At 33.7% G+C, this 140,947-nt stretch overlaps 14 protein-coding genes, 1 long non-coding RNA gene and 1 other non-coding gene across 45 annotated transcripts; 7 read left to right on the top strand and 9 right to left on the bottom strand.

Moving 5' to 3' along the window:
- Positions 1-822: 822 nt before the first annotated feature.
- On the bottom strand, positions 823-23,314 carry LOC103498835 (protein LATE ELONGATED HYPOCOTYL-like). Of its 17 annotated transcripts, none has more exons than XR_007824936.1 (10): positions 22,725-23,314; positions 22,373-22,398; positions 21,950-22,177; positions 21,730-21,841; positions 21,145-21,206; positions 4,378-4,590; positions 2,845-4,302; positions 2,293-2,752; positions 1,737-1,852; positions 823-1,309 (listed from the first exon to the last, which is right to left on the bottom strand). XR_007824936.1 is itself a non-coding variant. In XM_051092037.1 (10 exons), exons 3-9 carry the CDS (start codon positions 21,986-21,988, stop codon positions 2,342-2,344), a joined length of 2,202 nt encoding a protein of 733 aa, XP_050947994.1. In that variant the 5' UTR covers positions 21,989-22,177; positions 22,373-22,398; positions 22,725-23,314; the 3' UTR covers positions 823-1,852; positions 2,293-2,341. The 17 variants fall into 17 exon arrangements, 15 of the variants coding, with proteins under 15 accessions (XP_050947994.1, XP_050947985.1, XP_050947993.1 ...); XR_007824937.1 differs by having other exon boundaries at positions 823-1,403; XM_051092037.1 differs by having other exon boundaries at positions 823-1,852; positions 2,845-4,026; positions 4,120-4,302.
- Positions 23,315-30,017: 6,703 nt separating this feature from the next.
- On the bottom strand, positions 30,018-31,839 carry LOC103498834 (protein CURVATURE THYLAKOID 1B, chloroplastic). Its single transcript, XM_008461599.3, has 6 exons — positions 31,342-31,839; positions 31,141-31,253; positions 30,941-31,027; positions 30,616-30,678; positions 30,346-30,383; positions 30,018-30,239 (listed from the first exon to the last, which is right to left on the bottom strand). The coding sequence occupies exons 1-6, from the start codon at positions 31,511-31,513 to the stop codon at positions 30,182-30,184; spliced, it is 531 nt and encodes a 176-aa protein (XP_008459821.1). The 5' UTR covers positions 31,514-31,839; the 3' UTR covers positions 30,018-30,181.
- A 2,121-nt stretch (positions 31,840-33,960) lies between these two features.
- Positions 33,961-37,127, top strand: LOC103498833 (28 kDa ribonucleoprotein, chloroplastic). 3 transcript variants are annotated; one of them, XM_008461597.3, is made up of 5 exons: positions 33,975-34,508; positions 35,561-35,662; positions 35,744-36,049; positions 36,135-36,214; positions 36,600-37,127. In XM_008461597.3, exons 1-4 carry the CDS (start codon positions 34,119-34,121, stop codon positions 36,189-36,191), a joined length of 855 nt encoding a protein of 284 aa, XP_008459819.2. In that variant the 5' UTR covers positions 33,975-34,118; the 3' UTR covers positions 36,192-36,214; positions 36,600-37,127. The 3 variants fall into 3 exon arrangements, with proteins under 3 accessions (XP_008459818.2, XP_008459819.2, XP_008459820.2); XM_008461598.3 differs by having other exon boundaries at positions 36,135-36,196; XM_008461596.3 differs by lacking the exon at positions 36,600-37,127 and having other exon boundaries at positions 33,961-34,508; positions 36,135-36,475.
- Positions 36,801-42,340, top strand: LOC103498836 (conserved oligomeric Golgi complex subunit 4). Of its 2 annotated transcripts, XM_051092040.1 has the most exons (3): positions 36,801-36,942; positions 37,941-39,757; positions 41,630-42,340. In XM_051092040.1, the coding sequence occupies exons 2-3, from the start codon at positions 38,132-38,134 to the stop codon at positions 42,257-42,259; spliced, it is 2,256 nt and encodes a 751-aa protein (XP_050947997.1). In that variant the 5' UTR covers positions 36,801-36,942; positions 37,941-38,131; the 3' UTR covers positions 42,260-42,340. The 2 variants fall into 2 exon arrangements, with proteins under 2 accessions (XP_050947997.1, XP_008459829.2); XM_008461607.3 differs by lacking the exon at positions 36,801-36,942 and having other exon boundaries at positions 37,927-39,757.
- Positions 42,341-43,273: 933 nt separating this feature from the next.
- On the bottom strand, positions 43,274-46,209 carry LOC103498837 (pyruvate dehydrogenase E1 component subunit alpha-3, chloroplastic). Its single transcript, XM_008461608.2, has 3 exons — positions 45,716-46,209; positions 44,549-45,329; positions 43,274-43,845 (listed from the first exon to the last, which is right to left on the bottom strand). Exons 1-3 carry the CDS (start codon positions 45,941-45,943, stop codon positions 43,568-43,570), a joined length of 1,287 nt encoding a protein of 428 aa, XP_008459830.1. The 5' UTR covers positions 45,944-46,209; the 3' UTR covers positions 43,274-43,567.
- Positions 46,210-48,064: 1,855 nt separating this feature from the next.
- Positions 48,065-50,618, bottom strand: LOC103498838 (pentatricopeptide repeat-containing protein At1g05600). Of its 3 annotated transcripts, none has more exons than XM_017047009.2 (2): positions 48,740-50,618; positions 48,065-48,317 (listed from the first exon to the last, which is right to left on the bottom strand). In XM_017047009.2, exon 1 carries the CDS (start codon positions 50,282-50,284, stop codon positions 48,791-48,793), a length of 1,494 nt encoding a protein of 497 aa, XP_016902498.1. In that variant the 5' UTR covers positions 50,285-50,618; the 3' UTR covers positions 48,065-48,317; positions 48,740-48,790. The 3 variants fall into 3 exon arrangements, with proteins under 3 accessions (XP_016902498.1, XP_008459832.1, XP_050947998.1); XM_008461610.3 differs by lacking the exon at positions 48,065-48,317 and having other exon boundaries at positions 48,477-50,236; positions 50,453-50,618; XM_051092041.1 differs by lacking the exon at positions 48,065-48,317 and having other exon boundaries at positions 48,477-50,236; positions 50,347-50,618.
- TRNAC-GCA (transfer RNA cysteine (anticodon GCA)) lies at positions 48,116-48,187 on the top strand. Its single transcript has one exon. It is a non-coding gene; the product is annotated as a tRNA-Cys (tRNA).
- Positions 50,619-51,366: 748 nt separating the features above from the next.
- Positions 51,367-58,607, top strand: LOC103498839 (beclin-1-like protein). Of its 2 annotated transcripts, none has more exons than XM_008461611.3 (10): positions 51,367-51,758; positions 52,208-52,533; positions 52,644-52,814; positions 53,250-53,374; positions 54,454-54,502; positions 55,089-55,247; positions 55,348-55,433; positions 55,967-56,035; positions 57,121-57,270; positions 58,063-58,607. In XM_008461611.3, exons 1-10 carry the CDS (start codon positions 51,614-51,616, stop codon positions 58,310-58,312), a joined length of 1,530 nt encoding a protein of 509 aa, XP_008459833.1. In that variant the 5' UTR covers positions 51,367-51,613; the 3' UTR covers positions 58,313-58,607. The 2 variants fall into 2 exon arrangements, with proteins under 2 accessions (XP_008459833.1, XP_008459834.1); XM_008461612.3 differs by having other exon boundaries at positions 51,568-51,758; positions 52,216-52,533.
- Positions 58,608-60,762: 2,155 nt separating this feature from the next.
- LOC103498841 (uncharacterized) lies at positions 60,763-66,133 on the bottom strand. 4 transcript variants are annotated; one of them, XM_051092042.1, is made up of 10 exons: positions 65,766-65,942; positions 65,552-65,626; positions 64,660-64,831; positions 64,007-64,171; positions 63,786-63,891; positions 62,898-63,080; positions 62,536-62,707; positions 61,927-62,198; positions 61,746-61,835; positions 60,763-61,088 (listed from the first exon to the last, which is right to left on the bottom strand). In XM_051092042.1, exons 3-10 carry the CDS (start codon positions 64,672-64,674, stop codon positions 61,021-61,023), a joined length of 1,071 nt encoding a protein of 356 aa, XP_050947999.1. In that variant the 5' UTR covers positions 64,675-64,831; positions 65,552-65,626; positions 65,766-65,942; the 3' UTR covers positions 60,763-61,020. The 4 variants fall into 4 exon arrangements, with proteins under 4 accessions (XP_050947999.1, XP_008459836.1, XP_008459839.1 ...); XM_008461614.3 differs by having other exon boundaries at positions 65,548-65,626; XM_008461617.3 differs by lacking the exons at positions 65,552-65,626; positions 65,766-65,942 and adding an exon at positions 65,977-66,133.
- Positions 66,134-80,103: 13,970 nt separating this feature from the next.
- Positions 80,104-87,523, top strand: LOC103498842 (histidine kinase 3). 3 transcript variants are annotated; one of them, XR_007824938.1, is made up of 11 exons: positions 80,104-81,863; positions 82,211-82,492; positions 82,789-82,958; positions 83,175-83,387; positions 83,770-83,956; positions 84,044-84,095; positions 84,197-84,426; positions 84,551-84,649; positions 85,022-86,154; positions 86,365-86,720; positions 86,840-87,523. XR_007824938.1 is itself a non-coding variant. In XM_008461620.3 (10 exons), the coding sequence occupies exons 1-10, from the start codon at positions 81,465-81,467 to the stop codon at positions 86,627-86,629; spliced, it is 3,030 nt and encodes a 1,009-aa protein (XP_008459842.2). In that variant the 5' UTR covers positions 80,432-81,464; the 3' UTR covers positions 86,630-87,523. The 3 variants fall into 3 exon arrangements, 1 of the variants encoding a protein (XP_008459842.2); XR_007824939.1 differs by having other exon boundaries at positions 80,432-81,863; positions 86,365-86,724; XM_008461620.3 differs by having other exon boundaries at positions 80,432-81,863; positions 86,365-87,523.
- A 1,819-nt stretch (positions 87,524-89,342) lies between these two features.
- Positions 89,343-90,774, bottom strand: LOC103498843 (uncharacterized). The gene is made up of 2 exons (XM_008461621.3): positions 90,396-90,774; positions 89,343-90,063 (listed from the first exon to the last, which is right to left on the bottom strand). The coding sequence occupies exons 1-2, from the start codon at positions 90,543-90,545 to the stop codon at positions 89,644-89,646; spliced, it is 570 nt and encodes a 189-aa protein (XP_008459843.1). The 5' UTR covers positions 90,546-90,774; the 3' UTR covers positions 89,343-89,643.
- A 670-nt stretch (positions 90,775-91,444) lies between these two features.
- Positions 91,445-104,720, bottom strand: LOC103498844 (calmodulin-binding transcription activator 4). 3 transcript variants are annotated; one of them, XM_051092043.1, is made up of 13 exons: positions 104,398-104,720; positions 102,920-102,968; positions 102,683-102,798; positions 101,953-102,041; positions 100,551-100,596; positions 97,550-97,976; positions 97,125-97,273; positions 96,959-97,025; positions 96,644-96,852; positions 93,670-94,343; positions 92,424-93,003; positions 91,930-92,223; positions 91,445-91,738 (listed from the first exon to the last, which is right to left on the bottom strand). In XM_051092043.1, the coding sequence occupies exons 4-13, from the start codon at positions 101,961-101,963 to the stop codon at positions 91,640-91,642; spliced, it is 2,556 nt and encodes an 851-aa protein (XP_050948000.1). In that variant the 5' UTR covers positions 101,964-102,041; positions 102,683-102,798; positions 102,920-102,968; positions 104,398-104,720; the 3' UTR covers positions 91,445-91,639. The 3 variants fall into 3 exon arrangements, with proteins under 3 accessions (XP_050948000.1, XP_008459844.1, XP_050948001.1); XM_008461622.3 differs by having other exon boundaries at positions 102,920-103,045; XM_051092044.1 differs by lacking the exon at positions 104,398-104,720 and having other exon boundaries at positions 102,683-102,749; positions 102,920-103,040.
- A 5,295-nt stretch (positions 104,721-110,015) lies between these two features.
- Positions 110,016-110,550, top strand: LOC103498846 (uncharacterized). Its single transcript, XM_008461624.3, has one exon. The coding sequence runs from the start codon at positions 110,082-110,084 to the stop codon at positions 110,292-110,294; it is 213 nt and encodes a 70-aa protein (XP_008459846.1). The 5' UTR covers positions 110,016-110,081; the 3' UTR covers positions 110,295-110,550.
- Positions 110,551-111,038: 488 nt separating this feature from the next.
- LOC103498845 (uncharacterized) lies at positions 111,039-113,357 on the bottom strand. Its single transcript, XM_008461623.3, has 2 exons — positions 112,497-113,357; positions 111,039-111,403 (listed from the first exon to the last, which is right to left on the bottom strand). Exons 1-2 carry the CDS (start codon positions 112,879-112,881, stop codon positions 111,387-111,389), a joined length of 402 nt encoding a protein of 133 aa, XP_008459845.1. The 5' UTR covers positions 112,882-113,357; the 3' UTR covers positions 111,039-111,386.
- A 2,178-nt stretch (positions 113,358-115,535) lies between these two features.
- LOC103498848 (uncharacterized) lies at positions 115,536-117,613 on the top strand. Its single transcript, XR_007824940.1, has 2 exons — positions 115,536-116,099; positions 117,243-117,613. It is a non-coding gene; the product is annotated as an uncharacterized LOC103498848 (long non-coding RNA).
- On the bottom strand, positions 117,129-139,845 carry LOC103498847 (MADS-box transcription factor 8-like). Its single transcript, XM_008461625.3, has 5 exons — positions 139,555-139,845; positions 120,003-120,114; positions 119,570-119,655; positions 119,394-119,493; positions 117,129-117,421 (listed from the first exon to the last, which is right to left on the bottom strand). The coding sequence occupies exons 1-5, from the start codon at positions 139,737-139,739 to the stop codon at positions 117,335-117,337; spliced, it is 570 nt and encodes a 189-aa protein (XP_008459847.1). The 5' UTR covers positions 139,740-139,845; the 3' UTR covers positions 117,129-117,334.
- Positions 139,846-140,947: the final 1,102 nt, after the last annotated feature.

The raw sequence follows: 140,947 nt of genomic DNA on the forward strand, positions 1-140,947 counted from the left end.
AAATCTAATTTAGCTCTAAGATTGGATTTTGAAATTAGTTAATTCAAAATTTTCTAAATTAGACTTTAATCAGGTTAATTAAAAATTTGAACTTGCTCATATGAATTTAGTTTAAATTTCTTTCTAGTTTAATTTAAAGCTGAAATTCCTAAATAACATCAAATTCAACAAATCTTAATCCAAAGATATTGATGGAAATTTCTAATTTATTTAGTTTTAATGACATTTTGTAAAAGATTTCAAATTTACTTGAAGTTAAATATTCTCGAAGTTTGAAAAATACATGAAACATTTCAAAATAAACTTGTTTTTCAATAAGATATGGTTTGTCATAGTGCTTTCTTTTTCAAAATCAAAGTAAAATATGGTAACTATTTCTTCGAATAGGCGTGATAGAGGTGCTAACACCTTCTCCACTTATAGAATTTTTATTTTAATTAATTGAAACAAGCAAATCCTACTTCAAAAAAAAAAAATCTTAGAAAACAACAGTCTCATCATGTGGACATTACGACATTTTATAATCACTAAAACTAAAAGGTATTACTTGTCCATAGTTACCCTGCATATGCAATTCAAGAACAACTAGTTTTAGATATTTAACTAAAGAAATAGCTAATCACATTTGATTTTGGAAACTATCTAAAAATGTTTTTTTATTGGATCTTCAAATCGGGATCGGAAAAAACCACGTAGATTTTTCACTTTTTAAAGGCTAACAAAATAGAGTACATTAGGGAGAGCAGTGAAGCTAACAAATCAGTGAAATGATGCTCTAGATAATTTTTGGTATGCGTATATACTTGTAGTTACACCGAGGAATAAAATGTGATGTATATGTGCATATATATTTGTATATATATCCTCATTTAAAATTACATATTAGTCACTCATATTACAAGTTTGAAGGATGTAATAATCAGGCAACCTAGTGGGTTTACTAAGAGAAAATCTAGCATGAAATTTCTGTAAAAGTTCTAATAAGATAAAACCCTAACGACCTTAATTGAACCCTAACAACCTTAATTGAACGGGATCTGTTCCATGGGTCCTCTTCTTCGGAATCTCTTACAACTCTCTCTACCCACCCTATACCCTACCTCTCATGAAGTATGTACATACATTTACCACACTTTATTACCTCCAATGTACACATTTTTTAACTTTGCATTCTAGAAATTGGGACTTTCGAATATAGTTTTCTGTGGACGAACAACACCACCTCGCATCTTCGATTTGAAACAAATTCCATCAGATTTGATTACCATAAAAGTAAACACTATCAATGGATTTCTGATTACGATTCAACCTATTCGATTACACAGAGAGCAACTTGATTACCATTGCAACCCATTCCCTTTAAGATCCAATAAAATTACAATTGCACGCTGCACCCAAAATTCCTAACAAATACGTAAACACACCCTAATTTCATTCGACTTTCCAATTCCTAATAAGTAAACTGGAGATTGTAAAACGGTCCAGATCTGCTTCAACCATCAGAATATTAAAAAACAGAACGAAAAGTTTAATTACCAAGAATATCGAAATATATGGAGATGATCGTATTCATATTTTCTCAATTAAACAGCCAAAACGACCTAAAACTAGGATTCAGGTTCTTCCCCAATATTTATTGTCTTCTGTTAGCTACTCAGGATAATTTAAAAGAAAAAAAACGAAAAAAAGAAAAAGATCTAATAATAGCTTAAGCATGAGAGGATTAAGAAACTTACAGCCAGTAGTGCTCCTCCCAAAGAATACTTCCTGATAGAGATAAGAGATGGGACTCTGTTCAAATAATCAACTTTGACTCAAATCACAAGAGTCTTCTAGAGTTCTGTTCTTGGAACTGGAAAAACATCCAACCAGTAAATCAGTAATCAAAATAAGATTTATAAACATAAACTGAGAGAGCCATATAGCAAGAAAATGAATGGTAGGGGAATATTATTATCGTCAGCAGCCACACCAAAGAAATGTCTTCATTGCTTTAATAGTTTCTACACGATTAACAGATTTGACTTTTGGGTTCCTAAATACTGGAACATGCATTAGGAAACATGCTAAATTCGTACCATCTTCATAAAGAGACTAAAGTCTTTAGAAGAGGTAGCAAGATAATGGCTACTGGGGGTACTGAACAATTCTTACAAAAAGGCTAATTTAGGGTAATCTTCAGTTCAGTTGTATAAGTTCGAATGTACCAATCACATAATGTAAGCATTTTATAGTACACACTTGAAGAATTAAAAGTAGGAAAGATAGATTGACGAGGAAGGTTAGATATACATGCAGCAGACAAAGGTTTCCTTTGCTAGTTTGCATGCGAATCAAACTGTCAATTTGTGGCTTTCTGCTCCAAGCGTAGTCTTTTTTGACCTCCCTCCTCACAGTGGTTGCTGGATGTTGTCATTCTCTTTTCTTTTGCTTCCACTGAACATCTTTTATAGGGTTTGAATCCGGTTCGACAACCCTTGGGGGTTCCATTTCCTAGTCCAATTGTGAGAAGTTCTCCCTCTCCATTGTTGATACCTATTGCTGATGTATCTCTCTCTGTACTTTGATGACTAGAAGATCCACAAGTCTTGCCGTTAAGGTCCAAAACTGATGCACCACTATCTTTATCTACAACATGACTATCTTTCTCAACGTTCTCACTTGCCTTGTTCTCAATTTCTACATCATAGGGAGGTGAAAAGCTTTGAGGCAATACATCACGAGTGAAGAGCGCTTGAAAAGCCAGCCGCCCCTGTATTAATATATACATTACGAGAAAATGTAAGCATTATAAGAAGAAAACTGCTACAGAATACATAAAATAAAATAACATACCCTTTTTACCTCATCAGAAACCTCCTTCCAAGATTCACTTGTGTTACTGATACTTCTACTGCGACGATTGCTAGACTCGACAGCTGGACGATTCATCTCAAGATCTTTTTCTTCCTCCTTTTCTTCTTTATCATTATTTTCTGTTGCATCTATCTCTTGATCACTTCCAGATGGTGTATTTGAACCACACGAGGAACGATCTACTTGTTTTCCCCTCTTCCCTTTGTTTGAATCATGAAACTCAACCTCAGCAGGTGTCTTCTCGTCATGGGCAGGTTTCACCGTAGCATTTGCATTTGCACCTCCACTACCCTCAGAATCAGAAGATGAATGAGTAGGTAACTTGGAACCTGAATGTTGAGCAGTTAAAGCTTCTGATTGTTCTGCATCCAGTTGTTGATTTTGCAAAGCAACAATTTGTTGGGAACTTTCTACTTTGTCCCTGGACTCAACATTTTGACAGGTATCTGATGATTGTACTACAGGAGCTGATACACCGGCACTGGGAAAGGCAGAATGAAAAGGAGCACACAAAGGTAGCAGTCCATGGGCCGCCCACCATGCAGTTGCAGCTGCTACAGTAGCTGCAGCAATGGCTTCAATACTTGGGGTGGGGTTCATTTGCTTGGTTCCAGAACCTTCTTTATCACAAACGGGAGAATCTACAGAAGTTTCAGGATTCACATAGGGCCAACACGTTGCTGTCAAACTAGCTATTGCATGGGCTGCAGGGTTTTGTTGAAGGGTAGACACAACAAGATTTGAAAATGAGGAGGACATGTGCAGAAGTGACTTGTAATGTTCTTGGTTAGGGCGAAATAAGGTAAATGGAGTAGGATGAATAGTTGGATATGATTGATAAATGCACCTAGGTGCATTATTTTGATGTTCAAAGGTAACAGAATCAGATGGATTCCCAATTATATTATGCTCTCCTCGAACCTCCATTGCTGGATGAAAAGTGGATTCCTGCAGCGGAGTATTGGTTACTGACCCTTGAACATTTGCTCCCAAGCTTCCATCTACCACATGCACAGGCACATGCCTTGGATAATTATGAGCAGCTTGCATTTCATCTCCAGATAGTACGCAGCTTAAAGCTTCTTTCTTTTCAGCAGGCATAGATTTTTCTTGTGAAGTGCTTGAAATCTCCAATTCTAAAACTTTGCCCGGGCCTTTATCCTGGAGTGGCTGTTTGGCATCAACGTAATGTAGAATAATATTACAATGCAGTATAAGTTGAGAGAACATATAAGATTCATTTGTTTTATATTGCCCAGTTACCTCTTTAAGTGAAGGCACAAACTCCCTGAAAGCACACGAGTCATTTAGTTTAACTTGCGAAGGTACACAATTTGTGTTTTTCCAAGAAATGGAGTTGGCCTCTCGTGATAGGGTAAATACTTCCGAGTAATTGTCGTCATGGGTATCCTTTTCATTTGTTGCTTGTTCTTCTCCACTAGTGCCCTAATAATATAATTAGAAAAGTGAAATATCAATAAACATTAACTCATTGGAAGAAGATAGAAGAGTGCAACACACCTCATTCAGTGGCTCTTTCTCCAAATCTAAGATTTGTTTCCTCTGTGAAGAAGACACCAAAGTCAATACCTTCCCGTCATTTGCACCCAACTTTGATATAGGAGTTTTCCTTGGATATGGATTACTTGGTTTCCTCTTAGGCCGAGGTGGTGGAATATCTATATCCAGAGTTTGTCCTACAGGAATTCCCTTGACAAGTGCTTCTTTTTCCAACTGGGGAAAAAAATAGAAGAAAAAAAAAAAAATCAGACTCTCAGAGGGAATAAAAAACATGCACAATATCTACGCTGCAAGATTTCATTCAAGGGATATCCAAATAATATTGAGCTAGGAACTTTGTAAATGGCCTAGCACATTAGAATCTTGGAAACAGGTACAGTGGCCTGATTTTTTCTAAGAAAATGACACGAAACTTTCCATTAAAAGAATGCACAGACACTGGTGCCTTGAGATACAAGAAGGATATAATGAACAAACCATAAACAATCTAAAAGAAGAGACTAAAAAAAGAACCAGAACTAATATACAAGAATAGAAACTATTTAAAGCATAGATGCAGAATAAACACAACCCAAATTTACGTGAGAACTCTAGTACGGGGAGAAAATCCACGATGCTGATATTTCTTATTATTTTCTTATGATAATTAAAGTATAAAGGAAAAAAATATTTATAGACAACACGAGCCTAATTAAAATAATAAAAAAGTTAGGGCAAAGTAAATCTCAACTATTCCTAGGCTTTCAACATGACCCAAACCCACTATTTCTAAAATTCTCCCTCAAGTTGGGACGTAAATGTTGGAAAGACCCAACTTGCTAACACACGAATCACAGTTGTTTGAGGAGCCCTTTTGTGAGTATATCAGAAATCTGTTGGCTCGAGGGTATGTAAAGGATGCATATGTATATGCTACCACTGTCTAGTCTCTCCTTCATAAAGTGTTTGTCAATCTCCACATGTTTGGCTCTGTCATGTTAGACCGGGCTATTAGCAATACTAATAGCTGCCTTTGTTATAACAAAATAGTTTCATAGGCACCTCATAGTTCTGACGAAAATCAAACAACACCTTCTAGCGTCAAGTTTCCTCACAAATTCCCAAACTCATAGCCCTGTATTCAGCTTTAGCGTTGTTTCGAGTCACAACTCCTTGCTCCTTACTTCTTCAAGTAACAAGATTGCCCCACACAAAGATGTAGTATCTCGAGGTGGATTTTCTATCAACAATAGATTGTGCCCTTTACCGAGAATTGTTTTAAATACCTCAAAATTCTGTTAACTACCTCCATGTAGTCTACACAAGGAACCTGCATGAACTGACTGACAGTACTCACAACATAAGAAATGTCAAGCCTAGTGTGAGACAAGTAAATCAGCTTTCCCACAAGGCACTAATATTTCTCTTTCAATAGGAATCCTGTCACCTGAATTTCCGAGTTTGGCATTGAACTCAATGGGCATATCAGCAGGACGACATCCCACATACCTGTTTCAGCTAATAAATCAAGGGTGTACTTTCTCTGGGACTCGAAGATGCCCTCTCTGGACCTAGCAACCTCCATCCCAAGGAAGTACTTCAAATTCCCCAACTCTTCAATTTCAAACTCATCCTCCACCTTCTTTTTTAGTTGGATGATCTCAACGGTGTCATCTCCAAATAGCACAATGTCATCAACATAGACAAAGTATTTACGTAAGGATGGGCGAAAGCATTTATAGCCTCGTTGGTGTAGAGAGTATCCAAAAAACACGCAAGCCTGAGCCCGAGGGGTGAATTTAGTTTGGTTAGGACCATGGCTAAGAACATAGGTTGTGCACCCTATTGAAAGCAATTAACAACAACCCGAGACTTACGTGGAAACCCGAGAACCGGGAGAAAAACCACGATACTTTAGTTTTTATTATTTTTCTTATGAACAAAAACAATAGGTACAAAGGGAGTATAAATAGAGTACAATAGGAATAAGAAAGGAAAAGATTTAGGAAATATTTAGGAAATAAAATCTTATATTTTATTTTTTCCAAAAGTACTAATTCTAACACTCCCCCTCAAGTTGGGAGGTAAATATCAATGAGTCCCAACTTGCTAACGCAAAGGTCGAAGTGTGGTCGGAGAAGCCCCTTGGTAAGAACATCAGCAATCTGTTGGCTTGAAGGAATGTACGGAATGCATATGCTTCCACTGTCAAGTCTTTCTTTGATGAAATGCCGATCAATCTCAACATGTTTAGTTCTATCATGTTGCACTGGGTTGTTAGCAATACTAATAGCGGCTTTATTATCACAAAAAAGCTTCAATGGTGTCTCACATTCCTGATGAAGATCTGACAAGACTTTCTGGAGCCAAATTTCCTCACATATTCCCAGACTCATAGCTCTGTATTCAGCCTCAGCACTGCTCCTGGCCACAACACTTTGCTTCTTACTCCTCCAAGTTACAAGATTGCCCCAAACAAAGGTACAATAACCGGATGTAGACTTTCTATCAATAACAGATCCTGCCCAATCTGAGTCAGTATATGCCTCAATGGTCTTTCTATTTGTTTTTCTAAACATCAACCCTTTACCAGGTGTATTTTTCAAGTATCTCAGGATTCTGTTAACAGCTTCCATATGTTTCTCATAGGGAGCCTGCATAAACTGGCTGACAACACTCACAGCAAAGGAAATATCCGGACGAGTATGGGATAAGTAAATTAATTTACCTACAAGGCGCTGATATTGTTCTTTATCAACTGGAACTTGATCATCAGAGTTTCCTAGTTTACAGTTGAATTCAATAGGAGTATCAGCAGGACGACATCCCAACATACCTGTCTCGGTTAGCAAATCAAGGGTGTATTTTCTCTGAGATACGGAAATACCTTCTTTTGATCTAGCCACCTCCATTCCAAGGAAATATTTCAGATTTCCCAAGTCTTTGATTTCAAATTCATCACCCATTCTCTGCTTTAGTTGACTGATTTCTGTTTGATCATCTCCAGTCAAAACAATGTCATCCACATAAACAATTAGAATAGCTATCTTTCCTGTTTTGGAAGCCTTTGTAAATAAAGTATGGTCAGAGTGCCCTTGACTGTACCCTTGGGACTTGACAAAGGTAGTGAATCTGTCAAACCATGCTCTCGGAGACTGTTTCAGACCATATAGAGATTTTTGGAGTTTACACACCTCCTGACCAAATTGGGCTTCAAATCCTGGTGGGGGGCTCATGTAGACTTCCTCCACAAGGTCTCCATTCAAAAAAGCATTCTTAACATCCAGCTGGTATAGAGGCCAATCTTTGTTCACAGCAACAGATAGCAGGACTCTAACAGTATTCAATTTAGCAACTGGAGAAAAAGTTTCCGAATAGTCAATACCATAGGTTTGAGTGAACCCCTTTGCAACTAACCTTGCCTTGTGTCTATCAAGCGTACCATCTGCTTTGTATTTGAGAGAGAATACCCATTTGCATCCTACAGTTTTATGTCCCTTGGGTAGAGCACAGATCTCCCAAGTTCTATTCTTTTCGAGAGCCTTCATCTCTTCCATAACAGCATTCTTCCATTCAGGACACTCTAGAGCAGTGTAGATATTTTTCGGTATTATGGTAGAGTCAAGGTTTGCTGTAAATGCTCTAAACTGTGGAGAGAGATTATCATAGGAAACATAGTTGCAAATGGGATGTTTAGTGCATGATCTGGTACCTTTTCTCAATGCAATTGGAATGTCAAGAGAGGGATCATACTCATCAAGTTTTCTTGTATGACCCTGTTCAGCTTCATCGTTACTGGTTTCTATTCTCACCTCAGTCTCATCATCACGGTTCTTTTCTTCCATATTTTCAAGAACAGCAACATCAGACTTGTCATTCTCACTCATTGTATTATTAGTACAAGGTTTTGTAGGGTTTTCCATACCTTGGTCTCGAGGAGGTTCGAAATTTTGGACTGGAGCCGGCGGTTGACTAGTAGGGGACCCAACTTCCTTTCTGAGATTCCTCCTGTAATATGTTTTCCAGGGAACTTGGTTTGTGGGTAAGATTATGGGATGAGGATCAATGTCAGACACGGTAATAAGAGTAGGTTCAATAAATTCAAAGGTGTTGTTAGACTCTTCACTCACATTCTCCCCCTGAAGATGGCTAACAGGAAAGTATGGTCGGTTTTCACAGAAAGTAACGTCCATAGTGACAAAATATTTCCTAGACGGCGGGTGAAAACATTTATAACCGTGTTGGTGAAGGGGATACCCAACAAACACACAGGCCTGAGCCCGAGGGGTAAATTTGGTCTGATTAGGGCCGAAATTATGGACATAGGCGGTGCACCCAAACACACGAAGAGGAACCTCAGAAACAAGACGAGTAGAGGGGTAAGACTCCTTAAGACAATCTAAGGGAGTCTGAAGGTGGAGGATACGAGAAGGCATTCTATTGATTAAGTGAGCAGCTGTAAGAATAGCATCTCCCCACAGATATGATGGAAGGGAAGTGGAAAGCATAAGTGAGCGGGCTACTTCCACAAGGTGTCGGTTTTTTCGTTCGGCCACTCCATTTTGTTGAGGAGTGTAGGCACATGAGGTTTGGTGAACAATCCCCTTGGAGGCTAGAAATTCACTAAGGTTATGGTTTTGGAATTCCCGACCATTATCACTTCGAAGAATTGCAATTTTTGTATGAAATTGTGTTTTGATAGTATGATAGAAGTTTTGGAAAATGGATGGAACCTCGGATTTATCTGAGATAAGGTAGACCCAGGTGAGACGGGTATGGTCATCAATGAAAGTTACAAACCACCGCTTTCCCGAGGAGGTGGTGACCTTGGAAGGACCCCAAACGTCACTATGGATGAGGTTAAATGGTTGTGTAGGTTTATATGGTTGTGAGGGAAAAGAGACTCGATGTTGTTTTGCCCGGATACACACATCACAAGATAGAGAAGAGACATCAACTTTAGAAAAAAGGTGGGGAAATAAATGTTGCATATATGTAAAGTTTGGGTGGCCCAGTCGAAAATGCCACAACATACAGTCTTGTTCAGAAGTGCTAAAGTAGGATGACAGTAAACTAACCCTAGACAAACTACTACATGAGGTATCATCATCAAGGATGTAAAGTCCCCTGCTATGCCGGGCAGTGCCAATCGTCCTCCCCGAGCTCATGTCCTGAAAATAAACCGATTCAGGTAAGAAGATAGCTTTACAATGCAACTCACGAGTGATCTTGCTTATAGATAACAAATTGTAAGACAGTTTAGGGACATGCAAAACATTCTGGAGAGCAAAACCGTCAAAGGGAACTATTTGTCCTTTGCCAGCGATCGGAGCTAGAGAGCCATCGGCTATTCGGATTTTTTCATTACCGGCACACGGGGCATATGAGATAAAGTGTTCTGAAGAACCTGTCAAGTGATCTGTAGCCCCCGAGTCTAAGATCCAGGGATTCTTCCCATCAACGCTAATAAGCCCAAGGGACTGAGGCATACCTGACTGAGCAATGGCACCCAGAGTAGGAGTCTTGGTCTGGCTCACAGTAGGATCAGTTGATTGAGAAGTGCTAGCAGGTGTAGTCTCACTAATGTAGGCACGTCCTGAGTTCTGTTTCTCGTTGGAGGACCGTTTCTTACCTCCTGGGGGACGACCGTGGAGTTTCCAACACTGATCCTTGGTGTGCCATTGTTTCTTGCAGTGCTCACACACAGGAATTGACTTCCCATTATTCTTGTCACTGTCATGATTTGAGGACCGAGCGCTAAAGGCTGCGGAGTCAATGGTAGGGGTAGTCAATACACCCATGGCATTAGTGCGATCCTCTTCCAGGCGGACTTCAAAACAAACTTCCATTAGGGAGGGAAGAGGTCTTTGTCCGAGTATACGACCACAAACATTATCAAATTTGGGATTAAGTCCTGCAAGGAAGTCATAAACACGGTCAGCCTCTTCAAGTTTAGCATATTGTGTACTGTCATTTGGTGTGTCCCAAACTGTCTCTCTGCACAAATCCATCTCTTGCCAGAGGAGAGAGAGCTTGTTAAAATAGGTAGTTACGTCCAAGGTCCCTTGTTTGCAATTATGGACCTGTTTTCGCAGTGTATATAACCGAGAGGCATTCTGTCGTTTCGAGTAAAGGGTCTGAGTTGTATCCCACAAATCTTTTGCTGTGGCTGCATATAGTAAAGGCTTGCCGATCTGTGGTTCCATACTATTAATCAGCATGGACCGAATAAATGAGTCCTCTCCTTTCCAGAGTCGTTCCAAGGCGTCTCCCGGTGGAGGACGTACAGTCTCTCCAGTTAAGAATCCGAACTGGTATCGACCTTCGAGGAACATCTTTATTGATTGGGACCAAGAAAAATAATTTTGACCATTTAATTTTTCGCCTGAAAAATTCCCTGTAGACGAACCCAAAGAGCCAGTTATATAATTTGACTGTGAATTAGGGAACGAAGTTACCGGGTTCTTGGAATACATCGGCAACTCGGTTGGTTTGGAATGCGTTGAAGATTCGCTCGCTTCAATGTCCGATCTGTTTTGGGGTTGATCAATTCCGTTACCAGAAAACAGCGGTTGCTGTAAAGGGTCAACGTACAGCTGCTGCTTACTGTACTGATTTGACAAATTTACGGTTGAGGGATGCTGTCCGGAGCTCGTAGACGGCGCATGAGGATGCGGATGGCCGGAAGGGTTTGACGGCTGGACATCCGACGGTGCGTAGAAGGGAACGGGATGGGCGGTGACGTGAAACGGCGGCGGCGCGTGGGCCCACGCGCCGGACACGAGCGGCGCGTGAATCAACTTCTGGTCAGACGGCGGCGCGTACGGCTGCGGAACCACTCCCGTTGGGTAGATCGGCGGTTTCTGTAGGTTCTGGAGCAGTTTCTCCATGGCGGCGGCGACGGCGGCGTCCACGGCGGCGGCGATTCCGGCGGCGGCGGCGGCGGCGGCGGCGACGGGTTCAGTTTCGATCTGGGTTTCTCCTAGGTTATTTTCTAGGGTTTCGTTATTGCTTTGCTCTGATACCATATTGAAAGCAATTAACAACAACCCGAGACTTACGTGGAAACCCGAGAACCGGGAGAAAAACCACGATACTTTAGTTTTTATTATTTTTCTTATGAACAAAAACAATAGGTACAAAGGGAGTATAAATAGAGTACAATAGGAATAAGAAAGGAAAAGATTTAGGAAATATTTAGGAAATAAAATCTTATATTTTATTTTTTCCAAAAGTACTAATTCTAACACACCCAAACACCCAAAGGAGGACATCATAAATGAGACGAGTGGAGGGATAGAATTCTTTGAGACATTCTAAGAGGGTTTAGAGGTGTAGGATATGGGAAGACATTAAGTTGATAAGATGAGTTGCAGTGAGAATAGCATCGTCCCATAGATAAGAAGGAAGGAAAGTAGACTGTAACATAAGTGAACGACCAACTTCCAAAAGGTGACAGTTCTTTCTCTCAGCAACCCCATTTTGTTGAGCGGTGTAAGCACAAGAACTCTGGTGGACAATTCCCTTAGAGGACAAAAACTCGTTAAGGGTGTTGTTTTGAAACTCTCAACTATTATCACTGCGTAGAATTGCAATCTTGGAATTGAATTGCGTTTCTACGGTATGATAGAAGGTTCAGAATGTGGATGTGACTTTTCATTTGTCGGGGATAAGGGAAATTCAAGTAAAGTGGGTGTGGTCATCAATGAAGGTAACAAACCACCTGTTTGCCAAAGGAGGTAGTGATCTTGGATGGTCCTCATCACTATGGACAACATACAATCTTTTTCTGAATTAGTAAAATATGAAGATAAAAGACTGGTCCTAGAAATGCTACTATAGGAGGCATCATCATCAAGCAGGTAAAGTCCCCTACTGTGTTGGGCAATGCCAATCATCCTGCCCGAGCTCAAGTAAGGTGTAGGCGTGCTTGCAGTATAAAATAAGGTGTAGGCGTAGGGGGCAATGCATGAGGGCCAAGCGGAGCGTATGAGGGAATCCAGACTGGTGGCGCGTGAGGGACCTATGCGGCTGAAGGCTACTGGTTGTCGGACGGTTGCGGTTGGGGAGGAAGGCTAGCTGGTAGGCTCTGAAAATGTTGGAACCACTCATCCATGGTGGCATTGATATAGGCATCAACTAAAGCAGCAATAGCGACGGTTGCACTGATGTCAAAGGCTGTTTCTTTTGCTTGGGTTCCATCAAGTGTTTGGTTGCCTAGATTTTCTTCAATATCCCGCTCTGATACCATATTGAAAGTAGAGATGTAGAACAAACATAAATTTACTTGAAAACCCTAGTACAGGGAGAAAAATCACAATGCTGATACTTTTTTTTTTCCTTATGACAATAAAGGTACAAAGGGGAAAATATTATAGACAACACAAACCTAATTAAAATAATAGAAAATTAGGGCAAAGTAAATCTCAACTATCCTTGGGCTTTCAACAAGAGCTGAGCCCACTATTTCAAACTGAAACTAAATAAGAATAAAAGATTAAAGACTTAGAAAGGTTTGATAACAGCAAGCCAATTGCAATATATATCCTTAACGGAATGCCCTTCAAACTTCTAGGAGAGAAAACACCATGATAAAGATTTTAGCCGAGCCAATTGCAATATAAATATCCTGAATGGAATGCCCTTCAAACTTCTTGGAAAGGAAACACCCTGATGAAGACTTTAGCCGAGCTGAGTCAAGGATGGAAGAATAATGTTTAGACGACTGCTGAAAAATGCAATGATTCCTTTCCATCCAAAGCTCAGAAAGCAATACTTTGACCACATTAATCCATATAAATCAGCTGGAGAGTTCCAACGGACAGGACAAAGAAGCTGATGTACATTCTCCTTCCATGTGTTGGAGAAAACCTATTGAATATTAAAAGAGGCTGAGAATAACAAGAACTAGAAAACACACTCAAATAGGATGTGTCCTAAGAGATTCCCTTGCCTTGTAACACAATGGACTAACGGATGGCACGAGAGACTGAGATGGAAGTTTTTTATGAAGGACATCAGCTGAATTGAGGCTTTCATTAAGCATGATCCACACCAAAATATTTTTTTCTTGGAATCTTAGTCTTCCCAATTGCATTAAAGATGTTGCTGTCCAAGTTAGAAGAAGAAGCCAAATGCACTGTCAAGAATCCAATCGAAAAACTACCTGAAGGTCCTAGTGACCATAGACTAATATCTAACATCTTCACTATCATTTAGAGAAATTGTAGATAAAGAATACAGCAGATTTTGAAAGTCTAAAATCCCATCCTTCAAAAACCTTCGTCAAGCAACATTCCAAGACAAAGTCGAGGAATCCCAATAAGAACTAACCAGTCCCTTTCAATCAGAAGGGATAGTGGATAGGCATCCTTTGAAATAGATCCATTGAGCCAATGATCCTTCAAGAAAAGGGATTCTCCTTCCATTTCCTATTTTGGAATGTGCAAAGCCTTCAATTCCAAGAGCTTCTAAGGCTTGAATGGCATTTTCCAAGTGTATGCCAAGCAGAATCATCAGACCGTGGATACTAAGGACTAGCTTCCTCCAAAGAGAGTCATGCTCCTGAAAAAAATTCCACCCATTTATCTAGCAAAGCCAAGTTGCTGTGAGTGAAGTCCCCAATTACGAGGCAAATCCTTTGCCTTATAAACTATGCTCCATCTCACAAGGTGATTTAGTTGCTGCCTTCGAATCGTTCTCAAAAAAAAAAAAAGAGATTCAAGTCATACAGTCCAAACTCCAGAAAGCTCTTCTTTTGGGATAAGCAACAAGAGGAAGACCAAGGTAAAGAAAAGAAGAGATTGCACCCTGAAAAAGCAAGCTCAAAGAATAGCCAACCAAGCCATTTTCTCTGTGCCAATAAACGGATGTCCTAAGAAGAAAGATGCAAGGATGACAAATATATTATTAGACCAGTTGGAGAACTAGCTAAAAAGCATCCAGCATAATATGCTAGAAATGGTAGGCAAAAGAACAGTGCACAAACAGATGAGTAGGGGATTCAACACGGTCTTGACACACAATGATCCAGAGATGTACATATATGGCATACAATGTTGGAAATGATCAGCAATATAAACAGCACCAATGGTAAGCTCCCAGAAGAAATTTTTTATTTTCTTAGGATAATATGATCCAACCAAATGTCAGAATATAAACCCCTCGCAAGAAGTTCAACAGCACCCACCAAGTCATACATGAGAGTTTTCACAGAAAACAATGAAGAAAAGTTAATAGTTCACATCCAAGAATCAGGAACAAGACAAAATCTCACAAAGAACAACTGTGATAAGGAAGCCCATTAAGTAGTTTCCGGCTCATTAAGCTTAAAATGAAGATGTAGATCCCATGCCTCAGAATCCACAGATCATAACTCAACCACTCTAAGGAAAATGAGCGAGCTGAAGATGTTTGGAAGGCAAATTTCTTCTACGCTTTACAACATATTATGATGTCAAAGATGTCTGTTTTTCTATATATATAACATTCACTTGCATTTTAAAATGTTAAAAGCGGTAAAGTAAAGTAGACACCGAGTTACATGAAAACCTAAGTACTGGAAGAAAAACCACGATTGAATTTCTTATTAATTTCTCATATTAACAAATGATACAAGAGAGAAGACAAATAGGTTACAGCTTATGATAAAAAAGGAAAGGATATTAAGGTAAATCCTTCCTTGGACCAAGCCCACTAATTCTAACATAAAACTCAAGGACAATTTTTTGAAGGGTAGGATGATGTAGTAAGGTTAGGGTAAATTAGGCTATCTTAGTCAAATCTTTAGTTGATTAGGATATAAGATTAATGTCCTTGATCGATTAGGAAAAGGATTAGTTTCTTTGATTAGTTAAGATTAAGATTAGGATTAGTTTTCTTTCCAATTCTCCATAAATAAAATGATTGTCTTTGATAACTATCAATTTTAGTGTATACCAAATAAGAGAATTTTATTGATTACCAAAAGTTGTGAATACAAGAAGACAAGTACTTTATTTATAGCAACAACAAACTAATCCTAATTAATAAAAGAAATTCAATCCTAATCCTAATTAACAAAAAACCTAATCTTATTCCTAAATAATATCCTAATCCTAATAAACCAAAGAGACTAATCTCAATCCTAATAAATTAAGGATTTGACCATAATACCCTATTCCTACTACATCAGATTAACAACAAAGGCTCTTTAGCATAGGCTATTTTTTAGGAGATTACTCAAAGATGATGAAATTTTAAAGTCCCAGCAGGTGCTCCTTGAATTAACAACAAGCATCTCTCCGAGGATTTTACCTGATGCTAAATTTTGGAACTTGGAGGCTTTTTGTAATTTCTTGGTAAATTGATGTAGTAGGAATAGGGTATTATGGTCAAATCCTTAACTAATAAGGATTAGGATTAGTTACTTTGGTTTTTTAGGATTAGTTACTTTGGTTTTTTAGGATTATAATTAGTTTATTTGGTTTATTAGGATTTAGGATTAGGTTTTAGTTTACTTTTCAGTACTTGTATTCTTGTATTGACAACTTTTGAACATTAATAACATTCTCTCATTTGGTATATATTTGGTACCAGAGCATCAAGTCTGGGAAATGCTGACAACCGCCAGTGGAAGCCCGGGAAACTCTTGTCGATGCAAATCGCAAGAGGGAGCTTTGTGCGTTGTGCTCGTTGCCAAACAACACACGTCTAACTAGGGGAATCATTTAGATTCAAGAAGATAGAGAAAAAGTTTGAGGATTTGTCCAAGAATGGAATTTTATAAAAATACTACAATTTAGGACAAAAATTATTACTTTTGTTTTGGAAAACTACCGAGAAAGACTAGAAATATGCAAAAGAAATTCAAGAATCGATCTTACAACAATTATGATATTCAAGAACGCCAGATTTGTACATCAAAAGTGAAGTTTTTGAAGAAATGAAGAAAGAAGTCAAGAAAATCCAACGTTTGTTGGGAGAGATGCCTCAAAACCCATAGCAACTTTTAGACAATGAACAGAAATTGGGGAGCCCACACAAAATTTCAAAAAAAAGAAGAAAATAAGATCAAAATTCTTGGCACTAAAGCAAAAATCACCAGTGAAGACAAGCCAATTGGAGTTCAAATTGAAGAATATGAAAAGTTGATTAAAGAATGAAATATCTTGTGAGAACAAAATCGACAAAAATACTTTCAAATTGGAGATTGTGCGACTCAAATCGAAAAGAAAATCGATTTCGTTGGAGATCTCTACACAACACAAGAGATGTTGAAATTGAAGTCGTTGGAGAGGTAGAAGAAGAGAATACCCACAGGCAAACTTATTTGAAGAAACTTGAAAACCTAATTCAAGTTGATTGCAAAGCAATGTGGGAGATGACATGTTTGGAATTAAGAAAATGCAGGTAGTCAGGCAAAATCGCCAGCAAGGCTGAGATGGATGAACTGATAGACCCGGCGAAGAAAGAAGGAAATGATGTTGAAGCAATGCGAAACTTGGTTATGATGGCAATGTTCAAAAATATGTTCTAAATTTTAGAACTTAAAAAATGTGTGCTAAAATAACTTTTAAAAGAAATGATAACTATTTTGTAAAAAAGGAAAGGGTCTCTTTATTAAGATACTGAAATGAGACAAAAGCTGAAAATACAATATGGAACGAAGAGAAACACAACCTAAGAATCAGCAAGTGCACTTGAGCATCTAAAGAAAATAGTAACTATTAAGGTATATGAAATAAAATCCAAGCAAAATTTCTGAAAGGGCTATAAAATCCTGCTGATAAAATGAAGAATCTTGGGAACCAGGGGATTCCTTTATCCCTTTTTTTTTTTTTCCTTTAACGGAGACTGTGGGTGATGTGTTAGGTAAATTGGTCACTCATGGAGAGAACAATGAAGAGACCTTTGGAAGAGATTAAGTGCACTTGGCTTATATTTAATGTGCAGAGTAAGCCTGGGTTCAATTTGTCGTTCACTTCCAACAAGTGCAGCTAGCCAGTTAACTTTTTCAAACATTACAGTTGCACAAGCTTGTATATCTTCTCATGCTGTGTGGGACCCACATCTCTGCTGAAATTTGAATGACTTGGAGGTGATTGAATGGCCTAGTTTATCCCTTCTTCTTTTGTGAGTTTTACAAAGTTCAATGAATAACTTTGGCTATGGCCTCTTAGTTCCACCCAAGTATTCATAGTTGAATCTCTCATGAGTGATTAATTGATAATATTGTCCCTAACTCGAGCAACCTTTATTCAGTGGTTTGAAAGGACTCTTATCCTGAGAAAATAAAGATCTTTTTACGGTAGCTTAGAAAAGTGGAATTAATACAGCTCGTTGACTGCAAAGGAGAATGATACCTCTCAACATCACGTCATCATGCTGTGTGATTTGTTTTTCAGACTCATTATCCTTACACAACTCAATTTGGGAGCTTTTTCTTAGGCCTACTACTTACTACAGATTTGTCTTCTCAGAAGTGAGACAAGGGGCATGGAGAGACATCTGCCCCCAGCCCCCAGAAAAGAAGAAGAGAGAGTTGAGTGAGATGATAGAGAGAGGGAGAGATGAGGGGAAGGTATAGTTTTTTAGAGGGAGAAGGAAAAAAGCCACGAAAGAGAAAAGTGATAAAGTTATTAAAACTTTCCACATCTAAAATTGACCACATAGGCATTCCAATATAAGCATTTAATATCTCTAGCATTAACACGTCAATATTTAATATATCTGGAGACTTTCTGTTAGTATCACCAATAGTGCAGCGATTTCAATTTTCAAGGACCAACTCAGGCACTAAGCTTCAAATGTTACAACTTAAAGGATCAAATGGAATCCTAATACTTAGCCTAAACTATTGGATTAGAAATAACTATGGGAAAGCTTCCACTAATTTATGGACATAGCAGCTCCAATAGTCGGAGTTTACGTACAAGAAAGCAGAAAAACCATTATTTTCACCTAACTGATGAATTGGAGAGCCTTAATGTAACTCATAATGTGGAACAGTTTCTTGTCAGTATATATAAGTATATATGTGTGCGTGTATGTGTGTAATTTGAAAAGATAAATAAATTTCATTGATGAATGATTATTGTCTATGTGTGCGTGTATATTCTCAGTTATGTTAAGGTTCAAAAGAAAGAAATGAAGGATTTTCAATGGAAAGGAGTTGAAGATGAAGAAAGAAGCCAACTCATAAGCTTCAAAAAAAAATCTCAGAATAAGCATGGTAAAGTGTAAGGATTGGCCTAGGAAGCTGAAAGAAGAGTGTCACGACCCTTGTATCTAAATTGGGTCAGAAACTCTTGAAGGCAATCAAACCAATGACACATACAATGAGATATTGTTTCATACACAATATAGAGCAAATGCAGAAAACAGAATCAACAAGGCAGTAACTGCAAAATCAAAGCCTATGGAAGCACATGTCCACATGTAGTCCAGAAAGCTGAAAGGTGGAACTTTTTCGGATTAGACAACAGAAAAACGATCATGTTTGAAAAAAATATCTGAATGGGTAATTAGTCATTAAAATTTATTTTTTCCTAGACTATATTAGAATGGCTAGCTATAAAGGATGTTTTCCCTAGTAATTGCTGGCCCGGGGACCAAAGAGATAACCATCTTAATTTAGAAGACATCCTTCTGGGTTAGGACCAAGGGCTGCTCTGCCAAGTATGCTTCATACTATTTGGCAAACTCAGCATTCCAAACATAATGTAAGTAGGTGCTTGTGCTTCACTTGCAGGTCTTTGTAAAATCAGTACTTTGCCTCAAATGTATTTTGGATAATACTCTCACTAGGGCCATCTGGAAGGAGTCGCTAGGGAGCAGATGACTCCTTATCACTTCCTATGTACATGGGTGGTAGAGTTGATTTACCTTAAAATGCAGAACATGGTGTTCAACTCTCCTCCACCCATGGCAGAAGTTGAGCACCATAGTTTGCTTGCCACACATGAACCAAGAAAATGCCAAACTCAACTGAAGAAGATGAATCATTAGAAAAACCAAAGTTGGGTTGACAAGTAAAATCAAGGCAATATAGGAGGAGAAGGGCATTCATGAGTGTATTAGCATGAATGTATCATCCAGTTCTTGTCGAATTAGGCATATGACCTCATGAGATTAGTCAAGGTGCATCAGCTAGCCTAGATACTCACATAGAAAAGAGGAAGAAAAAAAGAAAAAAAAAAGTACTAAAGGTATCTTCAAAATAATAAGGGGAAAGTAGGTACAGTGAGTTTCAGTATGTGTAAGGTTGGAGACCCATCAATCGCACATGAACCGTTTAAGCAAGCCAAGCATTGGGATCATGTGGTTAAGTATGCAGGTTTTGCAAAATCAACTGACTCTTCCCCAGTTCCTATGTATATTGATGCCAAAGTGGATTTACCTAAGAATATATTGTTGGGAGGGGAACACGGTGTTAACCATCTGACCATTTTATATGTGGGATAGGTTTATGCTTACAAGCATTGTTCTCCTGCTTACTGAATGAAGGCTTCTATTACAGGGAATATTCCCAAGATGGTTTATCCAATAAGGGGTTGAATGAGCATAAGTGATACTACATCACAAGGATCCAAATGGAGAGATGTTCAGATAAAGCACATAAAAATCCCCAAATTTCTTAAAAAATCTTTCCTTCTTCCTTTTTTTTTTCTTTTCTTTCTTTTCTTTCTTTCTTTCTTTCTTTCTTTCTTTCTTTCTTTCTTTCTTTCTTTTTTTTTTTTGATAGAATAAAATTATAAAACAAATTGTTGTGGAAACAAATTTTGAATAAACAAGAAAAAGGTGGGAAGCCCGAATGTTACAACAAGAGCAAGGTCATGAATGTGTTGGGAAGATATGTTCAATCTCATCGCTAATGTAGGGGCACTGAAAATGGTCATCTTTCATTTATGAATTTATCATATGTACTACAGGTCCTAAAGGAAACAAATTTCTAACAAATAGATAACAAAATCTGGCAAATCTACATACGCAAACAAAGGTTTGACAAAAAGGACCCTCAATCATATTCCATTCATTGGAGTCCTACTAAAGAAGGTAAGATTACAAAAAAGAACCAACTAGTGGACTTTTGTAACTAAGTGATTTAGAGTTCAATAGACTAATGTACATGAGGTAGCACGCCTAAACTGGTTTTTCTTTAAACTATTTGAATTGTTCTTATTTCTGGTTAACTTGAAGTTTCAGTTAGCGTTTGATAATATCAGCAATCCAAAAAAACTTCAGAACTACTTCAGAACTGTAGCATCCTAAGCAGAAGGATTTCGTACAAACGAAGCCTTCAAGCCTGAGAAAGAGAAGTCATGAGATAATTTTAGATTTGAATATTTTGGGGAAAAAGGTCTTCTCGCTCTTCCATTATTTGCTTACCTCAAAGGTCAGATGTAAAAGCCTCGAAGAGACAAATCATTTTGATCATTGTTGTGTCATCAATGTTGTCAAACAAATTTTGGTCTAATACCAAGATGTTTTTAGATATATCAACATTTATAATCGACATATTTAAAAACAAGCATACAGAATAAATGCAACTAGGCCATGATGCCAATGAATATACCTTCTACCTTAAAAGATGGAAGACTACCTGTAAGAAACAGTCAAACATTCTACTGATGAGCAAGCAAGATAATAAATCAAACAACTGGACCAAAAAAAAGAATACAAAAAGAAAATCAAGTTCACTAGAATACAATATTCAATAAAAATGAAAGCAATGAAATCAAGAACAATTAACCTAGAAGAAGCAAAAACCAACAAAATAAGAACAAGTAGGGAAGGGTACCCATTGACCTTTGAAAAGAACTTTTGTGCATGACTTCGTATCTGGACTGCAGTTTTAGTTCCAATATGTTCTGCATACAAAACACACAATGAAGAATCAGGAACCATTTTAAAGGACAATATAAGCTTGATAGCACTCGTTAAAGGTTCCAGATCAAATTAGCACAACAATAAGATTAAAATTCTTCCCTAATATATGATGGAGCTTTTGGAATTCTACTCCACCATCTGTCGTGGCTCGACATTAGTTTTCTTGATTCATTTTGATGTATTAGTTCTTGATATGTTTTTAAATATATCATTTCAGTTCGGGGCAGCAGATTTATTGCATCTTTTTATTTTTTCTTTTCACTACTTTTGGAGTTCATATCCTTAGAGCAATAATCTATTTTCATCTTTTGAATGAAAAGTTCTCTTGTTCAAAAATATCGCCTATCAAAAAAATTATAATTAAAGCAAACTTTGATTGATATCTGCATGGTAATTAAATTTTGTATCATATGTCACAGAGTATATAATTCATCCAAACAAGGTTACAAGCTAAGAAATGAACAAAAGTCAAAAAAGAATGCTGACATTTGACCAAAATACAACCTTCAATTCTTTGCCATGCTCGCCCATAGAGCTTTAGTGCCTCAAGAAATCTATTGTGCTCCTCCTCCGTCCAACGCTCTCGTTGTTTTGTAATAGTATATGGCTTCCTGGTCTATCATATTCAGACCTCAGTTATAAACAGTTTTCAATTTCCTTTTCTTCACTTCTTCTGATTAAAGTTTTTTTTCCCTTTTCGTAAGGAAGGGGAATGGATTATCACCTTAAAAACCAAGTCTTCTCCCGAGGAGTTGGGATCCATCAACGGACCTGAGCAGCTACCGCTGCTTCAAATCCTCTCTAACGAGCAACGGGTAAAATGAAAACCTCCTTTCATTGTTAGGGATATAATAAATTCTAAATGGTGAAGCCGTTGTTGCTTTTGTTACCTGGCTCCTAGATGCTACTGCAAGACAGAAAAAAAGCGACAGCAATCGGTAGCGATCCGTCTCTTTTTCATGTAAACAAAATTAAGAGTTTCATATTTAATTGCATCAGGAGACTTGTAAGGGGGAAAAAAATCAAATATTAAAGAAAACAACAAAACGAAACTTCAAAGAAAATATTTTCAGTGGGTAACAACAAAGATAGAGATACTTCGCCGAAAAAGAAGTTAAAATGAAAATTCCTTATTCAGAATCCTCACCAAAACGAACTGGAAGACGCCAAAACCTTAGAATGTAGAAAAAGAGAGAAAAATTCTAATCAGTAATCAACAATCTCCTTTCTCCACCTCACAGTAATGCATCTTTACAATACTGATCTGGTAAAGTCAAGTTAAACTATCCATTTAGCTGCCGAGAAAACATTAGAAATCGAATAAATTAAATTTTAAAAAAATAAATAAACTAACTCAAGCAGCATCAAGTAATTCAATCTACAAATACAAATCTCTACAAATTAACACAACTCCATCCGTTTCTACGTATTTTCTCGGCAACCAAACTGAGAGTAATAATTAACAACAAGCCCTAACAAAACAGAAAGAACAAAAGTACCTTCGATGGTAGTCATGGTTAGATGTAATTCGGAAAGGAACAGTAGCTACTCCGATCATGCATGAGAGTGAAATCACCAAAAAGTCACCAGAAAACTCATGGTTTCCGGCAATTAAGAACGTGAATCAAGATGAGGAATCTAAAGATGAGGAATCAAGATTTTCGAAGAAGAGAGAATGAAGTAGTAGCAACACAACACAGAGTATTTTCTTCTTCCTTCCTTCTTCTTCTTCTTCTTCTTCTTTTTTTTTTTTTTTTTTTTTTTTTGTTCCTTCTAATTTGTTTCTTTCATTTTTCTTTCTCAAAGAGACCTAACGCACCGGAAGTTACAATTTTGGGCGTCGGAGCAATCTCAGCCACTATAATTTCTTCTGGATTTTGCAACAATTAAAAATTAAAATTAAAAAAAGAAAAAAAAAACGAGTGAGTTTTTATTATTTTTGAGGCTACAAACAAGTGAAGAAGGCAATAGAGAAAGGTCGTTGCATTGGATGATGACAAGTGGCAGAAAACTAGTGGCTACAAGTGATAAAGCCCACCGATGCGCTTTTTCGTTTTTTTTTTTTATTTTTTATTTTCATTTTGAAATTTGGTTATTTGGGTCCTCCAATCTTGTCCACAAATTCTAAGCTGAGGCTTTGAGTGCGTAAAAGCGTCTCGTCCAGCTGTATTCGGTGGGCCCGTGACACACGTGGCGACGATTTTAACCGGAAGTTGCCGGTCACGTGCGGAATGGGAGTGGGGAGTATGACTTTTTGGCTGACGTGGCTATGTGAAACCGCTACGTGGCCTTTTTTCTAGAAAAGACTGAGACGGAAGATAACGTTTCTTTTTTTCCTTCTTTCCATAGAATATTGGGAGAGAGCTTAACACCGTGTATTTCTACTGTTAGGCTTTCTGACGTACGGTGGTGATACGACCATATGTTAGATTTCTTTTCTTTTGTCTTTTTGTTTTGGTTTGGTTTTCCTTTTTTAACCCATGTAGAAGTGGATAGTAGAAGTGTTCGAATTATGGAGGAATTCGAACGATTTGGATTATTCTATCTAATTCAAATCGTAAGGTTGGATTGAGTTGGTTTTGTTATTGAGTCTCCAATTAAATAAATTTATATTTTAGTTGACCTTACTCGATTTGAATTACATATATATTGAAATATACGTAAATGTAATTTTAGTTTTTTGAAAGATTGTAATAGATATCATTAATATTTTTTGTATCTGATGTTTGAATCTTACAAAGTTCTAGTTATTTGTGTTGTGGATAGATTTAGGTATTGTAAATTAATGAAATAATAATAACAAGAATCGACAATCCTACCAACTCAATTGTAAGGACTAGGTTGAAGACCTTGTTAATTCGAGTCTTTTGAGTAACTAACCTGACCAACTCAAATTGTCGTGTTGGTCCATTTTCAACCTAAGTTAATTCACCTACACTTGTAATGGAAATGACTAAATGAACATTTGGTAGAAGTTTTAAAAAATTGCTTTAAATAGTTAATGATTGCGAAATAGCTTTGAATGGTCTTTGACTTGACTTTACGTTAATAGCATGTTAATTGAATTGTTATGTCAGTTATCATTCCACGTTGTACTATATCGTCTCTTTTTATCATAGTTCGTTGATTGTTCTAGTTAACGGTGCAGTGTTATATTTATTTGCAAATTCATCAAAGTTGCAAGTTGATTTTTACTAGTTTTTATTGAATCGCTAAGTTACCCAAAAGCTTAAGTTAGTGGGTGAAGACAATTTTAATACGATACCTTAACACTCTCTTTCACTTGTGGTTTGAAATGTCAAAAAATACCCAACAAGTAGAAATCAATATTAAATATGGAAAAGATAAGTTGCAAAGGCTTGAACGTATAACCTCTCTAGATCATCTTCTTTAATATCATCTTAGCTAGTGAATGAAGACAAATTTAACATAATATCTAATAGTTTCTTCTAACCTAACCTGCCTGTGATTGCGAAGATGGGTAAGAAAACCCCTAACATATATTTTTTAACATACATAGAACAAGGTATTTAATATTTGGGACAACCATTGACAATCACTACTTTTATTAAAAAAAATGACTTGGATCTCATTAACACCCAAGAAACTTGAAAGTTTGCCTTGTGGAATTGTAGTTCCAAGTCATTTTCATAACAATGCACAGTTTTTGCCAAAGGTCTAGCATAAGACTTTTGCGGTGTATAGTTCCAATTCAAAATTTTGAGATGACGAGTATAATTGTGAAGAATTAAGATATATTATGATAGACTGATAGACATAAATAGTAATCTATTGTGGTCTATCATAGATAAATTATGATATTTTTCTATATTTATAAATAGAAAAATTTTCAATTTATATTTATAAGCTTTGGAATTTGTGTCCATTTAAACCAACTTTGGGAGTTATATCATTTTAATTCTAACTAATAGTTGTATCAATTTAAACCTCGAATTTATATAAGTTTATTAATTTAAACCCTCTATTATATTTTATTTGGCACACTTATGAAAGTTGAACGTTTAAATTGATACATATATATATAAGTTAAAAGTTAAATTGATGCGTTTATGAAAAATTGAAGGTTTAAATTGATATAATTATTAATTTAGAATTTTAATTGATACAACCTCTAAAGTTCATGGTTTAAATTGATACAATTATTATTTAGGATTTAAATTGTTATAATATATTCAAAGTTTATGAATATAAATTGATATTTGTCCTTATAAATATTTTTAGAAATTTTTTTTTATTTAAAATAAGTTTCCTTCTAAAAATGGGTTTTTTTTCTTTTTCAAGATACCTTAACATTTTTAAAAAGGTAGAGAATATAGAATTGAAATTTAAAAGGAGTGAAATAATCAAACACTTACTAAACCAAAAAAAAAAAGTAAGTTTTAAAAACTTATCATTCTTATAAGGAATTTAGTTGAGAATTCAAACATGTTTTATAATAGAAAGAAAAAATGAATTATTATAAATGATAAAATTGTTGAAAATTAATATTTAAAATATAATAAAATTTTACATTCTATATCAATAGATATAGTTAGATTCTATGGATATGAAATAATAGCAAAATATATCAATATATATCATTGATATAATATAAAATTTTACTATCTTTTATAAATATTTGGACTCATTTGATAATATTAATAAGATATTCGATATAAAAAAGAAAGTTTGGAGAACTTAATTTTTTTCTTTAGTCTATAAGTTTAAATGAATATGTGCGTTTGGTTCCTGAATTAGACATTTTTAATAGTCATGTTTATAAGAATAAACTCATTTGGTCTATAAATTTTTAAAATATATATTTTTAGTCACTGAGTTTTAAAAATAAGTTCCAAAATTCTAACAAATAACTTTATACTTTTCTTTTAAATAATTATATGATATTTTAAATTAGAAAAATAACTTCTAAAGTTGTACCTCTCTAAAACTTTTTTTCTAATTTTAAAAATAATATAATTATTTTAAAAAATAAAACATAAAATAATATAAGATCTTATAAAACTATTTTTTAAAACTCAAACTAAAAAAATACAATTTGAAAATTCAAAGTCTAAATGGATCTGTTGTTATAAACGAGACTAAAAGATCTATTTCAAAAAGTAACCGAAAGTTATGAACCACAATTTTATTGGTTCCGATTTAAGAATTTTCAATTAGGTTTTCTATTTTTCTCGCTTTATCATTATCATTATTTGAGAAGGAATTAGGTGAATTAGGTCTCTAGAATTAGAGGTTATTATTTAATCGTATTGTATTGGACTGAAAATTATGAAATAATTTTGCAAAAGGATGTAAGATTTGTAATGCTTTTCCTTTTTCTGTCTTAGTTGACCGTTATTTACGCCACGTGTCGCTTTGTTTTCGGGCCTTCTAAATTAGAGTTTGTGCAAAAGACGATCAAAATTTTTAGTAATTATAGAAATAAATTATTACTACTACATTTTTTTTTCTCGCAAAAGACTTTGTTTCCATTGTCTAAAAAAATATATTTTTCAAAAAATCATTTTTATTTAAACACTTATAAAAATAATTTGAAATAAAAGAAAAATACTAAATCTGTTTGATTACATTTCTTCTTATGTACGAGTTCGTTTGATTTATTATATTCTGGAAGTATGTTTCAACTCGGTTAAAATATTGTATTTAATTATAATGATCTAATGATTTCATAATTGCATTCTAAAATATGCTTTCAATTGTTAAGTTTTTCTGATGTTTACCTTTAGCATATAATCAATTAAGTTGGATGTTAGAATTAGTGATCGAAGATAACCAACAAAAGAAAATGATCATTGGAGTGGTAGTCGGGTGAACGATGGAAGTGAATTAATTGTAAAATTAGTGAGAGTATTTTGGCAATTTTTTATATTATATAAATTAGAGAAAATTTAACCATACATTTAAAAACATTTTTCTAATATCTTTAATAGTAAATATTAAAATTAGTGGTCAACGTGAACTTAACTCAACTAACAACTGTATATACCTGAAAAATTCAAGGTCTTATATTCAAATCTCCATCCCAAGTTTTACTAAAAATTATATATTAAAACTAAAGTTCAATTGAGTTTAATTTCATTCACATGCCAACAGTGTTGAAATGAGAAGAACGATCCACCACACTAGCTATGGCGAGTAGCTTAGATATGACACATTGTATTAATTGGTTACTAGTATTTAAGGAAATTTGACTTTTATATAATGTTAACTATAATTGATCTAAATTAAAAATTAACTCCTCACACTTTGATTGGTATGTTTATTTTTGTGTAACTTACACCATATAATATTTAATGGATTGAAGAAATAAAAAGAATGAAAGAAAAAAAATGATCTAATTGATGGAAGTTTCTAAATTTCCTCTCTATACTTATAGGAAATTGATAGTAATGTTAAGAGTTTTGTGCAACATCTCAACCATGCATGGTTGAAATAAGAAAAAGCCAACCCCAAATCTAACTTCATGCATACATGTCAAGTTGCTCGGTATTAATTACGACACCTTAATGGTTATAGTTATTCAATATATATCAAGGTTAATGTCTTTGGTTCAAGTTCAAGATATCGAAAGAAGGGTAGAAAATGTTTCAATATGGAATAGGGTACATAAACAAGGTCGTTTTATTGAGAATTCTAGCAACAATGCCGTTGATATGACTTTAATTGACTACAAAGAGATCGTGTGTGTGGTTGGACTTCCTTTCTTTATAGTGTATATGCCTTCCAAAGTCAAAAGATTAAAGTAATCGTATGTGGCTCTTCCATCATCTGCACTATTTCATATCTATGGGTTGTATTTATTTATTGTACGATTGTTTTTTTAAAATTGGTCGAATTACGTGTATTAAGTCTATTAGTTTTCTAGCATTTTTGAAATGCAATTATTTGTGAAAATGAAACAATCTTTTGTCTTTAGGATGAAATGTCATGTCAATTACTGTTGAGCTTATTTTATATTTACAATTTTAATTAATCATGCTAAATAAATTTTGTTTTATTGGGGTTTGAGGTTAGATTTACAATAAAAGAAACTAATCTATTTTAAAAGATAATCATTAGTCAATGTTAGATTATTTTGAACAAATAAAGTGAATTTTCTAGCTTCCATTTTCTTATTCCTACAACATATATATACCTTGTTTACCATTTATAAATTGCAATTGTATTTTCCTTATTTGTGAGATATACAAAATAGGTCTTCGGTTTAAACTCAATACTTAAATGTTAACTTAATGCTTTGATTGGGCAATCAATATGGCCATCTCACTGTCAAATTAAATCTTTATCTTGAAAACTAATCGCATAATATCTTAAGCAAAAATCATTTAAAACAAAAGTAATCGAAGAATTTATAGATCATATGTGCATAGTGTGAAAATAACTGCGATAGAAAATCATGTAACTAAAGTTTCACGTTGGTTAGATAATTAAAAAGAATATCGTGTATATATAGGTCATGAGAACAATCTTTTTTAGTATGAAGTTTTATGGGTGTAAAACCAAAAACAAATCAACAAAGGTTTATGTCATTGTAGAGAACCAAATCCAAAGATGGGCCTAAGACCATGCCATTTTAAACCTTGCATAGTTCAATAAAGCAAACCTAAAATGTTATACATTAAATTAGAAAGACGTATTTAGATAAATTATTTTAAACGAAAAATTGCTATAAATATGTTCAAGCATAGAAAAATAGAAAAAGTATATCAAAAATATATTTTTTAAAACTATATAGTAAGTGGATCATTTTAATTATATATATAAAAGAGTCCTCTTCTTTATTTATATATAATAATTTATTAGTTTACAAATAAAAATGTTTAAATAAGCAATAATTTTTTTTTATTAAATTTAATATTGTTAAAAAAATACGAAAAATAGATGGTATGATATAATATGAAAAATAATTATATAAGAAGAAAAAACCACCCTATTCTCTTAAATAAATTAAAAACCACTCTTTATTTTCTCAATTAATTTGAAGCAATCTGGTTTTTATTATATTGGGCCAAAGTCTCCGATCAAGGCCCATCAATGCTTTAGCTTTTAAGGCAACTACATAAAGAACCAAAAAAAAAAAAAAAAAAACCAGTTTACTTAGAACTTGTTGATATTGTATAAATTTCAATAGTGAAAATTATACAAATTGAGTTATTTACCACCAACTTATAAAGTAAGCGAGCTAAATACCCCTAAACGTGTTATTTGCATGTCAAGAAGAAAATATCCAGAGAGATAATTTTTCTCGAATTTTGAATGTTTGTTTTCTTTCGTTGCTTATGATACAAAATATCAAATTGTGATATACAGAAAATTTTATAGGTTCAGATGTTTGTAATTTTATTTTTTTAAAATCTTTCTACTAACTTATTTACAACATAATATCTTTAAGAAAAGGAACAAACACATTGTTTCCTCAAAGAAAAAAACGTTCAAAAGGAAAACATCACCGAACGACCAATCATATACCTAGTTTTCTTTTTTTTATCTTCTCGTGGTTAAATCACTAATCAACTCATAAATTTATTATCGATGTATCAATACACACTAAAACGTCGTACTCCCTAGCTAGCTTCAAAAAGTGTTGTAAAATTGCAATAATTGGACAGAAATTTAAGAGCTAGTAAAATGAAAGCATGCACATCTAAAGTAGACAAAGATTGGGATTGAGTTAGGGCAATTACATAAGAAATATAACAAAAAAGGTGGGTAAAAGGAAGTACTTACAATTTTTCATGCAAATATACTTGCAATGCAATGCAAAACAGCAATTAATTATAAAGATCATTATTTATTATTATTTTTTTTTATTTTTTTGGCTTGAAATTAAAAAAAAAAAAAAAAGAAGACCAGAATTTAGACTCTTAATTATAATTATTAGCCATAGAGAATAATTAAATCCCCCTCTTTGAACACACATCAATATTAATCTTCTTTAGCTGCTCCCTATTATCTCACTGTAGGTTTCCTTTAGTTTCTGCAACAATGCTTCCCTATAAAAATTTATCAAAATGTAAAATAAATTAAACAATAATAGTAATAAATAAATAAATATCTTTCATGGTGTTTATAAAAAAATGTGTTGGAACTTATAATTACCTATCTGGTCTGAAAATCAGATTCTTGTATGCAAACCACTGCACATAATTATAGTAAATATCATGATTAGATTTAAAGTAAGTATTAGTTATAACAACATTTTAAATTATTTTAAGTTTAGGAAAGCTTTTTTTAATTAAACCATTACAAATTTGGAATCAAATCGACTAGATTATATTATAAAATTAAAGTATAAGACATTATGATTAAATTGTTATAAGTTTAGAAGTAAAGGATAGAATCTTTGAAAATCAAAATTTAGAAGCTTACCCCGGTGTAGCCAATTCCCACAAGCTCAAGCAGGCCAGGAACTAGAGGAAGCCTATCAATCGCCTGAAAATATCAAAATAAATTAACCTCCAAAAACTTAATATCAAATCCTTATCTTATCTTCGTATATAAATATTGTATTCGTTGGACTATACTCATTTATCCTCTCAACTTTAACATTTAGGGATAAGGAATCAAAATGTTTAGAATAAAATTTTATATTTTTTTTTGAAGGATAGATTGTGAAATTATATTTTGTTAATATTTTCTAAAGTTTTTAACTTTTACAATAATTTTTTAAAAATGACAATAAAAGAATTCTTACGGAGACGACGCCAGCGGAGGCCCAAAGGGCGACGAAACCGGAGACAGCAAGTGAGCTCACAGCATACTTATCTTCAACCTTATCCCACTGACCAAAACAAAATCCAACCCAATAATAATGTAAATGAATTTGATAAATTTTCAAATCTTAACTTTTCTTTTCTTTTCTTTTGGTCTTTGAAACAAAAATTTGGCTCATACAGCTTCTTGAACTTTTTTGATAATTTCAGGCATCTCCGCCAGCTCCCCCGCCGCCACTTCAGCTGGGACTTCTCCGGTTGCCATCGCCATCACATTGCGAGCAATCTTCCGACCTATAATCCGTACAAAATCATCGAAGATCAAATCTATCATGACCCATATATATATATTACGTGTACATGTATATAATATAATTCTCACAATAGGCAGTGGACTTCCAAGGGCGGATCTGAGCCGATGGAGTAGGCGGCGACGGGAGAGTGGGGAGCGGCACGGTCGATGACGGCGAACCGGATTGTCGAGGGGCCTTAGAATCGAGGAGGGTGGAGGCCGAGGAAGAGAGAGCAAATGTGGAGGAGGAAGAAGAAGCCATTGATTGCCGTCTCACACTCAAAATATTCACAAGCAGCTAATTAAAGATAGTTTCTCCAGGAAAGGAAAGAAAGTGAAGATTTTGTTGTTGGGTTTTTTCTTTTGTTTTGTAGACAGGTGTTTGTGTGTTTGTGTTTTCTTTCTTTCTTCCCCTTTTTGGAGATGTTTTTTCTTTTTTTTTTTTTTTTGGTTGGGTTATATTTATATTTTATATATAATAATATAAAGATATATGGGATTTGGGTGTTAAAGTTATGAAGATGGAGAGCCACTCATTTCACAATCAATTTGGGATAATGTTTTGTGAGTGAGGAAATGAGAGAGGATTGAAATGGATAGTGTTTGATTGGATAAAAGGGTTTTAGGGTTAGCCTATAATGAGTGTCTTTTGTAATAACACCTAATACACTTGGATAAATATCTGTCTCTTTTCTCTCTCTCTCTTAATTTTCTTATTGAAGAGAAAAAAAAAAAATACCTTGAGCTTTCATTCCATTATGTTTATTGTTTTTTATTTATTTATACCTTTTTTGCAATCTTAACAATGAAATGAGTAACAAAACAAGTGTTTTTTTTAAATAAAATAATATTTACAAATATTAAAATATAATCTAACTTGTTGGTTAAAATAGGTAAAAAAAAAAAAGTATTAGTGTTAGAATATGTTATGAGTCTGATTTTAGCTCTTTAAAAAAAACCTAAAGGGAAAAAATATAACACCAAAGATAAATTTGAGTTACCATCAAAATTTGAAACGAACAAATGATGGCCTAAGAACTTTGGTCGAGGATCGTTCAAGTTAAATGGTGAAAGGAGGTGCAACTAAGTTATTCCTCGACATATTAGTCTCTGAGACTAAGGTCAACCTATTCTTCCATGTTGTTTACTCCTTGCAAGTCTTTGACTCATTCTCTCCTCTAAGCTCATATGAATTCTGACTTTGTGAATGTCCGATCCAAAAGAGCTCCCCTATGTTTAATTTCTTAATCTTAAATACATAATTATATCGTTATACAAGTTAGTTCACCTCCTTCTATTAAAGATTGTTGAGCAGTCCTGTTGTGCTATTTGACTGGACTTACGTATCAAATTGCTTGCAACCACCACCATACTAATGCATAACTCTTTCTCTTTTGTAGATCATCTCTTCCTCGAATACATAATTCAATGTTAATAACAGATGAAGGTCAAGTGATTTTCTCTTAGAATGATGTTTCTGTCAATAATCTTTATATTTGGGACCGAAGTAATGAACAATCTAGTCCTTGTTATTGTTTTGGGGAAGAATATAACTATTTTTTTCGATGTTCGATTTAAGTGACACTATAGTTTCTTCGTTTTCAAACTCGACTAAACAATTTAGTCGTAGGATTTGCTTGCGATAGCACTTGCTATTCAACTACATCTTTATTAGAAAATAGAAAAGACTTAGGAAGAAGAGAGGACGAGGGGGATGGGAAGGAGGAATGGAGAGAAGGGGCAGTAAGCGGTGGTCGCCTCCATGGGAAGGAGAATGTTCGGAGAAAGAAGAGATCGAAAAAATTAAAAAATAATTATAAAAAAAAAACAGTGTGATGCCAACTTTTTGTAAGTAATTAACACAAACAAAACTAAACTTTTTTTTTTTACTGATATGTGCGATGGCAATTCTAAATTGACATCAAAACTGATGTTATGACAGTAATACGATGACGGTTTGGGTATTATGTCAGTTCAGAACCGATGTAATACATATGTTATTATACATGTAACATGTAACATATTGACATGATGTTAGTCTCCCACTAATATTGTATACACAATTGCTAACATCGTTTCTAGTTCAACCTGTAAAAGAAATTATTAGAATAAGTGGAACAAAATTTTGAGTAACATTCATTCTTACAAACAATATTATTTCAAATTTACCATTTTTTTAATGTCTACCATCTACCAAAATTTCAGAAAAAGCTAACACATGGATTAAGGAACACTCAAAACGTGCTTGAAAAGAGCTTATAATTAATTTAACTAAATCTTATAACTAAACACAAATTATGGCAAAAATACAAATCGGTTGTTGGTCGGACGATCAATTGGTTTGGGTCGGTTTAAGTCTTTGAAAATTTTTAAATATATTGTCGATTTGGATTTTCTCCAAATCAACACTGATCAAATCTTTTCCTTATTTTGATCGACCACCTTCATTCGGTTGGCTTGGTTTTCTAGTTTTTCATGTTTGTCTTTTCTTCCAATACTAGGAGAAAGAACTCTGTACAAGTTTCAAAGGATCCTCAATGTCGAAGTTGATTGGAGAAGGTTGGAGGGTCAATTCTACTTCAGAAAAAAGATCAAGACGTCGGTTAACATCTTTCTCCTCTTTTAAATCTAATTTGATTCTTCTTTGTATGTTTGCATTGTAATGTTAGTCTATATATAGTCACGTTCGACCGAGTGTATCATTGTTGTAGCATAGTCATTACTAACATTTCAAACCTTGAATGGATTATGTTTCTTCCGGTTTATGACCCGACCCGGCTTTTTCCGTCAATGGCGCTATCCAAAGCTAATCCATACGCCCACAGTGGGAGAGAAAGAGGGAACGAAGCTTCTTCTTCATCTCAGCCATGGCTAACCTTGCGACCTCCTTAACCTTCTCTTCTTCTTCTTCTCCTTCTCTATGGATCCTCAAACATAAATCTCCAAATTACTGTACATTCAAACAACTGCACTCTTTCCCTTCATCCTTTCACTTCGACTACACGAAGCTCGTTTCTCTAAGGCATAACCATGGGGAAAGGTTTCCAGTGCTTTTCACTGTTCTTGACAATGAATCTGCGCTTACGGAGGAGGCCATTGTGGAAGGTGATGTTAAGAGCGAAGGTAGCGTTTCAAATCAGGAAGTGAAAAAGCTAGCACGTCCTTGTGAGCTGTACGTTTGTAATTTGCCGAGGAGTTGCGACATTGCGGAGCTGGTCGAGATGTTTAAACCTTATGGCACAGTCTTGGCTGCTGAGGTAGATGCGATTTTTTGTTTTTTTGTTTTTTCCTTCCGCATCTTTATGGTTTGCTCATTCGTTTTAGTTTTCCAGAACAATCTATTTACTTCTATTTCTGTGTGGAATTTCCTTAAATGATTAATTTGAATGTTAGGGTAAATTGAACTGGAATTCAGAAAGCATTTCCCTGATTTTGGAATTTTGAATGCTGTTATAATCATTATTCTTAAAATGCAGTCCTCAATTTGCTTATCTGCCTTGGTTGACAATTGTTTTTTTTTTCCCTTTTCCTTCTTGGATTGTACATTGTTCTTGGAGATTGAAGTCAATACACAATGAAATCAAATAACCCACTTATTGTTGATAAAAACTGTTGACCAAATTAGTTAACTACACTAAACCACAAAATTGAATTTAAATTCAGGAAGCATTATCCGAAATTGGAAGTTTGAATGTTGTTATGGAGTTGGCAAACAAAAAACAGAAAAACATAAACAATAGAGTCGACAGACTTACATGGTTCACCAGAGAGAATAATTCAAAAGAATAGAAAAGAGATGACTCTAGGATTAGAAAGTTTATACTAGTGCAATCTCTAAACTCTAGGGTCAAAAGCGTAAATAACCCAAAAATGACTAATATATAAATAACTTAGCTTTCGAGGGGGTTTGCCCCGAACTCTCACTAGGCCATGCTGCCCATGGACCTTGATTCTATCATGTCTGCGAGATTTTGTAGTTGGTCATTCGAAGCACTAGATAAACAATTTTAGGACATTCCAACTGCTATTATAATTGTTATTCTTGAAAGGCAAGCCTCAATTTGCATATCTGCCTGAGTAAGAATGTGTTTGAGCATTGGTTTTCTCTCTTCTTCCCTCTTGGACTGTACACTGTTCTTGAAGATGGAAGTTAATACACAACAAAATAAAAAATACCGTCTTTTTGTTGATAAAAACAGTAAACCAAATTAGTTAACTACATTAAACAACAGAATGATCTCTAATAGTTTTTATATTTCTTTTCATGTTTTGAATGGTATTGATTTGTTTCTCCGTAACTTGGACTCAGGTTTCTCGGAATCCAGAGACAGGCATAAGCAAGGGATGTGGCTATGTCACAATGGGTTCAATAAACTCGGCTAAAGTTTCAATTGCAGCATTAGATGGTTCTGTTAGTGTCAAATTAAGTATAAGTTAGTTTTAATCTTAGCTTATTCGGTATTATTCAAAGATAAAATTTATTATTTTGAAGGATGTTGGCGGACGTGAAATGCGCGTTAGATTTGCTGTTGATATGAATCCCAAAAATAGGAACCTTAATAACTTGAATTCATCACCCAAGAAGAATATAGTATATGAAAGTCCTTACAAAGTATATGTCGGAAATCTTTCGTGGGATGTCCAACCTGGAGACCTGAGGAACCTTTTTAGCAGATTTGGAACTGTGGTCAGTGCAAAAGTTTTGAACGATCGTAGAGCTGGAAAAAGCCGCGTTTATGGGTTTCTATCGTTTTCTTCAGCTGCGGAGCGTGATGCATCGATTTCTTTGGATGGAACAGTAAAGTTCTCTCTCTATATCCTCCCGAGTTTGACTTCAGAATTCCATTTTTGTTGTTTTGACCCTTTTCTCTCTTTCATTGTAGGAGTTCAACAAAAGGAAGCTTGTTGTTAGAGAAGGTTTCGAAAGGAGCGAATCTTGAATGCAGTTAGTCTTCTTGCACAAGTTAGAAAGAAATCTCATCTTGTTTAATTGTTTTTAATCAATTATGAGTTTGATCTTTAGCTAAACTATTAGAAGGAGATCTATATTAGAATCTTGCAAAGTTTTGTTTTGAGGGTGTTAAAATCTATCATAAGGAATATTCAATCATGAATAGCAGTTATTCTTAGATTCATTGCATAGAAGTCTCAAATTTAGATTTACTTGGTCGGTAGTTTTGTATTAAAATCGATTATTGTTTAATAAGAGTGAGCTTGTAGTTAATCGGTTTCTGCTACTTGTAATTCTCTTGAGCAGCCATCTCTCTATAAATTGACTGATTCTTTTGATCATTTGTATATGAATAAAAGCCACTCTTTGAGATCATTTCTTTATTTTAACCTTGAAGGCCAACTAAAGTCATGAACACTATGGAAGAATTGTTCCGAAACTTCCTCTGGATAGGTAACAATGACGGTAAGAGTCTTCATCTTGTCAAGTAGGAAAATCTCTCCTTCATCCCAAGGAGAAAGAGAAGGGCTCGGCCGAAAGGATCGGAATAGAGCCCTCCTAGCAAAATGAATTTGGCATTATCAATGTGAGAAAATAACTATGGTACCACGCCTCTCGACAACTAACTGGGCAGCAACTCGCAAGCGTTCATGGAAAGCCATTACGGAACGTTGCTCTCTGATTCATGATAGAAGATCCTATGCTTTTGATGATGAACCCCCTCTGGCAGGACTTTATGGGTTGGATATGAATCTCTTGCGAGAAATATCCCTTTTTTTTTTTTATATATATATATATATGTTAATCTTTTACCTTTTTCTCGGCGAAGAGAGTGTGACCGTGCGTCTAGATTGAATTTTTAAATATCTATAAACATTTTTTAAACATTTAGAAAGTTAATTTAAGCATACCGTAGGAACCAAAAGGTAAGAATTCAGAGTGTTCTTGCATGGCTTCTTTGTTGTGTCCTAATGGTTTCTTTACCAATAGCTCTTTCTCCCATAGAAACTGATTTTACTTTACGATTTGATTCGGAAAAAGTCACTGTCCAAAAAAATGCAGTTTTTTTTATTGACAATTTTTAAGAGTCTTATCAAACAAACGATGAGACACAAATTATGTAGACTAAATAAATTCTAATTTTCTTTGAACCAAAATTTCAATATAATCCTTATCGGGTTGTTGAATCTAGAAAATATTATTTGACTCTAAATTTGGATTCAGATTGCAAATTTTGATTTGCGGTGCTTAATTAAGAGAAGAGTGAAGAAGATACAAGTCAGACAGAGAAAAATAATGTTGTGGAAAGATTGAAAAAAAGAAGTGGAACGATTTTTTTTTTTTTTTTTTTGGAAAATTAATATTTTTATTTTAAAAAATTGTGATTTATTTTGATTGCGATTCATGATTTTGAAATTCATAAAGTCCGTCGATCTTAATCAAGTTTTCACGAATTTTGGTTAGAACTTATAATTTTCTTGAGAAGTGATCAAGGTAAAATAGGAGAGAAAAGATTGTAATGGTAGATATGTCGAGTGGTTGACCATTAACACCAAATTGTCTACAAAAATTGACAAAATGTTTATACACCTTATGTGCAAATCATTTTCAAGCTGGAGTATTGTTTTTGTCAATATTTTGTGATTTTTCTTTTTTATATTTGAAAAGACGCCTTTAATTTATTATGTTAAAATAGTAAAGTTAAAGTAATGTAAAAGTTCAATTTTTCTTCAAATAGGTCCATTAATCCAAAACAGAAACTTGAGCTATTCTTCATCAAACTGCCGGTAAGAAGAAATTTGATTTCTGTATGTCTATGTTCTTGTTCATGGTTGCAAATGGAAATGGAAGTAGATTAGTTAAAGAAGCAGCTTGAGTTCATTTTGTGAAGAAGAAGGCTTTCCACCTTTAAACCCAGATCTCCAGGATATGGCTTCCACTCCCACCGGCTCTACTACCGCCATCGATGATGACCATCACCTCGATCATCAAGACTCCATCAAATTCGGCTCAACGGAAGCGCTCGAACACATTCGAACCCTCACCGACGTCGGAGCCATGACTCGTCTCCTTCATGAATGTATTGCTTACCAGCGTGCCCTAGACCTCAATCTCGACAATCTTCTCTCTCAACGCTCCGACCTCGACAAGCAGCTTGTCCAGCTTCAACGCTCTGCTGAAGTTATCGGCATTGTTGAAGCCGATGCCGACTATATGCTCTCCAATGTCACATCCACTTGTGACCTCGCTGACCAGGTTAGTGCCAAGGTTCGCGATCTTGATCTCGCCCAGTCGCGGGTTAATTCCACCTTGCTTCGTATCGATGCAATTGTTGAGAGAGGGAATTGTATTGAAGGAGTTAAGAAAGCGCTTGATTCTGAGGATTATGAATCTGCGGCTAAGTATGTGCAGACGTTTCTTCAAATTGATGATAAGTACAAGGATTCTGGGTCGGATCAGAGGGAACAATTGTTGGAATCGAAGAAACTGTTGGAGGGAATTGTTAGGAAGAGGCTCTCGGCGGCTGTGGATCAGCGGGATCATGCAATGATCTTGCGATTCATACGGCTTTACTCTCCGTTAGGTTTGGAGGAGGAAGGGTTGCAGGTTTATGTTGGGTACTTGAAGAAGGTGATTGGAATGAGGTCTAGGCTTGAGTTTGAGAATTTGGTGGAGCTGATGGAGCAGCAGTACCAAAATCACAATGTGGGAAGCAATCAAAACCAAATTAATTTTGTTGGGGGTTTGACGAATTTGTTCAAGGATATTGTTTTGGCTATAGAAGAAAATGATGAGATTTTGAGGAGTCTCTGTGGTGAGGATGGGATTGTATATGCAATATGTGAACTTCAGGAGGAGTGTGATTCGCGTGGATCTTTACTCTTGAAGAAGTATATGGAAGATAGGAAATTGGCTCAGTTGTCGTCTGAGATCAATGCTCAAAATAAGAATTTGCTAGCTGTTGGTGGACCAGAAGGACCTGATCCTAGGGAGGTCGAATTATACTTGGAAGAATTGTTGATGTTGATGCAGTTAGGTGAGGATTACACTGAATTCATGGTCTCCAAAATCAAGGGATTGAGTTCTATAGATCCAGAGTTGGTTCCCCGAGCTACAAAGGCTTTCAGAAGTGGAAGTTTTAGCAAAGCAATTCAAGATATCACAGGATTTTATGTGATTCTGGAGGGATTTTTCATGGTTGAAAATGTGAGAAAAGCTATCAAGATAGATGAGCCGGTGCCTGATAGTCTTACCACTTCTATGGTGGACGACGTGTTCTATGTCCTACAGAGTTGCTTAAGACGTGCAATTTCCACTTCGAATATCAGCTCATTGATTGCAGTTCTGAGTGGTGCTAGTAGTCTATTGAGCAATGAGTACCAAGAGGCATTACAACAAAAAATGCGAGAACCAAACTTAGGCGCAAAACTATTTTTAGGGGGTGTTGGTGTACAAAAGACAGGGACAGAGATTGCAACAGCCTTGAATAACATGGACGTGAGTAGTGAATATGTTTTGAAACTCAAACATGAGATTGAGGAGCAATGTGCGGAGGTATTATGCTTCACCTTAACATTTACTTCAAAGATAACTACTGCTGTTGGTCTTACACTTTTAGTTTTCATTTTTCACGTTTTATGGCTTCTTTGCTTAGTGTTTAAAAGGTCCGTGGAGATTACAAACCCATTTTGTTAACTTCGTAATCTGTTGTGTGAATTATACTCTTGGCCAATGAGTATTGCTTTTAAAATTACGTAGCTCATCATACGGCTGTACGTCTGTTGTGTGAATTTATTGAACTGCAGTTTCCACGACTGATGTTTTGTTTTAGTTTCACTAGTTGAGTTAGATATATCCTCCGTTCTTGTTTAAAAGTAGTTAAACTATCAAGTGTGTAACCTCACCATAGAAGTCATTAATTCCCTCCTCTTCCGCCAAGTGTAGTCTCAACCCAAGACTAGGAATGAGCTGAGAGAAAGAGGCCCATTCGTCAATCTTCTCATCTTTGAGGTTCCCTCTGAAGTTCAAAGCCCAAAATTCATTCCGTATTTGCGACTTCAGAAATCAATCCTTCTTTTGATTCGGCAATATTAAAAACTCTCGAAATCTATGGCTTGGGGGGTGTTTCCAGTTCATACATTTTTCCAAAAAGCTGTGGATGTGCCATCACAGCAGATTTCCAATCCAACTATATTATTCAAGACGTATTTGATAATATAGTTTCAAAATATAACACATTTTGAATAGTTGTTTAAATTGGGAGTTTCTAAATCTGCTGCCAAACACCTCAAGAAACACTTAAAACATGATATAAAGCCTTATTTTTCATTAAATCTCTAGTTTCCGATTATATGTTATTAGATTGAATAGCGCCCTTAGTTATTTTGTTTCTAGGAAGGGACCATTTTGTGCCTAGGAGCCTTTAGAAAAATCATACTCCCATAAAACAAATGAAGAACAACTCGTCACAGAAGGGAGCCAAAACCAAAGCAGCTATGACAAAAGCCAAAAAAGAATGAAACTGTTACAAAAAAGGGTTCAATTAAACAGCCCTAAATATTATAGTTTTTTTTCTTTGTTTTTCAATTGACGTCTTTATTGCCTTTTGGTGTTGGGAGCCCAACGAAATATTTTTATCTCATTCATTAATGAAATTATTCCTCTCCTAAAAAAATGTGTTCAATTGTTCAAATTATTTAGCTTATAGACAAAAGGTAAGTACAGAACTCTTTGATCGCTGACACCTAGAGAGAGGAATTACCTTGCCATAATCCTGAAATCAATAATGTGAGGCTGAATTCTGTAGTAGCATGCAAGTTAGCATTCTGTTACAGGAGTTTATGGAATTTTGGGGAGGATAGGGAGCTAAGGGGATTTGGAGAATTTTGGTGTAGAGAATTCTGGGCGTATAGTTCAGACCTCTTCAAGAGCTTACATCAATTGATAACAGTGCGATGAGAGATGGAATGTTTTGGGAAAGGTTTGAGGGCTCAGGGGTTCTTGTCAGTTTTTTACCTTCAGAAGATGGAACGAACTTGTTGTCCCTGAATTTGGTCCTCGCTAATTTTTTAGTCTGTTTCCCTGTTCTTGACTTCATAATTCGGTAATGCTATACAATGCATAAACTAAGAGCCACTTTCAGCCATAGAAATGTGTAAGTCTTATGTCGACACTTATGAAGTAGCTCTGGGTGAATAGTCGCAATGAAGGAATGACAGTCATGCATTGATGACATCGACATGTAGACAGACTTTTATTCTATCACATTTCGTCTCTCCCTGAAATTAATTACGTCTCGATTGGGATACTTCAATTGCTGCTCTTTGTTCCATCTGAACCTGCCCGGTCCCATAATTTGTTCTGATTTTGCAGTGTTCTCTCAATATATGTTAATTAAAACAAATTGTCTGGAACCATTTTTGCCAGGTATTTCCTGCGCCTGCAGAAAGAGAAAAAGTGAAATCTTGTTTATCTGAATTGGGTGACATGAGCAACACTTTCAAGCAAGCTTTGAATGCTGGCCTGGAACAATTAGTTGGAACTATAGCACCACGGATTCGCCCAGTTTTAGATACCGTTGCAACAATTAGCTATGAATTGTCCGAGGCTGAGTATGCCGATAACGAAGTGAATGACCCATGGGTCCAAAGACTTCTCCATGCCGTGGAAACAAATGTGGCATGGCTTCAGCCTCTAATGACTGCCAACAATTACGACTCGTTCGTGCATTTGGTCATCGACTTTATTGTCAAAAGGCTTGAAGTGATTATGGTGCAGAAAAGGTTTAGTCAGCTTGGAGGGCTTCAACTTGACAGAGATGCAAGAGCATTGGTAAGCCACTTTTCCAGCATGACTCAAAGAACGGTTCGAGATAAGTTTGCTCGTCTCACTCAAATGGCCACGATTCTCAACTTAGAGAAGGTTTCAGAGATTCTAGACTTCTGGGGAGAGAACTCAGGACCTATGACATGGAGACTTACTCCAGCAGAGGTTAGGCGTGTATTGGGTCTCCGAGTTGATTTTAAACCTGAAGCTATAGCTGCTCTTAAATTGTAAGCCTATTTTTCAATACTCACAATATTACCTTATATTCTTTGGTTATTTCACGTTAAGAAATAGCTCTCTTGGTTTTTTCTTTTTCTTTTTCTTTTTTCAACTTTTTGTTACTTGAAATTTTAATCACAGATTCTTAAGGCAATAAGATGTGCTTTGGACGTTTAATGCTAAAAATTTTGTTGTCTTTTTTCCTTGTGAAAAGAACTGTGAAATCAACTTCTGGTCCAAATCCATTCCTCATTTTATCTAAATAAATAATGCATTCTCAAATATACAGTTTTGCAGAAAAACTGATAATTCTTTCCTTTATGGAAGTATAGACTACTTATTTTATAAAGGAATTCAAAGGACTGTAAAATTAGTTAAGCTCATTTTTTCTATTTTCAAAATCTCGCTTTTAATCTTTTAAAATAAATTTTAATCATTTAAAACATTAAACCTTGAGTCCTTCAGACTCATTAAAGACATGCAAAATTGATTCTAATTATTTCAAAACCACGTAGGGATGATGTTAAATTACTTTTTTTTTTTTAATTTCTTTTGGATAATAACTGAAAAGGGCTGAAAGAATCTCAAATCTTATCTAAAAAATGAAAGGCTCTAAAAAATCAGTCAGATGTACCATCGTAAAGGAGAGAATGCAGCTAGCAACGGTGAATGCATGCATTGAGCAACTCCATTCGCTAACGGAGAAAATTCTCCCTTGAATCCAAATCCAAACATTATTTATAGATTTGTTTCAACTTTCATGATTGAAAAAATGCTAGAGAAGACAAAGCACAGCGATCGGTCTAAGGAATTCGAGTTAAGGACAATCGAAAAGCATAAATTTCATGCTCTATTGACTTCCTACACTTAGCTTTAAAACTTTGCAACTCTGGCTATTTAAATTTAGGGCAAAATGAGCAGATTATGAGTTAGAGACCAAAGTAGAAGGACATATAACCGAATACGAAGTATGAAGTATAAAGCTCCAAAACTACAATAGCCTTTAAACTGCACATAATCATGATATTAAAACATAATATGTAAAGCATTAAACAATGCTTCCATCTCCCACATAACTAGATTAGTAGAGGAACGTTTGTATCATACACTAAATCAAAATTGGGAAAAAGAAAAAGAAGAAAAAGAAAAAAAAAAACTACAGGATAACCTGAAGAAAGGAAGGAAATTCCTGGTTGCTTAAGAAAAAAAGCTAATTTAACATTCAATTACAAATAATCAGAAAATAACCCAACAGAAACAGGAAAGAAAACAAATTAAAATAAATAAAAAGACTTGGATAGACAACAAACTTTGTGAAGTTTAGACATGTGCAGTTCCTTCTGTGAACTTGGGATCCTCACATCTGTACTTTCCATCAGGCCCAATTCCAAAGCCTTTAGGATCAGCAAACACATTCTCTAATAACTGGCTTCTTGCTGGAAGGGGGCTTTCATCTGCAAATTGAACTGCATCCTCAACCACCTCAACTATCTTATCCTTTATTGCCTTTAGCTCCTGTTCATTGGCTAGTTTATTCTCCAGCAAGTACTTCTTCAAAGCTGCAATGGGATCTCTAGCAGCATAACGAGCCTTCTCATCTGCAATGGTTAAATCAGGGAATTCTTAATCCTTTGTACTTTCCGGAGTTACTAGGATAAGAAACTACATTTGTGTGTTTAAGTAAGGAAAGTACAATGAAGAACCTGATGGGGACATAGATTTCTCTCACCTATGAAGAATCAGCTTTATTGTGGGATATTTGTGGGAAGAGGAACACTAGAGTGTTTAGAGGTTTAAACAGGAACCCGATTAAGGTTTGATTCCTCATGAGTTTTCATGTCTTGCTGGGTGCTTCGGTTTCAAAGCCTTTTTTTTTTTGTAATTATTCTCTAAGTAATATGTTACTTAGTTGGAAGCCCTTTCTTTAGAAGGGGTGCTTTGGTGGGTGTATGCCCTTATATTCTTTCTTTTTTTTTTTCTCAATAAAAGTTAGTTGACTCCATTTAAAAAATTAAAAAAAAAAATCTAATTGAGTCTAAAGATAATTGATAAAAAAATGAGAAAAAAGTTCGAGTTGACTAATGAGTGAATTTCTAGCGGTGCAGCTCATTAACAACCCTGAATGAATTATCCTTAAATGGTTATGATGGAGTACGGATTAAGAGATCAGCTATCATATTCATGAGAAATGAATTAAGGAACTTTGACTAGCCCCGTAATAATAAATGTCAACAAGGCCAAGCAAAAGCATATTTAGAATATGACAGAACCAATTGTAGGTGTGAATTTAAGAGCACTAACCAGGGTCACGGAGTTCATCAGGATCAGCCAGAGAGTGTCCTCTAAACCTATAGGTTTCACATTCCACGAGAGTAGGTCCTTCTCCTCTTCTGGCTCTTCCAATTGCCTCCTTTGCAACCTCTCTCACCTTCAAAACATCCATACCATCAACATGAACACCAGGCATTCCAAACGCAGGACCTTTTTTCCAAATCTCAGGATCTGAAGTAGCCCTCAAATGGGACATTCCAATTGCCCAAAGATTATTCTCCACAACAAATACGATTGGCAATTTCCACAGAGCTGCCATGTTCAAGCACTCGAAGAACTGGCCATTGTTGCAAGTTCCATCCCCGAAAAATGCCAATGTCACATCTTCACAGTCTGTCTCTTTTAAAACTTCTCTCTTGTATTTAGATGTGAATGCAGCACCAGTGGCCACTGGTATGCCTTCTCCAATGAAGGCAAAGCCCCCTATCAGATTATGTTCTTTTGAGAACATATGCATTGAGCCACCTTGGCCACGGCAGCACCCAGTGGTCTTTCCAAAAAGCTCACTCATGACCTGACGAGATGGAACTCCCTTACTGATAGCATGAACGTGATCACGGTAAGTGCTTACTACAGTATCCCTCTGTGTAAGAAGCTTGATGAACCCAGTGGAAACAGCTTCTTGGCCATTGTAAAGGTGAACAAAACCAAACATTTTGCCTCTGTAATACATCTGTGCACACATATCCTCAAATTCTCTGCCTAATATCATGTCCTCATAGAGTACCAAACCCTCTTCTTTTGTAATCAGCTGTGTGGAGACAATAAAAGGAACCAAAAAAAGGGAAGAACTTTTAAACCAAGGTGCTTCATGCAGCAAAGCAATGCACACAAAAGCTTCCAGTAGAGTAAAATCGTTAAAGCAATGGGACAAAAGAACAATATAACCTCCAATTTATAAAGACAATCTCAATCAAACCATCCAAATTTCCAAAAGAAAATAACAACACGGAAACCAAAACCAACAGAAGCATAATCGTTAAAGCTAGAAAATTCCATGCGGGTATAGAAAGTGAAATTTCATGCAACATTACCAAATCCCCCCATGATTTACAGGACATTAAAAACCCAAATAACAAATCAATCAATACAACAAATTCAGAATCTAGAATTTTTTTTTTTTTTTAAAAAAAGTACCAAATTGGAACTGGGTTTGAGCTTCTTCTCCTTGACAACATCGGAAACGGCAACAGTGGGGGAAGATCGACAACGAGTATTGGATTTAGAGAGAGAAGGGAGACGAAATCGAGATCCAAGAAACTTGGAGGTGGATCTAAAGGGATCAAAGAGAAGGGGTTTGTCATTGGATCTGGTGGAGTTAAGAGGAAGGGGTTGGAGGATTTTGAGTGATGAAGAGAAGGACATTGTGTAGGAGAAAGAAGAAGGAGGGAAATGGGAAAAAGAAGAGATGGGAAAATGAAAGAAAGGGAAAAGAAGAGAAAGATATAAAAAGGGGAAGAGAAGGGAGAAAGGGGCGGAGGAAACGAGGAGAAGGAGCTTGGAAATCGCCGCCTTTTCTGAGGCGTGAGGATTTTGGTGTTCGTTTTTTCACTGCAAAAGCCACAAAGATGAAATTGAAATGGAGGAGAAAGAAGAAAGCCACTCAACTAAAACCAACTACTTCCTAATTTTCTACACATATTTATGTGAATCTTAAAGTGTGTATTTATGAAAAATTTACTCTAAAACCAAAAACAAATATTCAAAATTACTTTTTAGTCCTAAGTTTCGAAGAACAATTATGTAATGTTTGCTTAAGGCAACGTAGATAATCAGACTATTCATATTCATATGTTTGAAATTACGTATTTTTGATATTCTTAGATAACCATGTTTATTTTGTGCAAATATTTTCAAAAATATATGAGAATACTTGCATAAATTTGTTTGTTTTGTGGGATTTTTAGTCGTAAATATGTTAAATTTACTTAATGTTCTTATTACTATTCATTAATTTATAATTAATTTAACATTAACTTGAACTTAGGAGTATTTTCATATATAATAAAATGGATTAAATATCTATAAATATAGTCAAACGTTATTGTCGATTAGTGATAAACATTTATTTGTATCTACTAATGGTACGTGATAATAGTCCATCATTGTTATATTTGGTTATGATTGTAAATACTTCTACGGTTTTGTTCTTTAAAATAATTACCTTTGAACTCACCTAACATATTTGTTTTTACTAAATTTAAAAAAAGTAATATAGTTTTCCTATTTTATTTATTAGTTCGACCAAATAATATATACTAATTTGAATTATTTATTAAGTATATATTAATTTTAATTGTTTTTTCAAAAGATAAAAAACATACATAGTTGACAATATTTATGTTATTTATAAAATTAAAATAAAAAAGTGTCAAATGTTTGTTCTTAATATGAGCTTCCAAACAATTCATAATTTACAGGGACATGAAATTCTCGAGATATTCTTTGTAAAGCATATTGTAGGATGCTTGAAAATCTTCAAATGCCTAGACATCTTATATTACGACAAAACCAAAAGCAATAATCTATATGTTCATTCTACAAAAATCTTAGATTCTCATAAAATAAAAGATCCTTAAAAAAACAGAGGTTCTATGTTCAAAATGATATTCAAGCTTCCTATAACAACAAAAAACTTTAAGATCGATATGTAATAATTGGGTTTTGGTTTTTAAATTTGTTTTTGGTAATCATTTGGTTTTGAAATTTTTGTTTTTCTCATGATTTCCATATTTCCTAGGTAAACATAAAACTTATTTGTCAACTTCCAAAAACAAAAACATGTTTTTAAAAGTATTGTTTGGTAGCCATTTTGTCTTTTTATTTTTTATTTTTAGAAACTTAAATGGTTGTCAAATGAGACATTATCAATGGAAATTTAAACAAGGTTTTGTTTTTGTTTAAACTTAACAAATAAACAAAACTTATATATTTGAATTTGAGTTTTTTCTTTTCTTTTTTACTCATGTCATCATCCGCAAAAACTATCAAAACGATTACTATTGTGTGAGTGTGTTAGACTCTTGCTACTACATATCAAAAGAATGAGAGAAAAATAAAAATAGATAGATTAAGGAACAAAATATTCGAACTATAGAAATAAGAGAAGTGAAAAGGAGCAAGAGGGTGAAACCTAACCAGAGAGAGTAAAAGACCATAAAATTCTAAACCTAAAGAATCGACGGAGCAACACTAGAAAGATCAGAAAAAATATATATATATATAGAACATTTACTAAATTAAACAATTTTCAAAATTGTTTTACTAATATTCATCCCAATCAATATTTATTAAAAAGTTCATACATATATATATTATAAATGGAGACCTTTAACATTTACCCAAATCAACCTTTTAAACTTGGATAGAATATTAGATAACATGGAGAAGAAAAATTAATGGATAGGGAATGAGTTCACTTCAAACGTGGGATTGAATTATGGCCACGAAAAATTCGCAACAAAAAATAAATGAGTAAAATAAACATTTGGAAAACTAACTTATGTATTTGAATAATATTGAAATATTTGCAACAATGGGTCTATAGCTCAGTGGTAGAGCATTTGACTGCAGATCAAGAGGTCACCGGTTCGAACCCGGTTGGGCCCTTTTTTGAACTGTTCAATTTTTTATAACTGAACTTCACATACATATGTGTGTGTGTTTTTTTTTCTCACAATCTATAGACACCCAGGAAATGGATTGAATTCTATTTGCTTTGGATCTTCTTCATCTCCATCTTCAATCCCAAAAAATGAAAACAAAAATGAAATGTCATTCAAAGTATGAACAATGAGCTTAACCCTCTACAATGGCAGAGAGTTAATCAGACATGAGGGGAGTTCAACAATCAAACAATCAAACCTTATGTTCCATTACTATAAAGGTTCAAAAAATCTTCCTTTCAACTTCGGAGAGCTTCTATTATTTCATTTTGAACTTTTAAAATGCCTATTTGAGTTCATAAAATTAGAAACTATCCATTTCGGCCCTTCCTCGTCAAATATCTACCTCACCTCCTAGTATACATGGGATTCGATATAAGTTCATCCCAACCTGTTTATATATGCATTCTAGAATAACTAGAAAAAGAAAAGGAAAAATGATTATTTACCGAAGTTCTAGAATCAAAATAGATATTTTGAAAGAAAAATTTGGTACCTAAATGTGATTTTATAGTAAATATTCCAGCATCAACAATGATTTTTGATGTCATAAAACCTTGGAGCACATATCGATGCCAGCCACATCGCAACACAGAGATGAAACCAAAGAATTCCAGACACAAACATGAGGCAATTGACCTTGGCTAATCATTTCTTCCAACCACATCACAGCTTCATATTGTTTTCCAACTGAGCAAAGACCTTTGATAAGCGTATTGAATGTGTTAGAACAAGGCCAAAACGATTTGATAACCATCTCCTCTAGAACCTTACATGCTTCAGTATATCGATTTTCGCGACAAAGTCCATGTACTAAAGTGCTGTAAGTTTCTTTGTTGGCAACAAGACCGACCTTCTTTGCCATTTTCTTCAAATACTCCATAGCCACGGTTGATTTTCCATCATCACAAAGACCCTTCAGAACGATGTTGTACAATGCAATAGTTGGAACACAACTTCCCACTATTTGCTCTTCAATTACTTTGACCGCATCATCAACTTTGCCTTCTTTGCATAATGAAGCTACTTTCGCTTCATAGATCGAGGACGGTGGCCTGAAGCCTTTAGCGATCATGTGACTAACCACTTTATCTCCCTGATCAGTCTTGTTTTCGTTATATAGATCAACAGCCATGGCACAATAGCTATCTGAACTGGGAATTCCGCCTTTGATTAAAGCTTCATTGATTAAACTCTTGATTTCCTCGATGGTGAGCTTGTTATTCCGGCATTGATCTAAGTCGATTCGGTAATGAGCCCGTTTAGGGGCTTTTAGTCCTTTCCTCAAGATCTTGCCGAGTATTTCCACAGCTTGCTCGATCTCTCCATTATCACACAAAGCAAACAGAAGGGTTCTATAAATTACTATGTCCCCTCCACTACCCTTTCGAGAAATTCTCCAAAACATGGAATACAACAAATGGATGGCCTCATTAAGCCTACCATCTTGACACAGTCCTTTCATTACAATCAAATAACTCAGTCTATTTGGATAGCAACTTTGGTAATCCATTTCTTGAAAGACATGTAAAGCAAGCTCAGATTGACCTCTTTGGCAGAGAGATTGCATCAACAAATTCAAGGACTGAGTCCTGGATTTCACTTCCCAACCATAAGAACACTCCTGAAAAAGCTGACAAGCAGCATGAAGCTGAGATTCATTCAACAGGATTTCCAAAAGGGTATTGAAAGTTTGTGTTCTATTGGTACAGTTAAATCTCCCAAGGCTTTTAAAAAGAGATATACCATCTTCCAATAATCCATGACTAGCATACGTTTTAATTGCAAATGAAAATACAGAATCTTTGCATTCACAAGAGTCATCTCTCATCTGATCCATCACTTCTCTCATCTCGGAAACTCTGCCCGAGTTTCCGAGTATATTGATCATTGCGGCATACACTGGACCATTGTGCCGATAATCTGGGTACCTACACTTGGCTTCCTTAAACAGTTGGTAAGCTGTTAAGGGATTATTCTGCTTCCTAATAATCTGAGATAAATATGTGGGCGTTAAAATCCTTGGCCACCTAACAGTCATACCTACTTAATTAGTGTATGTTTAATCAATAACAGACTTATATTTGAAACAAGTGACCAAACCTTATCCAACTTCAGCAAAAATGAAGAGAAATTTGACGAATTTTAGGCAAGACTTTTTGACAAACACCTGATGGGCAGACAGAAAGTTGAGAGCTTTGAAATTTACCAGCTAGGTGGGATTTTGTGTCCTATCTTATAGTCAACTTCAGCGCTTGAAAATAAGTATCTTTGATCGAATTTGGCTAAGAATATGGCTTCCTCCTTTTCGCGGAGACGGAAACTCTTCAGCTGATTCCCTGCAATGGAAATCGCGGGGTGACAGCGCGCCTCTTAACTACTAAATTTCAACAAATATTTTGGGATGTCTTTTGTTTTTATATTATTTCTATGAGAGATTATTACAAAGAATAAAATAGTTTAGAAAAATATTTACAAAGAATTTAAAATTTTAATCACAATTTATTATTAATAGAATCTAAAATTTTAGATTATATTTTTGTAAATATTTTAATTCTATACACATAGGCGTGTCCTTCACATTATTAATTTTTGTATTTTAATATTGATTTTGAGATGTCAGATTACAATATATATTAAATAACATTTTATTTTAATTAAAGTATGGTTATAGTGCCGTGATTGTGCGGCTTCGAGACTTGAGTTTTGCACATATTTTCTAAAAGTTAAAATGTTTTATTCACGGTAGTAAGAAATTTTTCCATATTTTATTTCACAAGTATCCCTAAACTTAAAAATGGAATAATATTCTTACATTTCAAAGAAAAATAAAAAAAATTATTTTAAATGATAAAATTTCTGAAAATACGTATAAGTATAAAAAATTATTAGAATCGTAGGTCATGGAAGACCAACATATTCGGTTTGTATTATAATATTCGTATATGTTTGTATTATAATATATAGCCTAATCTTGTAAATATTTTAATTTATTTTGCTATATTTTAAAATAACTTGAAAATAAAATAATAAATACACAAATTGTGTTATATAGGTTTGTTAATGCTTAGTCCTCAAGAAGATGTAATTGTCATCGTAAGTTGAGGACCGAGAAGTCTTTAGAATCCTTCATAATATTTTTTTTTAAGTTTAATAGAACGAAGTAGAGATAAATTAAAACTTTGGATTATAGAGGAAAAGTAATTTTGTTTTTTATCCCCTAATTTTAGTTTAATGAATGATCTCCACGTAAAGATTATTATTAATCATTTTTCGACGGAAAAAACTTCGTTGGTTTTCTTCGTTCTTCCGCGCAAAGATTTGGATAAACAACAATTACTCATTTTTCACGTTTGGATCAAAACGATCGATGGGTGACAGAAAAACCGGCAGGATCCCGCCGGCGGACCCGAATCTTCCTCGATTCGGCTGCCAGAACTGCGGCCAGTCCTTATGCTTCGTCGGCGTCGACACCCATGCTGATAAGTTCATCAATGATCCTTCTGCTCGATCCGGTGAAGCTCTCTACTCTTAATTATTAATGTTTTATCTTCGCGCTTTTGGTATCTAATATGTGATTTCTTCTGTTACTTTGAACTTCTGTAGTTATTTACGCAATTTCTTGCCCTTCGCTCCAGATTGTGGTGCGATAATTTGAACGTTATAGCTCAATTGAATGATAGTGCTATACTGGATATGGGGGAACTTACAAAATTTTTGGCGAAACTGTCTTAGTTGTTGAAGAAACCAAATGGGAGAGATTGTGGCCTAAATTAATAAAGCCCGGCCAAAAGAGAGGAAAAAGGATGTGTGTATGATTTTAAGTTTGATAATTTACGTATGGGCAATCAATTAACCTTCTGGGGTCTTAAGTAGCAAGGCATGTATGGGGATTAGTTTAATGTTTAGACGTCAAGTTGTATGATTCTTTTAATGAATATGTTCTGGTGATAAACACGATCAGGGATGCAGGGGTCTGGAGCTCATGGGGCCAGTAGCATGTTAGCTTCAACGCGTATGGATAATTCCTTTGTTGTGTTGCCAAAGCAACGGCCCCAATCACATGGAGTTCCTCGTCCGCGTGAGGGGGCTGGTCAGGCTGATACGGGACAAACTGGAAAGGCAATGGATGAATCTTTTGTGGTTGTGTATAAGAATGAATCTCCGTCTGATGGAGGTGGAATGCATATACCATCACCTGATGGGGCAATGCAGCCAAATAATTCTGGGTTTCACTCTACTATAACTATCTTAAAACGTGCTTTTGACATTGCCAAAACTCAAACTCAGGTACTCTAAAGCAAAGGAACTTGAACTTTGTTTCAATTTCATTCTGATTGGATTTCTTGAAAGTTTTGAGGAACTGATTAAAAACTGTATGCCTATATTTCTTTTTGCAGGTCGAGCAGCCTTTGTGCCTGGAATGCATGAGGATTTTGTCTGATAAACTTGATAAGGAGGTTGAAGATGTGAACAGGGATATTAAGGCATATGAAGCCTGCCTCAAACGCTTAGAGGGGGAGTCACGAAACGTTCTCTCCGAAGCTGATTTTCTTAAAGAGAAATTAAAGGTACAATTCAAGAATGAAATCTTGGCATTTGTTTGTTAATCAACATATGCTGATTATCTTATTTTGGAACGATGGCATGACTTAGAAAGTTATGGAGAAAATTTTCTTGAGATATTTATTTTATTTGAGTTTAAGGTTTCTGGTTGTCTAAAGATTCAATAGCAGAAATGTATTTTTCCCCCTGTTCAGGCATATGGAAGAATACAACTGTGCAGATAAAAAAAATGTTTTTTTGTATATTTTAAGCATCGTGGTTATTATGTCTTTTATTTAAGAGATAGAAGTCTGTATTCAAACAATTGTCAAGTTCATAATTTTAACTCATATTTTTGGTAAAGATTCAAATTGAATCAGTAATTTAAAAGAAACAGTGCATATGAATTTTAATCGATAGATTGAATCTGGCTGTTTTATATTCTACTTTTTCCGGTTTAGATTGAGGAAGAAGAGAGAAGGCTTGAAGCGGCCATTAAAGAGACAGAGAACCAGTTTACGGAAGTAAATGCTGAACTAAAAGAACTGGAGCTTAAATCTGTTCGGTTTAAGGAATTGGAAGAGAGGTACTTGCCGTTTTGTTTTATTAGGAACCTAAACTCTTTATTGGTTATTGTAAAGGTACACAAAAAGGGAGTAACCAAACCTTATTAAAGGAGTGCTAAGTCACCAATGAACCTAAAAAACTTAATTGGGTAGATTATGGTAAATTTAATCATTCCAATACTTCAACACTCCCCTAACTTGTGGTTCTAAAATTTGTAAAAGGCTCAAAAAATAGAAATCAATATTAATTGGAAAGGAAATGACATGACAGGATTTAAACACAAGAATACCTACTCTAGTACCATGCTAAATCATCGATAAACCTAAAAGTTTAAGCCGATAGGCTATGGTAAATTTAATTATTTCAATACTTCAACAAGGGGTCTAACTAATTCTCCCATAATGCATTTACATGTCAAAAGAGGGAAAAAACCAATTTTGGAGGATACCGCCTTAAAGATTATTTGATTCCTTTTAAATCAAATTTCTGCTGTAGTTGCTTAACTGTATTTATCCAAAAGGGTTCGGTTTTAACTCTAAATTTGACACAAAAAGTAAAGTATGTTATTCTTCGTACATTGTTCCATCACCCACGAAATGTGGAGTTTTGAAAAATTATATGCAAACCATTCTATGGATACAAGTATTGGAAGAACAGATGATGGCTTTTGATAAAACCACTTTCATTGAATGAAAGAATAGAAGCACATGCAAATGATCTTGCTTTGATACGAGGGGAATCCAACCTTTATATTTGTAGGCCAGATCATTGAATCTGTGGAAACCATTACTATGATGAACCAACCTTTGACCTAGGCTAAAAAGTAAGCCTAATAACTGAAATTAGTTACGCTGAAAAAAATTAAAACTGTTTAAAACAGTATAAAGCAAATTATAAATAATGTCCCTACTAGCTTAATATCACTCCTAATCCCTTGCTTTGATCCCCTAATCAAGATGTTTTCTTTTACTGGTGTTTATATTCACCCATGCCTTCACTTATGATTTATATCTTTCAATCTTGATCTTTTTGGTTGACAAAGAAGTTCTTGAGATACTTTTAGGTTGGTGACTGCTTCTTGTATTCATTGAATGACAGGTATTGGCATGAATATAATAATTTTCAGTTTCAATTAATTTCACATCAGGTACACCCTTTATTTATTTTCTAAGCATGTAAAATTTCATAGGAACAATGATGGTGTACATAATTGTGTTTCTATTTTGTTGCTGGACTCAACCAAGTCTTGTATGATTTCAATTTCAATAAAGCCCAAAGAAGTGAATGGAGCCTTATATGTGAGGGACATGTAGAATAGGCCTGATATCTTGTTTTGGTCTAGCTTGATTGTAATGAATGTCTAAATTCTAATTATAGGACTAACTTCGATCATCCAATTATGGAGTCACATGCATTGGATATAAAATATCCTCAGAATATTTTACTAAAGGAGTTAGATGATGGCCTGATCTTTTTAACCTTGTGAAGATTGAGACTACGTTGCAGCATTTTTCTAGCTTTATCTAACTCTACAGCGCCACTTATAACCCACATATATATATTTTTTATTTTAATTGGATCCCATAAACGATTAATTTTTCAACTATGAAAAAGTTCACAATCATCCTCTACGTGACAATGTTGAGTGCTGAAACAAAAATGAATTTCTGCCTAGTCTTGACGTTTTGAGCAACTTTTTTATTACATCGTTGAATGAATGATGACTTTAACAGGAAGAGAGAGATGCAATTTTAGCAAAAATAGAAGTTTCACAAGCACACTTGGAATTGTTGAAGCGAACAAATGTGCTCAACGATGCCTTTCCCATTTGGCATGACGGAGACTTTGGAACTATTAACAATTTCCGGCTTGGACGTCTTCCCAAGATCCCAGTATGAAAACTAAGCCTATTCCACTGTTCCTGTGTTTCAGAATTTTTAGTCATTAGACTCCAACTGCTTTTCCTGCTAACTTTTATGTTGAAACATTTAGGTTGAATGGGATGAAATAAATGCTGCATGGGGACAAGCTAGCCTTCTTCTTCATACAATGTGCCAGTATTTCAGGCCAAGATTTCAGTATCCTTTTCTGAGTAATAATTTTTGTGAAGCAGTTTTAGAAGTATTCAGTTCTACACAATCTTTAAGTTGCTTTTTCTTGAGAATCGTCCTTTGATTGTTACTTTGGCATTGGTGTTCTGGATTGATTGAGATGAAAGGATATGCAGACTTTTAACATAGTGGAAACCCAAGTTCTGAGAGAAAGCAAGTTGCTCAAGTATTTTGGAACGGGAATTTATTGGAAAAGAAAACCAAGATCTGCGCATTAGAGAGTTGTTTCTTGTAATGAACAACATATTAGAAAAATAGGTTCTAAATAATTTAGTTAAATTGGTAATTGTAACAACAACAAATGAAAATATGACTTGGAAAGGTGAATTCCACCCGGCATTCAGGTCCTGGAACGTTGTTGGATAAAATATTTACAGTTGATTGTTTTGAACTTCCATTCTGTGAACCAATAGGGTATTTTAGTGTCCAAAATCAGCTTAAGTATTTTAGGGATCCAGATTAAATAATGAACCTTGTTTCTTTAATTCGTTACTTCATAGATATCGGATAAAAATACTTCCAATGGGAAGCTACCCTCGGATCATGGAACATAACAATACATATGAACTGTAAGTAAAGAGTATTTTATTTTTATTTTTGTAAATTCCATTACTGTAATGAAATTGATTGGGTTTCAGTGAATATTCTTGCCCATATATTGAAAAGAAATTAAAAAAAGGAAAAGAAAATCTATTTTACTTTTTGTTTATTTATGTTTTTATGGAAATAATTGCTTCCATAAGGAAAATGAAAGATTAGGAGGGCATATAAAAAGTCAGCCCTAAAAAAACCTCACTAGAGAGGGTGGCTATCTAAGTACAATGTTACCTAGAGAGTAATTTCAAAAAGCCTTCGAAAGCAAATCCAAAGAGAAACATGAAATCTTACCGGGGACCAAACTTAACTTCACTAGGGCCCCACTAGTGGGGGAGGGGTGCAAGAATGACCAGGAGAAGCATTAAGATCACTAGCCACACAGCACTTGCAGTATCGAAAGAGGCTCCCTAGCTCATATTAAAAAGCTTTCCTACCCTTAGTTTGTGGAGGTCCATTCAAAATTCCTCGCCATCAAAGTTATAAAAAGAAATAGTTAGGGAAAAATCTCCCTCCACCTTCCTTTTACCAGAGTTTGAAGAGGGCAATAATCTACAAATTTTTTCAGCAATCACATTCCAACCTGAGCCTTTTTTCCCCTCCGAAAGAATACATGCGACCTCCTCCCTTTGAAAGCTGAGCAATACTCCCCCTAGAATTCCAAAGGGAATAATTATACTTATTGTTCTACTCAAATCATTACAGACTTACAGTAAAGAGTATTTTGCTTCTAATTTTGTAAGTTTCATTACTGCAATGAAACTGAATGGGTTTCAATGTATATTCTTGCCATATATTGAAAAGAAAAAAAGAAAAAAAAATCATATTTCTTACTATAATGCTCCAGTCTGATTCCCGTTATTTTGTGGACAAGCCACGTTGGAGACATTTGGTGCACTCAAATACAAGGATAGATGTTTGTTTATTTTAAATATTATTATTTTTAATAATAATAATAATAATAATAATAATTTTAATGCCCACATTATTCATGTTTTAGTTTCCAATTTTTTGAAACGTTCTTCAGGACTCTTGATTTGAAATGTTAGTAATTCAATAGGTTTGGACCAGTGAACTTGTTTTGGAGCACACGTTACGATAAAGCCATGACGTTGTTCTTGATTTGCTTAAAGGAATTTGCTGAGTTTGCCAATTCTAGGGATCAGGAGAACAACATACCGCATGAGAAATGTTTCAAATTGCCATATAAGTAAGTTTCATTATTTTGGATATCATTTATCCTGTATGTGTATGATTGCATTTATTTTATTTAATTATGTTTTGATGTTTAATTGTAGTATTTAATTTTGGGTGTCGATTAGGAATCTTCTATGCTGAAACAATATTTTTCTAACATAAGTAATAACGAATATAAATAAGTGCTTTGATTGGTTTAACTTAGACTTTAGTGAACGTGCTCAATGACGTGGATTGTTTGAGTAATCTTGTAGTTCTGTTCTCAATATATTTTGGTTCTACGATATTTCTTTACTTTGTTTATGCATGTGTAGTTTCTTGCTCTTCCTGTTGCTCGGCTAGATTAAGGCACAATTTTATTATTAAAAGAAAAATAAAAAGTCTTAGGAAAACTGTGTATGAAACGTAGACGTTAGGATGATTAAGCAGATTCGTACTGGGGATAAATGGAGTTTCAATTAAGTAGTTTCCTTCCGGAAATAAACAGAGATTATGTATATCTCATGACACTTGTTAAATGCACCATGTTTAAGTCACACGTAATGACCAATAAAGATAAGATAAGAAACAACATTAGAAACATATTAGAGGACACAGAGATGATCGAAATAGGCTTTTTATCCTAAGTGGTAGGTTGAAAACCATCCAGGTACAAGTAATTAAGATCGAAAAGTCATGCAGGTACAAGTACTGGAATCATAATAGTATTTAGCACATTACGGTAGTTCATTTGTTCGTGTCTAATCTCTGTATTGTGGCATCAAAACCTAGCTTGCTTTTTAATCATTGTCGAACAATGTTGCAGGATTGAGAACGACAAGGTCGAAAATTATTCCATCACGCAAAGCTTCAACAAACAAGAGTATTGGACAAAAGCTCTCAAGTATACTCTCTGCAATTTGAAATGGGCTCTCTACTGGTTTGTTGGCAATACAAATTTCCAGCCCCTTTCTGCAATCACCGCATCACACAACGAAGTTCCTTCAGTTGGCTCTTTTTATACAAAGCGCGGGGCCGACTCCAAGTCTGACTATAGAAATTCTTCGACCAGGTGATGACAAGTTGCAAACATAACTGAATCTGTACAGGAAGTCTAGGATTTAGTATCTCTCTCTCTTTCTCTGTGTCCGTGCGCACATGAAGTCATATTCTTTTAGAGGTTCATTGCTGTTTCTTCACTATCTATTCAATTAGATAGCAAGACAATAGGTTAATGATGCTTGCTTTGTTTTTTGAATAGATAATGAATGACCATAATGTCAATTTACAAGAACCTCTGAATTTGAAGAATACCATGTGCTGTATTTCTAACCAACTAAATGATAAAATGATAAACCTTACTTTGGCCCACGTGTGTGTTTGTGTGCATGTTTATGATCCGTGAGCTTCTAGCTTGCTGAACTCTCTTCTACTTTTGGGACAATTGTCTAGTATTCTCGTAGTACATACTCCATTTTTTTTCACATTATAAATTAGTGAAATAAATAATGCTTTGAAGTCTAATGTTATCACACCCTATATCATTGAATATCGTTGATTTGGCTGACAATAAAGTCGCATGTAAATGAGAGCTGCCCTCATCATTTATTTAATATTAGAAAATATTTGTAGTGCGTCCTACAATGAGGGCTTCTTTATATAGAAAGTTTGGCAGTGAGGGTTTCGGGCTCGAAAGCAACAAACAAGGGATGTTGCAACTTGCGAGAATGTTATTGACTCTAATATGCCTTATTAGAGTATTAGAGTCAATGATGTTAGCACTTTGAAAAGATTACATGACATTGGGACTTGAATAAAAATCTTAAAAGAACTTAACCTAGTTTGGTGATGGGAGCATCTTGACTTATGAGTCAAGCTTTGGTTTATTTGAAGCCAGTTGAAAAACCGATGCGCAGGGCTCGTTTTACTTTCGTTATGAGTAAGGCTCTCATCTACACCAGCATTATTTAGATGGGTTTTTCTTCTAATATATGCTTAAAAAATTTTTGGAAAAAAGAATCATATTCAGTTTTTTCTATAATTTTTTGTTTATGTCATTTTGATTCTTGTTGTTAGGTTATGGAGATGACGGATGGATGACCTTTGAGCCAAATCCCAAAGGGTTGATAATGAAAGCTGGATAATCAAACACAACAATTTTTAGTAATCATAATTCAAAACATCTTAATTTTGAACCTTCATTATTTTCAATCATATAAGAATCTTGGACCAAAGATTACTCGTATGATTATCAATTTAGCGAATCATGGCATCGTGGAATTTCCTTAAAAAATCTTGAATATAGTAAACTTTAAGTAAATTTTGTATACTAAGGAAAAAAAAATATGTATACCAATACTATTTCCTAGCAAGTCCAAATAATTCAATTAAAAAAACGGTTTAAAAAACAGATTTGAAAAATATGTTATGTCATTGAATTTATCCCCCACATCCCTACCCTATAAACTATTGGTGGAAAGAATTTCCCCAATCTTGTAATCTTCCAAAACAACGAGTGCAAGTTAGTCCAATTTACAATAATTAAAAATTGAGACATCATGGACCATAAAAAGTACTTAACTAAACTCTAGTCTTCATCTCCCTTCTATTAACCTCTTAGTTATGAGTTCTTTTAACAATATAATTAATTGAGTATATTATGACCCTAAATTTTTTAATTTCACCACGATTTAACATGGTATTAAATTTCATTTTCGGATGTTAGTTACTGATTTTTTAATATATATATATATATATATATATATATATAGAAGAAATATATGTTTGAAATGCAATAATTTATTTTGAAACGGGATGTATTTACTTAAGATTAATATTAATTCAAAAGATGAAAAAAGAAAAAGAAAAAGAAAAAAGAACTAAGACGTCACTTTCAGTGCCTAATCTTTTAAGAAAGTGAAAATTTGACTAAAGAGATAGAATAAAGTTTCAATCTTACGAGTAGAGAAGAAAATGTACATAACATTGGATTTTGATGACTTATTGGGACAACTCAACGATAGTGTTGAAATTTTTAACAAAAAGTTGCTGCAATAATTATCGATTTTTAAAGAACATTATACAAGAAGATAGAAGATTCTTGATCGAAAAAATGATCCAATGACTTCGAGAAAATTGTGAGTCATATGAAGTGTGTGTACCATCTTGTCAAGAGATGTTTTGGTTTTGTGAACTATTTTTAAGTTTTCTATGGTTGTTCAAGCTTCTATAAGCCAACAACAAATTGACTTGACTAAATTCACTAGTGATAACTCAACCTTACGCGAAGGATCAATCTTAAACTATCACTACAATGGAGCTTAAGAAAGTAGGAACGTTGATCAAATTATTCAACTCTCTATCAAATTAATCAGTTGTAGACAGCACATTATACCAATTGATGATATACGTAAGTAGTAGACATTGTTTGAGGTCTATATTGCAGACTAAAGGAACATTAAAAAAGATCAGAGAAAATGAAAACCAATTTGAACTGAAATCCAAAAAGGCAGCCAACAAAAACACATGAAAGCAAATCATAGCCTCAACTTTCAAATTGTTAAAAGAACAATGTAGAGAAATTCCTCAACTGGCATGTCTACCTTGCTACTCATGAAAATCATACAAAGCATACGAGCTAACCGCAATCGATTTCAAGATGTTCCAATCTTAAGGTAACAGTCCCCACAAAATTTCTAGCAAAGGCTTATTAGTTTATTGACTTGATTTCATCTTAACCAAACTAATCAAAGTGGAATGAGACGCTGGCTGCCTAACCTTGCTTCTAAGTTTTCTCCTCATCCGATTGCGAGCCCGGCGGCCCAGGCACTGAATCAACGAAAAACTCCTCAACTGCAAGATAAAATAGTTATCAAGCAGTACACAATGATGTAGGTATTCAACTGCAAAGCTTAATAATGACATTCTGATAACCCCAGTCCCGGTATAAGTATAAATTGCAGCCAACTTAGATGGCAGGTTGGAGAAGGGAATCAGATGAGAGTATTTAGGGAAGCTAAAGTAGAGATGAGAAGCAATTTTAGATTCATAAGTCAAGAGTTGGGAGAGACGAACTATCAAATTATCTTCGAGTTTCGTATCTCTTTGGTTTGCTAGTGATTTAGTAAAGTTTATCACGTTTGCAGGGAGAACCTTGGGGTTGGTACTTATTAATTGTTATTACTTGTGACCAAATTGACGATCATAAACAGAAAGAAAGAAGCATCGATATGCTACATAAGTGTTTAGGTCTAGGGTTTACCAGCTGCAAGCAGATCATCCCTGATGTTTAGCGAAGATGTTGAGCATAATGAAATGAAACTTTATAAAGATAAATGCATTAGATTATTAGCATGAATAAAATTTTGTTTTCCTATTCTTTTTGTTTCCTTTTCACCTTTTTCGTTTTTTTCTCTATATTATTATTATTTGATTAAAAAAAGGTTTCTGAGAAAGAGAGATATGACAAAGGTTGGAAGATAGAATTAAAGAGAATATGTAATTAGGTACCTAAATCCTCATTCTCTGGAGAAGCAAGCAAAATATCTGAATCAGAATGCAGGAATGGAGAACCAGGATAATTTCCCAAAGCTCCTAAATCTGCAGTAGTTGAAAATAATGGAAACAAGTTAAGATAATACCATCGAACAAAATATGAGGAATAAATGGTAAAGTTCAAGCAAGGTATTACCTCCGAAATTCGACAAATCTGCTGTAAGATCTGTCAGACTAAAATTCCATTGAATTTGATCAAGTGATCTGAAAGAATCCCGAGAATTTCCATCTGTACCATCTCCTGGAAGTTGCAAACCCACAGAATTTGCAACATCTGCCGTGAAGGCAGTCTCAAGAGTTGAAGCCTCTGCTCCAATTCCGGAGATTTCTGATGCTGAGAATGGGAAATGACCACTCGATGCCACAGATGTAGGACTCACAGGAACCTCTGACATGGATGATAATGCTCTGTTTGGTGGAAAAAACAGAAGCCACATCAGCAGTATTGATGTTTGCTATACTTTAACAATTGAAACTATGATTTTAGTAGCTACCAAACAACAAATACAGGGAATTTGCAAAAGCTGGATGGATAAAAATCTTCATATTAGTTACTATTAAGTGGTGGCTATTTCCAACAAAAAATTGTTACTATTAAGCACAAGAAAAAAGTTAGAGCCGTAGCAGATTTAACATTCAGAAAGGAAATTGCTGATTGTGATTGCAATGAATACAAACTAGTTAGAGCTATCAGGCCATCGACGTTAGGAGGAAGGACCAAAGGGATCCTAAAATAAAAACTTACTCGTTCCCAGAATTCATCCGAATAGGATGATAGTTACTTGGCGCAGGGACTCCATTGACTATATGACAACTTGATATTCCATTACCCATAGTATCAATATGGGGTTGACCTGGGACTGGAGCCATTGATTGCTGAAGGACCGGGTACCCCATTGGTAAGCTATTATTATTAACTGCACTGCAAAAAGTTCGAGTTTATAAACTAAAGTAATTCAATCACTTAAGTATAAGATTGAGGATATTTGGAAAAATGGAAAGCAAATGGGCGTGGGGTACCTGATGGTGTACTATATGATTATGATAGGAGAATAAGTATCAAGTATGAAAGCAAATAAGCATATTGTAGAAAAGGAACCAACTTACCAGGCATAGGGTGAATCCCATTCTGAATAGGTGCCAATGGAACCTTGGGAGGCATAGGATACTTCATGAGGTGATATTGGTGCTCAAGCAAATGGTTGAATAAGAGGATTTGTTTTTTCAATTTCAACCTTATGTAATAAGCTCGGAAAAAGTCGGCATTTTCTTCTTCCAATTTCTGCCATACTGAATTAAGAGAATATAAAATTATATACTTTACTGAAAATCATGCAGCATTTATACAAACAGATAATTAAACTTCAAATAAGAATCTTCTAAAACCTATATCGTACATGACCATTTAGAATTCTTTGTTTTTTTTTTTTTTCTCCTTTTGTTACGTTACACTCGATCTTGGTTATTACAATTGAAACTTCTAAACTTTTCTTTCAAATGAATAACCAAACTTCTGTTGAAAAAAAAATGAATGAGAAAACAAGAATGTTAGCGCCTACAAGAAAACCAAAGCTAACAAAAGGAAGCCTAACTAAAGAAACGAGCTCCACCAAACTACAATAAGGCCTATAGCAACTTTAAATTCTCACATGCGAAATTGAAATAGAGGGCATAGATGAGGGAAATTTTAGAGCTAATTAAATAGTAGGTTACAATTTTGCATCAAACGCTTTTAAAATTTCAATTTTAGGCATAAAACTTTTAATATATTAGAATTTTGACGAAATTTCCTAATAAGGGATACTTTTAAAAATCAATAAAAAGTTAAATATTAGAATTGAAATTTGTAAGACGATGTGAACAAAATTGAAACCAGGTACATACATTAGGAGCATGTGTGCAGCATATGTAAAATTGATAAAGAACAAGATATTATATTCAATTGAGAAAAATGAAATGATAATAATAGACTATTCAAGTAAGTTCCAAGTATACCGAGAGTTGTAAATCCAGGATCAATTCTTGCACGAGTCAGGAGTGTTTTAACCACCTCATCTCTATTCATGTATAATTGCAAGCATCGCTCAATTAAATTCTGGACCTAAAACACCAATTTTAAAGAATTGATCAAGTCATCATAGCTTCACAAATATGGATAACTGGAAAGATGAGGATGAAAAGAACACTGCTTCTAAACTGGGAATATTTCATCTTACAAATTCAATATCTTGAGGTGAGACTCTCTTGCTATCTTTGCTTGTTGCCGATACAGAACTTGAATCCGTAATAGGTGCCTCAGTTGTATTTACTTTGTCATTTGCATTCTCATTTGCTTTGTCATTTGCTGAATCACGAGAAGCTTGAGCTGATTCTTTGGTGCCCTGTGAACTCCAAACAGGTCTATTAGAACATAGTAGCAGGCAATATATGAAAGAAAAATCTCTCATATCCAGTTTTGTTTTAGATGAAACAAGCACTTAAGAAAGATTGTTCATAGACATGTTTATGGCAATGCTACAAACTACATCTATAGCGCAGTATTACTGGATTGAATAAACATAATGAAAACGATAGAGATTTATGCATTAGCTATGCAGTTTTTCCCAGTAAGGTTTAACCATCAGTGATGGTGTTTTCCAATGTCTATATAAATCCTAGCTTGCTATAATGCTGCACAGTGTCCTCCGACAGTACTTGTGAGATCTAGGAAAAATTGCCAAGAGTTGGACACTTTACAAAAATGAAATATCCTCATCGCTTTTTTGAAAGCTATTTTATACCATAGATTGAATGAGGTCTATAAAATGAAGTGAATAAACTAAAGTAACTTTGTAAGAGGATGACTAATAATCAAAAGATAGGGAATAACCTGTGTAGTCTTCATATTATCAAAATGCAAGATATCCACATCCTTCTTTTTTTCTTTTCTCCCTTTTTTCGATGGACTAGATACTTCTCAAATGATGTTTATGGGATTGTACATACTGCACACATGAAGTGGCAAAGTTTCAACCTGATAATAGAAGATTTATTTGATCCCCCTGAAATTGATTGATGAGCATATAATTTAGAGTAAGAAACAACATAAATGAAAGCAAATAATTCCGAACTTCAATCAAAACATTAATGGTATTTCCTTTATCTACTTAAATTATGTTATTCGTAGACTGTTATAGAAGTATCCATTCGAGTAAGTAAACGTTGCATATTGTTTTTTTCTTATCATCTTGTCAATTTTTGATTAGTTTCCATGGTTTCTCTTCATAATGAAAAATTAAGAGAGAGAAAATGACCAAATAACAAAGCAAGTGCTCACCTAATACCTGAAAGATTTTCCAAAAGAATAAAAAAACAATAAAAAGGCCCATGGTGTTCTGCACAGAACTTCCATTTTGGCACTTTTAGATTCTGTAATGACAATTAAAATAAGGAACTAAACTCCACTTTTCCACTCTTTTTCCCTAATAAAGAATTAATCACCAAAGGCACGCATTTCGAGTAAGAAAATGGCTTGATTTCAGCTTAAAAAATTGTTTTCCAATACAACAAAAGGTCAAAATAATATTTTAAAAAACAACAAGCAGATTCAAAGATCCAAATCAAGCTCAAATCATTCACATTTTATACTAACAAAGAACAATCCAAATTACAACTTCTTCGCAAAGTTGAGATAAACCCCAATGCAAGAAAGCCAAACAAATAGTTCGATAGTGAATACGAATAAAAGAAAAGGATAGCAAGGATCTAGCAGTCTTACTAACACCAAGATTCTGGAACTCAAAAATACCATCGAATCTCAATAAAACTTCTCCACGAAGCTCAAAATTTACAAATATCTAACATTAAAAGAAAAAAAAAAAAGATTTCATTACAAACCCTTAAAAATTTTAGATTCAAAAGCAGCTCAAAGGCATCAAATATAACAGAAAACGTTCACAATCGAGGATTAAGAACTCCATTACGATAGAAACTCACATTACAACAGATTTGGCAAAGTGGGTATTACGAAGATGGAAATGGGAGTACACTAAACAGAGAAAAGATGGTGTGAGAGTGAAGAGAGAGGGGAAATGGGAGTAGGACAAAGCAAAGTTTTGGGATTTATAGCTTCGATTATTTTCCGGGAAAATGGTGGAAAAGAAAATGCTAGAAATAGAAAGGGAAACCGAAGAGAATAAAACCTAACTTGAAAAGTTCCTCGTCTCTGCTGTCGGCTCGGCTCGTTGAATTTACAGCGCCATCCATTTTTTACGCCATTGATAGAACCATCGTTGCTCAAAACTACCAAGCTACCATGAACTCAATCGACATTGATCTTCTACTATCAAACGGATAAATAAATTAACCAATTTTTTCCTAAAATACTACGAAATTCTTGTAATATCAAATCGTGATCTACGTAAGTTTTCTTTTAAAAAAAATTAGAAGTCGATATTACAAATTCCATGCGTTGAAACTAAAAAACATCATTTTTGTCACAATGAATATATGTTAGTGACGAAAGGTCAGTGATTTTGATAAAACTATTTTCATTAAAATCGTTGGTTTTTAGTTTCATCAAATCTTTAGGTTTGAATATATTATACTTTTACTTGAGTAATATTAACTATCACTTTGGTTCACATCATTAGTTTTAATTAATTCTAACTAATTAGTAGGCAAAGTGTGTATTTAATCAAATTAATAAAAAAAAAACAAAGTTAGAATCATGCGTTTTCTAAATTTAGAACCGAATAGAAATAAAAATTTATGAATGAAAACGTAACATCTCATTAATTTTTTTCTTTAAACCTTCTTTACACGCATGTCCCTTTGACATATTATAGATTTGTAAATTTCATTATATCATCTCATAATAATGGATAATCTAACAACAAAAAATGAATTTATATCATATCAATTATTAGATCAGTTCATAATACTAAAATCTATGTAGTTTAGTGATAATTGATATCATCTTTCATTCTTAACATAAGACGTTTGATCTTTCATTCATACCGACTGGATGGGAGATAAATAGTAAAAAGATAAAAAAAAATAAAAATAAAAAAAAAATAAATAGTGGTGCTTTCGTGAATTACAAACCATTCATAGGTAGGTGGGCCAATGGATCAAGTTAATTGCAAGCCCAATTTATTGAAGCCCAAGTTTAGAGATGGGGTCTAACCAAAGTCACAAGATGATATCAACTCAAATATTCATACGATTAGAATCCAATATTTGCCCAAATACCAATACAAAAAAGGATATCAAAACATTAGTTCAAGTTAGTTATTTAGCATTGATATAGATTACTCTTAAAACCTAATATGTTACATTAAATTTATGCATGTGAGTGTATATCCTAACCTCTCTTCTAATGTAATGTTATATACATTCCGTACTCGTTGAATATTTACATAAATAATAAGATATTTAGGTCCAATTTTTTTATACTTCTTTTTCTTCTAACCATACATATAAAAATAATTATTATTTTTAAATAGAAAAAGACGACATTTGCCAATTTTTAATTGGGTATAATGAGATTGTACAAGAGATAAGTTCAACTCGACTATACAAAAGATAGCTATAGTTTGACTACATATAAGATTTTTTCTATAAGTGATCACATGAAACCATTAAATGATGGTTTTGGAAACCTCCTAATTTCCAAGGTATATATATTGAAAAATGGTTGGTTGTCCAACATCTAGCAAAAGGAAGTTTATAATATTAAGTTTACGACTGAAGATCGACCATGAAAAAAAATATCATGCAAAGAAAGCAACAAATAATCCTCTACGAGTTAAGCAATTAAATTCTAATTTGGACGTAGAAAGCAAAAGGCTAGTAGGAAGAAAAATGAAGTGACCATGCTCTTAAATATTCTCGAGAAAATAACGAACCTCCAAATAAAGCTTCATCAACCTATTAATCAATAATTCAACAACTAGAAAAGGCTATACAACCATTATCGTTCAAACATAACACAATCTAAAAAAATGTAAAATCAAAACGTAGAAAAATATAGAAAAATCATGGTGCGATTTTTTTCAAATATTTTTTTTAAAAATCAGGTGTTACTTTGTGATAATAAAATCAACCGATATAAATAAATAAATTAGGAGGTGTGCAATTAATAGAAGTAGAGACACGTGGAAATAATGCAATAAAAATTACCCAAAGAAAAATAAAATAAAGAAGAATTAAAGGACACACATTAAAATTATAGGACACATAAAGAATGCAATAAAAGAAAAGTGCAATAAATGGAAAACCAACCCTTCTGTCCTTTCTTTGTGTCTCAATTTATTTAGTCATTTTATTAAAACACACTTTAAACCCAATTTAAATGTTCTGTCACTTTCTCTATCCATCACTCCTAAACTTCCAACAACTTTATTGCTAAATATAATCCCACCACACTTTTACTTTGCTTCATTTTTCTCAAAATTACAACTTATATTTGTAATTTACATCCATAATTTAAACAAACAAAATCGGTGTGGATTAAACAAATAAATTTACATAACTAAAATCCACTGTCTTCTCAAAAACAAAATAGTATTAATCGTATTTCTAATAAATAACTAGAATCTTTTTGTTAGCTTAAACAAGGTTTTAATTAATTTAATTCGATCGAGATCAATTTCTTTTTTCTTTTTTCTTTTTTCTTTTTTTGCCATAAAGCTAAATTACAATGTCTTGAAACTCAACAATGATAAGTTTAATTATTGTAATTTGTTCTAAGGTCATACTCTTCAACATCCAAACTTGTAAACTAATAAATGAATAGTATATCCCATTGGGAAGCCACACTCAAACATCATCAAGACACCAATTTCTAAGTCTTCTCACATGGGTCCATGCTCTCGCATATATTTCGGTTTGTTAGTATGACTTTGGAAAGCTGTTGATTCAAGTGTAACGTCTAGAGAGTTGTTTGGTGTGTTGTTATCTTGGTATGAGCATAATTTGTGTATCTATAGACCACTGTGTGTTATTGTTTGCGTTTTGACTTTAGATTATAGAATTTGGATCCCTCTCTCTTTAACAATATGTTACAGTTGGAAAGAAAACTTTGATTCAATTGCATGTTAATGATAAGTATAGGCCAAGTGGTAGCTTTATTTACCTTACTTCTTTCCTTTTGTTTCTCTGAAAATTCAATGATTGAAGTGGGCATTATTAGGCAGCAGATTGAGAGTAGCTTTTACACTGACCCCATCCCTACCCTTCAAATATTATATTATTATTATTATTTTTAAAATATCTTTTCTTTTTACTTTAAACATTTTTACTATTTTAGTTCTACATATCTAAATTCAGTTCCTTCCCCAAGAAAACCTTTAAATTATTTTTTTTATAAATATTTTAAATAATATTTACATATAATAACAAAATATCACAAATCTATCGTAATTAAAAAGAAAATGATATCGTTATCTTTAAAAAATATATATAAAAAAATTACCCAATTAGTCTTTCAATTTTACAGAATATTTGTTTTAGCTTTTAAGTTTGAAAAATGCAAACTTTTAGTAATTGGATTTTTTCAAAGACATGTGCCTTTCCGTTTAGTCTGTTAAGTCCCTAAGATATAGCCTTTTAATTCTTAAAAATCAATTGTAAAAAAACAGGAGTCCGTTTGGATTAATTTAAGAAAAAAAATATTTTTCTCCAAAATATACTTAAAAAATTATTTTTAAAACTATTTTGAGTAAGCTTTTAAACACTTTAATTTTTTTCAAAATAACTTATCTTTTAAATTAAACACTTGATAATGTAATTCAAACATATCCTAAGATTAAAAAGACGTCTACTACTATATTATTGTTATAATTAAATTAGAAAGAAATAAAAAACATTATCTCTTCCTATGAATTGTTTGTATCCTTAATTTTAAATACTTATAAATGATTTTTTAATCCTATTACGAAACATTCACAACCAAAAAATGTAAAGTGTAATGTGAATGGAAAATGGATAATTTGGGCATCTCTTTAGGACTTTGGAAAGCCAAAGTGGGCTTAACTATCAACTCTCTCTCTCTCTCTGGTTGCTTCCAAAAGAATGATGGATGCCAACTATTGCCTTCCCCTTTCCATTAACCACATCTCTTTCCATTGCTTTTAACCCTCAAGTTAGTTATATATATAGAGAGATTAAATATAATCATAAAAAATAATAAACGAGACAAAATATTTATGCGTGAATTTTTATGTTTAGTGTTTTTTTTTTAAATAGTTTGTTCATTGAATCATCATCTATGTTGTTAAATCTATAGAAAACGTGATGGTTAAATTGTAAATTTGTTTAAGACTAATTTTATGTAATTTTATCAAACAATAGGATTAAATTCGAAATGTTATTGACTAAATTTTACGCTTTTTTTCCAACCATACATGTATGAGAAATTAGAAGAAAACAAGTACAATTTTTAAAAACCAAATATATTGATTAGGTATAACACCAATGTAATGAATATCAAACACCCTTTAATTTAATGTTCAAATTAGGATAGTCTTTTGAGTTAAAAAGGACAAATAAAATAAAATAAGGTAAAACTTTTATTGGTTGTCACACGATTAACATATATATGCTTTGAGGGATATTTTTTACTCTATATATATTATTAAAAGATAAGAAGTGTACTTCTTATATGACTCAAATAGCTATGGATGACTTTGCTATACAAGTGGGTATGCACTTATCACAATTAGGTAATAGATGGTCCTTTGCAATTAAATTGACAAATCACACGTTAGTCTCACCTAGTATTAGTTGATAACATCATTTATTGATAACAATAGATTGCTATAAACAATTAGTCAATAATTGTATATCGCTATCTGTATTCGAAAGTCGTTATAAATGACAAATTTTTGAAGTGTCATTAATCGTACTTCAAAGAATAAAATAAGCCTATGATATTACCGTAATCATATAATTTATCAAATTTGTTGTAGTGATTAAGTCGATGCTATATGTATATATTTGATGTGTTATTTCATACACTTTATTGATAATGATTTTGAGTTGATTATTGATTGTTTGCCAAAGTGAGCTTAACTATAGCTATTGTTTGAGATTGAAAATTCGATTTTTTACCTCCACGGTTTTTGTAATATTGAATTTTTACTTAAGGTTGATAATATACTTATTGTGTCGGTTGAATTGTATTCATTTTAACTAATTTCTTTAATTGTCGTACTCAAAAGGAAATAAAAATAGAATAATGAACCTACATGGTTTCCACTACCACACGCAATTAACCAAAGTTTAAGATTAATTAGGTTAATTAAAGCAAAATGATAATTATTAGATGTCGTTGAGCTGTCTTGTTCACTCAAATTAACAACTAAACAAAATCAAAATTACATAAATATCCTTTGAAATTTCGTAAAGAAAAAAAAAGTAAACTTCGGTTATTTTTAATGGAATAACACATGATATAGCTAAAGGGTATAATAGTAATTTACACTTTGAATTTAGGAAAACGAAGGTTAAGAGAGAAAAAAAAAATTGGGAGTTTGGCACCTTCCCACCATCAATGACATTCGACATGTCGCCATCAGGCAAAAAGGCCACTTTAATGGGCTGGTTTGGAGGGCCCACTATGGGCCCAAAAATGCTCTATGAAAAGAGAAAAAAAAAAAACACCAAATGTTTAATTATTTTAACCAATGATTAGTTGTCAATAATTCTTTATTCAATTTTCACATTCCCCATTCCTCCATGAGTATTGTTGAGTGTCGAGTACGTAATGCCACGTGTATAGCTAGATCTTATCAACTACATGGTTCAAAGATCAATTTTCCAATCCAACTATGTTCAAGTTAACAATAAATCTCTTAACATACATTTTAGTAAAGTATACTAAATAGAAAAACTGTCTTACATGACAAAACAGCTTAAAATATTTTCAAATACAGTAAAATGTCATAATCTATCTGTATTTATCGCAGTCTATTGGTGTTTATCCCATTTGTATATATATATATATATATAAATATTTTGGTTCATTTTGTTATAATTAAAGGAAACGTAACAATATTGGTAAAATGAAAATCTTCGATATTAAAATGATAATAAATGTTTGTCTGAGTTGTAATATTTTGATCATTTGACAATACAAATTTAAATTGAATGTCATCTTGAGCATCGCTCAATCAACTATAATGTATAGATTGTCCTAAAGTATATTTTAAACTAAAAATAATGGTAACTATATCTTTAATAAAGTAGGCCAAATGGAAAGTATATAGTAAAAGGAATTAAGTTTTCTTTTCAATATAGAATATATTCTAACTTATATTTGAATATGCTAATTAGATGTTCTCTTTAACACCATAGGCTATATCTCCATATTAATCTACTCTCCATATAAATTATTACGTGAAGAAAAACAAAACACAAACACACGCATGTCATAGTTAAAAGTGTTTTTTATACAACACTGCAACAAAACTTAAATCAAAAACCGAATAATAATCTCTCTTTATAATTTTGGTGAGGCTCTGTGTTTCGTTATATACGGAAGGTTACACGATAAATTAATTGAAACAACATATGAAAATGGAAGGCTTTGGAGGTTTATTGTTCGTTTTTGGTTTTCCTCCAAAATTCAACACACGTTTTGAAAAATTAAATCTATAAACACATTTTTCATCCTCAAATCTATTATTTTGTAGTTAATTTTTTATTAAAGTTTTAAAAAATTATACCAAATTTTAAAAAATAAAAAAATATTTTTGTTATTTAGGTATGGATTCAACTATTATACTTAAAAAAAATGTCAATCTTTATAAAAAAATTGAGAAGAAACAAACTTAGTTTTAAGTTTTTTTTTTTTTAAATATAGTTATCAAATTAGACTCACATTATTTAAAAGAAATTTGACTTAATATTTTATAAAAAGTTGAAAAGAAAACAAACAGGAATAATTTGCATAAACTTAATTTTAAAAAATAAAATGATAGCAAATGTAATTAATGAATTACCATGTATGTGTTTTTTTCTTGGAATAGAACTTGGGAGGTATCATTAAATTAACCCTAACTACCATGATCAAAACTAATACTCCAAACCAAGAACTTAATCTAAATTAAAATCCACTAATCACCCAATGTCATTTTGTTCTTAAAGATGAAAAAGGGAAAAAAAGGAAGTAAAAACTTGATTATTTAATGATAAAAAGGAACTCCAATAAGAAAGAAAAAGGAGAAAGAGATGCTTTGGTTTGGTTAAGAGATATTTAAAAACAATGCTTTTAATTATTCTTATTGATGACAACATATTCTTAAATTATTCTCAAGTCAGGGTTGGGTGCTTTTCCATAATCTTTTCCCACTTGAACAACCCTTTCTCTCTCTCTAAATTTTAATTTACTCTTTATGTTTTTTATTTTTTTATTTAATTTTCATGTCATCTTCTTATACTACATATTTTTTTAAGATTATAATCGTAATTTTTAAAATAATGGTTCGAAATCGACAAATGTTAATTGCGAAATTAATTGTAAAATATATAAAGTAATTAGTGTGTGGTAAATCTTAACTTTATTTTTTAATAAATTTGTTACGTGTTTGATAAAGAAATATTAAATTATCGTGTTTTAGATATAATAACAAAAATAGATTTAATATTTTTAAAAAATATATAATTTATAAGTAATTATTTAAAATTGATTTATAGAATAAATCTTAATTTCAAATGATAAAATTATTACAACTTAAATTTTATTAAAAAATTCATATGCTTTTAGAATAGTCTAAAAGAGGATTTAATGTGAAATAATCATATGATTTTGAAGAAATTTTAGTACATTTAATTATAATCAATTTTATAAAATAAAAATAAATATGAAGATTATTTTACAATTACTTCTGTTTATTTCAAAATTGATCATAAACACAACTTTATAGTTTGTTTATTGGTATTTTCTTTCGGTTAATCTAAGAAAACTAATTTTAATCTATGTTGAATGATTGAATCTTTTATTGAAATGGTTAAATTAATTCATTTCTTAAAAGTATTAATACCCTAAATGATTTGACATAAAGCAGTCAAGTATAATGAAAAAGAAATATACTTAGGTTTTTCATTATCGATTAAAATAAAATTGCACTAAGTTAATTTAATTTATCATTGGATTTTTTTCATCATAATTACAAAAATTGGGATTAATTATTTTTAATCTAAAAATATGTGGGAATTAAAGTTGAATTAGGTTGGTTTTGACATTATTAATAAACAATTATATTTGTTAGAGAAATTAAGTTACCCAAATATAATAATGTTGTCCCTTTCTATGTCCATATTAAAAACAAAATTTCTCATTCATACATTAATGAAATTTTGGCTTACTTCAAAAAGAATAAATAAATAAAATTAATATATTATTAGGTATTTTCTTCTATAGTTAATTAGTCTATTTCAACTTTAAAAGTAATTAATTAAGGAAAAAAAAGACACTTAAATTTGATTTTAAATATACAAAAGCCTTATTTTAATCTATTAATCAATTTTGAAGGTAAGATATTTTGATTTTTATACCTTCAAATAAAAATACCCCTACAACTCATTATGACCGGTTACTAGTTGCTATACCTCTTTCGATCGATAAAGGTTTAAAAAAAAAACAACAAAGTATAGAAAGTTTTTATTTTCTCAATGACTGTATTGTTAAATCACACTTATTTTCTTGAGAGGTAGACTAAGATATATACAACCATTAAATGAATGAAAAAAAAATATCAAATAACAGATTTGAGGAATTTAAGGTTACGTGTAGCCAATTGGTACAATTGAGAATAATAGAAACATCTTCCAGTAGAAGTTACAAATGACACAAAGAACCGAGTCATCTTTGGTATGGTCTTGTTGTTAACCATCAATACCTTCAATACAGTGGGAAAACCTTCGGTTTTTCTAACATAGCCAAATGTAAAGTGAGAGTTGACATATGTTAATTGTGATAGATTAGGAAGAACGACTTCTTTTAACGAAGTTGATTTTCTGAAACGACATGATACGTTAATGAAAGAATGGAAAGAATATGAAAAGAAAAAGTTGTTTCTATATAAAAATGGTTAAAAGGATTCTTCAAAAAACACAACAACTATACTTTAGACATGAAATAATAGAATAACCATACTTTTAGTATGGTAGCAATGGGAAGAATAAAATTCCATATTGGCCAAATTTGACTAAGAAAGAAGAAAACTAAACCAATGGGAAGGAGATGATAGGGAACAACCACCATAAATCATGGGAGATTGCTTCATTTGGACATCTCGCTATCTTTTCACAATTTATTATGGTGTTGGGTTATTTTATTTATTAGCAAGTACATTCTAAAGGACACATCTTAAATTAAGACTTCCTATCTTACACATACTTTCATTTAAATTTCACTTTTATCTTTCAACTTAAAAGTGTTATTCTCCTTTTTTTTTCTTTCCATTTTTACCATACTACTCGAGCCTCTAATTATTTTGTCACAATATTTTTTAATTGGGAAGAAAATCAAAATTTTAACCTATATCTAGATCTATCACTGATAAAAAGTAAACTCATTTTGTTATATTTAAAAACATTTTTTTATATATATTTATATAGAATATACAAAGAGAAATTTAATCATATTTTTAATATAACTACTATAGGTAGAAGATCAAACCTTTAATCTTTAGGAACAATTCATGTCAACATCGTTAATCCAAACTCACTTTGGCACAAAAAGACATTTTCAAAGTTTAAAGCTAAAAAATAAAATTAAAGGTTTAGAAATTCTCAAATAAGTATCAAGATTGAAACAAATTAATAACAAAAGTATTCGAACACGTTATTTAAGGAGTACTCTACAAATTTTACGTCAGTTAAGTTTTTTTTTTTTTTTTTTTTTTTGATCTCTAATACTACAAAGAAAAAAAAAGCCACCCGACCAAATTGAAATTTTAACTAAAAAAACAAGCTATCATAGTTAAAGACATTGACTTCAACAAATAAAAAGTCAAAAAAGAGAAGGCAAAAACAAAGGAAAAAAAAAACCCTAAAAAGATGTAGGTTTTTGCTACCATTTTATAGCATGGTTATGGGGGACAATTCCAAATTAGGTTTGAATTGTTCAAAAGCTATGGAATTTTGGCTCTATTTCTTGACATTTAAACTCCTAACCCAATTAAAATCATTTGTTATTGTCAACTTTTCTTTTTTATTAATACCACCTTGTCAATTTCATAACCCTTTTCCCCCCCTCTTCTTCAAGTCTACAATGGAGGTAAAAACCAAAAACAAAATTAAAAAGAACACTTAATACATAGCTTTCCACCTAAACCACCACTATATATATATATATATATATATATATATATATATATATATATATAATTGTTATTGCCGACCTATATAATTAGCAATATTACTTAAATAAATATTTCCAAAGAGAGAATGAATGTGTGCATTTTGTGTCCTTTTACATAGTTTTTAAAACATAACGTAATAATATTAAATTAAGTTTTGAATTGGTAAGAAAGAGTTTCTGCAAATATTATATATATATATATACAATCAAACTCTTTAGAAAGAATCAAACTTTTTTAACATTTTACCATATTATTATTGATATGTCAAAATGGGTAGAGTTAATTTGCAATTTTTATTTTGCTATTTAGGGTGGAATGAAAAATGGTACTAAGAAATTAATTAACTCAATGAAGGAAAAAGATTATTTACCTTTTTTATTTCTCTTTCTTATATGAGAAAGGAAGAAAGGTTAAAAAAAAAAGAAAAAGAAAACATTAATATATTACAACTACTAGTCGTCCTTTGTGTGTTTATTTAATATAGAAATTGAAAGAATTTCATTTCATAGTCCGAATTAATTTTTTATAGGAAAAGAAAAAGAGGGAAGAGGAATGAATAAAAGTGGTAAATAATTTAGACACATTGATAAATATTTTTTTTAAAGAGGTGGAGACATCCGGTATGGATGTTCTTCAACCATATTGTCCTCCCATCAACTTTCTCATTATTTTACTTTTGTCTTTTACTTTTTAAATAAGTCTTTTAAGAGAAAAAATCATTTTTAATTCATCTCGGAGTTGTTTTCAAATATAGTAAAATATTTATAAAATATAGCAAAATATCACTTTTCATCTACAATGGATCGCTATAGATCAAGATAGATTACTATATATATCGTGATAGATAAAATAGTAATGATATTTTATTGTATTTGTAGATATTTTTAAAAGTTTTTTCATTTAAATTAATTTTCAAAAAGTAAGATTCACTTCGTTAATTCTCCATAACTATCGTTTTCATTTCTTGTAAACCTAGTTATTGGCAAGTTGCAAAAACCACCGTTCTAGTATAACGATTATTGCAATTATATCATTAAACTTTTAGTAATAACATCTAGAAATATTAAAATCCCTCAAGTTCATGATGATCGTAAAAATTGTACTCACAAATGATAAAAATTAAATCATCAAACTTATATAATCAGTACAATTTACACAGTTATGTAAATATTAAAATTTTGATTGGTTCGAGAGTTAAATTTTTTTATTTTTAAAGTTTAAGAGTACAATTGTAACTACAATTATTCTTTCAGCGCGTTTTTTTTTCGTTCTTTTGCAAATTTTCTTAAAATAAAATAATAGACTTGATAAATTATTTGATTTTTTTTTTTTGTCAATAATTATTTTATGAACATAGCTCCCATTTACAAATGTTTGTGCTTTGTCATTCACTTTCTATTAGTAATTTTAAAAACCAAAAATAGATTTAAAAGAAGAAGAAGAAGAAGAAGAGGGTCCCACTGGGCCGAGTAAAAGGAATCTAATGGGCCGATTAGTGGGCCTTCGTCATTTTAAATTGACGGCTACCATAAATAATGGAAAAAGTTACATCTTTTACCATAATTTACAACGTTACTTCTTCTCACGGTACCGTTGATGACATATACATCAATACTTATTCATTTTTCGATGAGATGATGTATAGTCTACAAAAATACAATAGAATATCATTTTATATTTTGTATCAAATGTGCAATGGACTGTGTATTACCATTATTCTAATCTTCTTCTTCTTCTTCTTTTTTTTTTTTTATTTAATAATGTAATTTGAAAATGAAATATCTATATTGCTACCATTTTGTCTTAATCAATTTATGTGATTTTTTTTGTTACTTATTTATATTACTTTGATGTATATCCATACAGTTTCAAAAGAAAACGACTTCATGTTCAAACTAATTAAAACTTCAACTCATCTATTTAATTAAACTTAACTTAACGAACATCAACGTGCACTTTCAAATAAGAAAAATAAGATAAAAGAAGGAAATACAAAAGTATACTAAATTTTAAGTTAAAAAAAATTATTTTGAACGTTTTTTTTAAGCAATTTAACTCAAAAAAGCACCAATAACTCAAACGCAAAGAGCATCAACATATGGGCAAACAACAAAAGAAAAAAAAATCTTTCTAAGATTTGGACGACACATAAGAAGATACAGAACTTGCAAAGATTATAGATATGATGTATTCTCTCATTTAGAAATTTATCGAAAGAAGAAGCATGGAATGTAAGTTTTACTAGAAAAGTTGTAAACCAAATTAAAGTACAGTTGAACGATGAACAAAGACTAAAAAATCTCTTAAAAAAGAACCGATTGACGAACTTCTCGTAAATCTCCATTTCTTTGTTATATAGGTCGGGGATAGAGATAGATTAACAAAACATAATGACTTGTTTTGTGTTGTTGTGTATTACAATTCACAAGTAAAACAAAACAATTAAAATCACTTCCACCAAGGAAGTATGTCAATATTAAAAGGGGGAAAGGAAGTATATGAGAGAATTATGGAATATTTGTAAGTGAATTAGGAGAAGGACTTCTTTCTTACGCAATAAAAAGGGAAAAAAAAATAAAGAAAAGAAAAAGAAAATGTGTAGAGCGGAGCCGACAAGGTTGTCGAAGTCGCGGTACACGTGTGGGACAGGGAGGCTCTTCATTAAATTTATTTCTTTTATTAAAAATATTAAATGCTTTGTTTCCTTTCATAATCTGACACGTGGAACGACGCCCATAGTTTTTGTGACACGTAGCGTTATTGGATTGGTTAGAGGTGTAAGGAACCGGTTGCTGACGTGGTTGCGTGTCTCTTTCAGGTGGGCCCCCACAGAACCACCACAATTAAGAAAAAAATTTAAAGTCCAAATACCATTTTGATTAGTGGTGTTAAAATCCATTCAATTTTTGTCATTGTATTATCAATAAATTTATTATTCTTTTATTGAAGTTAATTAAATAGTCAGTCATAATTTTATTGGAAAAACACAATATGTAAATTTATTTTAAAAGTTTATAGAGAAAAATATAATTCTATAACAAAATTAAAAGTAGAGACTCGAAATGATTTTTTTTTTTTTAAAAAATTGTTTTTATTTTGATTTTTAGAAGGAAAAAAAGTGGGTGATGGTTATGTAGTAGTGATGGCCTAATCACTTGCCTTGAAGTGGCTTCTTAGGTTTTCCCATTGCTTTTCACTTTAATTACGGTTTTGCCACTAATAGAGTTCTTGCCTTTTTTTTTTTGTTATATAAATTTACAATTTTACCCTTGTACTTTGTGTTATTTATGCAATGTGGTGGTTTTGTTTATGTATATGTATATATATATAAAAATTAATAGCTTTTCGTGAGAAGACTTTTTGTTTTTTCTTTACCAAATATGATATAAACTTATGTTTATTCCAGTTATCTCCATAAGGTTATTATTGAAATCTTAATTTTATTAGAATTTACTTTTTTAACATTTTATTTTGTATTGATCTATTCTTAAAAAGTGATCGTAGATCATATTGTTATGTATTTTCCTTAAGTACATTTTAAAAAAGTATAGAAGATCTTTAAAAAACAAAATTTATTGAGACCATCTTAAGTAATAAATATGAATATTTTTATTCAAAATATGTATTAGAAAATTGATCAAACAAGTAAAAAGGTGGAACATTTTTATTTAGAGCAATGTTTTTGAGTTAAAATCCTACTATTTCAAAATAAAAAAATTTGAAGCAAAAGTATGAAAGGGGAAAACAACAAACGTTCTAATGCATTGAAATCTTGGAGGAACAAAATGTTTTGTTCCACATTCACGACTTTTAATCCTCTATAGGAAGAAATTTTAAATCTTGACCATGTGTGAAGACAAGATAAAGAAAAATACAAACTTTAGCAAAAGAAAAGGAACTTCAATGGAGAAGGAGGGTTATTATGTAGAAATGAGTAGGAAGGGAGGGTGGTTTTGTGAAAGAAAAAAAGTAGAGCCTTGGAGGAAGGAGTTAGCGTGTAGAAATTGTGCAATACTGGGGATGGGAGAATTGGATAAGGATATCAACAAAACAGCAAAGTTAAGAGAGAGAGAGAGAGAGAGCACTAATTTGTTTGATGAGTGGGACTATGGCTTTTTCTACTCTTTAGCTCATCATGATATGATGTAATTTTCATTTTGGTTTTTGTTTTGTTTTGTTTTGTTTTTGGGTCTATTTTCTTATCCATTTTCTCAACAAAGAGTTGCATCAATTTGAGTGGATATGTAAATGAAAAAAATAAAAAATAAAAATAAAAAATTAAATGGATAGAGAAAGAGAGATAATGGGGAAACTTCCATATCCATTTTTACCATTCTATTGCTTATACTAAGCCCTCTCTTTCTTCTTTTCTCTTCTCTTCAGCTTCTTCCATGAGTTCATTCTTTGTTGGGTTTTCTTCTTCTTCTTCTTCTTCTCCTTCTTCTTCTTCAGCTGCAATTTCCACTGCTATTTTAAATCATTTGAATGTGTTTCTGCTTTATAGATCTTTGCAGGTTTGTTATCTCAAAGGTCAAATATTGATACCCACATAATTGAAATGCTTGTTTTCTCTGTTTTTTGATAACTTGGGTATTGTTGGATTCATTTGCTGGGTTTTGGGGTTTGAGGGTTTGTTTCTTTTCTTTTTTTGATTAACTAAGTTTGGGAATCTTTTGAGGGTTGTGTTTGGACCAATTCCTTTTTCTGGGTTTTGGTGGGCAGCTATAGGATAAAAACCAAATTCTGTTTTTTTTTAAGTTATTAGAAATTGAGAATCTTAGGATTCTTTTTTGTAGGTATGTGAATTTCTTATCCCTTAATCAAAAGAAAATTTTGGCTCTTACTATAGTGTTATTGTTTTCAACTCATCTGGTTTGGCTAGGTGGATAAGAAAGCATCTTCTTTCCCATACATCCTTTGAAATCATTTTCAATCTGTAGTTTGGTTTTTATCTCTTTCATTTTTTTTCACACTTTCTTCTTCTTCTTCTTCTTCTTCTTCTTCTCTTCATCACCATCATACCTTGAATTTGGATCGTTTTTGTTTTTCCCCCATGTCCAAGTGTTGGGTTTAATTAGACATTTCCCTGTAGATTTGACAGTGGGTCTCTCTTCTCTTTCTCTCTCTTTCTAATATTTCTTAACTGAGTTTAAGAAAGAGGTCAGACCCACCTCATCACTTTGTCCAGTTTAATTTGTGTCGGCTACTGGATTGAATGAGTTCTGCTTCATGTTTTTGGGGTTTAGCTCAAACTTAGGGCATCTTCTCTTTATGCTTATGTTTATAAGAAGTTGTAGTTTATATGGTTGATTAGATTTCTTCCATGAACTGGTTCATTAATGGTGGAGTTATGGAAACTAAGGCTGGTTTGCTTGGTGGGGGTGGGAAGATATGGCTTCAATTATGGGAAACTGTCATTGGGAATTGTTGCAAGATGCATCACCAATATTATCAGTATATCGGATCCAAGAAAGTTAAAAAAACATGGTGGAGAAGGCTTTTAGTGGCTTGGGTTCTTAGCTCTACTCTTGCTTCTTTATGGATCTTTCATTACATGAGCTCTCAAGCTACAGAGAAGAGAAAAGAAGCCTTGGGAAGTATGTGTGATGAGAGAGCTAGGATGCTTCAAGATCAGTTTAATGTTAGTATGAATCATATTCAAGCAATGTCCATTCTCATCTCTACCTTTCATCATGGCAAGAACCCATCTGCTATAGATCAGGTACAAATATATTTTTTGATTTCTCTACATCTCTCTTTCCCTAAACATAGAGGAAGGGTGAGGGAAGAAAGATTCAAAGATGTTCTATTGATAATTGTATCCATCTAAGGTTTGGTTTTATATGATGTTAAGAATATAAGCATTGAAATCTGAAGTTAGATCAGATTTTCTAATCATGAGGAGCTGTGCTAAAAAGGAAGTTTCAAATTGTGTTCGTTTTCTTTTGGATTAGAACACCTTGGCTTTCATTTTCAAGTGTTTTTTTTTGTTTCATGGAATTGAATTGTATTCTTTTGAAATATGATTTGTGTTATCCATTCAACAAAGACTAACTTCCATATATGTAGAGGACCTTTGCGAGATACACGGAAAGAACTGCTTTTGAGAGGCCTCTTACTAGTGGTGTGGCGTATGCAGTAAGGGTGCTTCATTCTGACAGAGAACATTTTGAGAAGCAACAAGGCTGGACGATTAAAAGGATGGACAAAATCGAACAAAGTCCAGTTCATGAAGATGACTATGCTCCAGAAGATCTGGAGCCATCACCCACCCAAGACGAATATGCTCCTGTAATCTTTGCACAGGATACAATTTCTCATGTCGTTTCTCTTGATATGCTGTCTGGAGTGGTGAGATCCTTTCTTATCTTTTGGAACCTTGTCATGTCAGTGAGATTCCAATTATCTTGTGCTGGACCGAAGTGGACAATTTGTAGACAAATAACCTTCTCACTTCAATCATTTTCTTTGATACTGATACTTCTAGTTGAGATTGGTGGTTAAATGGTCCTGGTTTTGATAAGACTTGTACATTTTTTAGAATGCCCAGAAAAGTTTTGGGCGTCTAACATGCGATGCCATATTGATTATTTTATCAATTCTTCACTTTGAGCATAAAATTAATACTGAATTATTTGCATAACCAGGAAGACCGTAAGAATGTATTACGTGCTAGAGCATCGGGAAAGGGAGTCTTAACTGCTCCATTCAAGTTAATCAAAACAAATCGTCTTGGGGTCATACTTACATTTGCGGTCTATAAAAGAGATCTTCCCTCAAATGCCACCCCAAATGAGAGGATTCAAGCTACAGATGGGTATGTCTTCTATCTGATAATCAAATTTGATTTGCCTAGTTCTAATAATGCAATTTATATCAAACCAAACTAAAACGTTAAACCAGTATGGGTATATTATAATCTCTCTTACAATTTAATGGATAACATCTGTCAGTTGGTGGAAATTTCATCAATTGCAAAGAGGTATTTTAAGCTGCCAATTCTGTAATCAATGCATCTATATTTGTCACACAGGTATCTTGGCGGAGTTTTTGATATCGAGTCACTGGTGGAGAAGTTACTTCAACAGCTTGCAAGCAACCAAACTATCCTAGTGAATGTTTATGATACCACTAACCAATCACATCCAATCAGTATGTATGGTAAAGATGTATCTGAAGATGGGTTGCAGCATGTTAGTCCCCTGAACTTTGGGGATCCAGATAGGAAACATGAGATGCGATGCAGGTAACAAAACGAATTACTACCGAAGTAGTTCCATTTTGATGTAGCCTCTTCAGCTTGGTTTGTTCTACTAAACGTCAATGTGTTCCAAGAACATTATTTTTCTTGAAGTGATCTTTGTTTTTTGTTTTGGAGCTTGCCATCTATTCAAAGACCCAACTATTCTTCTCTTTGATGAGATCTAAATTTGGCTTATTTTTTACTTAGTTGAAAACCCTTTCTCTGGGGTTGACGTTTCAGTGGGGTTGATATTTTTTAATGTTTTGTATGTTTTTCATTTTTTCTCAACGAAATCAGTTGTTTCTATCCAATGAGAAAAAGAAAACTAGCTCGTTTTAAGACAAGTATGTATTGCAGAATGGTGAATGTTATGTTTCTGACACAGATTCAAACAAAAACAACCTTGGCCTTGGTTGGCAATGACAACTTCAATTGGCATACTCATTATTGCCTTGCTTTTGGGGTATATATTCCATGCAACCTTGAACCGGATTGCCAAAGTGGAGGATGATTATCATGAGATGATGGTACTCAAGAAACGGGCAGAAGATGCTGATATTGCCAAATCCCAGGTATGTGGACACTTCGATTAATCAGAATTATCTGTTCTCTATGTTCATTTACGAAATGAGCCTCAAGAGTTCTTTATCCCTTTGTAGTTCCTTGCAACTGTTTCCCATGAGATCAGAACTCCTATGAATGGTGTTCTAGGTGAGAATTTACCGATGACGCTTTTGGTTTATTTTTCTAAGAAATTCTTCAAATCATACTATAGCATTAATAATCTGACTTATTTTGTTTGGATATTTCAGGAATGTTGCATTTGCTTATGGACACAGACTTAGATGTGACTCAACAAGATTATGTTAAAACTGCACAAGACAGTGGAAAAGCTTTGGTATCATTGATAAACGAAGTTTTGGATCAGGCAAAAATCGAATCTGGAAAGCTTGAGCTTGAAGCTATACCTTTCAATCTCCGAGCAGTTTTGGATGATATTTTATCACTCTTTTCCGGGAAATCGCAAGAAAAAGGATTGGAGGTAATATACACTTCAAATTCTGTTATCCACGCTATTCTTCATGCTTACTTTCCTGTTGCCTCATCTCTCTCTGTTTTGTTGTTATACTCATTTATATTTGCGTGTCACTTTGTCGTCATTGCAGCTGGCAGTTTACATTTCAGATAGTGTTCCTGAGACGCTTGTTGGTGATCCTGGAAGGTTTAGGCAAATCATCACTAATCTTGTGGGAAACTCGATTAAGGCAAGTGATCTTTTTTTCTGCATTGCAAAATAAACTAATAGGATAATTTAGGCCGGGGAAAAATCATACACAGGAATTTCCTACGATCAAGGATGAGGATTTTAATTTAGCTACATTCTCTGATTGATGCCCTATGTCATTTAGAAGTTTTGTGTTTCTGTCATGTATACTTGTGAAGATTAAGAACAAATTATCTAAGTGGAGTGGGAACTGTTCCATTTCGACTGATGTTCTGAATTGTGGTGTAGGCACACAAAGGGACTGTTGAAATATCTTAAAACAAGTGAAAATGATTATCGAAAATTGAATCCAATATATTTGACTATTGGTTTTTGTTTAGATGCTAAAAGTTGATGTTTTTGGATTTGGCAGTTCACAGAAAAAGGACACATATTTGTCACTGTTAATCTCGTCAAGGAGGTTATTGAATCGATTGATCTTGAGATTGAGTCGTCAACAAATAGCACCTTGAGTGGTTATCCTGTTGCGAATAGACGTCTCAGCTGGGCAGGGTTTCGAACGTTCAGTCAAGAGGGATCGACTGCTTGTCATTTCATGACATCTCCACCTGACCTTATTAACCTCATGGTATCCGTGGAAGATACAGGTGTCGGTATTCCTCTAGAAGCCCAATCACGCATTTTCACTCCCTTCATGCAGGTTCGACCATCCATCTCTAGAACTCATGGGGGAACGGGTATTGGGCTGAGTATTAGTAAATGTTTGGTTGGCCTCATGAAGGGGGAGATTGGTTTTGTGAGTGTACCTAAGGTTGGCTCTACCTTCACATTCACTGCCGTTTTCACAAACGGCTCGACAAGTGAGTATAACAACACACAACAAATTAAGAACACTTCCATCAGTGCAACCTCAGAATTTAAGGGTATGAGAGCCTTAGTTGTGGACCATCAACCCATACGGGCCAAAGTATCGAGATATCACATCCAACGACTTGCAATAAATGTTGAAGTCTTATCTGACTTGAATCAATGTCTATCTACCACGACTATTAGTGGTTCGACTGTCAATATGATTTTTGTTGAGCAGAAAATTTGGGATCAGGGTATGAGCACATCGGAACATTTTATCAAAAACTTGAGAAATTCTTATGCAGTTCCTCCCAAACTATTTCTCCTTACTAGCTCCATTAGTTCTTCAAAAGCTAGCACTATGATCTCTGATGTATTCACTCCCACTGTCATCTTAAAGCCATTGAGGGCAGGCATGCTTGCTGCCTCTCTACACCGAGTCATGAGTGTGGGGATCAAGGGTAACCCTCGCAACGGAGAGCTTCCTGTTCTCTCACTCCGCAATTTACTTCTTGGTCGAAAAATTCTGGTAATAGATGACAATAAGGTGAATCGTATTGTCGCTGCTGGTGCTCTACAGCGATATGGAGCTGATGTGGTATGTGAAAACAGTGGACGAGATGCAATCCGACTGCTTACGCCACCCCATCATTTTGATGCTTGTTTCATGGATATTCAGATGCCAGAAATGGATGGGTACGTGATAAATATACATTCTTTTTCTCCTCCTTTTTGAAGAACTTGTAGCGATAGGAATGTATTTTTCATATATATTTTTTTTCTTTTAAGAAGGAAGAAGAAAAGGAAAGAAACTTGATTTGACAGTTTCTTCAAACTTTTGAGTTATGATCATTGAACATACATAAATGAGCTGATCACTTGAGTGATTAATGTTCTGCTTCACAGCTTTGAAGCTACAAGAAGAATTCGGGAAATTGAACATCGAATCAATGATGGTATCCAAGTCGGAGAACTATCAAAAGAAGCATACGAGAATACGTGTTATTGGCGTGTACCCATCTTGGCCATGACAGCAGATGTAATCCAGGCTACACATGAGGAATGTCTTCGATGTGGGATGGATGGGTACGTTTCGAAACCATTTGAAGTTGAGAGACTTTACCGAGAAGTTTCTCAATTTTTCCACAGTACCTCAAATGGAACTTTATAGAGAGCAATCGTATAATCCGAGATTGCCAATGACATTGGCCTGTTCAGTCAGGAATGTACAGCATGCTTAAAAGGGTGTAGATTACCGCCGAGTAAGTAAGCATATTTTTATTGCTAACTTCCATTCCTCAGAAATGCGTAGGATCAAGTACAACATCTAAAAGATATATCGTAATGATGAAATTATTCAATCAAATTATGTCTTTCGCAGTCGAAGGTGAATCGACTTCTTGGATTGCTTCATATTATGCCAGGCAAGCCTAGATTTTGTGGAAGAGTGTAAATAAGTAGACAGACATGAGTGGTCAGGTGGAGTTCTCGTCACCCGACGAATGAGAAACGTCGCTATATTTTTTCGAAGGTCAGAAATTCAAGATTTATTTGGAAGCGGAATGATTCATCAGGGACTTTCTTATATGAAAGTAATTAAAGTCTCTGTGGTTTGCAATCTTTTTTTCCTATATTTTTATGATCATCCTACAAGTTGCTCATCAAAGGGATCAAGAAATGGCAGTGTAGATATCAATTTGGATGGAGGAAGAATGTGGGGTGGCAACTAGAAGAAAAAAAAGAAAAGCTTTGTATATTAAAAAATATGTTTGATTTGTATTCTCACAACTTTACTTTTCTTCTCTTTTTCTTTTAGCTAATTTTGTTGTATACTTTTCTATTTCAGATGAAAATAGGACAAAAACTTCACACACTATAAGATTTGAACAAAAAAAAAATGATAATGTACATTTCTTGGTGACAATTCCCATTCCTTCAGGTCAGTGTTCTGTATAAAATTGTTTATTTAGCGTGAGGCTGAAGAGTGTTAGATTTTGAGTGGATATTCCAAGAAAATGCTTTTAATGATTGCTATTAATAAAGGGGTTAGATTTCATCTTTTCAAGTTGTTTTGTAGTATCTTTTTATCTTATTCTCAGTAATCTAATATGACCTTTTCACTTATTGATGTTCAAGTTTTCAGTGTTAGGAGAAAGTGCTTAGTGTTGGTTTCATTTGGCAACTGTCTACTAATTATTTCCTACTTTAGGTTTCAATATATATATTCTTGTAGTATTTGAGAATTAACTATTATTTTAAGAACTTGGAAGTACAATTTTGAAATAGAAAACAAATATAATTTTCTATTGTGGTTAGTATCTTATGTTAAAAAGTACAACAGAGGAGGAGAGTGTTTTTATCTTTTAAAACCAACTGTCTTAAAAGATATGAGGTTAGTTTCTTCATCTTGTCGTAATAAAAAGAAAAAAAAGATGCTTTACTATCAAGTCTACAATAATACAAATTCTGTTTGAGTTATGTGACAAGTAAAGGAATGTCAAATGTATTGTAGTACTCCATGAGGTGTTATGTTATGGAAATCTACTTCATTCATCTATCAATCTTATAGGTATAATTGGAATGTGAGGTGTGGAAAATTTTAATGCAAACCCTTTAGCCCCAAAGTGTCTTCACTCTTGATTTTCTCTAATTCAACATAACTACGAAGTTGTGAGTAATAAAAGCTAATCATATCAGGAACACCTGCATAGGGAGAACTAGGTTTTATTGTGACTAATAACAGTGTTGTGAGTATATATATATATGTATATATAGTTGAGGTATGTAGGAAAATGACTGATTATTAAGTATATTAGATTTAATGGGGTAAAATGAGTGGAAAAGTAACTGAAGATTACACATTCTCAATGCTTACATCAGTTTTATCATCAAGGATCTAAGAAAATAAGTTTTTCTAAAAAGGATTAAAAATCAAAAAATAAGCTTATGCTAACTGTATCCCTTCTTTTGTTCGTCGAGGAAAATAAGGGTGGAGTTACTTGAAAGGAAAAGGTAGGTCTTTTATAACCAATTTGATGGTTATTGAATCTTCTCCATTAATTAACCAAAAACAAGATTGTAACATACTTACAACTTTGAGCACGACACATCATATTTGGCTTAAACCATGGACTCTTGAAAAATTCTAGAGTAGTTTACAATACATCTTTTCAAGTTTATGTTCATCGATGCATTACAATGATGTCTTCCAAGTCACAACTTTTCTATGACACGAACAGAATACATCATCTTTCAAAGATATAGGCCACGACAATGACACATATTATGGGTTATATATTTTAAAACATTAAATATCATTTTTATACAAAAGAAAAAAAAAAAAAGATCAAAAGTAGATGGATACCTTCATGAGAGTTGTATTATTAATAATACCTTCTATTATTGCAAATGTCAAACAGAGAGTCACATCATACAAATTAATGCGATTTGGAATTGTTGTTCCTTTTAACACATACTTTAAAAGCTACTTTTTGAGATATAAAGAACAAAGACCTCAGATCTAAAAGCCCTCACTTAAAAAAAGGAGAAAAAAAATATACATATGGATCCAGTTTTGGTAGATGTCTACTAGTTTCTTGCCGATGAACATCGATAAACTACTATTATCCATCATTTATAAATGTCTATTAGTCTCTACTATTGTAGTAATTTTGCTACATTTATAAATATTTCGATGGCTTAACCATTTACAAGGATTTCTGTTTTCTGCATTTCATTTCAAAAAGGAAAAGAAAAAAGTCACAAAACCAAACAAATATAATAATTACAGGATTTGGGAACTCCTTCAACCAAATATCTCCCCGTTCATCATTGCCGTTTGGGAATCTTTTTAGAGAAGAAAATAAATGAAATAAGGGAAGACATTACAAAAAGAAGATTTGAGATCAAAATTCGTAAAGAGGTGCATAGTTTTGCCATAATACAATATACAATCTACTATAGTGGACAGAACCAAATTCATAAAACTATAAAAAGAAAAGAGTAATGTCTGAAGAGACGCTTATTACGCTCCTCCTCCATATGAATCCAGAAGAAAGGACGCAAAATTGCTAGCCAAACCATCTTCTTATCACCATTTGGAAACTTCACTCTCTGTACCCATCTCCCTTTTGTTGGTTCAAGAACAAGTGGAAAATCAATGTTTTTAGCCATTAAAATCCAAAACTATTGTAAACCCATATGAGGAAGTTCTGGAATTTTGAGAGGGGGAAGCAATGAAACTTCGTCGTTGTCTTGTCTAGATGAATTCTTGTCTGTATTATCAACAATGGTTTTAGGGCGTTTGAACATTCCTGAGATAAAATTACCCAAAGATCTAAAGGGATGGCTGATTTTATCTTTTACATTCAAGATAATGGAGACCTCAGAGAGCTGCCAAACAATAGTCAATACAATCATCACCGAGAGAAGACAATGAGTTAAAAGGTTTTGCCTCTTCAGCTTCTTCAACTCTTTGACAATGTCTTCTCTACTACACTCGTCATCAACAATTTCCTCTTTAATAAAACTCTCAACTTTTGTTTTTAAAGTATCTAATGCAGAAGTGAACTCGTCTGATTCTGTTCCTTCTTTCAGTGACTCAATCTGTTGATGTTGAAGAAATGAATTTGGTTTCCAAATTTACAATCTAAAGAAGCAGAGACAAAAAATTTGGAGGAGGATGATAATAATCAATGAAATCATCATGAAACAAGTTCAGAAGGGAAAATCTAGATAGGATTCTAATGAATCAAGACGAGTAATCCTGATTGGAACTAAAATACAAAATTCAGAGCAAAATCAATCGAAACATACGAAGAAGAAATCAACGCATAACGAGGCAACAAATCAAAAACCTCAATAGAATAACGATAGGGATAGGGATTTGAGGTTTCAGTTCAGTGTTCGGGAAATCCAAAGCGTGAAATTTTGTGTACCTGAGAGAGCAAGTCGCGGAGGAGAGAAGGGTTTCCGTTTTCATCGCCATCGTCGACAGAGCTCCGATCAGAGGATTTCTTGTTCTTGTTATCTTCAAGTAGCCTCTTAATGGCATGGCTAATCAACTCTAGGCGTTGCTCTTCTTCCATGGATTTGTTTCACTTGAAAATTTTCTATGGAAGAGGTGATGGATTTTCAATAGCGCTCTTCCAGTATCGGGTTCCGCCATTGATGGAGGCGCCATGGGTTACCGCGGCTGTGAGGGTGACAGGTAGCAGTGACATCCACGTGGCGTGCTGTGAGTAGTCTGTCTTTTGCATGGTTGAAAAAAATTGAATATCACACATGCATAGCTTCTTACCTAGAGCTAAAGCTACATTTAAAGATACAATTTTTGAGTCAGAATTCGTATTAATTTTAACACTAAACTTTTGTACGTTCTATATATTACACTAGAACTTTTGATAAGTAAGAAAAAGTAAGTGTTAAATTTTGAGTAGTATAGCCAAATTTAAGCATAGTTTAATGATTAATATACTTGTGTGTGAGTGATATAGCCAAGTTTAATCCAAGTATAAATTGTTATATATATCTACACACACAATGCACATCGGTCAAGAACGAAGTTGATATGTATTGCTAAGAAAAAAAATGCATAAAAATCGATAATATAATTGTATTTTATAAACAATAGTCTAATGAATTTATTATTATTATTATTATTATTATGAAAAGATGCTTTGAATGCCAAGCAACGAGGAGTAATATCATCGTGGACTAAATGCAACAATAATAAATTAACATATTCAACTAATTGTCAATTTTTAAAAATTACATTTCATAAAATTGGTCCTATAAATTTTCTCGCACTCTAAAGAGATGCAATATACTTCATAGACAAAACAAGATAAATGCTTATAAGTAAGACATTAATAAAAAGGAAATGGAGACAAAGCCCATATGGACAAACCACTAAATTGTTGAATGTGAAGAACCTGCCAAGGGCACAAGAGTTGAAATCTCCCATCACAAATAAAGACCAAAGGAAGAAAAAAATAATATGGTCGTAATCTCATTATGTAGTCCCAAGCAAGCCATTTACAACAATAATACAAATCATTTATAATAATTAGGGGGTGCTGTACATATACAAACTTAGGATATTGATTATACTAAAAGAGCAACTTAGAAACGGGACATAAAATCAGTGATTGTTAGATTAATTAGAATCACTAAGTAACTCCTATATGAACTTGGGATATTGATTACAATCTTCCATTCCTGAAACATCGGTGAGAGAAGTTGACGCTGCTGATTTTTTACTGGCACCATCGAGTTCAGCCTGTAAATGTCAAGGACGTAAGATGTCATCAAAGAAAATGATAGCACCACGAATTAAGCTCCATGAGATGGTCAATCTGAGGCTTGTTCTACTTTAGAAATGATGATAAACTTGTGTGGAAGGAAGGGTAGGAAAAGAACTTGGGAATCATGACGCCAACATAATTATAAATACCATTAAAAAGTACTCACCTTGGCTTCTCGGAATCCTTCAAGCATACGATGATATTGTTGACGAGCATCCGGAGAGTCAACCATGGATAGGACTCGTGAAACAGCTTCATCAATGTTTCCTTCCACTTTTTGTTTGCGGAACACCTTTAAAATATCATCATCCTCACTTTCATCAATGGATCCTATCTCACTACGAAACCCTCTCAAGCCAACTCCTTTCCTTCTCCAACGTAATACAACTTTATCGAGAATTCCAACAGCCCAACAAATTATTTTGTAATGCTTTCTAACTTGATACCCCCTCACATGTGCCTGTTAACAATGGAAAATGACATGAATCATTCAAATAGTAACTTGTACGAGCGTCAACATCTCAAGCTTTAGCAGAGGCATGAGAAGTTTCCAATCCCCTTGCAGCACACACGTTTTTATCAAGGGAGAATGGGTTGATTAACGGGTTTAGTAACTATGTGTGAGTAAATGATATAAATGTTATTGAGAAAATATGGTACCTGTATCTTCACGACTTTCTGACGTAGTGATAAAAACTCTTTACGACCTTTCCAACCTCTATACTTCTTTTGAATGGATAATGCAGCTGCATTGTAATCACGCCGATTAGAAAAATTCAACTTTGACATAGCGAAGAGCCCCTGTATGTCATTTGGATCAATTCCATACTCATCCATACAAGCTGCAAAGGCTGCCTCTTTCTGCTGTCGCTTCCTGAAAGAATGGGCGCGGAAAGCAGATTGAATACGGGCTGCTGCCTGAGCAGCATTCCTGACTGCTGCTAACGTATTTTTTAGAGGGATATAGTCCTCAGCAGAAGAGAGATTCCCATTTGAAATGCAATTGACTGTCATTTCTGCTTCTACCTCAGCAGAGCCTTTGGAAAGCTCACTTTCTTCAAATGTGAGGGATGAGAGATGACTAGTAAGTGCAACTTCTGATAAATAACCAGCAAGTCCCTTGTGTCCATGGATGTCTGCAATAGATGCTGCAGTTTTACCATCTGGATTTTGTGAACTAGGATCAGTCACGGCGCCAGCTGATGCTCCAGAGGCTATTAGTGCAGCAACCATTTTTTCCCTGAATATAAATAAAATAAAACGTCACTTAACAAGCTCTACTAAAAATAAAACTCAAATATGTCGAGGGGATGGTATCCACACTTATGTTGCCTTTACTTGTATCACCAACTCAAGTCGATCATGAGAAAGATGCATCAAACAATGTATGTTTTTTAATTGTGGTAATAGCAATTCTTCCTTAATTTGTTCATTCCTAGTTCGATTTAGATGGAATGGCCAGAATCCAGAATGGTTTACCATATGGGGAAAAAAATTAATTGAAAAAAGTCATGTTCTTTATTGTAGTTTCCAACCTTGTGGTTAGGTGTACCTTCCATTCCAAATTATGTGTGCCAGTGTATCCAACTACTTATCAGATATCAAAAATGTTATGAATGATTAGGTTTTGCATCAGAAAAATAAGTCACATATTGTTTGCCAAGTTTTCCTTAAAAAGAAATTAAACCTTTAGCCTCTCATTGGGATGAAAAGAACTCAGAAAATAACATATAGTTCTATTTTCTTCCCCTCCTTGATTATATATTTATCTTTTCTTTGAGCCATAGGCTCTAGAAGCAGCATTATTGAGCAGTTCAAGTATTTATCAATTCTGAGGACAGCGGTAGAAATTTTCAAGCTAAAATCAAAGAAGTAAATATAAAGATAAATGCAAAAAAAGCCAAACCTTCCAAATCGTGCTGCCCAGTGTAGAGCAGTCCACCCATTAATGTCACGGAAATTTATATTTACTCCACAACTGAGAATTGGGTTAAGTGCCCACACATAGCCCAAGCCAGCTATCATGTGTATAACGCCTTGTTCTTTCTTGGACAAAAGACAGCCTGTTAGATTGTGCCTATCTTTCTGTTGCGAAGAAAGCCAAAGTAGCAACTTGTCTTTTAGCAATTCTTGAAAAAGCCAATCGGTGGTACTAGAAGGAGTTTCGCTACCAACTAGAAGAGCCTCTATCAAAGAACTCCATTGATCATCACCAGCTTTCAAACTATTGCTCCTAAATCCAGTATCTAACCTGTCAGATTTCTGGATTGATGAGTCAGAGAGCAGCAATTGCACAAGCCTGACAAGTAATAACAGCTCCTCTGGACTCTTCGCAGCTCCAGTTGAATGGGACTGGCAATGACTGCAAACATTCATTTTATATTCGAACTCTCTGACTTCACTGCAGGGTTCCCGATTGCCAGATGTAATGCAGAAAGCAACCTTCCCAGGAAGGTGTGGAGGTGCTTCGCAACAAAGTACCCCATTCTGAACAATCTGAAGAGGAACTTCAATGTCTCCAAACATACAAGCCCATGGAGATTCTAGAGGATCACATAGAAAAGATCCAATAATGATGACCTAGATAGAGAGAATTTATGGCCTTAATATTTGAAACATCAATGAGAATAACAGAGGCTGCATCTGAACAGAATCGTAATAGAGTAGTAAAATTTGTAAAGCTTCCTGTTAGAACTACTATGAGAGCCTACATCAATGTTTGGAACCAAGCAATTGCTACAGTTCAGACGGAAACCGTTGCTAATCTTCTGTATCTATAAACTCTACAACTATAAACGTTAAAATGGTTAAATTTAGAAGTTAACCATTGATCAAAGTAGGTCAGAAATATTATCTTTGAGCAGTAGTCCCATTTCATTATCTTAATGAAGAGGTTTGTTTCTTTTTCAAAAAAAAAAATGTAGGCTACTATTTGGTTGATTATGGGTTTGTTAGTTTCAACTAATTATTGGAGGCTAAAGGATTTATTTTATAAACTAGCCATTGTAGGTCGATTTGGTTGTTAGAAATTTGGCAGTTAGTTCCAAACTAACAGGCTAAGAAACTAGCACAAATACTTGTCCTACAAATACTTGTCCTACCTGTATTTTTATCTTTACTTGACGCAAAAGAATTTCTTATTGTTTGGTCTAACACTACTAAATATATGTTTTAGGTCCTAATGTTAGAGTGTTTCTTCACTATAGCCCTATTGGTTGAAAGTTGATAATTAGTTATACAGTAACTGGCTAAAGTTCTAGTATAAATACTAGTCCTAATTGTATTTTTATTTTAACTCAATGAAAAAGATCTCTTCGTATTTGGCCTTTTTTTTGTGGGGGGTCATTGATATAATAAACAGAGACTCATGCTCAAATCAATCCACAAAAAAACTGAGAGAAAACCGAAAAAGGAAAGCACTAAAGGATATTACAAAGTAGAAAACAAATGCATTCTAGTTAAGAAAATATTCTAAAAATAAAAATCAACAAAAGATTTGGGAAGAGAATACCAAGATATAAGAAGATTCAAAATGATCAAACCCGAGGAGCTACCTATTGTAAAAAATTCTTTGATTTCTTTCAAACCATAATTCACTAAGGAAAAATAGGCCATTAACAGCATAACTACAAAAATCAAGATCTTGGATTTTGGATTTTGGATTTTGAAACCAAAGATCACTACTAAATATTTGTTTGTCCCTAACGTTGGAGAGTTTTTTCATGATTGATTTCTTCCACGTTGCTAATGAGGTTCAGGACAGTGAAAAAGGACTCCGTTCAAACTTAAACTTCAAAAGCCTATAATTAAAGTCATTGAGTTTTGCTTGATGCTACCACAAGCAAAGAACTTTGAAGAGACATCAAGAGCTTTAATCCCTATTAATTCTTCAATCACTATTAATCATAAGCACATAAGAAAGATTATATCATCTTGAGGAGCCTTTGGGAAAGTAGACATAAAACTGTGTGACATGAGGGAGAGAAAGTCAATCAGCTAGTATGTAGAGAAGGGAAGAATTGGACCTCCAGAAAAGCAAAAAGCCTGAAGATCTTTTGATTTCTTTCCCTAAAAATAGAATAATTACTGAAATTAAAGACAGGAGACAATTGCATTATTCAATGCAATGGGGGAGAAGAGAAACGCCCAAAAAACACCTAAAGGTGCATTACAATAAAACTTTACAATTGAAAATAAGTATACTTTTGTAGCCTCAAAAACAACTAAATCCCATCAAAATTTGAGGAAGAGTCCAAGAAAATTCTCCCACCACAAAAGTTTTTTGCACCATGAAAAGGATGGCACACAAAGATGAACGTAAGAGTATCATGCATGTCACCAGGCATAGGCCATGATCAACGGTAGAAGTTTGCAGCCAAAAGGAAAGGGTAAGAGTAGAAAATACTTTGCGTATTAAGAGAAAAATGCAAAATATCACAAAACATTCTAAGTTTTTGGGTTGATTAGTGATTTAGCATGGTGTCAAAGAAGGAGGTTCTATGTTTGAACTCTTATTACATTATTTCCTACCCATTTAATATTGATTACCATTTTTAAGGCATTTTATGAATGTCCAAGCCCACAAGTGAGAAAGAATATTAATGTATTAATATAATTATGATAAACTGACAACTTTTAATTGGTGATTTAACACATTTAAAAGTTTATGAAGATAGACATTATTAACAGGTCAACAACGGATACTCACATTTGCAATAGCCTCAACCTCATAATAATCCATTTAAGAAAGCAGTAAAAGGAAAATACAATTTACTGGACTACCAAGGGCAGCCATCAAGCGTAAGTGCATAACAAACTATTGTACATTCGAAGGCACTGTATGATCATCATAGCACAGGAATATAAAAAATAACAAGTACCTTGGTAGTCTCAGTGGCATAACCCTGCTCAGGTACTATTTGGCGGATTGTAAATTTCTGCACTTGTGCAACAATTAAACTGGTATCAACTTCAAAAGAATTTCCATGTTCTTGTTTAAGAAATGGTATGTTGTAGTTGGAATTAACATCATGAGTGTCTAGTGGTGAAGAATATTCTGTCGATGTGCAGCTTCCGAGCATAGGAAAAGCTGGTAACACAGATAACCATAACTCAAGTTAATAACAGAAATCAGTTCCTTTTAATTTACTGATAGTAAATAGAGTAGATGGAAATATAATATTTTGTTATAGTACCTTTTCCTCTGCTGTACAGCCAGTTGCAATGTTCATTGTCAACAGTAGAAGATGATGATGGTTTTTCCTGTTTTTAATCAAATATTAACAATTCAAATGATAATTCCTGAAATATTAATAATGAAAAGGATAGTTAAATTTTCTAAACTGCAGCTGAAGAACATACTTTTTCATTCCATAGGAGAGAATGTCGATCATGAGACTCAAGAACGGCTGTCTTACTTGAATCAAGTGCACCATCCCATGGTTGAGTTCCTTCACCACTGAATATAAACCCGTGTGCCATATTGTAATGTTGATGTTTTCCATCAGCATCTATTTGAAAGATGCTTTAAAATTCAATATTACCTCCACAAATAATAAAGGATGCTCAATGTGAAAGTAGAAGTATATCAGACCAGTTAACTTGTCATTCCAAAAGTAGCCACAAATCATTTTGTTTCATCAGCAAAATACAACACAAGAAAGCAACCTCAGCATAGTAAAAGAAATTAAAAGCCTCAGATTCAACAGGACTCCAACAAGCAATTTGATCATTGATAACCTCTCCACAATTCTCCATATAAAAGATAGAGCTTATCATGTTATTACCTTGCATCTCAAACGATGTATAATTATTATCATGGATAGCATTTTCTGGATGCTGAAGCACTGAAAACTGATCCTCATTGGACATCTCATAGAAGTCTACAAGGTTCGAATTTGAACCTTCATCCTGACGATAAAATGAATCAATGTCTTTCAAGCTGTCTTCATTCAAACTTAATTGCTCCTCAATCCTTCTCAACGCTTGAGAAACATCAGGTTCATTTGAACCTTTTGTTTCTAATATTTCGAAATGCCCATCCACGCCATTTGACTCGATAGTATGGTTGCCAGTGTCAGAACTAACTTCAACAGACCCTGGGCTCAATGAAGTCTGTTGATATTCTGAAGCAAGATTTTGGGATGAACAGGAACCGGAAGTAGAAACTGATGCTGGAGATGATTGTGGAACACTTTCCATCCCGGACCTTCCCTGTAACAGGAATCCCATGAGCATTGGACAAATTTACTTAAAATAGAATACATATGCATGTGCTTAAATGTCATATTGGTTCCACCAATATAATCTGTCATCCCCAACGAGAGATCTCTAGCTGAATACATACTAATATTACAAACACATAATTACTGGCACAAAAATCAACGAATTTTGGAATACAAGGAACCTTGAAACAAAAATAGCACAAAAATCTATAATGAAAGGTGATTCAAGAAAAATGCCCACACTCACACACGAATAAAGTACCATCATAACCTAGGAAGCATGGACATGGATATCTCTGGACATGCTCCAAGGTGTTTGACATGCTCAAAAAATGCGAATTAGATATTTTAAAATTTTTGACACATTTCCGTTAGTTGGAGACCCTTACTTTAGTTGAGGTGCTTTGGTGGGCTTGTACTTTTTTTTTTTTTGGTATGCCTTTTTATTCTTTCATTATTTTCTCAATGAAAGTAGTTTATATATAAAAGAAGTATAATGACCTTAAAGATATGAGAAAAAAGCTAATTCTGTGCTTAGAAAGGGGACATTGACAACTTGATGCGGATTGGTGAAGACATGGGTCTTTCCCTGCTTATTTGTGATTCATCAGTCTTATGTTTGCATTTATGTTGATCTTGGGGCAATCTCCCTGCCAACTCAGCACTTCCCCTTCTATTGTCTCTACCTTGGTTTCAGACTTTCAGTTAGTGTGGTTTTTGTTATGACTGTTTTTAGAATCACCTATGGAGCAGTAGGATCAGTTTTTTCCTCATTGTATTGGGGTGCATCTGAATAATGTTCTTTGGATAATAGTTTTGTTTGGGCCTACCCTTTCGTTTGTTTAGTATTTACGGGGCTAGGTGGATTTCTTGCATCATCAATTCAACTTTCTTGCTTTTGTTTTCTCACACCCTTTTGTTGTTCTCCTTCCCCTTGGTAATAATTGTATCTTTTTATTTAGGGTTCTCCTTCACATCGCTTTTGATATTTCATTTAAGCCTTTGAAGAAGTACCATCATGAGATACAAGATACCGATTCAAAGCCAACAGCAGCATTGACATCTTAGTTTAGAATGACAATAGCATAAGAAAATCCACTTTGAAGATTATAGGCTCTAATGATGTCAATAATACGATGAGGAATCTAACCAGAATAGATCAAGGGTCTCCAACTATTGGGTTGAGCAGTGACAAAAAAAAAAAAGAGGAAGAAGAAGAAACAGACTTGACAGCAACAAGATAGATGTAAAAGAACAAGTCACACAACCAAACATGTGTTTGTTTCAAGGGTTGGGCTTGGGATTGGTTAGGAAGGAAAACGGCACCAATCATAATGTCGAGAGTTGGCTGATTTTCACATGGAAAGCCAAAGTGCCTAAGAAGGTGAAAGTTTTCCTTTGGGTATGCATTTAAGTAAGATTGAATACCAATTAAATGATTCAAAGGAAGAACTCGAGGCTATTCCTAGCTAATTGGAGTATATGAGCATCTCTTTCTTCATTATAAAGCTGAATGAGGCTTTTGGGCTAATCTTCTTCAGACCTTTGGTTTACATTGGTGCTTTCCAAACTCCATCCAAGGCAGTCATTCTCCTTGGTTTAGGAAGCTCATTTACCGGAAAAGGCTTTATTTTGTGGAGAATTGCGTTATGGCCACGTTGTGGAGAATTTGGTAGGAGAGAAATTAGGGGTCTTTAAAGAGAAGTGTTCATATCCAAATTCTTTTGTACTTACAACTTTGTAAATATTTTGACCAATAGGCCTCATTTTTTAACCCTTTGGTCCTCTGGGGATTCCTCTTTCCCTCTTTTGTATGGCATTTTCTTCAATATATGGCCTTCGAATCTAATGTTTTTAAAAAATTCCCACCCTTCAATTCTAACGTTTTTAAAGCTCAATTACCGGAAAAGGCTTTCTTTGTAGAGAGTTTGGTAGGAAAGAAATTAGGGGTCTTTAAAGAGAAGTGTTCATATCCGAATTCTTTTATTCTTACAACTTTGTAAATATTTTGACCAATCACCTCATTTTTGAACCCTTTGGTCCTCTGGGGATTCCTCTTTCCCTTTTTGTATGCCATTTTCTTCAATATATGCCCCCCCCCCCCCCCCCCCCCCCCCCCCGCGTCCGGAACAAAGGATGCATGAGGACTAGATTCCAGACTCCATTATTCTGAAAGAGGTAAGACACCTATGCATCACTTGAAAGAGGTGCTTGAGCATCAACATCATTTAACAGAGGTTGGCCTCACCAGACAAGAAGCATTGGGAGTTCATTTCTAAAAGCATCAATGGAAGTTACATCAAATAAATTTGAAGCATCTACAAGCGCAAACAGAAAATAGACATTTATAAGCCTATAAAGACAAGTAACTGGACCATGAACTGTTTAATCAATAGATCACATAAGATATAGATAACCTTTGCAACCCTGAAAGAAGAAAGGAAAACAAAAATCCAAACTGCAAAAGAGAAAAATAGTTATTGACACTGTATTTAGAGATGAAAGAATAGTGACAGTATCAGCTCATTCTTGCTTTGTCTATTCTGTTATTGTAGTAACTCACCTCACTGATATCTCTGTAGTGTACAAGAACAATGTGGTCACATGACCTGCCAAGAAAATTAAATATAAGCATCTAAATTTCTAATGGTAAACTTAACATAAACGCACATGCTCGCAATATTTATATAAATAAATAGGAGATAACTTAATCAGCGTTGGTGTTCAACTGTTGAATGTGCTTTATATTTCTCACTGGTCCACAGGCCGCTCAGCTCCACCACTTATTCCTCCTCATTGCCAACTAGTTTTTCTTTTTTGAGTATTTACCTCCTTTAAATATTCTTTATTTTTTTTGGAAATTGATATCATTCTTAATTTCCCTCCCCTCAAAAAGCTCTCCTTTTTTGGGTTTCCGTTACCATAATCCTTGCAGAGGTCTTCTTTAAAAATCAGGGCTTTAAAATTTGATTTAATACATGAGAAATTAAGGTCATGTTTGAAATAAATTTTTAAGTAATTAAAAATACTTTTGTACACTTAAAAAGAATTTTTTAAGCTTGTAAGGAATATTTCCCCAAATACTTGAAAATACTTTCTTTTCATACTTAAAAGCGCTTTTCGAAGCTCGAAGGAAATCAATCCAAACCGGCTTCAAGTTTATAGTGGTTGTCTCTAAAAAGGCCATATGGAAATCACAATTCATAATAGAATACTAAAAATGTATAATTTTGTAACACGTGCTACTCAATTCGAAAACTAAATAACATATAAAACTGAGGGAGCATAGAGATCAAAACAAATAGACTGCAAAACAACCGGAATATAGCACGATGAATTAAGGAGAAAAGTTAATTCTTTTATAAAAAAAAAAGCTTTTATTGAATCAGTTGTTTTTTGTTGAAGATATTGTGGGGACAGCGTAATAAGCGTTTCTTCAGAACTTCCTCTACTTGTTCTGCTAATTTTATAGATTTGGTTTTATCTGCATAGTGGTGTTGGGCAGACTTCAATCCAACAAATAAAATCTAATAGATAATTACAGAAGACCTTAGCCACTTAGGCCCAACTAAGGCATTAAATGTAGTAACCTCGCACAACTCCCACGAATCTCCCACCATAAAAACTATATAATTCCTACTAAATAGATTACAAATGCACATTAAATAACAAGTGTGAGTTTTCTGTACAAATTTATTACTCTTGTATAAATTCAATACGGGTTATGTTCATGTGCTATTTCAATAAACAAACAATATAAATAGAATATAAAACCCTTGGTTTGAATGCCCAACTAATTTTACGTGAGGAAGTGTTTAGCATATGTAGAACACAAACAAATCAATTGAAGTGTTTAGGCTTTACAGGATGAAATTCGCAGATGGTTAAATCAAGGGGTAGAAAACAGGTCTTAAAGCAGAGTCGCATGACTGCGTTCTACAATGGAAAAGATGAGGAACACTCACTGATCCAGCATCCAATAGCTACGTCTCTGGAAATTGGGATTGTGCTCTCCATGTGCATAATAGCAATTTAATGCTTCAGCATTTCCAACCTAGCCATGAAGACAGTATAATCCAGACTTGAGCAATCAGTACAGTTAGATGATCTCAAAAGATCTGGTGCAGACAGATTACTGGGTATTATAGTACTCGAGGTTTAGGAAAATCTTTAACACAAAAGTTGTCCAAAAAGTTTTAGTTTTCTATAGCACAAAATTGGGTAATATTGTGGTTGAATTAACCCACATCCAAGGCTCATAATTTTTCCATACTACAACTCTAACCTGCTAGAAATTACATGATTACATCTTATAGTTCACATTCTAGCACTCAATTACTTGGGTATTACCATCGTAGCATTTAATTAGTTCTGGAGTCAAAACTAGTGCTATCATAGTATTTTCCATTCCATGCAAACAAGAAGTCCTGGCTATCATTTCTTTTACTACTGGTCCGTTATTTCTATGGTTGCAGATCTTGTTTTTCACAATTAGCGTCCTAAGTTGTCAAAAAATTACAAGCTTATCACCCCCCTCCCCTTCGGATTGTGTTCTCTTTTGCCCATTATCAATCCCTTCCTAACAAGGAAGAGGAAAAGAAAACGAACCATTCTAGCCAAGAAAAACACCTTGGTATACTACTGCAGAAAGTAAAAGTAAATAGGAAAATGAGTTTAAATGGAATGGTACAAAACCTTAAGTCGTTCATGTGCTTCTCCAACAGTTCTTCCGTCCCTTTTCTTCCTCCAGCTATGACCATCTCTGCGGAAGAAACGGAGTACTCTCTTGTTAAAAAGAAACAAGGAACCACCTGTTGCAAATCCATGGTTCAATAATTATCCAAACGGTATAAAACAACACTCTGGCTATCTAGCATGCTATGCCATAAAAAATCATTCCAAAGAAAAATAATAGTTAAAAAGACAACTTACTAGTTGGCTGTTTAGGAGCCTCCTCAGTCAGCTGATATTTCTCATGATTCTGTAAAATAAAAAGCACTTCTGGAGGCTTCAGCCAACGTGTTTGTGCTTCTCGGTAAAGATAATTAATATCATATCCTGGGATAAAATGATATGAAAAGGCGTTCAAACAGTTCCCTAGTTAATTTGAATGTAGTTCCAAAAATGTAAAGGCCCAACAAAATTGGTATAGATACAGAGTCAAAGATCATGGGAATCTCAGGGTAAGGAACTTTGATCTCAAAACTTACTCACTCGAAGATGACAAACTGACAGATAGAAAGACGGCATATTGGTACATGAAAAAAAAAAAACTAAGTTTTTATTTAATAGAAATAACGATTTTCTTTGAAAAAAAAAATTAAAGAATACAAGGGCATATAAAGACCAAGTCCGTAAAAAAGGAGATCTCACTAAAGAGAGGGATGTCAACTACACAAAAAAAGTGCCTAACAAATTATTTCGAAGGGCCATTGAAACCAAAGCCTAAAGGAAAACATGTAACCTAATAGCAGACCAAATATCACTAGAATCCCTCTCCACCCTCTAAACACCCAACTATTCCTCTCCCCCAAATTACCCACACTATAATGCACACCCTGACAAGCCATGAAAAACGGTCATTCTCTCGAAATGGCAGACAGAGGAGGGACTCTCCCATCAAATCACAACAGTCCTTCTGATGAATATAAAAAAAAAAAATCAAACAAATTAAACGAATTCCTAAGTTAATCGAGCAGCATGTGACATCCGTCAATTTTGCATCCCTAGTATTCTTTCGTATTTTTAGTAAATAAATAAAATACATTCATCAAAATACAAAAGAAAGATGTTCTGAAGCAAAACCTTAGCTGTCTGATTGTACAAATAATATTTTTTCCTTCATACTTATCACTATCAGACAAATAGTCAGCTACTTAGAGAATGAAAAACGTTTAGTAGGATCGAAGTACCAGCAATAAACTAGAGTTCAAGGGGTCAAAGTTACCAAGTACTTAACTATTCTGCGCAGGAAAAAGAATGTAAGACTTAACGAAGCTACTGAAAATATATCGTCTTAAACTAACTTAAAGAGCATCACCGTTCCTTTCCAGCTTATTATAATCCTTCATTTTAATTCAAATACAAGCCAATTCTCAGTAGCTTGAGGTTTAATTTTCAACAACTCACAGCCACCTCTTAACTGTAGCGACCGAAAGCAGCTCAACTTATGTCAATAGAACTGAATTATGACCTAGCTCGTCATCAAACACGAACCAGTCATCACAAATAACTTCCACCGAACACTTTTTACATTCGAGGACCAACACTTCTTATACTAGTTAAAACCGTATTCCGCAAAACTTACTGGATAAACTAAGTAGAAATCCATGTCAACATCAGGAAAACTACGAACTCCATTAAAAGCTAAAGGAAAAAAAAATGAAATAACTGCTGAATCCATAACTCACCGGCGTTCATCATGTACAGATCGAGTCAGCTCTTTCAGCAAGAATAAATTAAAGAAAACATTTCAGATTCCTCCCGAAATGCAGATAAGTGATTCAGCTGGCAGCTGGCGCTTTTGAAGAGAGAGAGAGAGGAGATCGGAGAGAAGAGTTCGCCGGCGGGGTGGAGAAGGCGGGAAAATCCTTGACTGAATTACGGAGGAACTGAAAATGGGAGATGGAGAATTGACTTCCACATTCAACGGAACTTCCGTCTTCCTGTGCGCTTCGGTTTCGCACACTGAAGAAATTGAGAATGGACAAAAAGATTACAATTGGAATTATAAAATTGGCACTTCTTATTTTTCTTTTATTTTTATAGGACTTTTGTCCGCTGTTGTTTTTATTTCCTAAATTAACTTTTCACAAATTCATCTATATACTTCACATACATACATGATGATGATGATAATAATAATTTTACAATTTTGTCCCTATGATAATTATAATTTAGCATAACAAAATTTGGTCATTAATTTGAAGAAAATTTTAGCTCAGTAGTAATTCACTTGACCTTTGTCCAAAAGATGAAGATGAAGATATGAGAGTAAAGTTAGTATCATGAGTTGCTTTATAAGTATAACTTTTCAAGTATGGATGTTTTAGAAGTTGGAAGACTATAACACACGGGTTATTTTTTACTTTGTAGTTAATTTTACTTAAATTGTGTATTTCACCTTAATTAAGTACTTTGAATTAAATTGGTATTGGTTGATTGGAAATTATTTATTGGACTTAATTTGATTGATCTTTATATAACTTTGGATATTAATTTCCCAATTTGAGTAAATTGTAGGTGAATGGAACTTATTGGAGATAATTGGACCTTGTTAGAGTGATATTTGGTCAGGGAGGATGGAAATTGCGAAAACCTTACTTGGTCAAAATCCAAGTCAATTAGGGTGCAGACTTAGAAGGTTTAATTTGATTTTTTTCGTTGATGGTAAATATAACAATTAAATTCAAGCTATTAGCATATATATAGCAATATTTTAAAATCTGTCGTGGTCTGTCTAACAATAATAAAAGTTTATTATTGACAAACTATACATATAGACTTTACTATATTTACGGTTATTTTTAAATATTATTATGTACTTAATTATTATTCCTACGATATCGTTATAATAATTGTTTTTTTTTTATTTATTAAAAACAAACAAAAGTATTGCACACAACACATTGTTCCATATTTTTTATTATTTTTTCCTTATATAAGGTTTGTCTTTTATAATCTATGATTAAATAAAAATACACCCAAAAAAAAATTATGTCAAACCTTAATAGTATTCAAAGCAACAATCTTTTTCTCTTAAAATGGATTTACTGTTAGTGTGACATAAAAGATTAGGTATGTTCTTTCAACATCTGATATTAACAATCAATATTTTCATGTTCATGTTGTTATTGCCAAGTAAGAGAAATAATAAGTATAGAGTACGTGATTCGTTTCAAAAGTATAGAGTATTTCATAATTTATAAGAATAAAATGTCTAGTCTTACCAGTTGATTTGAATCGGTTTTGTTATGTATATTACTGTTTAGAAAAACGTAAATATACTCCAAATACTATAAACGATAGGTAAATATACTCCAAATCCTATAACGAAATTAAATTAAAACTATACATAAACATGCCGCTTTCGACTTTAATTTTGTTGTCACTTTAAATCATAAACGTTCTATTTCATGATCAAACTCCATAAATTTAAATAAATACATTTTATAGACATATTTTTTTTTCTCTAACTCGTAAACTCGACCTTATGATAAAAATAAGTTTTAATAAAGTATTTTTTTAAGAAGAAAACAAATTATTTATCAAAAAACTAAAACACAAATGAAATATCTAATTTATTCTTTTTCTTTTTTTTTTGTTAAAATCTAAAAAACTTTTGCGACCTGTTTTATAGTTATTTAAATGCATAAACAAATTTAGAATAAAATATTTAAAATAAAAGATACTTAAATTTTTCTACGTCCTAAAAATTTAAATTAAGATAGACTATTATTTATGTTTACGTGTAACTTTCATATTTTTTATTTTTAAAAATACTTGATGCTAAATTAAATTGGTCGATGTGATGAAATAAAAGAGAAGTCGGTGTGGAGGGTAGATTCGTCATTTAGTACGAGAAACAGATGCAAATTGGCAGACAGATAAAGACAGGCAACTGCCACATCGCATAACTTATTCATTAAAGAATAATAAATAATAAAATGATTTTTTTCTCCCTTTTTTTGTTTTTCTTCTTCAAAATAAACACGTGTAAAACCATTATTTATTTATTTATTTATTTCTATTACAGGATTTTAATTTTTATTCTTTCAAATATATTTAATTTTAGTTTATATTATCTCTTTATGGTTTAACTTTAACCTATTTACTTTCGATAAAATCTCAAGTTTAGTTATTAAAGTTAGTTTTGTGTCTTTTTTTAAAAAAAGAAATTGAAGTTAAAAATACTTTTACTTTAAATTTTAAAAATATATTTACTGTATAATAATTATTAGTTAGTTAATCAATTGGAGTGGAAAGTTAATTTTGAAAAATTGAATTTAAGATTTATTAAAAAAATGAAGATTAAAATTGAACAAAAAAAACTTAACTTCTAAATTACTTAATCGTATTGGAAATTTAGCTCCCGATATCCTCAAAGTTATCACTATGACTTATTTAATAAAAAACCTCCAAAAAATAATTTCCATTTTACAATTAAGTTCTTATTAAATACCCATCTTTTGTGTTATTTTATTATATCAATATGTGCTATTTTCTACCTAACCCCAAAAACTTTAATATAGCAATTTGACATAATTATTTAAATAAAAAATATTAGATCATTCAGATAAATTTTTGACTAACTATTCGGACAGTTTACAAAGTTTGACTAAATTATAGCTAGCACTAAAATGAACATTTTTTTTTTCTCTTGAAACAATGATATTAAAAACAAACCCTATATTGAAAATTTTCAAAATATGGAGATCAAATTAAGATAATATTCATCTTGTGTCAACTTTGGGTTGGCTAGAAAATGATGGGATATAAAGTCAAATATGTTGGCTAAAGATTGTTTTCATGACTTGTTAAAAACAATCGGTGATTTTGTAGAATAAAGTTGAGATTTGTTTATTTGAACACTAAAGTAGACTATTCATCATCCATGAATGTTATTTACCTAACATGATTGATACAAGAAAATATATCTCAATTATCTACACCCCAAAAATTGCAATATATCCCATGATTATATCCCATCAATATCCTAAGCTGTTAAAAAGTTCATATTATTATAGAAATAAAAATAAAATAAGGAAGGAAGAAAGAGAAGCAGTAGTTAATTGGATAATAATTAATGGGTGGTCACAATCATGTCAATTCATATAATGTATTATTTATGAAGAGTGAGATCTTAGGATAAACTAAAAAGTATATTTCTATATAAGAAAAAAGATTGTGCTTGGGAATGCAACCACGACTTCCTTGAATGCATTTCCATAACACCGTTGTTTGAGAGAATGATGGACGATGAGAGTCTCGTGCACTATTAAAAATAGATTCGTAATATAATTTATTGATGATAAATTGACAAATTTTACTATGGTTATAATTTTTTAAAATATTTAAAATATGTATTAATATTTTAAATTTAATTATTATATTTACAATGGTTACTTAAATCAATTTAAAATAAATATATAGTCTAGAAAAAAAAAGCATATAAATATGAATGATTTTTCTTTTTAGCAGAAGGATGAACCAAGTTTAATGACTTAAGTAAAGTATATATTCTCCCCTCTACTAATTCTAATAGCAAACTTTTTTTTACGCAAGTGGTAAATAAGTTTCCTACCTCACTTTGATTTATCTTGATTACCAATTCTCCAATAGAATAATAATAATAGACAAAGAAACTTATTTTGATATTATATATATTCTCGGTGTTCAATATCTCACTGACAAAAATTAATTTAATCTCTAAAGTTTATTAGTATTAATGTAGTTTTTGAACTTATACGATTTATGGACACTTAAGTTTGATGAGCTCTTTTTACGATAAGAACTACAAATGTTAGAAACTTAGAAATATAGAAACTAAAATTGTATGCAAATTTAAAACATTGGAACAAAATTATTACATGTTATATTATAAGGACCAAGTTATTGTACAAGTTTTAAAGTATACGAAATAAATGATTGCTCCTATTAAAATTTATGAGACCGAAAAGAGATTTTTAACAAAGTATCATACCATGAATTCATCTAATATGATGTTAACCCATGTCTAATTCGACATTTTTTTTAAGACAATATAAAATGTTAAGATGTGATAGTCTTTCGATCGGTAGGTATGAAGATTTGAATCCCAAAATGACATTTTATAATGGTATATGTGCTAAAACATATATAATTAATAAAATAATATTAGTAATAAATACAATTCATTAGTGAAGTCTAAAAACTAACCGTAGATATGCCTCTACCGTAACGCTATTTTATAAAACTAAATTTTAACTTTTAAAATCCAAATGAATGAAGATCACATTTACCTTAATGAAAACGTTTACTGACACATAGAGCTTACATTTTAATGTGTTAAAAGTGTTCAATTTGATTGTACCTAAAAATTAGATCCTATTATTATCGTTGTCAATATAGACTACATCTGACATTGTATTGGTTGCGTTGAAACTTACAAAATCATTTGAAAAAAATCTACTTTTAAATCACTTTTAGAAGTACAGTAATTTACGATTCTAATAGCTTTTTAGAAATCAGGTAAAATATTTATCTAATGTTTAGTTTTCAATTTTATACTTTTATCTTTTATTTTATATATTTATCTATTTTCGATTAATTAAATATACTTTATAATTTTTAGGGTTGATTAGAAATCTATTTTAGTTATTATATCGAAAGTAAAATGTTTTTGTAATTGTTTACACCGTAACTTAATTTTTTCAAGTTTAACCTGAAATTTATCAAATATGTTATTTCTTTCCACTAAAAGCAAAACTAACATCAAAGATTTTAAAAACTATAATAATCCCAAACGGAGCTGTAGTTATCGTTATAATTATCATTATAGCTACTATTATAGTTCAAAATTTTATCAATTCTACATCCTTATTGTTACCATTACCGATACCGCTTGATCTTCAAAGATAAATATAACAGCAACCGTAAGTTTTACAAAATTCATAAAAACAATTTAATTACGTTTGCGATTCAGCTCATTGCCATCAATCCATCAATAAAATTTTATTACAATCACATCGATTTCCATTACAATTCCGTAAATGTGACTTAAATTCTATCTTTCTAATCCGTCATATGAACCAAAGTGTAATTTAACCTTGTTTTATAAGTAAATTACCAAATAGATAGGAAGCAAAGTAAAACAAGTTATTCTAAAACAAGCACATGGGTTGCTCCAAAATGGCACATTAGAGAAAAAATGAATCAAAGAAACTCCACTGCTCCAAGCCTCCGCCCCATATTCCCTTTTCTTCCCACCAAAGTTTTCTCTTTCTCTCTAGTATAAAGCTCTATTACTTAAACAGTTGAGCAGCATTGATCAGGAAAATCAAACAGTTAGCTGAAGGAAGAAGGAAGCAAAACAGAAAGAAAAGGACGAGCTACTATGGCAGATTGGGGGCCGATTTTTGTAGCTGTGATTCTGTTTGTTTTGTTAACTCCAGGGCTTCTCTTTCAGCTCCCGGGCAATCGCCGGTGCTTAGAGTTTGGCAACTTTCACACCAGTGCTGCTTCTATCATCGTCCATTCGATTCTCTACTTCGGTCTCATTTGTGTCTTCTTACTTGCCATCAAGGTTCATCTCTATATTGGTTCCTAACTCTTCCCCAATGCATAGACTCGACCCATCGAGGTTTGCCTCAACGCAACGTTTCTTGTTTGGTTTCTAATTCTCTAGTGTGATGTTTGTTTTACTCGAATTTGTTCGGGCTGTTCTTAATTCTTCGTTTTCTTCCAAGTGTGTGAGTGAGCTAGGTGATTTTGACATTTCAATGTTAGAATCTTGAGGCTTTGTATTGGCAATTGAATGTTTCTATATAGCAAGGAACTTCACTTCGGGTCATTTAACAAACCCTAATTGATAGAACGTGGATAAAAATTGCAAACTAACATACTTCAAACAAGTCTTGGAGCCCTTAGATTAATCTAAAGAACCAAAATTTGAGGGCTAGAATATGAATAGGTTAAAAGACTCATACGGTTAAGGGAAATTTTCAACCTTTAGCGGAAAACATAGCTATTTTAACCACTTAACTATGCTCATCGATGCTGCTTATCATGTCAGCTATGATCTTGGAATCACACAAATAAATCCAGAAACAAATATGATCTCAACTTCAAAGTTGGACAAATTTCAACTTGGACTAAACGTTTAAAAATTTTGGATACAATTCTCACGCAAAGATGGAAAAAAAGTAAATATTCCGAAAAATTAATAGGCAACTGATACCTGAGAGGCTATAGTCCAAGATTTTCTCTGGAAGATGAAACCTCCCTCCAGATTCCAAAGAAAGCAGAAAGCAACACCATGAAAAAGGCATCGTATAAACAACGAAGCTGTCAGTTTCGATATCGTTGTTCTTTTTCTTTGATTGATTGCCTAACAGGCATTTCAAATCGTGGCAGTTACATATATATGATCAAAAGACTTGAAGAAAACAATGGAAGAAATGGACTGAAAACAGTCTCAAAAGTAGGAAGATCCTTAACACAATTGTCACACCCACAAGTTTAAAAAAACAACAAACTGTGGTAAACAATTCAAACTTCATCTTCTTGCCTATATATTTCTAGAGGCAGCACCATTCATTCACAAGGGCATTTTTACTCTGATTCTTCTGTAGGCACCGCGCACTCCATCCTCTGGTAAATAATTCATCAACTGTCTGGTTGAACCAAGGTTTCTTCATATTTACATTTGTTTCCAACCTGCAAAAACAACAATAACAAAGAAACGAAGTTCGTAATCAATAATCTTCAAAGCACCAGTCTAACAAAAACACATATTTTTATAAGAATCCAAGCTTTCACCGAACCAAAAAAATTGAAAGAATGTACAAGGGCATGCGCAACAAAACAAACCCACAGAATAATCAAATTACAGATATTGAAAAAAATTGCTTTAAGGACTTCGAACATGAACAGCTATAACTTAGAAGTCTGCAACCATGTTCGCAAGTATGCTTACAATACAGAGCCGAGGCATATAATTCAGTTCATGTTACAAGAAACGACCTAATGCCCTTCAAATACCAGACGTATACAAATTCCAAGCAAACCAAGTACGGGAAATACTAAAAATTCAAGGATGATGATTGTATATACACATAAACACCCAAATGCCAAAAATTTAAGCCCTCTAATACTTGGCGTCAACTTGGAGTTCGAGTCCATTGATGTTAAGTATGAGAAACTAATTGCCAATATATCCTATAGGCAACAGATATATTTTTGCGCTCGATAATAAACTACCTTGACTAGATTTTCCTTCAACTCGTATAGTGTCGCAAGATGGTAATTTACTTGTTCACGAGTAATTAAACAGGATAGAAATGAATATGGCACAACCAGAAACAGAAGCCTAAGAAAACCCAGGTTTATATATGTGTGTGCAATGATAAGATAGCAAACCTTCATTAAGAAAAGCAAGAAAACAAAGCAAACATCAATTTATAGACAACAAAATTCAAGTTATTGAACAAGATACAACCAAAAGTTCTTCTTCTTCCTTTTCTTCTCTTCTTTTTTCTGTATTGGGGGTATCTAGACCACCTTCGCACACAGCCACATCACTACCAAATCTTACAATCATTAAAAAAGATTAATATAGATAAACATACACAAATGTTTAGATTGAGACATCAATTATAATTTTTAACAAGCAAGAGGAAGAGCAGAAGAATCCTTGAGAGCATTGAGATATACATACAATATGCATAAATTAATGATATCCAACGCAGAGGAAGAAGATTCGAATCAAATCCAATACAAACAAGGAAACTGGGATAGATAAGCAGCTCACCGTGAAAATCTTTCCGAGGCGTTGGAGCTGTAAAACAACAAATTAAAGAGCGACCCAACACAGAGAGGCTAGAGACAATGCCAACCACATAAAAAATCATCACCAAAACAAGAATCCAAGGCATCAACATGAAGCCAAGGAAGAAAGTAACCGATCCACAAAGCATCAAAGCCAAAGAAATCCCCAAAAGCAAAGCCGCAAATCCAGCTGGGGTCATCTGAGAAGAAGGCAAAATTCTCGAGGACGACGAAGAAATAACAGAAGACAATTCCAAAACATGATCGGAGAAGGGCACGGGAGGAGGCGGCGATCGTAGAATTTTCAAAAGCAGAGAGGAAATCTCATGGAAAACCCCAGATCGAGGATCTTGTTGGGCCATATTCATCAAAAACAAAAAACACCCAGAATTGAAGACTCAAAAATCAAAACGAACCACCCTCCGATGACGGCTGGAAGCGAGGGAAATGAAAAGACTTGGGAGGAAAAAACAGGGGTGGCGTTGAGAAGTGGATAAGTACGAACAGTGATTGAAAGACAAAGGTTAGATTCCCAAGAAGAAGGAATTAAAAAGGAAAGTGGGTGTGTGTGTGTGTGTGATTGTGTTTGTGTGTGTGAAAACTGAAAATGGTATCAGGGGAGAGGAATCCGAGTTCCAGTTGAATGGAGTTTTCTCGGATTAAGTTTTGTTTGGATGCAGAGAAAGCAAAATAAAGGAGAGAGCAGAATTATCCGTACCGACGATCGAGGAAGCTAAATGTGGAAGAAAAGGAAAGAGGGGGTGGAGAGTTGACGTGCCGGAAGCAGGTAATGCGGATTCTAGAAATGTCCGAATCATATGGGACCTTATCTATCTATATCTTCAAACAAACTTTAATAATAAATCAATAATGTCTCCCACATTTAATTTAATTTACTTCGACTCAGGAAGGGAGTCGTCACTACATGATTATTCATTCTTCAGGTCATGTTTTGATGGTTACTGCTAAGTTTGATGGTATGAATTATGTTGAGGTGGTTGATGTTGAAGAAGTCATCACCCTTGGATCTCATCTATATATAGCATTTCAACCATGAAGAAGAAGCAGCTATATTATATATACATATATAGATCAAAGTCAATAATATTGTTGATTGTTATGGGCATCATCTGAATTGGAATCCTTTCACATTTAATACATTACATTTGTCCCTTTTCTTTTTTTTTTTTTTTAAATACATAGACATCTTTTTTATTTGAGATCATTCATTTTTTAAGAACATTTTATGATTCGTTAATAGGAACTCAAACTAGATTGTAATTGACATGAATCTTTGTTTCTAGTGATTGAGTGTTCAATCTCATCCTTGTGTGTTGAAAATAGTTAATTTTACATTTTTTACTAAATGATTGAAAATGATATAAAAGTTATTTTGAGAGAGCGTGTAACGAAACACTTTGCATTTAAATAAGAATTGTTTAGATGAAAATAACTTTATGAATATCATGTTTTCCTCGAAAATCTAAGCTGACTCAACTTCAACTTTATTTGTCTAACTTATAATTATTTTATATATCTACACACAAACGATCCTCCATTTATTTAGTCGATCTATACTTTAATTGCATTTGCAACATATATACTATGTGAAACCTTATCCTACAATGGGACGCTTAGATGTTATAAATCACAACATTTTTATTTTGTTTGCCTACATATTTTAAGTCATGCATTTGACAAACACGAACATGTATATTTACATTTTGACGTTTTCTCGTCTTTTTTGTTGCATTTTATCAGTTTACCGATGATTTTTATTTAACGATAAAAGATGTAAAATGATTGATTTTGAATGATTTCTTGCATCCTCTCGTTTTCGTTAATAAGGAAATGCAAATTAGTGGAATAAATATTTCGAAAGATTATTGTGAAATGATCGATTCAAACAATGTTTGCCCATAAGTGTAACGATAAAAGATCTTTTTTTAATTGATTTTGGATGATACTTGCATCTTCCCTATGTCAACACCATATTTGACTAACATATGGTCCATTACCAAATAGTAATGATACTTATAACCTCATTAAAATGATCAATCACTTCTTTAGTGAAAAGTATCCAAGTATGCTCAATTTGATGAAGTTGATTACTCTTTTAAGTTGGTTTATTAAAAAAAAAAAGGATAAAGCTCTTTTCTTTAGTATACCTTTTTCGACTACAAAACAACTTTTTTCTCCCTTTAATATAATCGTTACGTGATAAAAATTGTTGCATATAAAGTGAAAAGGAAGCAAGATTCAGGGTGTGTTCGATGCGATAATTGGACTAATAATTTTAGAGAGAAAAAGTACAATTGATTTTGTAAAATTGATTTATAAGCAATAAATTTTTTCTTTGGTTTCCAAACTTTTAAAAAATAATTATCAAATGATATTTTATATTTGAAAACTATTTAATCAATTAATTATAATAAATATATTTTTATCTAATTATTTTTACATTTGTTTTAAAAACGGTCAAAATAGTGGCCACCTGATCAATAAAAAATGATGATTAGAGGTTGACAACAGAATCAGGGTGTAGCAAGACAAAACTCTCTTTCTCTATCTTGAGGAGTCCGATCAGACATCGGATCTAGTAGGGAAAAATTCTGTCTTTCCATTTTTTTTTAATTATTATTTCTTAAAACATGTTTATGTAAACTAAAAACCGTTTAATATATGCTTGAATTTGTTCCAAAATAACTAAAAATTTTAAAATAAATAATTAAACATGCATTTTAAACACACCATAAGTAGATATGATTATTAGTTTAGAAGTAGAATCCAAAGTAAATTTGAAAAACAAAAAATCACAAGAAATGTTGATATGATAAAAAAAAAAATCTGATGTGGTAAGCACACCAACGTGGCATCTCAACGGTCAAATCTAAGGTAGCATTGGGCCAAACAAATCTGAGAATGACACGTGGAGAACAAATCTGTGAACAAATATTTATTCAACATTATAATATAGGAATGAAGATTTTTTCTTTTAGAATTTTTAAAATGGAGGTTTCTGTGTGGGGAGAAGGAGAAGAGAGAAGGGGTTGGATACATAAAAGCTGTGCATTGTCTTTTATATATAAACAAATATCTACAACACAAAAAGATAAGTGAATATGAGATTAGGAAAACCGAATGGGATTTTTCCTTTTCTTCTTCTTTACGGCCTCCCGCTTGGCATTGTTGCATTGATCCCTCAAAGCGGTGGCCGATTGCCGATTACACACTTTCGGTGCTTTTTGTTATTATTATATCATCTCTTTCTCCATATAAAATTCTTCAATTTTCTTTCTTCTTTCTTCTTCTTCTTCTTCTTCTTCTGCTGCTGCTGCATGTTTTAATTCACAGGAATCTTCTTCACCCAAAAGGTTATGTAATCATCCATCCATCCATTACATTCTTTTGCACATTTTTGATTTCTCCATTACCCTTCAGATCTGATTGTTTCTTTCTAAAATCTAATTTCATTTTCTTTTTCTTTATGATTTTTATATGCTTTGAGTTTCCACTGGATTTCTTTCTCAATCGCCGGAGGAGAGGAAGAAGAAGGTGCGGAAAGGGATACGAAAAATCAAACAATGTATTACAATAATCCTTTTGTACCTTACTGATCTTTTATTTTTACCCTTTCCTTTAAGATGCATGAACTTATAATGTGTTTATTGCCTGATTTGAAATGATTTGTTATCATCATCATATTGCTATGGTTTTATATAACAAAATGACAAAAAAGAAACAAATTGTAAAAAAATTAAAAATGGTTAAGGACATGGGTTGTTTATTATAAAAAAATAATATAATTATAAAAAGAAACAAATCATATTTTTTTAGAAAAAATTTATAGGATATTCAATTTTTTCTTTACTAATTAAATTTCCCCTATCATCAAAGTGATTTGGTAGTAAGAAATCACAATGTTTTTTAGATTGTGTGTGTTTATATATATACATATTACTAAGAAAGAGGAGTCTATCTTTAAAAACAAAGGAAAAAGAATCAAGTGTCACTTCCAATTGTCATGTCCAAACAAATCTGACTTGTGACCATATCCATAGAAAAGGTTTTCAAATGGGGTTTTGTGCTTTTTTCAGGAAATTAAATTACAATCAACGCTACTTATTTCATTTTATAAAGCCCATCAACTGATAACCAACTAAATAAATAGAGACAATTACATGAATAAAATATGGGGCAAAATACTTTTTTTTTTTTTTTTTTTTTTTTAATCCTTGAGTTTTGGGTATTAATCGTTTCATTTGGGTCTTCTTTCTTACGTCCACACATTGTAATAATGTTACACTTTTACTCAAGTTATTATTTGATTTGGTTTTTTCTAGATTGTACGCTTTCACCGATTATTCTTGAATGTTCGTCGATATAAACCATAACTAAATTAGTTTCCATTAGTTCTCCATCCATTTACAAAATTAATCAAAAGAAATTACATCATAATTCTTTGAAAAATTAGTTAACTGGACATTAACACCAAGACCCAAAAGTGTGCACGAGTGATAGCTTTTAAGTTTTAAATCTTGAAACACTGAAACCTAAAGATTGAATGAAAGCTATACTCAAGTACTAAAATTTTCCCAAGTTAGAACAATAAGGCTTAGTAGAAGCATCGATTAAGTGTTTGATGCATGGTTTCATTTAGCATACAACTTGAGAAATGCTACAACTGTCGTACTCATATGTTACATATTATGCATATTTGCTTCTGCAGGTCAGGAAGGTGTTAAGATTTCATAGAGTTATGCAGCTTCGGTTTATTTTATTTGGTGGGACAACCACAACCATAGTTTGTGGCATATTTCACTAATTAAATGGCGGGCTGTTGATCATGCCCATAGCTATTTCCATGTCGTATGTCCAACAGTCATCATTTTCTATCATTGCCTCAATCTGCAAGGCAAGAAGAAGTGTCATTCTATAAATTTTAAATTCCTAGTTTCAAGATTTTGTTTCCTGTTCCATCTAGAATCAGAGCAATGTGCAAAAGCAGAATGAACAAGTGCTCAGAAGTAAACAGTTTGTTGGAATCGCTGCACACATGTTTGGAATTCAGGTAAAGTTTTCTATCTTTACTTAGAGATATACGGGTACTTGTTGAAATTAGCTTTAAAAAAATTCTTAATACCACAGCATATGGCAACTAAATTCAATTTCTTATAGCAATTGTGATTACTAAGGAAAAGTCTTCAATTGCCATTGAATTGTATGTCAATTCGTCCACGCTTGAGGATCAAGCAGTTGGTTGTAGAATGTTAATATTTGAGTCTCTGAGTGAACTCCCTTGGACTCCAGACATTCCAGAAAGTTGTAGCCTTGAGAAGTCAATTGAAAACTAGAGAATCAAGCAGTTAATTCTCGTTTCCAAGTTGACGGGCTGTTTAAATATATTTGAGGAAGTCCTGAATACACAGACCTTCCTACAAAGTTGTGGGATGTTTCAAGTTCCCATCCCTTCCTCACTTACAACCACCACGAACAACGTTGTGATTTGGCAAAGGGTTCTACAAAGGGTCTATTAGAACGGAGAAAAAAAATTTCTTTTCTACCATTCTTTAATTTATCCTTGAGTTATGCCCTTCCTACTTTTCCATTTTTTATTTTTTTCTGCACACTAATTTGTGAAAGAGTTAATTATAGAATGAACAATGTACAATATTCCAAGCTAAATCTCATTGCTTTTTCGTTACCCTATAAAAAGAGGAAATCACAGGCATGCATCTGATGGATAGAGGAGAAAAGTTATCCAAACTTGGAAGAATTCTGGCTTGCCCTAATATGAGGTTTTTGTCTACACAAGAAGGAAGTGTACGCAAGCATCTTTCAGCACTTTGACAAGAAGGGAGTGTGCAAGATTTGGGAGTTTGAGGTAATCCGTCAACAAGTAACCCATTGCCAAACTTACCTGACTTGAAGGAGGGATAGAACTTTGTGAATGGCTTGAACACAAAGATTAGAGTAGGGGAAAGAGCAGCGATCTTGACTCTCACCCTTCATTAAAACCTTATTTACTTCACATTCCTATTTACATTTCCCAAAACTTCACCTTGCTTGATGTTTCTTAATTTGAGGTAAATCCTCTGACCCCCTCCCCCCTCCCCAACACACACACACCCCAAAAATTTGAAGGTGAAACTTAGTTGAGTCAAACAGCTCCATTGGGGACAGTATCAATGCTGGTGACATGACAGCACAGAGATATAAGCACATCTCTGCATAATGTGAGTCACCTAGTTACAAGTTAGGCCTAAAATTAGATCCCTTAGCCAGCCTTAACTGGAGGAAAATGGAATACTAGATGAGTGGTGCTCGTGAGCTGCAACTCTATTTAGTGGGTGACTTGTCAAATCGTCTCACTCTTTTAATTATATGACAAGGTCCATTGAAAGAGGGAGAATCTCTCGTTTTGGTTACCCAATACTAATAGCTGAGATCAGCTCTTTCGGTTCTTCATTGTTTCAGTGTAATTTAGAGTGTAATTTAGTCCATCAGATCATAATGGTCTAGTTAAATTACTTCTGAACCTTGTACGTCATTCAATGAGCATGAAAGAACCTAACATATCTAGAAAAGTTCACATATCCCAGAATATGCTTTCACATACCCTAAAAGTGCGTTCAACCCTTTAGTTAGATTACTCAAGGAAAAGTCTACATTTGCATAAATTGATCCAAAGCATCCCTTTTCAAGGGGAACCACCATATAACTTTTGCAGTCAGGGTACCACTGGGAAATTTGAATATGAGGTACAGGACAGCATATAAGACAAACATAATGGTATATCGCACTTAGAAATCATTTGAAGTGATTAAAGGTTAAGTTGAAACCTCTTAGATGAATATGCAGTGCAAATAAATAAACTCACTCTTTGAGATTTGATTTTGTCAAGTGTGCCTTCAAGTTGATTCTCCAATTGCACCATCTGAGTTATATCGAGCTTCTTGAAATTTGGTTCTTCAACCTGACTGGAAATGAGAACATGCCCGTCAAGCTTTGACCAATTCAATTACATAAAAAAAAGACTAGTTAAGATATAGATGCCTTTGAATAGTTTGTAGTTGCTTTTTGAGTGAAACCAAGATTGTCTCATCAGATACATCCAAGATTGTCTCATCAGATACATGATCCTGCAGAAAGAAGATGCAAGATTATATTTCAAAGAAAAAGGAGATGCAAGATTTTACCCCTCGGTAATGAAAGCCACAATATTCCACCAGGGAAAAGAAAAATCGAATAATGAAAACTTCATTACTACTTCTAATTGGCCTCCTTAGTATTGTCTGGTGTGCTTGTGTTTTAAAATGAAGCACTTACTTTCATTTTTGAAGTATTTTTATATGATAAAAGTACTTTCTAAAATTTCTTCAAAATTGTAATGAAACAACATTTATAAAAAGTACTTTTAGTAATGTAAATATATAAAAGTGAAACATATTTTTATTCCCTTCACTAGATATTGTAAATCCTCACTCACCTTTGCATCACTATCAATTAGGCTTTCACTTCTTCCTTGAAGGTCATTGTCAATTGGACTTTCATTTCTCCCCTGAAGGTGGCTTTGGTAGCGCATAATAATATTCAGTAAGCTGCATCACAATCATGGAAGAGCACAACAGAAGAAAGTGAGAGGCGTAATTACATTCATTAAAGCACTTGGAAGGATAAAAGGACAATTTAAGTAGTTTAAAGTTGAGAGCATGGACTACGCATTGTATGCAGAGGGCTAGGTAGGATTGAAAAGGCTACTTTGTAGAATTAGATTAAAGGCCCTATTTGGTCTTCTAGCATGCCCAAGCTTGTCAATACTAATCTTTGTACCAACATGACACCATTTCCGTTATGATGACCCTATAGATTTTGGAGACTTAGTTGTGTGAATTCCTTACAGGAGGAAAGTACCTTTCATCCGTTACAGACATGAAGAAAATGGTCAATTTATTAGTGGGAAGGGAAATACTATAGTCCTCAAGTCTCTTTTTAAGTATTGACGGCCTTGGATGGAGCTTTTCGAGAAAGTTTTGTTTTGGTTTATTTTCTTTCAATGTATTTCTTTCACAAAATAGTCTAAAGGTAAATTTAAGTTACGGTTGATACAAGTCACTCTTAACTTTTGAACCTTTCGAAAAGGCTGACACTCTCCTGAACAAGTCCTGACACTCTCCTGAACAAGTCCTTTCTTAATTAACCAGCACAACATCTTTATGAATCAAGAGAACTAAGCACGAACTAAGCACAAAAGGCAAAACAAACCTGTGGCAACTTGGCCAAGGTGACAATTGCATTCCTATCAATCCCTGAATTCGTGTGAATGAGGAGGCGTAGATTACCATTGGGTACAATGCTATATTATCCACAAGGTGAAAAAGTAGGAAATTATCGTTGTTAATTTTGTGAGATTCCTAGGTGACTTCATGAGCGAGCAACTTCTTCAACCAACACCTGACAATCTTTTCAGAGTCAACATTCTTTTGATATCCATAAACATATCTTTAGATTTCGTGATTGAATCAACCTCATCATTTAACATAGGGGTTATAGGTGTGCCCATGATTTTCTTCAGCTGTTTAAAAGCTATTTGTGGTATTTCCAACACGTAGGTGATTGCCCAACTAAAGACATAATGCAATGAAGGCTAAAGCACTTAAGGAAGAGTTTTTCATTTCGAATTTTCGCAATGGAATGTTGACAACATGACCTCAACTTCATATACACCTAATCACTCGCACTTCGACCAAGTGCTGATCAGGGGAAGCATATTTGGCTTTTCGAGACACGTAACATCACTACTATAAAGGGGGATTACAGATGACATTAAAGGAAGTGATACATATTAATAGAGATATGGTATGTGGTGTTGTACCAAAGTTATGTTCATGACAATCAGACACATCTTTTGGGTTTTTCATTGTAGAAATACCATAAATAGGTCCCGAAATCTATTACCCATGGTCGTCGGTTTAATGATGTTAGGTTGTGCTCGAGTGGAGCTGTGCAATGATAATAAACTCCTGAAAGATGTGGCCAAGGTTTTGCTATGTTAGAAAATTGAAAAATAGTATTATTCCTTCACGTTTTCCTTATCCCCACCCAATACAATTTTCCTATTAATCGCTTGTACATACTTAGAAATCCAAAGTGGTCACCTAATACAAATCATGATATGTTAAATGCACGTGACACAACTTCCAATAATTTTGTGTGTTTGGAAAGGACAAAATGACTTTTGTACAACCATTTCCCTTGCTAAACCTTGAGCAAGACCCAATGGTATATGATTGAAGCAAATTCACAAGATCTTGTGTGATCTCTTCATTGGGGGATATTCAATCTCAAAGTGGTATCACAGCTTAGATGCCCATAGTATTTCAAAGGCATAATCCCTAGGTCTATTTCAAGGCTGGTTGGTCCATTCTCACTTTGAATTTTTCACCAATGGGCAAGACCTCTATTCTTTAAACAAACAACATAACAACACAATGACCATAAGTTCTCTTCTTGTAAATAGATTTGGACTAAAGCTTGTGTCAATAACTTTTTGCTAAAAGAAGCCGATATCTACCGTCGGGAGAGGATGACCTTAAGTCCAATTTTGGAAGCATTCGTTTACAACACAAATGGTCAACCAAAATTAAATACCAACATGGTAATGTGACTTTTGCATTCTCCAACCAGTTGAGAGACTGTTGCAAAGGTCATGTTAGCATTCCTCTCTTAAATTTCTCAAAGGAAATCACTACAAAAACCTTCACCCCTTGCTCCTAACCTCACTCTCTATTTATAACTAAAACCTTAACAAACGTACTGCTAACTATTTACTAATATGCCTCTTCTAATACCATTAGCCCCTAATAGGGGTTTTACTATAAGGGTACAACCAGCAGACTATTAGTCAGGCTCCTTATTTCTTTTAGATTAGCCGAAATGGGTTAACAAGGCACGACCATCATTTTCTCTTGTCTACTCCCTTGCTAGTTGCTTAGAGACCCAATGTCCCAAATACTTTATTTGTTTCTTTTGCAAAATAACATTTTTCGAAGTTCACATACTATTGAAAGCAATTAACAACAACCCGAGACTTACGTGGAAACCCGAGAACCGGGAGAAAAACCACGATACTTTAGTTTTTATTATTTTTCTTATGAACAAAAACAATAGGTACAAAGGGAGTATAAATAGAGTACAATAGGAATAAGAAAGGAAAAGATTTAGGAAATATTTAGGAAATAAAATCTTATATTTTATTTTTTCCAAAAGTACTAATTCTAACACTCCCCCTCAAGTTGGGAGGTAAATATCAATGAGTCCCAACTTGCTAACGCAAAGGTCGAAGTGTGGTCGGAGAAGCCCCTTGGTAAGAACATCAGCAATCTGTTGGCTTGAAGGAATGTACGGAATGCATATGCTTCCACTGTCAAGTCTTTCTTTGATGAAATGCCGATCAATCTCAACATGTTTAGTTCTATCATGTTGCACTGGGTTGTTAGCAATACTAATAGCGGCTTTATTATCACAAAAAAGCTTCAATGGTGTCTCACATTCCTGATGAAGATCTGACAAGACTTTCTGGAGCCAAATTTCCTCACATATTCCCAGACTCATAGCTCTGTATTCAGCCTCAGCACTGCTCCTGGCCACAACACTTTGCTTCTTACTCCTCCAAGTTACAAGATTGCCCCAAACAAAGGTACAATAACCGGATGTAGACTTTCTATCAATAACAGATCCTGCCCAATCTGAGTCAGTATATGCCTCAATGGTCTTTCTATTTGTTTTTCTAAACATCAACCCTTTACCAGGTGTATTTTTCAAGTATCTCAGGATTCTGTTAACAGCTTCCATATGTTTCTCATAGGGAGCCTGCATAAACTGGCTGACAACACTCACAGCAAAGGAAATATCCGGACGAGTATGGGATAAGTAAATTAATTTACCTACAAGGCGCTGATATTGTTCTTTATCAACTGGAACTTGATCATCAGAGTTTCCTAGTTTACAGTTGAATTCAATAGGAGTATCAGCAGGACGACATCCCAACATACCTGTCTCGGTTAGCAAATCAAGGGTGTATTTTCTCTGAGACACGGAAATACCTTCTTTTGATCTAGCCACCTCCATTCCAAGGAAATATTTCAGATTTCCCAAGTCTTTGATTTCAAATTCATCACCCATTCTCTGCTTTAGTTGACTGATTTCTGTTTGATCATCTCCAGTCAAAACAATGTCATCCACATAAACAATTAGAATAGCTATCTTTCCTGTTTTGGAAGCCTTTGTAAATAAAGTATGGTCAGAGTGCCCTTGACTGTACCCTTGGGACTTGACAAAGGTAGTGAATCTGTCAAACCATGCTCTCGGAGACTGTTTCAGACCATATAGAGATTTTTGGAGTTTACACACCTCCTGACCAAATTGGGCTTCAAATCCTGGTGGGGGGCTCATGTAGACTTCCTCCACAAGGTCTCCATTCAAAAAAGCATTCTTAACATCCAGCTGGTATAGAGGCCAATCTTTGTTCACAGCAACAGATAGCAGGACTCTAACAGTATTCAATTTAGCAACTGGAGAAAAAGTTTCCGAATAGTCAATACCATAGGTTTGAGTGAACCCCTTTGCAACTAACCTTGCCTTGTGTCTATCAAGCGTACCATCTGCTTTGTATTTGAGAGAGAATACCCATTTGCATCCTACAGTTTTATGTCCCTTGGGTAGAGCACAGATCTCCCAAGTTCTATTCTTTTCGAGAGCCTTCATCTCTTCCATAACAGCATTCTTCCATTCAGGACACTCTAGAGCAGTGTAGATATTTTTCGGTATTATGGTAGAGTCAAGGTTTGCTGTAAATGCTCTAAACTGTGGAGAGAGATTATCATAGGAAACATAGTTGCAAATGGGATGTTTAGTGCATGATCTGGTACCTTTTCTCAATGCAATTGGAATGTCAAGAGAGGGATCATACTCATCAAGTTTTCTTGTATGACCCTGTTCAGCTTCATCGTTACTGGTTTCTATTCTAACCTCAGTCTCATCATCACGGTTCTTTTCTTCCATATTTTCAAGAACAGCAACATCAGACTTGTCATTCTCACTCATTGTATTATTAGTACAAGGTTTTGTAGGGTTTTCCATACCTTGGTCTCGAGGAGGTTCGAAATTTTGGACTGGAGCCGGCGGTTGACTAGTAGGGGACCCAACTTCCTTTCTGAGATTCCTCCTGTAATATGTTTTCCAGGGAACTTGGTTTGTGGGTAAGATTATGGGATGAGGATCAATGTCAGACACGGTAATAAGAGTAGGTTCAATAAATTCAAAGGTGTTGTTAGACTCTTCACTCACATTCTCCCCCTGAAGATGGCTAACAGGAAAGTAGGGTCGGTTTTCACAGAAAGTAACGTCCATAGTGACAAAATATTTCCTAGACGGCGGGTGAAAACATTTATAACCGTGTTGGTGAAGGGGATACCCAACAAACACACAGGCCTGAGCCCGAGGGGTAAATTTGGTCTGATTAGGGCCGAAATTATGGACATAGGCGGTGCACCCAAACACACGAAGAGGAACCTCAGAAACAAGACGAGTAGAGGGGTAAGACTCCTTAAGACAATCTAAGGGAGTCTGAAGGTGGAGGATACGAGAAGGCATTCTATTGATTAAGTGAGCAGCTGTAAGAATAGCATCTCCCCACAGGTATGATGGAAGGGAAGTGGAAAGCATAAGTGAGCGGGCTACTTCCACAAGGTGTCGGTTTTTTCGTTCGGCCACTCCATTTTGTTGAGGAGTGTAGGCACATGAGGTTTGGTGAACAATCCCCTTGGAGGCTAGAAATTCACTAAGGTTATGGTTTTGGAATTCCCGACCATTATCACTTCGAAGAATTGCAATTTTTGTATGAAATTGTGTTTTGATAGTATGATAGAAGTTTTGGAAAATGGATGGAACCTCGGATTTATCTGAGATAAGGTAGACCCAGGTGAGACGGGTATGGTCATCAATGAAAGTTACAAACCACCGCTTTCCCGAGGAGGTGGTGACCTTGGAAGGACCCCAAACGTCACTATGGATGAGGTTAAACGGTTGTGTAGGTTTATATGGTTGTGAGGGAAAAGAGACTCGATGTTGTTTTGCCCGGATACACACATCACAAGATAGAGAAGAGACATCAACTTTAGAAAAAAGGTGGGGAAATAAATGTTGCATATACGTAAAGTTTGGGTGGCCCAGTCGAAAATGCCACAACATACAGTCTTGTTCAGAAGTGCTAAAGTAGGATGACAGTAAACTAACCCTAGACAAACTACTACATGAGGTATCATCATCAAGGATGTAAAGTCCCCTGCTATGCCGGGCAGTGCCAATCGTCCTCCCCGAGCTCATGTCCTGAAAATAAACCGATTCAGGTAAGAAGATAGCTTTACAATGCAACTCACGAGTGATCTTGCTTATAGATAACAAATTGTAAGACAGTTTAGGGACATGCAAAACATTCTGGAGAGCAAAACCGTCAAAGGGAACTATTTGTCCTTTGCCAGCGATCGGAGCTAGAGAGCCATCGGCTATTCGGATTTTTTCATTACCGGCACACGGGGCATATGAGATAAAGTGTTCTGAAGAACCTGTCAAGTGATCTGTAGCCCCCGAGTCTAAGATCCAGGGATTCTTCCCATCAACGCTAATAAGCCCAAGGGACTGAGGCATACCTGACTGAGCAATGGCACCCAGAGTCGGAGTCTTGGTCTGGCTCACAGTAGGATCAGTTGATTGAGAAGTGCTAGCAGGTGTAGTCTCACTAATGTAGGCACGTCCTGAGTTCTGTTTCTCGTTGGAGGACCGTTTCTTACCTCCTGGGGGACGACCGTGGAGTTTCCAACACTGATCCTTGGTGTGCCATTGTTTCTTGCAGTGCTCACACACAGGAATTGACTTCCCATTATTCTTGTCACTGTCATGATTTGAGGACCGAGCGCTAAAGGCTGCGGAGTCAATGGTAGGGGTAGTTAATACACCCATGGCATTAGTGCGATCCTCTTCCAGGCGGACTTCAAAACAAACTTCCATTAGGGAGGGAAGAGGTCTTTGTCCGAGTATACGACCACAAACATTATCAAATTTGGGATTAAGTCCTGCGAGGAAGTCATAAACACGGTCAGCCTCTTCAAGTTTAGCATATTGTGTACTGTCATTTGGTGTGTCCCAAACTGTCTCTCTACACAAATCCATCTCTTGCCAGAGGAGAGAGAGCTTGTTAAAATAGGTAGTTACGTCCAAGGTCCCTTGTTTGCAATTATGGACCTGTTTTCGCAGTGTATATAACCGAGAGGCATTCTGTCGTTTCGAGTAAAGGGTCTGAGTTGTATCCCACAAATCTTTTGCTGTGGCTGCATATAGTAAAGGCTTGCCGATCTGTGGTTCCATACTATTAATCAGCATGGACCGAATAAGTGAGTCCTCTCCTTTCCAGAGTCGTTCCAAGGCGTCTCCCGGTGGAGGACGTACAGTCTCTCCAGTTAAGAATCCGAACTGGTATCGACCTTCGAGGAACATCTTTATTGATTGGGACCAAGAAAAATAATTTTGACCATTTAATTTTTCGCCTGAAAAATTCCCTGTAGACGAACCCAAAGAGCCAGTTATATAATTTGACTGTGAATTAGGGAACAAAGTTACCGGGTTCTTGGAATACATCGGCAACTCGGTTGGTTTGGAATGCGTTGAAGATTCGCCCGCTTCAATGTCCGATCTGTTTTGGGGTTGATCAATTCCGTTACCAGAAAACAGCGGTTGCTGTAAAGGGTCAACGTACAGCTGCTGCTTACTGTACTGATTTGACAAATTTACGGTTGAGGGATGCTGTCCGGAGCTCGTAGACGGCGCATGAGGATGCGGATGGCCGGAAGGGTTTGACGGCTGGACATCCGACGGTGCGTAGAAGGGAACGGGATGGGCGGTGACGTGAAACGGCGGCGGCGCGTGGGCCCACGCGCCGGACACGAGCGGCGCGTGAATCAACTTCTGGTCAGACGGCGGCGCGTACGGCTGCGGAACCACTCCCGTTGGGTAGATCGGCGGTTTCTGTAGGTTCTGGAGCAGTTTCTCCATGGCGGCGGCGACGGCGGCGTCCACGGCGGCGGCGATTCCGGCGGCGTCGGCGGCGGCGGCGGTGACGGGTTCAGTTTCGATCTGGGTTTCTCCTAGGTTATTTTCTAGGGTTTCGTTATTGCTTTGCTCTGATACCATATTGAAAGCAATTAACAACAACCCGAGACTTACGTGGAAACCCGAGAACCGGGAGAAAAACCACGATACTTTAGTTTTTATTATTTTTCTTATGAACAAAAACAATAGGTACAAAGGGAGTATAAATAGAGTACAATAGGAATAAGAAAGGAAAAGATTTAGGAAATATTTAGGAAATAAAATCTTATATTTTATTTTTTCCAAAAGTACTAATTCTAACACATACAAACTATATGGCACTAGTATATTAAACACAACTGAAAGATAGTAGTACGTGCGTTGAGGACTATCATAATGTTATTACTCAAGAAAACTAACAAGGATCTTAATATTCAGTTCTTCAAAGCTAGAAAGGTAGTTGGGACGTCAGTAAGGTTAAAAAGAATTACTAGAAATTCATAGTGCTCGATGTGGATCTGAAAAATTGTTTAGTGATCATCTTTGTGTATTCAAACTGATAGTACCCATATTTGAGGCATATTGGAAAACAGTTGTGAGCTATGCCATCAAGTAATACTGCTGGTCAAATTTTTTTGTCGAGAATAGTCATATTGTTCAAGAATCTATAATCAGAACAAAATCTCGAACTGTCATCTTTTTTCTTATTCAAAATGACTAGGATAGCATGCCAATTCATGCTTGTTCGAAGGACACCTACTATAATCATCTCAAATATTAGCCTTTCACCTTTTGCCTTTTGCACGAACGGGTATCTATATGGTCCCAACTTGGCTGGTTTGTGGCCTTAGTTAAGCAAAGTAAAAATCTGTTTCAGAGATAAGTCTCGAAGTAGAGAAAATATAAATGGACCTATGTTTTGAAATTAGTTTACTGATTGACCTGGACAAGACATTTAGAGGTGTTGTTAGCCATCAAAGAACTCCTAATCGCTTTGGTGGTTCAAAATGTACAACAAAATCATGCTATGCAACGACTTGTCATAAGATTTCCTTTTTGTTCATTGTTCCTATCCTAATCTTAAGCTTATATGGAGGCTAGTGGCTTTCCAACCAAGGGGAACTCATCACGACAAAGGCCTATACGTGAAAGAAGTCTTGCTCTTTTCACTGTCTTACTTTGGTCCCTCTCTCGCAAAATCCAAACAATAGGGCTTTCATCAAAAGGTTGAGAAATTCAAATTCGAGTGAGAATAAAGGATAAACATTTCACTTTTTGGGAGGGTTGTTCAGGGATTGGGAGATTGTTGCAGAAATCATCCCACCAAAGTATGTGAACTCGAGGTGGGGGCTCAATCTCGTCTCCCAAGTCCCAATTTTGTCTCTATCATTCCTTTCTTCCTTTTCTCTGGCTAGTGTGATAAGAAGAGATGGATTCCGACTCGAAAATATTGACTCAATTATGTTTATATTGGTAGTAGGAGGTGCAAGATATTAGCCATTAAGTTGGCCATAAAAAAGGCTTTCATGGTTAAAAATACACCAAAAATTTCAAGATATAATAATTTAGAAAAGCATTTGCCTACATGAACTCTTTTAGTACAACAGAGGTGGAGAGATTCTTACCATAGGCCTACTGGTTGCTAACGCATATGGTTGAGCTATACTTATTTTGACATGCGAGAATTCTCTTAACTAATGATTTTACTGGATGATACATAAATGTTTATAGCTCAGATCATCATAATCAAATATTTTCTTTTCTTTTGTAATTGATATTGAATACTATACTTAAATAATGATTTTATTGGGTGATACATAATTTTCACGAAGTCAACGATAAATTTCTTCCTAAGACACAAATCTAACTTTATTCCAACAGTTTTCAACAGCCTTCACACAAGCCTTTACATTAAACTTAATTCTCTTCTATACATTAGTGGCTTGTTTATAAGCTTTCAAAAATCCTAAGTGCCCGTCTAAATTGAATCATGGAACATATGTAACCGAGTACGAATGATGAGATAAGTCTTAGATCTGTGTAGAACAATTTACCCAATTGTATCTTCAACTTAGGCCTCCTTGTTGGGTCTTGTTCCAATTAGGAAATCGTCCTCTAAAGCTCATTGCACTTCTTTTAGAATAACTAAAACATCGAGTATCTATGGTGTATATTTTAGCTTGTGGAGGAATGTGCGGAAGTGTAGTGCAACCTTGTTCTACAATCCAGGTTGATACAAAATATCAAAATCATCCTCTAATAACTCCATTAGACACCTCTATTCCTATGGAGGGTAGTCTTTATTTGCTCAAACCAGTATTTTAACACCTTTATGATTCAAAAGTACTGTGAATATCCGTGCCATCAAATATGTAATCATTTTTTAACTGATAGTACCGCACCCATCAACTCTCTTTTATAAATAGATTTCACTTGAGCCTTTCATATCTAAGCATATGGGCCTGGACTCATGGGTTAATATAAGTCCATGCTAGTGCCTGAAGTGTCTGTACAATGTTGAAGAGTAGTGAAAAATCAGAAAGGAGTCTTTATAAAGACAAGTTGTCATGTGCTTCAAATTCTCAAAAACTTGAACGGCCTTTTTAATCCATACAAAGGAGTCTTTTTAAAGGAGTTCTGCAAAGGAGCGACTCAAATTCAACATTTCAAAACAAATTCTTTATAATATATTAGACTCCCTTTCAATGAGATTCTTTGGCGAAGGTCAACCGAGCATCACGTGAATTTTCTCTTCATTAGCTTCTACCTCTTATTGCGAAACCTAATGCCTTGAGTACTAAATTCTTATTTGACTAAAAAGACATTTCTTACAATTCGTAGAATTCATAATCCCTTATTGCCGGACATTTTTCAAGAGTGCTCGAGTTTAGATGGTAGACCAATATACCACTAAAGCATACAAGAATCAATTTTTACGGGGAAGGTTTGAAAATATGGTTTATCAAAGATTGAAACATGGTCGGGGAGTTGGTCAATCTAAACAACATCACTATAAACTCATAATGCCCTTCGAGATCCAATTTTGAGTATATAAATGATTCATGTACATCATCTAGGAGTTCCTCCATCCTGGGAAATTTGTTTGCAACTACAACTTGACTTAACTTTTGTTTTTTTTTAAACTATCAACATATGCTTGGAAAAGGGGCTTTAACTTGCCTATCCAATCCCCATATAAGCATCTCACAGACTAAGCTTTTGGTTTCATCCTTTTGGATATTTCTATGCTTGTGTGGTTGCACACTAAAAGAGAGTTTCCTTGTGCTAATGCAATGTGCTGGTCCACTTTCTTTGGAAACTCTCTTTTAGTACTAAAAGCATCCTTCCTTATCTAAAACAACTATTGAACTATTGTTGTAACTCTTTCTCCTTCTGATTTGACTTGGTAACCCTTTCACTCTATGTCTCCTCAATATTTAAATTTTGAGGTGCAACAAGAATCTTTGTTCTTTATCATCTGAAGTATGTGTCAAAACCTTAAATAAAACCAATTCTTTGGTCAACGATTGGTCCCCTTTCATTGTTACTTGTGAATCTCATGTGGTGCAGGTCATGGTTAGCGAGGGCTAATTTACTCCTGTGAGGTTTATAGTACACAATCATTCGAGAATGACACATCAACTCTCACCAAGTCTAACTACAGGAAATCCTCAATCACAATCAACTTAGGCAAAGTCATAGCCACAAATTTGCACACCCCTTCCTCTCTGATCCATTTCCTACCACCACGATACAGTCTCCCCCGCCCCAAGTCCAACGATAGAAAATCCTTGATCACAATCAACTTAGGTAAAACTATAGTCAAAGATTTTCACATCCCCTCCCTTTGAATAACTGCTCCATTTCTTACCATCACCCCACCACGCCATAGTTTGTCGTCTTTGTCATTGGAATTTGTTGACCGGATGAAATTCGTTGTACATTCACAATGGAATTTCCTACAACCATCTCATTAGTTTGTTGTTTACTTCATTCGAAGCTACAACTCATCCACCACTTTCTAACGAAAGGAATTATTGGCAACTCCATAATTGATAAGGACTACTGAACTATTATCTTTTATCACCTTATAAATCCCTTCAATTTCATGGTTTACCCTCTTGAAATAAAGAGGATAAAAAGGGAATAACCTAGTAATTTACCTGAGATTTGAGTTAGACCTACGAGAAAATTCTTTCCTTTTAGAAAACATCTTTAGGCATATGCGGTAGAGGAGTTGAGTAGGTTACGAACGATTAGGAATTTCTATATTTGTATTTCAAATATTTATCATTTATTGTTTTTTGTTCTTCTATATTTCTCCTAAATGGGAAGACCTAATTTGCATATGTTCAATTAGAGAGTAAATACGCCTTTTTACATGTGGTATTAGAGAAGGCTATTGTTTGAATCCTAAAGAATTGTATTTCTTTTAAACCCTAATTCTTGAAACCCTAGAATTTGTAGGTGCCATCGGTCATCCTCTCTTTGATTCGCTCGTTGTCATCAATCACCTTGTCAGACGTTAGTTTCTTGTTAGAAAAATTTGCGTTTTTTTCTTTACGTGTTGTTGCTCACTAGGGTTTTCATCGGCCATTCACGAGTTATCCTTATTGGTTGCCCTTGTTGAGGCCTCTAACGTTGATTTCGTGTTGTTCGCTGCTGCATGCCAGCTTGGACTTGTCCATTTTTTAGATCTATTTTTTTTAGATGTCATACTCTATTGCAGAGTCTGTGTCATCTAAAAGATTGGTGAGTAGTCATAAAGTTTTCACATCCAAGGTATTTGTTCTAAAGACATACATGAGGCTTTAGATGATCCAAATTGGGAATTATAAACTATGGAGGAGCTGAACGCTCTAAAGCATAATGGAAATTGGGAAATAGTAGAGTTACCTAAAAATAAGAAATCAGTGGGATGTAAATGTGTGTTTTCTATTAAATGTAATGCTCATCAAAGTATTGAGAGATACAAGGCCGGATTGGTAGTTAAAGGATTTACTCAGGGATACGAAATCAATCATTAAGAAACCGTTGCTCATGTTGCTAAAATTGATTTCATTAGAGTTTTTTTTTTTCTTTTTAATCTCTTGCATTTAATTTCAATGGACGCTTTACAAACTTGACATGAAACATGAATGGTGATTTTGTGGAAGAGGTCTCTACGAGCTTGCCACAAGGTTTTGAAAAGGGACTTGGTAGGAGTAAAATTTGCAAATTAAAGAAATCTTTTTTGGGCCTTAAATAATCCCCAAGAGCTTGGTTTGAAGATTTTGGAAAAGGAGTTTCAGATTTTGGAGTCAAGTAGATCATACGTTAATAAAATCTCAATTTTGGTTTTTTATGTAGACAATACTATTTTTATAGGTGGTGATGAAGCATGTTTAGTTGATCTCAGGAAAAAAACTAACATGTGAACTTCAAGTTAAAAACCTGGGACCGTTGAAATATTTCTTAGGGAAGGAACTTGTACGATCACATTTGTTAACCAAAGAAAGTATGTCCTTGACTTACAAGTCAACGAGTTTACTTGGTTGCAGAAACTCTGATTGAATCTAATTTAAAGCTTCTAGTGGTAAAAGAAGAAGAAATATAGGACAAGGAACAATATCCAAAAATTTGTTGGTAGATTAATTATTTGTCTCATATACATCTCGATATAACATATGTTGTGAGCATGGTTAGTCAGTATATGCATGCTTTTGAACCAACTCATTTTGAAGCTAGCAATAGAATTTTGAGGTATTTGAAAGAATTTCTTGGGAAAGGTATTCTATTCAAATGGAGTAATCATTTGCAAGTAGAAGTCTACTATGCAAATTGGGTTGGAACCTACCTCTAGTTAGGGATTATGTCATATGGTCCTGTAATCTACTTGAGCGATGTGACACTTTTCTTTAAGTGCTCAACTTCAACTTCTTTGGCCTCACAGATGTAGGGAAGCATTCGTTATAAAAGCTTTTCCTTCATCCTCTCTAGTGATTTAATGAGAATTTTATGGAAGGCAAGGATGTACTATTTTGTGGGTGAGGATTTTGGGGCAAAAGAACAACAAAATCTTCAAAGAGAGTCTACCTCCTTGCAAGTTTTCTTGTTTTACTTTGGGCTTCGGTTCTCTTTGGGATTCGGTTCTAGATTGTTTTGTACTTGTTCGTTTGGTCTTAGTTCTCTTGATTAGAGCCCTTCTTTAAGTCGGGTTCCTTTTCATCATTTTTTTTTTCTATTATCTATTTTTGTATACTTCTATTTTTTTTCCTTAACGGTAGTTTAGTTTTTCATTTTTTCCTTTCAAACATGCATACAATAGAGACCTTGGTCAAAGGTCTTAGGAAAAATCATTATGGATATTGTTGAACTTTTTTGAAAGTAGGGATATTAATGAGTTTTTTTTTTTTTTTTTTTTTTTTTTTTTTTTTTAATAATTTAGGGCTATTTTGAAACGGAAAGTCACACGTTTTAGAGTGTTCATTCCTTATCTATAAGTGAACTTTCCTAAGTTTGTATTCATAAATGATTTCACCAATCATCTCACTAACCAAATATTTTATTTTTCATAATAAACATTAATATGTCTCAAGGAATTAAATTATGATTTTTGAAAAGCAAGTCACGGATAATCTGGGTTGAAGACCCACTACTAAACTTGTTAAAAAGATTCATAGAACAAAAGTAGACCCAATGAATGAATTTTAAGATATAGATATTACAAAATCTTGGGTAGGGTTTAAAATCTTCAAGAACTGATCGTTGAGGGAAATTTTAATTCAACCTAAATTGCTTCAATCCAAATGGTGTCTTAAACGAAAAGAAAAATACTTAGGACATCAAGGCATCACCTATTTTTGTGCAATCCACTGAATTGTCAACTCCAATGGGATACATAACAAATTCTTCTTGTTTGTTTTTATAACATTTTAATTCTTCTGGAAGGACATGGAAAAAACAGCACAACGAGGGAATCAAATAACTACAAAAGAAGGCTCTAAGCCAAAAGAGCATGAAATAACTACAAAACAAAAGAAGGCTATAACCGTAGCCACCATGGCCCAACCAAGATAATATAGCTAAATGACCAGAACTTCCTTCACAAAAGGTTAACTCCCCCTAAAAATGAAAAATGTCTAGTGATATATACAGGTGTAATCGTATTCTTTTATATTCTTTGCATGTTTGTGGGCCCCTGGCCACTTTTAAAAGGGTGTAGTCCTTGAGATACTTCCTGTATTTTTTTTCCTCTCAACTCGACAATAGTTGGAGTGTGACTTTTCTTTCAATGTATAACGAAAGATAACTTGTGGCTCCTCATCTGATGTGTAACTTAAGGTGGTAGGGACTGTGACCTATACGACTTGGATGATGCAATTCCAATGTATAGACGGGCTACCCGTCAGTTTTACACGTCAGAGTAAGAGCCAGTCAAGGAGTTTCCTAGACAGTTCTTCTTTCTTCTTCTTCTTCTTCTTCTTCTTCTTCTTCTTCTTCTTCTTCTATTTTTTATTTATTTATTTAAATTTTGTCTTATGTAATTGAAAGCAGGAATTATGGTGTTCTGAAGTTTCTTCTGCACTTTTCGTTTTCCAAGCCTAAAAATTATACTATTTTCAAGACCTACAGAAATGTATCTTATCTATATAGGTGAAAGGTGTTATATTTCTACAAAATTACAGCATTCCATCAATAGATGTGTCAATCTTGATCTTCTGAACTCTGAACTTTAGGGCACACAGGGGTAGGGCTAATTTGATTACTAAACCCTATGACGAGGAAATAAAAAACATAATTACAGTGTCGGTCTTAATTTATTATCTTGGCATATCCTAATAGCTCTTGGATAGCTGAGCCATTTATGGGTATTTTTAGCTTCCTATATTATATAGGAAGAAAATAAAAACGAGTTCCCAACTCATAACAAAAGAGATAAATTTCTCATCATTGATCCATCCAAAGAAAGCCATCCTTTTAGCTACAACAAAACATAAAAAATGAATAAATAAATAATGAAACCCTTCACGAACACACAAGTGCGAGACATGGATAAATGCATAAGTTGTTACCTTGGCAGTAAATTACTATGTGTGAGACCCTATGTAGAAATTGTTTTTTATATTAAAGCATGCAAAGTTGATCAGATATATATATACATATAGGCAGCACTTCAGCAGTTAAAGAAGGTAATTGTACAATACCCTATAATTTTGAAGCCGAACATTTTTCTTGAAGAAACTAGAGGAATAATGGTTATGTAATTACAACTACAAGCTTAAGAAATAAAAGCATGTACCATACTTCACTCTAAATATTTATCAATTTTCTCATGCGTTTTACTTCTACCTATTTATTAAAAGAAATATTACAAAAAAGGTTCAATGTCAAAATCTTAGTTCTACTTAGATATGCATGTAGAACTAATGTTAGCAAGGATGATCACGATCATGCAGGGTTGATTTCATACGAAAATCGACACGGAAATGATCAAATAGGTTTTCTAAATTGAAAATTTGTTTTTTCAAACATAGTATAATACTGATTCTAGCCAATCGATCGAGATTTGGTTTTTTCTTCAATTGACCAATGGCTTCTCTATATCGAAAACTAAAATTTTCAAACACAGTATTTAGATCAACTAGCCGATATTTTTCTTTAGTCGATTTATTTAACAAAACTGATCAACCATTTTTGTAAATAAAAATGACCAATTGATTCAGTTGAACTTTATCTTTTTTTTTTTTTAATTTCTGTTCTCACCCCATCCTAGTAGGAGTGTTCAAACCATTGAAATAAATATTAAAGGTTTCTAAAAAGTCAAATCATTCAGTAAGTAAGAGAGAAGCAGTATGAACAGAGTAAATGGACTACGAAGGGCCCCTTTTCTAAGAAGTCGGCAGATAAGAGAAAGAAAGGGAGAGGAATGAGTCAATTGAATAATACCCATATCGGATTTTGACGCTAAAACTAAATTAAATGAATAATAATATCACGTTAGATAGACCTGATCCTTCCTTCAAAGGGAAGAAATACTATCAAAGTTATCTAAATTTGTTTTTCCAAAGCAATTTAGAAAAGGAATATAATAATCTGTATCAGATCATTATTTCTAGATTTGTACCTTTTCTCATTACTAGAAATTAATGGCCTCTTCTTTTCATTACCATCTGGTCATTTTGTTTCTTACTTTTTTCACAGATGTGCCAAAATCTAAATGAGGCTTTCCAAAGTTTAGAAAAAAATTTGGTGAATCAAATGTTTATCAAACAATTAACTACTTTTTTTTTAAATAAACTAATAAAAATGTCTTGGTCTCTAACCTTCCCTTAAATTTAGTCCTTATATATGAATATTTTATTAATTAGTTTAACACCATTAGTATTAAATACTAAAGTGACGACCATTATTTTTATAAAAATAAGCACTCTCAGTAAACTTTGGTCTACAAAATCGAGAGCTTAAAATTGGCCAGTTCAACAACAAAAACAAATTATTAAAATAAAATAACCAATTAAAAAAACATAAATAAAAACTTCTTGTCACTATTCTGGATAACTTTTTTATTTTCTTAAAAGAGTCTTATTATTCTCTGATTTGCAATCCTTATCCCTTCAACATAAGTAGTTTGATGTTGACAGCTATCGTGTACTTTAGAAAATGATTAAACTATTCAGGGTTAAAAGACGTAATAATATAATAATAAGAAGGCTGACCAAATCATTTAAAAGTGTGCATTTATTACTTATCTATCTTCACTATGAGGGATAATTATCATATTCCTATTTCACCCTCAATTTTTAGAACATATATCTGTTATATCCACAACTTTTTAATTTGAATTCCAATCTTACTTTTCAGACTCTATCAACTACTTATCTTTTTTTTCAATCTCAATTTTAAAAAACGCATTTTTCTTTCCAAAATTGCATGATTAAGTTAATTACAGTATTTATTTCCTTATACTTTTTCATTATATGAGATAATTTTTCTTATATTTTTATTCTTGGCAACATAAATTTATGGTTATAATGCTTTGAGATTAAATTGAGCTATTTTCTTTTTTCAAATTTTTTGAAATTAATGAAAGAAATTTTTTCAAAAATAAAAAAATCGATGAATTATTTACACTCTATAACACAAAATCATAATCTAAAATTAAAATTTGTTACGTTTAGATTTTTCTATAAAACGTAAATATTTAAATATTTTATCAAGTATTATTTTTTTTCTACCGTTTCTTTTGATGTAACGATAATAATTTTTCAAAAATAAAATTTCAGTCTATTTCAGAGAAAACAATAAATAACATGAACAAGAACAAGTTCTTTTATATCATTTTCCCTGCCAATAATATAGAAAAAGTGTCACCTACAAAAGGGTAGGCCGCAGGTGTACTTTCTTTTAACCATAAATTTTCATATAAATTCTAAAATCAGGATTTCATAAACCATGGAGTAGATTCAAGTTATTCGTCGAATGAGTTAGGAATGAAAATATTGTTTTACAATTTCAAATATAACACGATAATTTTTTAGGAAAATAATAAAGTAAGTTATAGAAAATAAATGATAACAAATACATTTTCTACTCCATACAAGCAATATTATAGAAAATAAATGATAACAAATACATTTTCTACTCCATACAAGCAATATCTTGTATAATTTTATATAGTTAAACTTACATATTAAAATAATAATATACGGAAGTGTTTGATCCACTAATAAACAATTAAAATTAAATTATGACAAATTATATATTTTTCTCCGAGTATATTTTACACGTTTACCAAAGTAACTCTATTTTACGACTTTACAATACACTTCAGTTATAAGTTTTTCTATTCTAACATGTGACTCTAAACTTTATAACTTAATTTGATGTCTCTCTAAACTTTATGACTTAGCTCAACGTCTCAAACACCTTCTTATAAAGTAAAATGATAATAAGAATGGACTATTTCTAGTCAAAATTTTAATTGCTATAAACTACTTCTTCTTTTCTCTTACTCACATTCAAATTTCCCTCCAAAAATCAATCCAATTGCCCACAAAACAAATTAAATTAAAATACAGTTTTTATTTTAATACAACCACAATAAAAGATGCCTCCCAACCAGTTGACAAAAGTCATACCAATACAATTGAGTTATTAGGCGGATCCTATATTTCCTCTATAAATTTTAGTTCATAATTCTTATTTCCGTAATAATAAGTTTAAATTTTATTTTCAAAATTTTAATTTCATTTATATTTCTGTCCTTAATTTAAAATATAATATCAAATATTTACTATATATGTGTGTGTGGGTTTGTAGTTTAGCTACTATTCAAATAGAGCGAAAAATGCATTTCTAACATTTAAATTTCAGGATGTAAATATATATATTTAAAAAGCAGCAATTACATATATGGCTTCAAAATATTTGTTGACACGTACAAGTGCTGAAAAAGAAGAGTCAGTAAAATTAAATCGGAGAGCGAGAAACGCGTCGGAATCAAAGTTCCGACGATTTTCAAGATCGCCGAACACTCGCGCCATTTTGTTAGTGAATACACTAAGAAGAAATAAGAACAGAAGAAAACTCCATCTAAGGAGAGTCGAAGAACAGAAAGAGACGAATTACGAAATGCAAGTTCGTCGATACCAGAAGAATATGACAGAAATTAGAAGCTGCTAGCTACGACGACACAGAACTTCTTCTCAAAGAAAAATTAACAAAGCAATTATTAAATAGAAAGAAAACGAAACTACAGCTAGCAGTTAACAATTCAAAAGGCATTCACTATCATATACATACACACACACATATATATAAATTATCGAAATGAACAAAAACCACACACATTATAAGAAGAATGGAGAATCGCGGAAAGAAAAACAAAAAAAGGCGTTTGAATAATATGGTGGTACCTGTTTCCGCTGCAAAATTCATAAAGTCGGCCGCGATTGGTGAAGAGGATGATTCCAACCTCAACGTCGCAAAGAACAGAGAGCTCTCTGGCCTTCTTCAACAATCCAGATCTTCTCTTGCAGAAAGTGACATGGCGATTACACCTATCTTCGATTAGCTTGACCTCGATCTTCTTGCGTCCCATTTTTCTCTCGTATGTGTGTTTGGAGAGTCAACCCTAATTCCTCTTTCTCCCCCTCCTCTTTTCTTCTCTTCTCCGCCCTTTTATTTCCCATCCAAAAAACGAATCACTAAACGGAGGAGCCCCGCGTCTCGGTTTTTATTAATGTCTTTTATTTTTACCCATCCAATATATGACTCGGTTTACAGCTTTGAGAAAAAGGCTTTTAAATAAAATGGGGGCAAAAAAAAAAAAAAAGGAAAAAGAAAAGAAAAAGGAGGAGTGTTATGGTGGCGCCACGTGTCCAGAGCAAGTGGTACTTGTAGGTGTTTGTGGCTGGGAAGGGACTCACGCACTGTGCGCCTTTATTTTAAAATTAAGTGAATTAAAAATAAAGTATATTCCAATGTTGTACGACTCAGTTCTTACCGCATGTTTTGGTGGCCGTTTTCTTGTTCGTTTTATTTTTATTATTAAAAGGTATTAACTCTTGGGTGAGAATTGCAAATCACCAAACCCCAAAGCCCCCCATCCTCCGTGGCCTTTTCTTTGGCCTCTGTCATGTCACCTCACCAAATGTCCACTCACTCTCTATTTTCTAAATACCTATATCCCAAACATCTATTTCAATTTCTTTTTTCATAACTCTAATTCCTCTTCATTGCTTACTTCCCATTCTCACATCTTACATTGCATCTCATGATATAAGAGTTATCTTGGTCTGTCTCCAATTGATGTTCCCTAATCATAATCATCATGGTCATCTTCGTATTTGATCTTCTTTTTATTTTGTTCGACCGTTTGAGTTGATGTTTTTCTAATATTCATGTACAAACTCGAAATTATAGTTATTTACTTACTTACTATTGTATTATTGAGTTTACTAATTTGTTAGCTTAATACTAGAAGTGATATAATTTAGTTCGATGGATTAAATACTTGTTTTGTTTTTTCTTTTGAGATATAGATTATAGTGTTTGGTAGACTATAAATACTTGTTATTTCAATTATTTTGATATTATTAAAGTGTGTATCGTTCCAATTTCCTTCAAATACATATATAACCCAAATTGCTTGATAAATATTTTTTTTAAAAAAAAAACTATTATAAAAATTGAATCAATAGAAAAAAAAAAAAAAAGCCTTTTAGAGAATAGGTGTGGAGAAGGTACATAATGGAATATTAAAATTTTAGCAAACAATACATATATAACTAATATTATATATATAGC

The sequence above is a fragment of the Cucumis melo genome, chromosome 11 (genome assembly GCF_025177605.1).
Source record: "Cucumis melo cultivar AY chromosome 11, USDA_Cmelo_AY_1.0, whole genome shotgun sequence".
Classification (NCBI taxonomy): domain Eukaryota; kingdom Viridiplantae; phylum Streptophyta; class Magnoliopsida; order Cucurbitales; family Cucurbitaceae; genus Cucumis; species Cucumis melo.

What these genes read in the sequence shown, in the direction of transcription:
- LOC103498844 (XM_008461622.3), bottom strand. An exon ending in TGGGCAGCACGATTTGGAAG is followed by an intron (nt 93,004 to 93,669) that starts GTTTGGCTTTTT and finishes ATTTATATTCAG; the next exon opens with GGAAAAAATGGTTGCTGCAC. An exon ending in AAGGATTCCGAGAAGCCAAG is followed by an intron (nt 91,739 to 91,929) that starts GTGAGTACTTTT and finishes TGACATTTACAG; the next exon opens with GCTGAACTCGATGGTGCCAG.
- LOC103498846 (XM_008461624.3), top strand. Translation starts at nt 110,082, where the DNA reads ATGGCAGATTGGGGGCCGATTTTTGTAGCTGTGATTCTGTTTGTTTTG.
- LOC103498838 (XM_017047009.2), bottom strand. Translation starts at nt 50,284, where the DNA reads ATGACTGTTAGGTGGCCAAGGATTTTAACGCCCACATATTTATCTCAG.
- LOC103498839 (XM_008461611.3), top strand. Translation starts at nt 51,614, where the DNA reads ATGGGTGACAGAAAAACCGGCAGGATCCCGCCGGCGGACCCGAATCTT. An exon ending in TTCTTAAAGAGAAATTAAAG is followed by an intron (nt 52,815 to 53,249) that starts GTACAATTCAAG and finishes TTTCCGGTTTAG; the next exon opens with ATTGAGGAAGAAGAGAGAAG. An exon ending in TTCAATTAATTTCACATCAG is followed by an intron (nt 54,503 to 55,088) that starts GTACACCCTTTA and finishes TGACTTTAACAG; the next exon opens with GAAGAGAGAGATGCAATTTT.
- LOC103498842 (XM_008461620.3), top strand. Translation starts at nt 81,465, where the DNA reads ATGAACTGGTTCATTAATGGTGGAGTTATGGAAACTAAGGCTGGTTTG. An exon ending in CTGATATTGCCAAATCCCAG is followed by an intron (nt 83,957 to 84,043) that starts GTATGTGGACAC and finishes ATCCCTTTGTAG; the next exon opens with TTCCTTGCAACTGTTTCCCA. An exon ending in CAGATGCCAGAAATGGATGG is followed by an intron (nt 86,155 to 86,364) that starts GTACGTGATAAA and finishes TCTGCTTCACAG; the next exon opens with CTTTGAAGCTACAAGAAGAA.
- LOC103498843 (XM_008461621.3), bottom strand. Translation starts at nt 90,545, where the DNA reads ATGGAAGAAGAGCAACGCCTAGAGTTGATTAGCCATGCCATTAAGAGG. An exon ending in TCCGCGACTTGCTCTCTCAG is followed by an intron (nt 90,064 to 90,395) that starts GTACACAAAATT and finishes CAACATCAACAG; the next exon opens with ATTGAGTCACTGAAAGAAGG.
- LOC103498836 (XM_051092040.1), top strand. Translation starts at nt 38,132, where the DNA reads ATGGCTTCCACTCCCACCGGCTCTACTACCGCCATCGATGATGACCAT. An exon ending in TTGAGGAGCAATGTGCGGAG is followed by an intron (nt 39,758 to 41,629) that starts GTATTATGCTTC and finishes CATTTTTGCCAG; the next exon opens with GTATTTCCTGCGCCTGCAGA.
- LOC103498835 (XM_051092028.1), bottom strand. Translation starts at nt 21,988, where the DNA reads ATGGATCCCAACTCCTCGGGAGAAGACTTGGTTTTTAAG. An exon ending in AGCATGGCAAAGAATTGAAG is followed by an intron (nt 21,207 to 21,729) that starts GTTGTATTTTGG and finishes TTTTGTATGCAG; the next exon opens with AACATATTGGAACTAAAACT. An exon ending in CACAAAAGTTCTTTTCAAAG is followed by an intron (nt 4,591 to 21,144) that starts GTCAATGGGTAC and finishes TTTTTTCCCCAG; the next exon opens with TTGGAAAAAGAAGCACTTGT.
- LOC103498837 (XM_008461608.2), bottom strand. Translation starts at nt 45,943, where the DNA reads ATGTCCTTCTCTTCATCACTCAAAATCCTCCAACCCCTTCCTCTTAAC. An exon ending in TCAAACCCAGTTCCAATTTG is followed by an intron (nt 45,330 to 45,715) that starts GTACTTTTTTTA and finishes GTCTCCACACAG; the next exon opens with CTGATTACAAAAGAAGAGGG. An exon ending in TGATGAACTCCGTGACCCTG is followed by an intron (nt 43,846 to 44,548) that starts GTTAGTGCTCTT and finishes TAACCATTGCAG; the next exon opens with ATGAGAAGGCTCGTTATGCT.
- LOC103498833 (XM_008461596.3), top strand. Translation starts at nt 34,119, where the DNA reads ATGGCTAACCTTGCGACCTCCTTAACCTTCTCTTCTTCTTCTTCTCCT. An exon ending in TTGCAGCATTAGATGGTTCT is followed by an intron (nt 35,663 to 35,743) that starts GTTAGTGTCAAA and finishes ATTATTTTGAAG; the next exon opens with GATGTTGGCGGACGTGAAAT. An exon ending in CGATTTCTTTGGATGGAACA is followed by an intron (nt 36,050 to 36,134) that starts GTAAAGTTCTCT and finishes CTTTCATTGTAG; the next exon opens with GAGTTCAACAAAAGGAAGCT.
- LOC103498845 (XM_008461623.3), bottom strand. Translation starts at nt 112,881, where the DNA reads ATGAATATGGCCCAACAAGATCCTCGATCTGGGGTTTTCCATGAGATT.
- LOC103498834 (XM_008461599.3), bottom strand. Translation starts at nt 31,513, where the DNA reads ATGGCTTCTTCTTCCTCCTCCACATTTGCTCTCTCTTCCTCGGCCTCC. An exon ending in CCTCCGCTGGCGTCGTCTCC is followed by an intron (nt 30,679 to 30,940) that starts GTAAGAATTCTT and finishes TGATATTTTCAG; the next exon opens with GCGATTGATAGGCTTCCTCT. An exon ending in CTGATTTTCAGACCAGATAG is followed by an intron (nt 30,240 to 30,345) that starts GTAATTATAAGT and finishes AAATTTTTATAG; the next exon opens with GGAAGCATTGTTGCAGAAAC.
- LOC103498841 (XM_008461617.3), bottom strand. An exon ending in AGATTTGTCGAATTTCGGAG is followed by an intron (nt 61,836 to 61,926) that starts GTAATACCTTGC and finishes CAACTACTGCAG; the next exon opens with ATTTAGGAGCTTTGGGAAAT. An exon ending in TCCAGAGAATGAGGATTTAG is followed by an intron (nt 61,089 to 61,745) that starts GTACCTAATTAC and finishes TTTATCTTGCAG; the next exon opens with TTGAGGAGTTTTTCGTTGAT.
- LOC103498847 (XM_008461625.3), bottom strand. Translation starts at nt 139,739, where the DNA reads ATGGGACGCAAGAAGATCGAGGTCAAGCTAATCGAAGATAGGTGTAAT. An exon ending in TAATTGATAGTGATGCAAAG is followed by an intron (nt 119,656 to 120,002) that starts GTGAGTGAGGAT and finishes TTCTTTCTGCAG; the next exon opens with GATCATGTATCTGATGAGAC. An exon ending in CAACTACAAACTATTCAAAG is followed by an intron (nt 119,494 to 119,569) that starts GCATCTATATCT and finishes TCTCATTTCCAG; the next exon opens with TCAGGTTGAAGAACCAAATT.